The sequence below is a fragment of the Cryptomeria japonica genome, chromosome 3, assembly GCF_030272615.1.
Source record: "Cryptomeria japonica chromosome 3, Sugi_1.0, whole genome shotgun sequence".
NCBI classification, from domain to species: Eukaryota; Viridiplantae; Streptophyta; class Pinopsida; order Cupressales; family Cupressaceae; genus Cryptomeria; species Cryptomeria japonica.
Window position 1 is genome coordinate 731,235,431 of NC_081407.1, and position 124,592 is coordinate 731,360,022.

Below are 124,592 nucleotides of genomic sequence, written 5' to 3' on the forward strand. Positions count from 1 at the left end.
TTCATGGTACATTGAAAACTCCACATGGTACTTGCAACAATAGGTATTGCGAATCTTAAGAGGAACACAATAAAATGGTTTCAAAGATTCAAAGGCCCTTTGTGATATTTGCAAAGTTGGATGTAATTCACAAAAAAATTTGTACAACATTGTTTGGCTTGATTCCAAGAAATGTTTGGGATGCGGTGTGCGGTCTCGGTTGCCGATTCTTAATTTCAAAATGTCCTTTACATTGGGTGACACTCTATAATTAGAGTGCCAAAATTGTTGAATCTCTTCCTTCACATTGTCGGTCAACTTTCTATCAACACGTGGAAGCCTCCCACCAAATGCCCATGTATCTTGTTGAAGTGGATCGTCAAGTCTTTGTCTTCGTGCAAGTGCTCTATCCAAAGTTTTACGGTTTATGTTAAAATCAACACAAGTTTGTCTCATTTGACGAGCCTTCCTCAATTGATGGCTTACTAAGGAGGTTGTAATCACTCTTCGAGCAGCTCTCTTATCTCTTTCTTTGGTATTCTTTCCAATAGAATTGAGAGCGTCTAATAGATTTTTTGCAATAATAGAATTTCTCTCCATCTTCTTGTTCATACGAATCTTCAATTTGTTTAGCAATGGTCTCATCTTTATCATCTTTAGCAATTGAACAAAGAGTTGGCATTGCTCGGTCAATGTCTTATTGCTAAAATTTTGGTTGAAAAGTTGTGTAGCCCACAAGCCGAACGGTTCTTGTTGACCTCTTGCCTTCAAGATTTGCAATAATGTTCTCATCGATTTCAAATAACCATTTTGGGGTTCTTGAAGGTCTTGGATTTGGAATTTGTCTTTCATCCATGAGAGGGTCTTCATTTCTAAAGTAATTAGGTGTTACATATTGTTCACTTGGTTGAGAAATTCCACCTTCAACATTAAAGTTTTCCACATTTTCACCTCCTATGTCAAAATTTTCCACATGTTGAGCATTTTCATTATCACTTTCAACATTTTCAATATTTTCACTTTCAAAATCTACATTTTCATTTTCAATAACTTGTGGCACATTTTCAAATTCAATTTCCTCTTCAGTTGAAGTAACATTAGCAATATTTAACATACCTTGTCTTCTCCTCCTATGACATTCTCTATCTCTTTCTCTATACACTTCAATTTGGTCATTTGAAAGTTTTCTTTTGCGTTTAGACTTCCGACGACTACTACTCCCCATTTCCCTCCACACATGCTCCTTCGTGATTGACAATGTAAGTTTTCACTTTAAGAATCTCCCAAAACCACAAATTTGTCTCTAGTTGTCTGAAAACCTGTGATCCTCGACAGAAAACAGAATATATGCAGACTGTAGTTGGAATCTAAAGAATGGCCCACAAACCCTTTTTTTCTCAATTTTTTGTACAAAAATCGAATATCGGATGTCTGATTTTAATACAAAAATTTGTGGTCCCCCAAAAAATTCTCGTTGCCACCATTTATTTAGTAATCTGCCACATTGTAGAAATCCGATATCCAATTTAATCGGATATCAGATTTTATTAGTCATATTTTAGAGAGAGAGAGAGAGAGAGAGAGAGAGAGAGAGAGAGAGAGAGAGAGAGAGAGAGAGAGAGAGAGAGAGAGAGAGAGAGAAGGAGAGGGAGAGAGGGAGAAAGAGAGAGAGGAGGCAAGGGAGAGAGGGAGAAAGAGAGAGAGGAGGCAATGGAGAGAGAGAGAGAGAGAGAGAGAGAGAGAGAGAGAGAGACCCCTATGGACACCATACGACCCCTAACGACACCATAGGACCCCTTAAGACACCAAATCATGTCGTTAGGGGTCATATTGTGTCCTACGACCCCGTAAGACACTATATGACCCCTAACGACATGATTTGGTGTCTTAAGGGGTCCTATGGTGTCGTTAGGGATCATACGGTGTCCATAGGGGTCATATGGTGTCTTGGGACACCATAGGACCCCTTAGGACACAATATGACCCCTTTTCCCTACAATATGACCCAAAGTGACCCAATATGGTGTCATTGGGGGTCATATGGTGTCCTAAGAGGTCATAAGGGTTCATGGGACACCATATGACCCCTATGGACACCATACGACCCCTAACGATACCATAGGACCCTTAAGACACCAAATCATGTCGTTAGGGGTCATATTGTGTCCTACGACCCCGTAGGACACAATATGACCCCTAACAACATGATGTCGTAGGACACAATATGACCCCTAACGACATGATTTGGTGTCTTAAGGGGTCCTATGGTGTCGTTAGGGGTCGTATGGTGTCCATAGGGGTCATATGGTGTCTTGGGACACCATAGGACCCCTTAGCACACAATATGACCTCTTTTCCCTACAATATGACCCAAAGCGACCCAATATGGTGTCAATAGGGGTCATATGGTGTCCTAAGAGGTCATAAGGGATCATGGGACATCGTATGACCCCTATGGACACCGTACGACCCCTAACAACACCATAGGACCCCTTAAGACACCAAATCATGTCGTTAGGGGTCATATTGTGTCCTACGACCCCGTAGGACACAATATGACCCCTAATGACATGATTTGGTGTCTTAAGGGGTCCTATGGTGTCGTTAGGGGTCATACGGTGTCCATAGGGGTCATATGGTGTCCCATGAACCCTTATGACCTCTTAGGAAACCATATGACCCCTAACAACACCATAGGACCCCTTAAGACACCAAATCATGTCGTTAGGGGTCGTATTGTGTCTTACGGGGATACAATATGACCCCTAACGACATGATTTGGTGTCTTAAGGGGTCCTATGGTGTCGTTAGGGGTCTTATGGTGTCCCATGAACCCTTATGACCTCTCAGGACACCATATGACCCCTAATGATACCATATTGGGTCGCTTTGGCTCATATTGTAGGGAAAAGGGGTCATATTGTGTCCTAAGGGGTCATATGGTGTCCCAAGACACCATATGACCTCTATGGACACCGTATGACCCCTAACGACACCATAGGACCCCTTAAGACACTAAATCATGTCGTTAGGGGTCATATTGTGTCCTACGACTTGGTGTCTTAATGGGTCCTATGGTGTCGTTAGGGGTCGTATGGTGTCCATAAGCATCATATGGTGTCCCATGAACCCTTATGACCTCTTAGGACACCATATGACCCCTTAAGACACTAAATCATGTCGTTAGGGGTCATATTGTGTGCTATGACTTGATGTCTTAAGGGGTCCTATGGTGTCGTTAGGGGTCGTACGGTGTCCATAGGGGTCATACGGTGTCTTGGGACACCATAGGATCCCTTAGCACATAATATGACCCCTTTTCCCTACAATATGACCCAAAGCGACCCAATATGGTGTCATTAGGGGTCATATGGTGTCCTAAGAGGTCATAAGGGTTCATGGGACACCATAGGACCCCTTAGCACACAATGTGACCCCTTTTACCTATAATATGAACCAAAGCAACCCAATATGGTGTCATTAGGGGTCATATGGTGTCCTAAGTGGTCATACGGGTTCATGGGACACCATATGATCCCTATGGACACCATACGACCCCTAACGACACCATAGGACCCCTTAAGACACTAAATCATATTTTTATGTCCCCAATGGACACCATACGACCCCTAACGACACCATAGGACCCCTTAAGACACCAAATCATGTCGTTAGGGGTCATATTGTATCCCTGTAAGACACAATACGACCCCTAACGACATGATTTGGTGTCTTAAGGGGTCCTATGGTGTTGTTAGGGGTCATACGGTGTCCATAGGGGTCATATGGTGTCTTGGGACACCATAGGACCCCTTAGCACACAATATGACCCCTTTTCCCTACAATATGACCCTAAGCGACCCAATATGGTGTCATTAGGGGTCATATGGTTTCCTAAGAGGTCATAAGGGTTCATGGGACACCATATGACCCCTATGGACACCGTATGACCCCTAACGACACCATAGGACCCCTTAAGACACCAAATCATGTCGTTAGGGGTCATATTGTGTCCTACGGGGTCGTAGGACACAATATGACCCCTAACGACATGATTTGGTGTCTTAAGGGGTCCTATGGTGTCGTTAGGGGTCATACGGTGTCCATAGGGGTCATATGGTGTCTTGAGACACCATAGGACCCCTTATGACACAATATGACCCCTTTTCCCTACAATATGACCCAAAGTGACCCAATATGGCGTCATTAGGGGTCATATGGTGTCCTAAGAGGTCATAAGGGTTCATGGGACACCATATGACCCCTATGGACACCATACGACCCCTAATGACACCATAGGACCCCTTAAGACACCAAATCATGTCGTTAGGGGTCATATTGTGTCCTACGACATGATTTGGTGTCTTAAGGGGTCCTATGGTGTTGTTAGGGGTCCTATGGTGTCCATAGGGGTCATATGGTGTCCCATGAACCCTTATGACCTCTTAGGACACCATATGACCCCTAATGACACCATATTGGGTCGCTTTGGGTCATATTGTAGGGAAAAGGGGTCATATTGTGTCATAAGGGGTCCTATGGTGTCCCAAGACACCATATGACCCCTATGGACACTGTATGACCCCTAACGACACCATAGGACCCCTTAAGACACCAAATCATGTCGTTAGGGGTCATATTGTGTCTTATGGGGTCGTAGGACACAATATGACCCCTAACGACATGATTTGGTGTCTTAAGGGGTCCTATGGTGTCCTTAGGGATCGTATGGTGTCCATAGGGGTCATATGGTGTCTTGGGACACCATAGGACCCCTTAGGACACAGTATGACCCTTTAGGACATAATATGACCCAAAGCGACCCAATATGGTGTCATTAGGGGTCATATGGTGTCCTAAGAGGTCATAAGGGTTCATGGGACACCATATGACCCCTTAAGACACCATATGACCCTTAATGACACCATAGGACCCCTTAAGACACCAAATTGTGTGATATCGGATTTCTGCCAATGTGGCAGTTTACCAAATAAATGGTGGCAACGGGAAATTGTTTAGGGACCACAAATTTTTGTACTAAAATCGGATATTGGATAAAATTCGATATCCGATTTTATTCGATATCCGATTTTTGTAGTCAAATTTTCAAATTTTAAATTTCGGCTCGAGATTGCTTTGGTATTTGGCTTGGAAGTGACAAGCCTGGAAAGTCAACTAAAAAAACGTGTTTTTCAGTATTCCTTGATTTTCCAGACTTTACACTGGTGGCTGACGACTTTTTTTGTAACCAAAATTGATAAAATGAAAAGGGTTTTTTAAGGAGGTTCCCAGCTTTCCAACAATATAAGGCTTGTCTTATTTCGACTTTAATAAATAATTACTATTTATTTTCTAATTGAATTCTGACAATAGTCCTAATTGATATACTGATTGAAAAACACTCATAACTTTCAAACGGTATTAACATTTTTTGAAACCGAAACATGTGTCACATCCTATGCTTCGTCTACTATAGGGAAAAATTAAATTTCATAAGGTTTTGACCAAGTTAAGGTGGTCAGACGTAGGAGTTTCTGAATTTCTGAAAAGTTGTAGTAAAAAATTCATAAATAATTATTTAATTTATTAAAAAAATAAAATAAAATGTGTCACATTCGGACATGAGTCTAATACTTATATTATAGATATTATAAAAAAATATTATAATTTGATTGTGATTAGGGTGGTCAGACATACGTCTACTTCTTATTTTTTTCTTGAAATTTTAGTACCACTACATTGAAATTTGAAATTTTCATCGAATAGGATTTTTTTTCTTTCCAAAAAACAACTAGTAGGCTAGAAACTAAATTCAATTTTCTATATATTATCTTCTTACATATTTTAAAAATAATGTTCACAACTTATTCAAATTTTCATGTCAAGTTGCATAACTCTGATTTTCTGAAATTTCATTGCCACTTAAGGGCATGTTTTGGCACACCATGATCCTGCACATACCCTTGAGTTAGTCCATTAGTGAGATTGGGAAATAGTTTGGTATTGAGTTTGGTGTTGGTGGAAGGTTTAAGGAGGTACACAATTACATTGAATGACTCTTCTTGTCCCTCATGTGAATGTGCTCCTCTTGAAGCACTACGACATGGATGACCCTTCCTTCCATTTCCTACACCCTATTTTCTAACCCACACCTCATAACCTTTACCTCACTTCCTATCATTATTACCTTCCATCTACCTTTCATATCCCCTCGCTTAACCTCCTTCACTTTCCTACATCCTATCCTAAACCTTAACCTCATACACATTTACTTTTACTTCACCTACCTAACCCCATTCCATCCTTCACATCCTTTTATCTCCCCCCATTCACTTTCCTACCTTCCAAATCCCTAACATATCCTAACTTACTCTTTCACAATTACATCCTTCATCACTTACCTCCCTATCTTATCCTAACCCACACCTCCCAGCTTCCATTTTATACCACCTTCCTATCACGGTACACTTATCCTCCCTTCCAAAACACTGACAAAAAATGGCACTCAATCACTACACAGTGGTCTCATGGTCTTGCAACAGGGAATTTTTGTCACAACCATATATACTAGCATCCATACCCAAGGTAAGCTCCTCAGCTAGAGCCCACGGTTAGGCCACTTCCAGCGGATGTCGGATATAAGAGTGGCATAATCTGTGGTTCTTCCCTATTTGATCACATAGGTAAAGGTCATCCTGCTCCTTAATTAGGGTCTGCCCTAAGAGGTTATGCCTATAAAGAGGATAATTTGTCATTTCATTTGATCAACCATCCAATTCAATCTTATTTATCTCTTTTTCTACCAAACAATGAATATGAGCTAGGGAAAAAAAAATTATGAGCAGTAAAATTCATTATAAGAAGGATAAAACTTGATCATCAACCAATACAAATGCAACCTCCTATGTAAAATTCAAACAATTTCATCACTACATAAAGCAAATTCGACACATTGTCACAAACATAATGGTTTTTTCTTCAAGAAAACATCCTATGAATGAATTGGTTGATTACCCTACCTTTTTTCTTCAACCGGATCTTGGCGGCACCGCAATCCAAAACTATTTCCCTCCTTGCAATGCCCATTTTTTTGGTGAATATGGCAGCGGTTGATGGGACGAAGAGGCGGGATTAAAGTTTATCAAATGACTTGGTCTTTTTTTTTTTAATGCCCGTGGTTGTCAGAATTTCGACGAATGCAGACACTTTTTCAAAAAAAAAACAAATTTGATTACCAATTCCTTTTCCGTCGAAACCAAATGTTGAATTATCGTCGGAATTCAAACGAATGCAGGCATTTAAAAAAAAATAAATCAAATTTGGTCACAATATACCTTCTCCGTCAGAATTTTAGGCCAAATGTATTAGTGGCTATTGTTATATATTTTATTCATTATTTTGATGAAGACCTTTTTGTTTGCCATTACATTAAAATGGCAAAATAGTATGAGCTCTTGCACATGATCTTCCTCAGCTCAAGGAGATGATGCAAGATAAATATTAGAAATCGAAGCCTTTTGATGAATTAGTTAAAAGCATACTGACTCAAATGTATGTTGCTATTAGTTGAAGCACATTGATTCCAAGGACATACATTGTAATGTCCCCACTTTGGAATATAATTTAATGATAAATAATAATATTAAAATTAAAATTCAAAAGAATAAAAATAAAATAAAAGATTAAAATATAAAAGAACATGATTAAAATTTAATTAAATTTATGAATAGTCAAAAAAGATGGGATGAAAAGTTGTGACTCCCTCAAACATGAGATATAAAAGGGAGAGGAGAACATTGTTTGAGGGGGATAATTTGAGAATCAGAAGTACAGATCTGATTTAAATAAGAAGTGCAGATTTGATCATGAAAGGTGGTGTCCCTTTCAAAGGACAGATACAATGAAGAGTTACACTCTTTCAAAGGATGCTAATGGTGGAAAGGGCACGTCTCTTCCCAAAAGGCTACATGATGAAGAGGTTTGACCTCTCCCTTGCATTGAGAAATATAAAGGAAAGGAATCAAAAGCATCCAGTGACATCACCATAGATCAAATCAGATCAGAACTGTTATTAAGTTACAGGCAACAACATCCTTGTACTTGGTCGTATGCATGGGGAAGATTTAAGACTATTAGATATTATTCCTATGGGAAGTTTGGGAAAGTAAGGAATGCTTCTAGGAAGCCCGACCATGAAGAGTATTATCTAATCTGCATTTGCCGTCAGTTGATAACCCTGTCTAATAATGATAAATCCAATCGAAACAATGATTAATTAATCATTTTCAAATGACCATGAATTAGCTTATGGAAAGGATGCGATTAAGAACAAACATGATATGCCTATAATTTACAAATAATCATGAGGAGATGTGATTCAAGGGGGAGACGTGACTGTTCCAAACCAAGGGGTACAACCGATCAGCCATTACAAGATATTTAAGGAGAATCAATCATTAAGTCAAGGGAGAAGCATTGATCGAATTCAGCCATTAGAGAATTCTGGAAAAAAAGAAGAGTAGGGACGAAACTCCAATCTGAAAATAGTTTGAACCATAAAAGATTTCAGTTCAGATCATAGTGGAAAGCAGAAAGCAATCTACAACAGAACAAAGGCATCACTTATACCGGCAACCAAGCATCAACATGAATCGTATTAGTCAAGTCTGCAGAAGCAAGGACTAAGGTATGAACTAACCTCATGTGACAAGGTGTTTGATACCAATCTACAAATAAACATACGAATCGATATGTTTGTAAATACAGTAGCAATATTTCCATGTGAGATATATGCACTATTTGTTTCATCATGGAAGAGGGTAGAGGTGTAATCTATTGGTGACAAGGGGCTTACAACTGGTCATAAGAACCCTTGGAGTCAAGGAACCAATTACACTCTCTATGCCAGACTCACAAGATGATGTGTGTATGGGTAATGGGCTTGAAAGGGCAAACAATATGGGTCGCCAAGTCTAGCAAGGAGGTTAGAAGCAACCATTCCTTGGGCTTGGTAGACAATATACCTGTGCAATCCCTTCTCATGTCTCATATACCAACTTCAATTTGTTTCTGCATTAGAGTGGATTAGGTCTAATTATAATTGAACATGTATGTAGGTGATGCCTTTCCTTTTGAGTGCAGGTTGTCCTTTCAAGACTACTCTCATCCAATAAAAGATTAATTATTATTAAACAAGCCTATATCTAGTAGAGACATTACATATATGCTTAGATGAAATTTCAGGTTACAAGATCAGTTCAAGCCCTCATTTTATGTACTTCGCAATTAAATTTACAAAGAAAAAAAGTTATACCAAAGATGGATGCTCTTGCTTATCAAATTGATTGCCCACAACTTGAAAGTTTCTCAAAGCAAATTTTTTTGATAAGCTGACCTAGAACCTTCTATAATTCTATTTTTACACAAGCTAGGGTTGTTATCACTAGAAAATTTGTAGATAGGGAATCTTGTGGGTTTAAAATTTGCTTTTGTAAAATTGAACATTTTGTGATTACTTGTTGGTTATAATTTTTTTTGAAATTGAAACCCTAGTGTTATTTTGGATTGATTTATCAATAGCAAATTAAAAAAATTCCAAGCTTAACCCAATAAAGTTAGCAATTCTAAGAACTCCAAAGTGGCTTGCAAGAGAAGTGCCAACCAAGCTATTTCAAAGGTCATCCCTTGGGCAAAAATCTAGCAGGTGGAAAATCGTTCAATATTTTCAACCTCAAAGGAATTTCACACTATTTGGCATGTAATACTTGATACTTTGGTCTACCCAAGGTTGTATTGCCTAATTGCTTCCCTACATTGAATATTGTTAAGTGGGTGTTTGAGCTCTATAATGAGAATACTCGTGCTATGAAGAATGCATGAAGAAAGTTACTTTTCAATATCAACAAGGAACCATCCAATATATTTTGCAATTAAATCTTAAGTTAGAAAATAATTGAAATTGAGAAGACTAACACACAATTACAAGAGGAATAAGAATATTTACAAAGGAGTAAAGCTGCCATATAATAGAATCAAGAGTAAGCCAAAAAGCCAAGGAAATTATTCTTGACGAAGAAAACAAATCAATGGATTTTAGTAAGTTTGTGTTTTATTTTTAGGTGACCCACTAGGGCTATTGACAAGTCATGAAGCAAGATGTTGGAAACCAGGTGTACCTTGCATTAATGGCCTTTGTTGTGGATAATCAAATCAACATTAATATACATTCTAGAGTTCTTGGACTCGCTAGGACTCGGTGAGTCCCGAGCCAAGTGACCTTGGGTGAGTCCTAGGGGCTCAGTCTTGAACTCGTTCGAGTCTTGGCAAGTCTAGGGACTCGTAGACTCAACTCAGACTCAGCGAGTTTTTATGACTGGACTCGGCCAAACTAAAAAAACTGATTTTTTTTAAATCTCAAAAAATGACAAAAACGAACATTTTTTGATGTTGTTCTCTAATATTTTTTTTTTTGGGGGGGGCATAGCCCCCGAACCCCTACTCTCAGTCTATGGGGAAAGTGTGTTTCCCGCACCCCTTCTATTGTTGGGTTTTTCTCACATCTAACACGTTGTGTGGATCATTGAGGCTATGGATCCTGTCTCTAATGACGAGGAGATTGATTGGGTCAACCAAGCAAATAGAGAGCCTGAGGTTGTAGCCATAGTAGAGGAGGAGGTTAGAGCATGAGTAGACATAGTCACAACTGATGTTGGTTAGGGTGGCATGGAGTCATGGACAAAGACTATGGCTGTTGAATCATCCAGGACCTACTTGCCTTCATAGGAGGGATGCAGGCTACGTTGAGCCATGGACTTACAATTATTGTTTTGATATTTGTGTGGAACATTTGAGTCATGAATCTCATATTCCATGGGTTTTGTATGCATTTGACAATATTTATATATCTAGATTTGCTATTTCTTTCAACTACAATTTGCATTTATACTTATGTGATTGATGTATACATGTGTATATGATCAAGTTAGCTTCTATTTGATGATGTTATTGTGTATTTAAGGTTTATTTAATAAAGGGTGCATGAAACAAGTTTTAAATCCTTAAAAATCTCTAAATTTCTTGGGTTTTTCACTTTGCCAAGTCTTGGTCGACTTTTTTTGCCGAGTCCAGAGTCTCGAGTCAAGTCACCCTTGTCAAGTTCGAGTCTCGTTTCTATGATTTAATTATGTAGAATTCCTAGCCTATCAAAATCACATTGAGATAGTGAAGTTGAACAAAAATCATCTACAAAGAGGTTTAAGAGATACTTAGTTTTATGCCACATCTTTTGTACACCACGGAAAGGGACTAGCCCAATAAATTGGAAATCAATTACACTTATGGGGATCTCCTTAGAGTTCAAGTGATGCATTTTATAGTTCTGGTCTTATCATATGGATATCAACAACAAGTATACCTCAGGGTGGCTGCAAGAAGCTGAGTCCCACTTTTGGGCAAAAAGTGGAAGTGTTTTCCCTATTTTTCAAATTTTTTGTCGATTGATGTCAAAATTTGAGGCACTTAGAGATTGAATATGAAAAACCTTCAGTGATAAAAAATGTAGTGCTTGGAGTCTAATTTTCAAATATGTAATTTATTTCAATATCCACATAGTAGAAATTTATTTTTAGTAGGCATGTTTAAAAACCACTTTTCAAAATGCTTGTTTCTGGACCATACCACACATGTGTACGATCACCATATTTTAACGTAAATAAATGAATTTTTGCAAATCCTTCTGGGAAAAGATACCTAAGACACCAAATATTGATGAAAATATTTTTTCCTATTTTTTAATTTAATTTTTTATTGACTATAAAGTACATTTTCAAAACATCTGGTGTACGACCACCATAATTTGATGAAAATTTCATATTTTTAAATCTTCAAAAGAATTGTATTTAGATTGATGTAATATTATTTATTTTCCAAAAAACCTAAAAAACCAAAAAATTATTAAAGCTTTACTGAACCTCACTATTTTACATTTAGGTACCACTTTTGATTAATAAATAATGCAAAAATAGTAAAAATAATCAGATTGCTATGAAATTTACATTTTTTAAATCAGGACAGTGAGAAATCTAATGGGTTTTTGTTTCATCAAAAAATACAATCAGGAAGACCTTCAAAAAATTACGGCAAGGTAGAAATCTGGTATTCCAGTGCCTTAGTCATTTTTTTGGAGGTCCAAGCATAGGCTTGGTCCCACCAAGCCTAACCCGAAGCCAAAATCGAGGCATATGTGTGTTTCCCGCTCCATCTATTATGAAACGGGCGCCCGTTATTTAAAATTCAAAAAAAGGCACCCGTTTTGAAATTTGTAGCATTTTAAGAAACGTGTGCCCATTTTTAGAAACGGGTACACGTTTTTAGAAACGTGTACCCGTTTTTAGAAACGGGTGCCTGTTTCTAAAAATTGTGCACCTGTTTCTCTATGGTGGTCTGATCCTAAAGAGGTAGTCATTTTATTTTTATGGGTCGGGGCCCTGAAGCTAAACGGGTGTTCGTTTCTTAAAAAACGAGCACTCGTTTCTAGCGGCAATTTTTTTTGCTCGCAAACTTTTGCGGAATTGGGACCCAACTTCTTGCACCCACCCCTCATATGTCCTATTTGAAAACTGATGTGTCAACCCATCACTAACAAGATTGGGGGCTACAAGCCCAAGATTAATTGATAACATAAAGGATTTAATCAGACCATATTACAAGAAGCTTGAAGGAGAGTTGAAACATATTGTAAATTGACTTTTATACCTATTTGTGGAAATAGGTTGGCCTAGGAAAAACAAATAGGTTGGCCCACAATCGCAAATACTTTTATTACTATTGAAAATCTAAACCATTTTGGGCCACAAATGCAAATTTTTTTATTTTTATTATTAACAATAATTAATATTATTATAATATTATCGTGTAATTAGTTTAGTTTTTAGTGTTTATAAGCACTTTTTATTTAATCAAAAATATTAACTTATACCTCATAGGTAGAGGGGACATGACAACCTACCTTACAATCATTACATAGTGTTAGGGATTAATATGCCATCTAATTGGATGTTCATCACCCTGACAATCAACCACAATCCTAATCCTTTAACAAGTTAATATTGGTGTGATTTTTTACAAATAGGAATGCTTAAAAAATTTGACTAAATTTGCCATTTTCCTTGAAAAAAGTAGTTGCAGTTTTTATAAAAAATGGCTACATGTTTTAGAACAAATACTAGGTGCAAATTTTTAATAGAAATGTGGTGCAATTTCTAGCATCAGAAATGACTTGTTTGATCCAATCAATTTCGCCCATGTCTTTGAGTGCGCTATTGATGGTATGCACACAAGGTGTCCACCATATATGTTTGTAGGTTGCCTCGAGCAATTTCCCTATGGCTTTGCACACATAAGCTTCATCTATCACTACTTGCACCACACTCTTTGACCCAACCTCAACCAAATCTTTGAGGATTTGGAATTGAAAATTGACATCCTTGTAGTGCCCTAAACAATCAACAATGCTTACAAAGTAAGGGCCCTTTGTACATGTGGCCATGATGTTGACGAGTGGGTTATGCCTAATGACCATCCACCCATCCATGACTATTCTACATTTACTAGTGATCAGAGTAGCCTTCACTTCGTCCATTATAATTCTAATATTGAAGTAGTTCTTATTCAATATTATTGTTCTCAATTTTGTCTCCTTTGGTGGTACAAATGAAGGTCTCACTCTCATTATCTTTGCCACAACCCCCTTCCAACAATATCCTTAATAATCAAAGCAAGCCATATGGAACAAAATGCCATCTTTTCTAGTGGCATCATTTGCATCATCCTTATTTTGCACATTGAATACTTTTCCATTGAGTTTGGAGCATTAGAAGTCACCTCAGTTTTCCCCTTAGGCTATATCACACTTGAATTATATGGAAAAGCATGAAGTTTTGACTCTTGGAAATTACTAGTATTAGTAAGAATGGATGGTACCCCTTGGTATAAATATTTTTTTCTTCATCACAACCCCACAATTTATTTATTTCATCCCTTTGTTTGTGTGACAAGGCGCCATATCCCTCTACACCTTTGCCCCAGATTGAACAGGATGTGCGTTACCTCTAGTGATGCACTCCAACATGCATAGTTGTTTTACCCCCTCTACATCAAATGACCAAACTCTCAAATTTAGCCTCTATAAGCTTTGGTTGACCCTGTTTGTTACTGATGCTAGCACTATGAGAAATAAGTGTTCAAGACAAATAATTTTTGTTTTGTTTTTGTTACTTAGTATACAAAAATGAGAATCTTTAATCTTCAATCTCTGTCAAACAAGTATTTACTATTTACTATTTACTTTAGGTTGCACGAAGTAGAAGTTGAGGATATATGACAGATGAAATCCTAATTGAACAGTATCAATTAGCTAGTCATGCAAATTTGTAAATGAATATTTAAAAATAATTTAATAAATAAATTTAAGTGTCTAAAATATAATTAAAATAAATAAAATAAATAAATTTAAACCCTTTAATAACTGCAAAAGCAGCAGTTCATTGAGCCTAAAAACAACAGTTTAAACTCTACAAATTTGAAATTTGCATATATGATTCTATTTATAATATAGGTTGCAAACTTAGAATTGGCAGACCTAAAGATTTCAAGATTGGCAAAACTCAGCATCTTAAAAGACACTTAAATTTTTGAAAAAAATACTATTATAAAAAATGCAGCTATAAAATACATCATAGGAAGGCTTTCAAAACCATATAGACCTTCACGATTCACCATTTTAATCATTTTTGAAAAGGTAGAAAACAGTACACAACCAAAATGTGAAATTCTAGAAAATGGTGCAAACACAAAATTCCAAAAAGTTGTTCTTCCAAACCCCTAAAAAATCCCTCCAATTCACTCTAGAATGCCCCAATGTTGTTGTGTATCTTCAATAGGGCTGGATAGGGCTGATAAAAGAAAAGATCTATATTTTAAAGTGTTTTTCTGCTATTTTCCCTTTATTTTTAAATTTTTTTTTATTTTATTTTTAATGTATTTCAGGGGCAGCATGAGTTAACAAACTCACCGAGTACTTGCCAAAAGACTCACTAGTTACAGTTAAAAACTTGACACAAAAAAATGGCGACTTAAACTTGCACAAACTCGGGGCTTGGGCTGCAAAATTTAGACGACCACTCAGTGACATGCTAAGCACTTGCCACAAAAAAATGGCGACTTAAACTTGCACAAACTCGGGGCTTGGGCTGCAAAATTTAGACGACCACTCAGTGACATGCTAAGCACTTGCCAAGTCTACAAACTATGATGTACATTATATATATATATATATATCCTGTTCCAATTTATCTATGCACTAAATCTTAAAATTTAAACTGAAAGGGTTGTCTATTATATATGTATATATATGTATGTATGTATGTATGTATTTCTAGGCATTGGCTACCACATCCATGTGGTGTAGCGAGTGACATTTACTGCAGTTTTAGATGTTAAAAACAAAATATTTTAGATGAAATTTTTTTAGGTGAAAATAAAAATAAATTACGTTTAATTTTTTAATGTTAAAAGCAAAATAATTTGTGTAAAGTAAATGCTTTTCAATGCATAAAATAAATCTTTTTGTTGCAAACGATTGGCTAATATCCAATATCGTTTTGCTTCTTATAGGCCGGTTTATGGGAACAACGCATCTCAGGTTTTTTCGGAATCACCACGCATTTTACCTTCTTTAATTTGAGTTTCTGAAAAATGACACAATTTTGTGAATCTAAAATAAGTGCTTAAATTTTAACTTCATTATTTGTTCTAATAGGTAGTTCTTTTAAGTTAACCTATGAACAAGATAAAAAAAAATAAAAATTTAAAAATATGTATTATACTTAAAATGTTCTTTAATTTATAATCAAAATAAACTAAATTTCAATAATATTTTTTTGGCAAAAAAGATAAATATCCATATTAATTTAATCATCAAACCAAAAAACATTAAATCTTATAAAAACAAGGATAATGAAACTAAATCATTGTGAAAAAATCCTAAGCAACATAAAAAAAATTGATCTAAAATATTCATTATGAGTTTATTCACATGTAATATATGTTATAAAAAATTTAATGACATTTTTTGATTTATTAATTTATTAAAAAAAATAAAAATTAAATCAGTTTATTTTAAATTTTGTTTCCAAACAAATCAATTATTCATAAAAAAAATTGATCTAAAATATTCATTATGAGTTTATTCACATGTAATATAAGTTATAAAAAATTTAATGACATTTTTTGATTTATTAATTTATTAAAAAAATAAAAAATTAAATCAGTTTATTTTAAATTTTGTTTCCAAACAAATCAATTATTCAAAGGTTTATTTTTACAACTTAAAAAATAAAATAAAAAATAATATATTATTTTAATAATATAAATTATTAATAATAATCAAAATCTTATTATTCACAAAAGGAAAAAGTCATACCTTTTTTAATATGTTATTGAAATTCCTTTGTCATGTTTAAATGGTTATTAAATTATTTTCTTTTGTTTTATATTTTTCAACTTTTTTCTATAATATAGATGCATGTTTTTTAACTTTATAATTTACAAAAAATATTTTACTTGTAAATGATTGGCTAATATTAGTTACAATAAAAAAATATTTCTAATAATTATAAGAAATATTATTATTAAACTAAAAATTATTAAGACAAGTACTCGCCACTATGTTGCACTTGTTTACAATGACATTAATTAGAAGTCATTTGTACATGTAAAGAGCAAAAAATATTTTGTAGATTGAAATTTACACAACTACCTATTTTCTAAGAAATTCCATTTTCTAATTGTTTTAAAACTGGAAGATTTAGGGGAAGAGCACCAATAGATAACATAGTTCCAATAACCGTCACCTTATTGTCATGTTGACCCCCCAATAACCGCCACCTTATTGTTATGTTGACCCATTTGTGTACCACTATTGGAACGTTTGTCCCATTTGTGTACCACTATTGGGACATTTGTGCACCACTATTGGGACATTTGTCAACAAGTACTAGTGATTTTGAGTTGACGGTTACTGTAACATCTTTAGTTAGGTATAGGGAACACTTTGTGTGCATAACTGATTCCACAACGTGCATCGTTACTACCAGAAGCCAGATCAATAGCTATAAGTAGTTAAGTCGCATACAAAGACAACTAAAAAAAAAAATCAAAATCCGATGTACCATTTAATATTTGTGGGCGCACGAAATTAACTATAACGGCTACTAATGCTCTTCCCCTATGTGTATAAATTTTTTTTTGCATACCCTTCCAATGTTGACAGAACACCGTACATTAGATGGGTATGCAGACATAAACATGGATGGGATGCTCCATGCCATTTTGCTGCCTCGGTAGCCAGTGCCGTACATTAGAGGGGTATGCAGGCATGGCAAATTGATGGGATGCTCCAAGCCGTTTTGCTGCCTGGGTAGCCAGTGCCGTATTTCTATATGTATATATATGTATATACATAGATACATACATCCAGTTCCAATTTATCTATGCACTAAATCCTAAAATCCAAACTGAAAGGGTTGCCTGTAATTGAGACTACATATAATAGTTTGCTTTAAAATTCTTTAACACAGTTTCCCCTACCCACAAAAGGTATTAGGTGCCCAACTGTACAAGACCTACACACAAAAACTCAGTTGGGTTTTTGCATGAAATTTTTTGCTAAGTTGCTTTTAACAGGTCACGGTTTGAAGTACTCTTTGTTTTCAGTTTTGTGAAGACTTTAAGGATCTCATTACCCTATTTTACGTGCGTGCTGTAATTGTTCGTATTCTTATATTTTTAAATTTTGAATGGAATATTGTTAATTGTTGAAGGACTATTTGTATTTTGAATGTAATTGCACTCTGAATGTAGAGAGTGCTGCAATTGGTAAAACCTTTCAAAACTCTGTTTTAATTTTAGATGAATTTGTTTTCTAAATCAGCCTAGGAGTAGATGGTTTTGTGGTTGGTCGATGGCTCATCCGACAGAATCGATATCGGTAAAGACTACTCTCTTCTTTATGCATTGCATGTAATTGATTTTAAAATAGTGGCTTCTCTTTGTCGAAGATGAATGGCAATAATAATGCTCACCGCATATGAAATGGGGGTGAATGGTGTTGGTGGTGATGCAGATAGAAGAGGAAGAAGAATACGTGTTAATGGATCTTGGCCCAGATTTTTCGCTAGTCAATTTTCCTCCTAATACACCGTACACTCTCTCAGTAAGTCAATACTTGTAACTGATGGCTGCAATTAGATGATCTTATTACCTCATTACTTTAAAGTGTATTGTTAATCACCTGTCATATTTATTATCTTTCACATAACCAATTGAATAAGATCTAGCCTTGCACTATCTCCTTCCCTTTATGGTTGCATCTGCATTACCGACAATAATAGTTTATTATGCTTACTGTTTGATCAAATGGCCGTCCTACCTTTTTCATTAGAGAAATAATTCTTTTCACTTGAGGTTTCCATTTTCCAAATCCTACCTTAGTGCTAAAAGGAGGATCACGTGCCATGCTTTGTAATCTTTTGCAAACTGTATAAATAATATAAATTCTGTATCAAACAGAACTGTTCTTTTTTTGCTGCTTGTTTTTCTATTGCTTTCAAATCCTGTGCATGGTAAAATATAAATTCCTTCTGCAATAAATACAAGATCACTAGAGTAAAGAAGTGGCTGTATTTCAGTTGATTTTCTTGTGTTTCATTCCTTGTCGTGTCATAAGCATTTTGTTTTGATTTTAGCTGACCTCCTGATGGAGATCTTTCCAAGGATGGTTTTTGATCTTTGTCTTTATTCTGTGAGTGCAGGGCTTAGACACTTTGAATCCGATATTAACTGTTGGTGATGGCTTGAAGCTGGTTAGTTCCCAAACTATGATTTTTCTTTGCTAGGTTACAGAAATTTCTTTACTTCTTGGCTGATGCCAACGAAATGAGCTTAAAGAGCTAAACAAGACATTGCCGTTGAAATCAAATTTAATAAACCTGTTTGGCATTTACATTGTAAAACCAACATAGTGTTGTACACAGAAATTTGTTTGTATCAAGCCAAATACTAAGTGTAAAACTTGTTGTTTATCTTTTGTATGTCAATATCCAAGTCCTTGTTTTTATGTTTGTCAATTTGATGGTTGTTGTTCTAGCTATCATCTTTGTTGGGTTTAAAGTAGAAGCTTTTTCAAGAATGATAGGTGAGGTGGCCTTGTCAGCTGAGATATAGGGAAAGGTAGCGAAGTGTAGAGGTAGGCAAATGAACAATAGATCTTTTGAAGCATGTTGTGATAAAGAGAAGGTACTTGAAGGCAATTTCAAGTTAGGATAAAGCATTCATGTGGTCCAGGATTTTTTACAGGCAGAGAAAGTCATATTAGAGGGTCAAAATCACTATAAAATGTTCCCAAGAAGCTTGGGCTTGTTTAGGGGGTGTGGTGTTGTGTTGCAAGGAAAAATCATTTAAGACAAAGTGCACATCGTTTTCAATGTCAACAGAGAAATATATCATTCAAATAACACTTTTTTCACTTAACTGATAAATGTCAGTGAAACGTTAGAATAAAAGTGCACTTTTTAACTTGCATGATTAAACTCTATCAAATCAATGAAAAACAATGTTTTGATGCTGAAGTGGCTAGGGGTGTCCATGAAGAATGTTAAATTGTCAAAGTGAAATCAGAACCAAAAAGTGCTCCAAGGACATTGGATGTGCCCATTGACCTTTTCAAGTTACTTTGTCAAGTTGGAATCATAAAAGAAGTGCTCTAAGTTGCCTAAGTGTGCCCATGGTGCCCTTATGCTAAGTTTCCAATTGATGAATAGAAGAGAAGGTGCATCTTATGCCTTGGGTGCACCCACCCTATCTCAATGTCAAAATCTCAATTCAAAATTAGACATAAAGTGCATACTCTATGTTGCACATTTACACCTCCTAATGTCAAATTGTCTAATAAAAAATATGTCAAAATGCTTTAAGTGATAAAGTGCCTCCAAATGCTCTTGGTGGTCTTGAGAGGGGTAGTAGTTTGAGAACATGAGGGAAATTCAAAAAGCATGCCTCCAATATGCTAGAGCCAAGGTTTCATCTTCAGATTACCAAAGATGATGTTAAAACAAGTTTTGACAACATTTTGTTTGTCTTTAATGGCATGTTCTTCAAGTTCCATCACAGTTGCTCAAGCATTGGTGCTTATTTTCATCATAGACATGATCTAGGTATAGAACACTGAATTGCACAAGTTCGAAGGGAAGAAATCATACTGAAGTCACCTAGATTGTTCATAAGGTTTTAGGGCTTCTCAAGAGGATTTGTGATGGTTAGAACGAAAAAGCTTTGTTAGATTCATTGTCAGGAGCAAGTGTTAGAGTGACTATTTTTAGCTTGAGCTATTTTTGAAAAGATTATCAGATTCTAAAGAATCTGTTTTTAGAATGGCTATTCATAAATTTGCTATTATTGTTTGGCCTTGTAGAAGGTTTATTTTTAGCTGATAGGTATGCTTATCAAATATCTATTTGAAGGCTTCTTGATTTAGGTGTTGGATATGTTGACCATATTGTATATTAAACTTGCTTTGTGCACAAGAATTCTATTCATAGTGTAGAAGTTTCAGTTAGTTTTTTAATTATTTCTCTTGCAAAACTTTATAAATGCTTATAAATATATGCCATTAGCACACGTTTTTTCATGGACCAGTGATTGTGATAATTATTTTTGTATTGAAATCATTGTTCAAAGGTGTCTTGAATAATCTTGTGATTGTGATTTTGTAAGTTGAAAATTGGTCGATAGTAACTTGCAGGCTTTGTATTGCAATAAATATCAATTTGAACTTTGTATCTTTGGATACAAATATCTATTTTCAGTTTATCTATCTTGTTTGTTGTTAATCCAATTCTTGTGTTATACTCTTTATTATTCGTCTCTACTTTTAGGTGGAGGGTTTGAGTGTTTGCTAGATACTGTAGGTGTATTCCATTAAGCATGAATAGAAAAAAATTTCTGCTTGATTAGAAATGCTGATAAGCTTTGTGCCGCTGCCTTAGAACTAAAATGATAGGTTGTTTCTTAGTTCCTTTCACAATATATGTTCAAACCCTGAAGAGTTAAATTGTACATATTCTAAAAAGTTAGAGGCAGTTTTCTTAGGTTCTAATGTTTAATTTTGTTATCTTTTAACAAGGATTTTCCTTTTCTAATCTAAACAAAGGTTTATTGTTAGACAGTGTTCTGTTTTGTGTTGTACCTGAAAGATGCACATTAAATGGTAACACAGATAGGACTGATAAACTTTGAATTTTTTCTATAATTCTGAGTTTCTCGATAATTATTTTATGTTGAGGATATATTATGAAGAAACAGAGCAAAATGTGCTTGAAATCTTGTAGAGAGTTAAACAAGCCAAATATATTACATTTTCTGTGACTTAAGGAAATGCAACTGCATTTCTCGGATTCTTCTTCCTGAATATTCAGAGTCAGTATGGTCAATACATGAAGCTAATAATGATTTTTTGTTGTTACAATTTTTATATGGTGAATTGTATGACCCTCTGCATGTCCACTCATCTATGTATGCTTTGTGCTTTCCTTACATCTATTCAACTTTCAAAGTTTCTCAAAGCAAAACAGAACACGAATTTGGTAATTGCATAAAAATAACTGTTGCTTCATGATTGAATTGATCACTAGTATTCTGTGGCATTGCAGCCCCTTTTCTTTTTAAGTTTGATCTCATTCGTTGTGTCCTTTTTCCTAACAATAGAAGTGTTCTGTCAAACTTCTTTAAATTAGTTTTGGATTGCATAATATGAATTTTGCACGTGTCCCTGCTTGTTAAAATATATCAGAAATAACAGAAGCCAAAAATGAAAGTCTATGACTTATGGGAGAATAAAATGTAGTAATATGATAACCAATTGTCATGGGTAGCATATTTCCTATCTTGCTTTCTTATATAGCCACTCACCATGACCAACATATGTCCCTGAAGCTAATAGATTGCAGGGTAAGCTAGACCGTTATGAATTTAGTGCCAACAAATATAGATGCGACTTCCAGAGGCATGGGGAGTCCTATTTGTGAATTCTATTGTAGTCTCTCTTATGATATATGGGATGTCTGCAACAGCCTGCTAACAAGCATATGCATTTGGATACCTCTATACAACTATATTCGCATTCGTCCAATCTTTACATCTCCATAGATAGGGCTAACCAATGACAAAATAGGAAGGGCAGCTCATTGCAAATTTGATTTGATATTTTATCGAAGGGAGCCAGTCCTTCCTAACAATAACCACCAGTTTATGTGTGAAGTCCAACAACCACACAAAAATTAGAAAGAGCTCTTTACCACTAGACTCTATTAACATGCCACTTCATTGAGTTTTTAGAATCAGGACTTGTCCTTTTTTAAATTCTTAAGAGAGACCTATGGGTTTCTTGGCTATCTAACATGAATCTTTCATTCTTTTGTCCTCTTTCAGTGATATGAGATAAATATGACGTCTGAATTGAGGGTTTTAAAGGGGTTAAGGCATGGAAACAGATCCCAGGTAGCCACAGCATTGTGAAGGTCCTTTAGCGAATAAAACAACAAATGTATGGCGTAAGAACTGCAAGGTCAGCTGCCTGAGGGTTTATAGGAGTCACCTAGCAAAAGGAGGACACATCTGATATATTTGAGGGGACTTGTAGGTTGTTTAGGAGGTGCTAAGGATAATACTGCTCCATTTATTAACCATGCCTGCAATATTATTGAAGCAAAGACTGTGTAAGAGCAATATCTTCACAGTAATAGAAGTTTAGAATTTGATGTTACCTCTAATTTGGTATTATGACATTTTGCTCTTTAATATCAGAATTTGCAGAATAACTGTAGTTTAATCGGAAAAAAAATTGGACTGTTATATATTGATCGTCATATGCAAGCTATATTGTCAATTGTTCTTTGCATTAATCCCCTGAGGAGAAATTAAATAGACAGGCAAATAAACCTGTTGAGAACACAGAGAAATCAGCAGGTTGTTACAACTGTTGTATCCGTACACCTTTTTGGCTAGACCCCAGAGTAAGCATCGAAATATGAAGCTTAGGGTTCAATAGTTCCCTTGAGTTATAATCTACAATGTGATCCATCTCCCTGTTGGTGCCCAACCTGCTATCACCAAGGATGGCTCCCACTTTTTTCTTCACCTCCAGCAAAGTCTTCTTGAAGTCTCCACTCAAATGCTTGCCAGCTGCCAGTCTGAGCAGCTGCAAAATCTTCGCAAGAAATAGAGCTGGATCTTGGCTAAGGTAGCATAATAATGAATGCAAGCTCTTATCATATTTGATTTTGAAGCTGCATACTGCTTCCATCACAAATAATGATTGTAGTGATATAAAATGTAACGTCCCCACTTTGAAATAGAATTTGATAATAAATAATAATAAAATTAAAATACAAAAGAATAAAAAATAAAAATTAAATTAAAATATAAAAGAATATAATTAAAATTTAATTTAAGTTAATGAATGGTCAAAAGACATGAAAAGTTTTGACTCCCTCAAACATGAGATATACAAGGGAAAAGAGAACCTCATTTGAGGGGGGAATATGGAAGGGAATCAAAAGTGCAGATCTGATAAGACAACAATGAGGAGGCATGACCCTTTAAATGGATGTCTCTTTTCCAAGAGATATATCTCCTCAATAAAATAGGATAGTATAAAAGGATATGGAATGAAGGGATGGAAGAAGAAAAGTAATCAGCATCTAAGAAGAGCTTTAATAGCAATCGAACAGTAGAAAAGAAGATTACAAAATACTGAACATTGTAATAATCAGATCAGAATATAACTTGTGAATATTCCAATCCACTGTGGTAATATAGAAATTGCTTTATATTAATTATGAAAGGAATTACATTGTCTGCAAAATATCAGGAAAATACCCACTAATACCAAAAAAACATATCACCCAGTTCTACTATATCATTCACAGTAATCGATCCATCCTACATCAACCCAAAAATCTTGCAAAAAACAGAGTGCATGACTCTGGATACACATTTCTTCTTAACAGACTAAAACATACTAACTTGCCTCCCTAACGGATTTCCCTTTGACATCAAACAGATCTGCCCGAACATCTAGCGAATCGATCCTCTCTGCAACAACATTGTGACATGAAGACTCACCCATCACCAAGGCACGGATCGGCTTTGTCTTGGTCGACCCCTTCAGTCTTCCGTGTTTACACTTTGGAGAGACTTCAGCCATTGATGGTGGTTGTTCGACATATGACCCCCATTTTGCTAGCTCGACCTTGATGGCCTGTGCATTTCTTGTTATCAGGAAGTCCTTTACTCCATTCAATCCAATTTGATCCAACGCCCTATGCACCTCCTTGTTGCAATTGGCACCTCAAAGGAGGAAAGGCCTCAATGGGGGAGTGAACTCACTCACATGAAGCCAGCTTCCGCTAGGGCAAACAACCCTTCGCCATTCCTTGCCATCCCCGCAAGTTTCTCAAAACCCCTGCACCATTCCTCCTTAACACAGTTGCTTATCAACCAGTTCACTGATTCCTTATCCTCCAATTGAAGACACCACGGCAGAAACATTGTGGCAATGTCTACATTGGCGAGGTACCGAAATTTTGCATTCAGGTATTCATCACCCAATACAATTTTAATTCTGTTCAAGAAATCCTGGTCGCCAATCTTGAACACATGCAATAGTGATCGTCTGAAATGCGCCCCCAAAAAGCTACCATCGGTTTTGAGGCCTAAAAGGAGAAATTTGGTTCCATTATCTCTTGGCCTTGGCTTTCCTCACAAAGAAACATACAAACTTCACCTGGACGATAGGAGATGAAAACAACTACAAATAACCTCACCTCAATGAAGGCGCAATGCTTTATGACACACACCTCATAATGCTGTCCGACTCAATAAATGAGTTGCATAGAGAGCTTTAAAAATTGAAATATTCCCATTAACTCATGTACGAAATCTTCACATTTAAAAAGTTTCCTTAAATGCACTTGACACTTGGGAACGAGGGACATTAAATTATCCCTTTCCTCGTTACTCACCAAATCCAATATTGTACAATACATATTTACCCTGCCGTCATCACAATCAAATTGTTGCACCTTCTCTCTTGTGCTGTACAAAGAGATCGCCATACTTGGATACGTATGCTCCAGCATCAAAAGCGCATCAAAAGCACAAGCTTGTCGTAAATATCTACTCTGACACCAGGCTGCTAACATTCTCTGACCAGCTTAGTCTGCATTAAAGATATGCCACCTTGGCAATGCCTATCGTGCCACCTCATTCCTTGGGATAAAGAGACTAATCCACCTGGTCATTCAAACATCTCCACTGTTTGGTCCACCACCCCCAACTTGCTTGCCATTTGAATAGCCAAAAGAGCTGCATTAATCTCAGCTTCATTATTAGTTCCCGTTCCTAATCGAAGTCTACATTTAGCCAATATCTGACCTTGATAATTTCTCGCTATGCACCCTGCACTTGATGGACCCGGATTACCTCTAGCAGCACCATTGAAGTTTACTTTGATCCATCCCTGCTTCGGTGGCAACCAAGATGCTGGACTAACATCATGTTTCAAAGGATGAACCCTTTCCAGCCCATTAACAGGCTTGGTAATATAGAAATTGTTGTTCAGTTGATATATGAATTTATTTCGTATATATGTTATATATTAATAAGCATTAAAATATACATTTAACACTGCAATAGTCTATCAAAAGGAAGGAAGGAAATCTGCAATTGAGGGAGAACAGCTATTAGGGCACCCTATTGCACTGTGTTGTGAAAGGGAGAGAATGGCTAAGGGCACCTTACTGCAATTTCCTTTCCAACCCCTACGTTGAGGGAGTGTTGATAAACTCAAAGATCTCTAGCCATGGAAGAATGGAGAGGGATTGCATGGAGGGAGAAATGGCCGTCTTAAAGCACTCTACCATGTCTCCTTATTCCATAGCTTATATGACTGAGGTATCACATACAAATGAGACTCTAATTTAGAATCAAGATTCAAATTCAAGATCTTATAATTTAAAGAGAGATTTTACTTGGTAAGATGTAACCCTAACCCTAATTTGTTGCAGTTGGGATTCTAGGGCAAATTAGGAAGGGGACATTACATAAAACCATTTCATATCTTTCCCTATTGTTGTAAAATCATGGTGTTGACCTTATATTTAAAGCCACACACTCCAGCTATTAGGTGACTAAGCTCAAGATCATCACTCCCATTTAAATTATTTGACTTTTTCTGATTTCTTTGGCTTCCCATAATTTTCTTTCCATAGAACAGTTTTTTTTTCACCAACACCTTATCTCAAATGCACATATTATGTGCTGTTTTTGAAGAATCTTATACAAGGCAAAGCTTTTATATAAAATATCTTAATAGTGCTCTTTAATCTTTTTTCAATTTTTTTTCTCTGAACTATAAAATTATGAAAGCAAAGGGGATTAATGTCAAAACTTTTGCCAACTTGCTAGATATTCTTTTACTATAGAGGGGGAAAGCCTTTGCTTTGATTTTTGCATTTTTGGTCTTAAAGGCCCTCATAATTTGTTTTATTAGAATAGCCATTCTCCATAAAATCATTTGTTAAATATTGGACTTTGTCGTCAATTTGGTCTTCTGTCATGTCCCCGCCTTAGTTACATCTTCTAGAACGTCCTTAGGGTGAGTTCAGATATAGTTAATTCAGAAAATCGTCTTATTTATAAGACTTCATGATTTTCTCTCAAGAGAAGATGCCGGCAGCAAGTTACATCCACCATAGAGCAAGTAATCCACGTCTAGAATAGCAGGGTGCTGATTGGATTCCTTAGCAAAGGATATGATCACTTATGCTAACCCAAACTTTAACAAGATGAGAGTAATCTGCTTGATAATGCTGCGACTTCATAAGTAATTATGCTGAGGGAATAATGCTGTGACTTCATAAGTAATCATGCTGAGGGAATAATGCTGGCTGACCAGGCATCAAATAAGAAGAAACAGACCCGTGTTAGTATAACATTCCTTGATGAGCCAACTGCATTCATAAGTATTAGTAAATTAAAGCAAATATATTAATAAAGACCGCATGTAATAAGATTTGATAGTGAATAATAATTGCCTGAAGAGATCGATCCTCTTCTCTTAGTGACAGCGATCTCCTCTAAGACAATATTAAGGATTAGTTAAAATAAATAATAATAATCTGAAGGAGCGGTTTAGTCATGAAAGGGCATGCGATTGGCAAAGGGACACCTCTCATTCCAATGGTCACCATCTTGAGAAAGCCATAACCTTCCATCCCCGACGAAGGAGTTCACAAGAACAACACCAAGCATTTAAGGGAGCATGGAAGAAGACGAGGTTGATATCAAATATCAACTGGAGACTTAGTTCGATCACAACAACGATCATCCATTACAGCAGATTGGATTATTTACAATCATTATTTGTAACAGCAGATTGGTATACTGTATCTTACCTTTTGAATTATATGCTCATTTTCAATAATGTCCTATTTGAATTCTATTGGGAATAATAGGCAAACACATGGTCTATAATATAAGTTATTTCACTTATTCTCACACGTATTAGGGAATTAACATTTATATGATTGCTATGCTTAATTTCATATATATTCATATACATTCATAATACATAAGAAATTAGTATATTAATGACACAATCCTTAATCATTCTCTATTGCCCCTCATGTGGATTGGTTAGATTTGTTAGGGAAAGGCGGTATTAATATCTCACAAGGTACGTGAGCCCCAAGAAGGTGGTATGGACGGGTGTTCCTGAAACCCTCAGGGAGCCTAAGAGGTGGTATAGACAGGTGTTCCTGAAACTCTTGGGACCTACTTGTGGAGAATAGTTTTCTAGTGCCTTAACATAGTTATTCCCCATCCTCCATTAGGGTTGATGATTAGGAAAGAAGTAAGGACTGGGCTTAAATATAGTAATTATCAATTGTATTATGAATACTAATGGTTCTCTAGTTTTAATAATTTGATTTAAGGCATAATAAGTAGGATGGAGTATGTTTAAATATGGAAAACAGGCATACTCCTAGTAGGGGACATTACATCTTCATGTGCTATCCTGTAGGTGCTAGTTGGCAATGCATCTATGATGCTTGTTTTTTAAGAATCTGAGAATGATGGTTATTGGATGATACTGGGACATATAGATTGGCATGTGTCACATTTGTGTATACCTATCTAGCAAGGGAACCATCACCTTTCCTTGTGAGTAGTACGTCCAGAAATGCAAGTCATATATTTCCATCTCCTTTGTGAACTCTATGGTTTCAAGCAAGCTGGCCATGTCAGTATGTATTTACTTTAGACTATCCCTAGCTTGTGATCATACCTTAGCGGCATTGTCAACTAATATTTTTCACAATTTTAGCTGTAGAATAAATGTGTTAAAGTGTTTGCTCATCAAATCTCTTCATAAACAAGTTAGATACAACCAAATTTTAAACTATACTATTTTTTTATATAGATTTCAATCATGTGATTTTGCAAGTTTCATATTTGAATCTGGTGAATGTTCTTATTTTACTAAAGATTTAACTTAAAGAATGTTAAGATTTTGTTTTGGCTCATTTTGGTGGTTTAATAGTGGTGATTCTACCAGCCTGTGTTTTATAACATCATTTTAAGAATGGACTTAGAAAAGGAATGCGATAGAAGCAAGTGAAAGGAATTTTGTAGCCTTTGGTTTGGATTATCGATATGAGAAATAGGAACATGAGAGTAATGACTATTGGAAAGATGGCCAGTGGTTAGTCTTCATGTCATCATTCTTCAGGTAGGGATAAAACATTGTACAGTGAGTGGATTAGGTCTCTATCTAGAAAAAAAATACAAGAAGGGAGGCCACTGGTGATGACTTTAGATTATGGATTACACAACCAATGATGATGACTTTAGTTGGCCAATGGTGATGACCAGATTATGGAGAGCATACACAAGCAAAGGTGACAATGTTAGGCTGATTTACATTTTCTACTATATTGTGAGATGAGATGAGAAGAGTTGATACTTGATGGAAATGTAAAAAGAAGAAAAAATTAACCATCTTAGAGTCACAACTTCAGTATGAATGTCAAACATTGACATTTCCCAGAATCAATGGATCAGGTAAAATCAAGCAAACTTAATGACTTTTTTAATATACATCTACTTAGAAACTCATAAAGAATTCAGTTTGCATCACTACACTTGCATATGATTTGTGAAATCAGCATGTATTAGATGTTCAAGATGGTCATACAAAATAAGATCTATAACGGGGATGATTTCTTTTCATCCTTTTGTTGATACATATCATAAAAAGCTAGTGATGACTGATATATAGAATTGAGGAGTGTACATCAAATATTCAAATCTTCAAGACTTGTGCTAGTGTGTTCTTTTGGTGAAGTTGTTTGTCTTCCTAAGAAGGTAATTAGAAAGCCATTGATATTTCTGTTTTGATTTTCAAAAGAGATGGTTCTATGATTATCCTAAGAAATGGCCCAAGAATTGGGATATTAATATACTTTAAGTTAACAGCCCTCAATTCAAGGATAAAAAATGCCATTTTTGTGTCAGCTTTGTTGTAAAAAAAATTTAAACAACAATAATTCGCATTATTGTGTGTGTAGTGAAATGTGCTTTTAAAGGATTTGAAATAACAAGGAAATCAAATCAAGAGCACAAAAAAAAACAACAATCAAGATAACACGTAAAAAAGAAATCAAACCATCACACAATCCATCAAAATGAAGTATGTTGACCTCCTTGTTGTGTATATTTGCCCAATGCTATTAGATTTGATGTGCTCACTAGAATTTTTGCAGCATAATGGTGCTCTTGGATTCAAAATGCATGAGATTTGTGAAAATGGCTTAGTATTGGTACTATGAATGAGGGGAGAGTGCACTGGAGGATTGAGATTGCAAGATGAAGATAAAGGGTGGAGGATCATTTGACTCTATCAAGGCATGAGAGATTTTCAAGTGGCAACATGGGAGAGGATGTGAGAGAGGTGGTAGATGGAAGAATACACTTGGAGTATGGGCAAGATCTTGCCATAAAGGCATTTCTTGTCCACACACTCCAAGTGTAAGGAGGGACAAGGAATAAAGAAATTTCAAATTCCTTGATCAAACATGTTAGGGGGGGACCCATATGGGCTTCCTACCCAAAGGAGAAAGCCTTTAAGGCTGATTGGGCAAGTGGGGAGGCCTTTTATGGCAAAGGTTGACCCCTTCCTAATGCGCAAACTTTTAAGGGGGGGTTTAGGTGAGGTTAAGATTAGGATTGGGATGCAAGTGGAAATGTGGGAGGATGAGACATTTGGAGAGAGAATGAGTGTGGAACTAAAAATTAATTTTAATTCCATTTAGAGGAAAAAGATTAAAACGAATTAAATACCTAGGTATAATCATGGGCTAAGGGTATAATCAACTAGGTAAATTAATTACCTGAGGAGATGACATGGGCTAAGGGTATAATCAACTAGGTAAATTAATTACCTGGGGAGATTGTTTAGAAAACATAATAATATCGATAATTATATAATAATGAATAATTTATTTAATAGGATAGTGAGAATAAATGAATAACAAGGAGAAATCGACCAAATGCAAATGGTCGATTTTAGGTGTCTACATTGTGCATGATTGGTGATGTTGGCTATAATTAGTCAATGGAATTTATTTGATCTAAAGGGGCTGGATGGATTTGTTAGGGACATATGGACGAAAGTAAGTTGAGGAAAAAAGTGAAGGAACATGGTATCAATGGCTCTCTAAGTGTAGGCACTATTACCTATTTTTCGCTTCTAGCTGAAAAATAGGTTAAGTTATGCTTGTTTTTTACAAAATGGAACAAGTACAAATTGCTTCTGCTACATTACATTCCAACTGCACTAGAAAAGATGAACTAAAGATTACATTTTTTAATACTTCTAGTTTGTAGCAGCAAGAGAGAGAGACGCCTCATTTCAAAAAGAGAAGTATTTTTATTGATATTCAAGCATGCGTCCCACACAAAGAGTCGTGAGACTAGCTACATACATCAGGTGCAGGAAGGAAATACACAAACATGTATACATGAGTACAAAAAATAAAGAGAGCATGTTGAGAATGGAACCAGTCATTGCATGAATGACTGGAAAGGCTGGTGTAGACTCGATGTTGCCTTTGTCTTGTTGCTTCGTCCTAGTCTGTATTTGCTTTCCTTCTGGTATCTGCAAGAGAGTTAAAATATGCAATGCGTTAGAACATTTCGTTCTAAGCAATGGTTGACTACATTCCTAACATGTGTACTAATGCATGCATATATATATAGTCCCCACATGAATCAGATGCATATAATTAGCATCACAGAGGGGTCTCAGAAAAGCAAATATCAAATCGAAGGAAAATCACCATACATATGCATATTATTGCTAACATGTTTGCTTCATGTGCAGGATTAGGAAAAGAACATCTTGCTGGTCATAAACGTCACAAATGAGTGGGGGTAAATGAGGCTCCCACAAGGGTTGAGCCCAGCTCATATGAAAGCAACAACAATGTCCCATACAATCAAGTTATATCAGAAATCTGTGGCAGCATATAGAGCAGTCGCCAAAGGGTAAATAAAATGATTTTCAAAGCTACAACTCATTAACATATGATCATATATTCTGAGATGAAAGTGAAAGATGTATCTATGCGAATATGAGCAACATCTAAAGGACATAAAGAGCTCTTCATAGGCAGAGAGACATAAAATTATCATTAGCCTATGTAATCAGCAAACAATCATGCTGTTTTCAAAAACATACAGTCTCACAGATGCACAAAGGGACCCAAGTGTATTGCTGTCACAGAAGGTAGCAATCAATTTTGCAGTCAAGCAGCAGCAAGATAGAGAGGTTACAATGCAATGAAAGAAGTGTAGCATCGAACAACTCAATGACTTGAAAATTTCAGAAATTCATTTCCAATCAGATGAAATATGGACCATTCCATGCTTCCAGAACACCAATGCTGGAAGGTTCAAAGCTAAATGGTTTTACAAATCACTTGGAGCAATGGTATGTATTGGTGAGGTCCCACAAATGCTAGCTCTAGGAGGACTTCAGATCTCAATCCAAAAGGTAATATACAACGATGAATGGCAGTGAGCTAGACCTGAGGGGGATGTGCATACAGATAATACTGAGAAATGAACAAAGGAGGACAGCTCAAGTATAAGTTTTAACAGTCCTATAGCGTACATTGAAGGCATGACTTATATTGTAGTCTTAGACCCTCAATGAGGAATAACTATATGGGCCACAAAGAGCAGTGAAGGAAAGTTACAGTACTAGTTCAAGGGTAGCTTTAATCAAAGGGCTCCATTTATGATTGTTCATTACCACTGTGCAACTCAGTGGCGAATAGCAAACTCAGTCATTGAGGTACGAATCAGCTGATATATAACAGTGAATAGTCACAGTCAAGTGCTTGTAAGCATATAGATTAAAGAGAGAGCTGGAAATGCAAGGGTATACAGCAGCAAATACAAGTATGCAATCACACAATCAGCCGATAAGCATAATGATAGCCTTCCTCACTCAAAAGATGTATGCGAGGATGTATTTATGCTAAAGTAATCTCCATTATACAGTAAATGAGCAAGTTGCTATTATTTTCAAAACAAAGGTAGCAGCAGCAGTCATGTATGAGGAGTGTGGTTCAACACAAACCTTACAATGAAAAATGCAGTCACATGGCAGTGATAAAGTTGTCATGATCTACCAAACATCAACAAGAGAATGTTGTTACTTACTGCTGCACACAACAGAGCATGTCCACAAGAGATGCAAAGGTTATAAGAGCTGTCCATAAAGACCTTAATGCAACATTCAACATTTCAGACTCAAAGGACGGCAATGGTAATATGCACTTCAGATAGTTTCCATGCAAAACAATCAGGGACATTTTCAAAAGTCACAAACTCCTGTTTTGCATCATACACAGGAAATTCAATGTATTTGTCAAGCATTATCAGGCTAAAGCATCATCAGAGGGTCTTTTAACAGCATGAAGAGGACATGATGGGTGGCTGTTCTAGTTTAGTCTAGGTTTTGAGAAAAAGCATGCGGATTTGCCATTTATACAAGATTCATTAAACAGCTGCAGCCACAACATTAAAACACAAAGACAAGCCAGTGCATTATATAGGTTGTCAAAAACAACGTATTCTAGCAGCTCGGAAGGTATGAGTGTAATGCAGAGATCTTTCAATAATGCAACATGTTGCAAGAGTTTACACTAGGAAAGAGAGATCCATGCTCTAGAATGCAGATATTTTAATCCTTTTCAGATTTATCAGTTGTTACCAGAGAGTAATTTCTTCTCAGTGCATAGAAGGAAGAGGTTTTACGGTTTCCAAAAGAAGATGCAATGCAGTCCCAACATGACAAAAGAATCACACCATTTCCAACAGCTCGAGCTTGCTGCAAAAAACCCTTGATGGCGTCCAATGGCAAGAGAACTCAGTAAATTGCGCCCAATTTTCACTAAGTGCAAAGAATGTGCAGAAAATCATCCATGGCGGCCAGACATTTGGCAGAAAATCGCGCCCAACAGCCAAAGACCTAACGAAATCATGCCCAGTTTTCACTAATAGTGAAAGGACCTGCAGATAATTGCAGAAGATGGCGTCCACGACAGCCCCAGTGTGCCCAGAATCATAAAAAAAGTACAGTTCAGCCTTCGAACCCTAGCTTCACGCCACAACAAAAGAGGATAGAAAATATCGATGAATAAAGTGAGGTTTTTAGGGTTGAGAAATTCCCTAAGTATTCATCGATGCCAAAGGCATTGTTTGCCTTTGCTTTTTTTTTGCTTTCTCCTATCTTATCCCCCGTAAGTGCCTAAGGGGTAGACATTTTATTAAGTGATTTATTAACATCACTTAATAGGTGTTTTGTAATGAGACATTTATCAAGTGATATTAATAAATCACTTAATAAAAATGTCTTTTATGAGGACCTTTGAATAAGTAATATTAAATTCAATACATTTTAATTAAAGCAATTTTCTAAAATTTTATTATATTAATTAAATATTTTACTTTACTTTATGTTTATAATTAAAATCAAAATAATAACAGATAAAATAATAATAAAATGTTATTAAAGTGAAATTGGTCACTTTATTAATAATTTTATCATTATTTCATTTATTAGCATTTTGCCTTTAAAACATAAGCATAAAATAAAACAAAATATTTAATTAAATAATAAATTTCAAAAAGTGACTTTATGAGATATATTTTCTTTTTTAAGAGGTCAAAGAGATATTTGTTGCATTAATGAAGGCTTGCAGGTTTGTCAGGGATATTTCAGAGTCATTTATGATGCATTTGGGGGCTTTTATGGTTGTAGTATGAGTTGGTTTGACTTTTGGCCCAAGTTTCTCCCTTTCAGACCTGTTTTAGGTCTTCAAAGTGGGCTTTTTTGGTTCTGCTCGCCCAAGAGGAGGTGGATGATTGTATTCATTACCTGCTTTTTGGAAAGCATATATACTACCTCCCTTTTTTTTTTTCAGGGGTTCTTACCTTTTGCTTCTGGCAGACTGTAATTTTTTGAGTTCTCTTTGCAGAAAGGAAGGAGTTTGTAACCAGTTTTCAGAACAGTTTTGATAAGCTTTGTAACACCTTTTGACAATAATACATATTTTGCCTTCTCAGATTTCTTGTTTTTGTGTGCTTAGTCTTAATGCAGTTTCAGGTGATATCTTTTATCCTTGTGATTGTGTTGCTGTTAGCACCTTTATGCAGGAGTGTTTTCTAATCAGTTGCAGGTCATAGGTTGTGCCAGTCGTAAGAATAACCTCAGGTTGTGAGAAAACATCTTTTCTCCTGCTGAGATTATTACTTTTATAGCCTTCTTATGAAGTGTTGATGCAGAGGTTATGAGTTTTCTGAGTTGTGCAAGGTTTCTTTTATTATTGGTTATTTCTTGTGTTAATCAGTTTGTCCAAGTTTTTCTGGTATCCATTTTGGTGTATCACCTGTTAGTTAGTAGTTTCATTTTATGTCTTCCTCCTCACTCTTTTCCCTGAAGAAATTGTTAGTTTAGGTGAAGAAATTGAAAAGAACCAGCTTACTCTGGAGGTCCACTTCAGTCTTCAGGTTACCCACAACCTCAAAGTGTTCCCATGTTTCAATAGGCAGCTGAAGTTCACAGCTTTAGCAGAGGGTGCAGGCTTTATTGATAACAGGCACTAAGGAACCTAAAGCACGTGGAGGGTATTTCAATCATGATAATGCTATATGGTAGCATAGTGCTTCCCAATCTCATGTAATATATCAATGATTGGACATGCAAAGCACCAATATGTCCCTTGACAAAAAATGTTAGTAAAACATTTATAGTGTGTACATGTGCCCTTGTAAGGCCTATCACTTTCCATGTAGTGTAGAAAGAAATTGTGCCCCATGACAATTTATGGTAAGATGAAAATGAAATAATGTAATAGTTTAGGGTTAGGGGTAGTAACGTAATAATATAAACCATAGTAGCATAAACCATGAATTATTCATAGATTGAGTAGGGCAATGAATTGAGTCCGCTCAAACTACTTTTAAAAAAAACTGTTGGCATGAATTTTTAAGAAACTAAATTGCAAAAAAAGTGTGATTTATTTTGCAATTGGTAATTGTAAGATTAAATTACAAATTTTGTCTCTAAAATCTGCATTTCTTGTTCATGTTTATACCAACTAACCACTTTAAAAAAAGTTCCATGGTGATTTTATAAATTTAACAAATAAGAACCAAAAGCAAAAGACAAACTTATTTTGCCATTTTCCAAATCGTAAAGAAGACAAGGAAAGAGATAGTCGTGAGAAGAGAAGAGGACAATAGCGAGAATAAGGCAAGAGAGCATCAAATTTATGTCATTTGAGGTAATTGTACTATTCATTGTTTATTTGCACGAATTCTTTTGCATTCTTTTTTGAAGTTTTAAATACTCAGGATTTTTTGTATTTTTTTTCTTTTGTGTTTGCTTTTTAGCTTTGTTTTGAATTTTCAACAAAGAAAGCAATGATCAAAAATAAGGGTGAAGAGGTTTAAATTCAAGAAAGAGGCCATAGAGGTGCTATTGGGAGTTCTTTTATTAGTGGGAGTGTGGCTGGGAATATGAGTTTAAAGAACCCATTTGAATGCGCTTTTGAACTCCTTAAAACTTATGCAAAGAGTCCATTTAATCCCCAAATTGTTTTTTTCACAAAGTGCAATAGATGTAGACAGCCAAGAAATTACTTTTTGGGGAAGGAGAGTATGTCTATGTTTGCACACCAAGGACTATAAGGGCAACTACATGAGTTTACTTCGATCTCTTGTGCAAATTGGACAAGGGGTAAAAGGTTGTGAAAAATAACCTTGTCGAGAAGGCTGAGATGACTAGGTTATACATGGAGGTTGAGGCAACAAATAAGGGAATGCCACTAAAGAGTATGAAGCCTAGTATGTTGTTGTCTACTCAAACCATAGATGTTGAGAGTCAAATAGGAGAGGATTCTACCAAGGGAAAGGAAAGGGCTACTAGTGTTTCAAGGATGTTTAATGTACAATCATGAGCAGTGATTGAGTCTTTTATTGTAAAATTTTTCTTTGCCCATGCAATACCATTTAATGAGGTACGTTCTCCCTATTTCAAATAAATTTCCAATGATGCAATTGCCATTAGTTGCTAATTTTCTTCTCTTAGGGAACACAAGCCATGCACCACTTTAATTGATAGTGTCATAAGGTGAGTGTATTGATGGAGGAAATGAGACAAATTTGGGTAAGTGATGGCTGTTTGATTATCATGGATGGGTGGAGCAATATTAGATGTCATCCATTCATCAATATCATCACTTCAACTTAGTCTTATGTTTTTACAGCTATTGACATTTGAAGGAAAATAAAATATCCAAATTTTTAATTTTATTTTTTGAAGGATGTCATAGAAGAGGTTGGACCCTCTAATATTGTATAGGTGATCATTGATTCAACTTGTCTATATAAGTTAGTTGGCTTGACAGTGAAGGGTACTTACAAGCACATTTTATGGACCCTATGTTGTGTCCAATGAATTGAAAGACTTTAGGAAGATAGATTGGGTGAAGGCAATGGTGGTAGAAGCTAGAGACATACAAATGTTCATTTGTAACCATTATATTTCACTTTCTTTGTTCAAGTCTTCTTCGAGGAAGGAATTTCTCAAGCCTGTGAATACTTTTATTTTGTTAGAGAAGATGCTTGAGGTGTAAGAGTTTCTAAAGTTAATGATTGTTAATCCATATTGGGGTAGATAGCTAGATCTTTGATGATGATTAGTTGTCCAAGTAAGGTAAACAATTGCTTATTTTATTATTAATTATTAAATTGTTTATTAATGTTCGAACTTGTAATTTGTTTGCATTCTTTGTAATAGAATTTACTCTTTGTTATTTAAGTTTTAACTTATTTGAAATTTTAATTTTATTGCAAATATGTTTGCTCCTTCATTTCATTTGTTGTGTGGGTCATAAGATATTTCAGCACACTCTCTTAACCTTGGAGAGATTTATGAGGCAATGACATATTTGGGTAGATGAATAAATCCATTCATAATAGGGATCCTAATTTGAGATTTTATGAGTAGCAAATTAGGTCCATTTTGATGTAGCAAGGGAACATTATGAAAACTTTGCTTTATATTGAAACGTATTCCCTAAATCCTAAATGGTATGTAGCAAGGATCGTGAGAGCGTCTCCATCTCATGATGAAGAGGTGAAAGAAGGGCTCATGAAGGTTCTTAACAATATTTATGCTAATGAGGTGTCTACTTTACTTCATGCATAGTGGATAGCCTTTGTCATTCTTCATGGTTTAACATTCAACAAACCAAAGGTGAGGATAGATTAAGCTACATTAGCTCAAACCAACCCTATTGGATGGTGGATGTGGCATGACAAGGTTGGACTAGAGTTGAGGATATTTGCTAGTCGCCTTTTTTCCAAAGTCACTAGTTCCTCTTGTATCGAGAGAAATTATTTCAACAAAACTTCATCTAGTCATCCAAGAGGAATAAACTTACCTCTCAAAGAGCAGAGGAAGTGGCTATGCAGAGTGTGCCTTGTGCCTCAAGTATTGATAGATTGTTGAGCATCCTAAGACTCCAAGTACATGTTGAGATGTTGATCTTGAAGATGACACATAGGTTGACAAGGAGGCATAGGAGGGATTGGTTGGGGCTCTGTAATGTTCCCTTGTCAATGTATGGTGAGGTTGTGAATGTACGGGGTGTGACCGTATGGTGAGAGTGAGGGTGTACGGTGGAGGTGAGGTTGCAGGTGAAGGTGTTACGTACGGTGAAGGTGTGGAACCGTATGGTGTAGGTGATGGTGTACGGTGGGGGTGAGATGTACGGTGAGGGTGAGATGTACGGTGGTATAATCGTACGGTGGACTTCAACGTGTGTGCAGTGAAGGGGTTGATCTTCCGTAAGTAATGAACTCTGAATATTAGGAATCCCTTATGCATGTATACCAAATTAACAGATATGCAACTAGAAGAAGTAAGCAATGATGAGATTCAAGATTTGCCAAATCCGGAACAAGTACACAGAACATAATAGGGTGAGGGATGAATCTCACCGAAACTGCAAATACCAAATAGGGAGGGTCTTTCACCTCCGAAATGGCGCATGACAAAACTCCAACAGGAATTCGCACAATAGAGAAAAATACCAAATTCCCCTACCAACACAAATGATAGACTCGGCCATAAATATGGGCTTTGGGCAATTTCTCGAAGGGTTACAAACAGGCCGACACGACCAAACTAAGGCTTGACTAATCTAATTAAATAAAGGGCCCGAAAGATTTGTTATTAAATTTGGGGCCTTACAATAAAGTATTTAAATTTATTATTTAATTATATCAGGGACATCACAGACCCCACTGGATGAAGCAACTCCTAGTAGTGGTAGTGACTCAAATTTTGACTCCAATTCTAATTTAGTGTTAATAAATGCTGATTAGGGTTAGTGGCAATTTTTTTATGTTTTTATCATTTTGTAGTTGAAACTTGTAGCCTTTAGGTATTTTGTTATAATTTCTATAAAATATATATGCACATTGACAATGAAAGCAATTCAATTTTGTAATTTGTTTGTCAACTCTCACATGAAATCTCAATTCAACTTTAATTTTATGTATTAAGGTTCTATAATGTATATGATAAATGGCTTATCAATGTTATTATATGAATTTATTTTAAATTTCCTATATTTTAAAATTTCCCTATTTTAATAGCCGTCCGTTAAGAAATAGCCTCCCATAAAATCCATCCTAGAAATGTGTTTCCTTGTCACCACCTTGGAAACTTGGTGTAACATAGGTGTATATATTGGATTATTATATATTTTTTGTATGGATGAAGCTGAAACGAACCTGTTGATGTGTTTTTTATGCACATGCGATCACATAATAAAATACCAAAGTATCTTATCCTCTCTTGAACAAAATCTCTCGGATGCTGAAGATTAGCTTAAGGATCATTCGAGAAGACTCCAAGGTTCATGAATGTAGGGTCTCTACATGTGGATAAGCTCATTGGTTTGATGTGATTATGTTGGAATCACAAGGGGACTTACATTCGAATGCCTGAATGCTTGATTTGTTGGAACTTAGGACCTATCTACTCAATTGGAAGATAAAAAAGAGCAAAAGAGGTAGGGTTTGAGAGAGTCTATTCTAATCCTAAGAATGTAGGAACATGGATGAATGACTATATGGAATCCTACTGGGCGAGGTCTCACCATCAAACTGAACAATTTGACACAAGCTCAGTGCAATCTTCTAAGGATGTTTCAAAGATATTCGAACCAATACAGCCAAACGTTGATCACCATTCAAGTTAATGCATAAACAATGAGTGTAGGACGATTCGAGGTTAAGCTCATGTTATTCCAATTGACCACGCAAAGCACACCTATAGTCAGCAAGAGGCTAGTGGTATGGACTAACGGATTCCATGCAAATGCATTCAACAAATTCCTCCACTCAATCTAATCAACATAAAAGCAAATTGAGAAACAAAGACCATGCGAGTTGTTGAAATAACAAATCAAAATTCACCATAGCTTCAATGAAAATAAATTGTTCTTTACAACAAGTCTTGGCAACAATATTTGCCTTCTCCTAATCTAACCTATTAACTATTAGCTAATTATTCACTATTTGCTGACTATTAACTATTCGCTATTAACTATTAACTATTAACCTTTACAAATGAAGAGACTGAGCCTTTTATAGTGTTCTCAATACAATTCAACAACTCAGATCAATTTGAGATCAATGGCCAAGATTTTATAATGAAAACCCTAATTAGGTTTTGTTACAACAAACTCTCCTTAGCCAATGAGAAAATCACATTTCATGAGTGTGGACCAATAGATATCAGGGGTAGGTACATTGGAGTTTGTGCCATCGTGTATGAGATTGATTCATTGAACTTAGACGTGTTAATGTGGACTTCATTGACTGGAGGAATGGTGACTGGGACGCCATCTGGGATGACACTTCAATCTTGCACTTGTAGAGTTGACTTGTCACCATGAAGGGATGTTGAGAGATATCTCTTGATAGTCAACATTATCTAGCTCGCTCAAAGTAGTGGTGATGGGAAGTATTGATGTAGCTAAGTCTTTCTTCCATCCTTACTTGTGTTTCTTGGAGTGATTGCACGATCTCTCCTTCGCCATCTTACGATCTCTCAATGTCGATGTGATAGAATGAAAACCTTGAAGATAACCCGCTATTGCTTGCAATTGTTGAACACTTGAATTTTTTCAACTTAGTAGTACTTTGAGTCTTCTTCATGCATTTGAGGTGTTCTTGATGCTGATGAAGCTCCTTGAAGTAGTCCCCTTGTATCTTGTCCTTGGTCTTGCATAGTGATGATAGGAAATGTTTGACATGATTGAGTCATCCCTCCATCCTTGCTTGTGTCTCTTGCCTTTTGGTGGTTGCATGATCTTTCCTTTTATATCTGCAAAACAAAGCAAGTATAATATCAAACTCATATGATATATACTATATAGCTTATATAATCTCTTAATTTTGACACAATCTCTGATTTTGAATGATTGCAATCAATAAGTTCAGTGGGTAATTTGAATATCCTAGAACAAATTTGGGCTGTCTAAGACGAATTTGCTGGTTGATAGGCCTCCTAGCTGAGCAAATTCGCTTTCCTCAATACTTAAATGATAAATTCGCCTTCTCAAGACATCAGACCTGCATCCTCAATAATGAATTTCGCCTATATGTTGGATGAAATTCTCAAATATGCTGATGAAATTCTGTCCTGCTGGGGTAATTCGCTGACCTGCCACTGATGGAGAGAAAAAAATGTTTGAATTGATGCTTGAAATGATTAATTTGACCTTCCCTTTATATGCGATTTAGGGTAAGAGACATGTTTCTTAGAATGCAAGGCCGACCTGATTTAGTGTGAAAAAAATGTAAATTATCTTTCATAATGCTGGCCGACTTGGTAAAGTTTACTTTCCTTTTTAACAATTCGAATTTTGAATTTCTTTGGGCGGCAAAATACTTGCTGCTTGGGAACTCATGCAAGTTACATACATTTTGGTCTAAACAGTGATTTCGCTTCATGTCCTTGCTAAGAACAAGCCCTAAATGGTCAAGTTCGCTCTCTGTCCTTCCCAAGGACAAGACCTATGTGGAAAAATTGCTCTCTGTCCTTCCTAAGGACAAGACCTAAATGAAAATTTTCACTCCTCGACCTTACTAAGGACAGGACCTATAACAAATTATCGCTGGCTGGTCTTTGCAAGGTACACTCTCATCAATTTTCTTCATGTCATTTGGATGGTCAAGACCAAGACAAGCAGTTCGCTCCTTGTCCTTTCTAAGGACAGGCCCTATTTTTTCAAGCTCACTCCATGTCCTTCCCAAGGACAAGACTGATATGACAGTTTGCTATGTGTCCCTGGCCCCTACATGACCTATATTAAGTGAATTCGCTCCATGACTGCCTCAAGGACAAGACATATCATTTACTTCGCTCTGTGTCCTTCCAAAAGACAAGACCTATATTAAGTTACTTCATTTGATTTAAGCGATCAAGGTCTAAAACAAGTGATTCGCTCTAAGACCAGCCTAAGGACAAGCCCTAAAAGGAATTTCACTTTGTGTCCTTTCCAAGGACAGGACCTAAAGTATGGGTTTCGCTCTTAGACCTTCCTAAGGACAAGGCACAATAAAGTTCACTCTAAGACATTCACTCAAGGTCATTCTATGACTGTTCTAAAGACATGATTAGGTTCGCTCAATGACCTTTCTAAGGACAATCATGAAAACAAAATTCGCTCAATAACCATCAGTAGATGGCTCTAGACCCTCAGCAAGGACAAGGTCAAAATAGGTAAAACTCGCTCAATGACCATGGTGAGGATAGACCTTATAACTAAAAACTTGCTCCATGATCTAAAGGAAGATTTTGCTCTATGTCCAAGGTAAGGACTGTTTGCCTCACCGGGTAAACAGAAGGAATACAAAAGTAATGCAGAAATAAACAATGCAATAACAACATGAATACGAGAATAAGCTTTCCATTAATAACTCAAAGTGTATACAATGTTCATAGTATTATCTGTCGTAAACATCCCCTCTTCAATACCCACAGGTAGTACAATATATAACAGCCGAAGGGGTGCGACACAACCATCGCGACTCCAACTACCTACCCGTCGGCTAACTAACTACTAACAAATAACATTACTACCAAAACATAAGATATACATATTTCCCGACAACATCATCCCCCCTAAAAAAGAAGTTGTCTCCGACGACTAACAACAAAAATGGAGACAATGCAACCCATACAAAATATATATCCAAGACAAAACTAAGGAGGGGGTTGGGGAAGCGTCCCTGACGTAGAAGGCTGAGATGTCGGTGTCTAGGCCGCCAAGCGGGCGCGGAGCTCATAAACCTGCTGAGTACGTGCAGTCACATCACGCTCCGCCACCAACACTTTCTCCAAAGCCGTCTTCACCATATGCGTGGCTTCCAGCAACTCCTTCTCTTTCGTATCCGCTATCTCCGTCATACAGACCAATCGATCCTGCAACAGGTTCCTCTCGACAGTGACTGCATCCAACTCCTGCTGCACGAGGCTCCTCACACTCTACTCCGCCGAAGGGCGAGTCTCCACCTCAGCCTTCTCTGCTCGGCCCATCTCAAGCTGCGCCAACAACTGTGCCCTCTTTGCTGCCCACGAGGCCTGCTGACCGGCCACATCCCTCTCCAACTCAACTCAAGCAGCCTCACGTACCTCAGACTCGTGTTGCGTATGCCTTAATACATAGTAGGCGTCTCGGTAGACCTGCTCAATCTCTCAGACGACTGCCATCACCTGACTCTCCACAATGGGCTCACGCACAATCCAAGCGTGTAGCATCTCATCCGTTTGAGTAGTTGGCCATCCCGGAGACTCAAAACATGCAGCAAAGGCTGCGGGGCAGACCACCCGCATAAACTGTAGGACCCTCTCTAACTCCACCACAACCTGCTGCAATGCTCGCGTCTGGGCCGTGGCCACCACTCGCCTACCCCTCGTCACCATGTCAACTAAATAGGCCTCAATGTCCTCCCCCTCCTGCTCCGAAGGCTGTGACCATGATGGAAGTCTCTGTCGGAACCGATACAGCTGCATCCTGCTGGTATGAAGGTACCTCCTCCGCTAGTAGAGGTGTATGATCCCCCTGCTCCTGGATGGCAGAGACGACCTCTCCTGCCTCGTTCCCAACTGCTGGTACATGTGTCTCGCCAGAGGAATCGTCCAAGTCTACTACCTCAGCTCGAGTCTCTCGACAAGGCGAGAATACAGCAGCTCCCACGGGTGGTACCACTGTCATCTGAAATCGCTGAGTCAGCCAGCTCTCCATACTCACTACCGACGGGTTTGTACTGGGGATCCCCGGGACTCTCTGCATCTCTACGACCGGAGTGTGTGTCGCCATAGCCATGGGCTCCTCCAACAAGGAGGCAGAAACGGTCACCACTGCCTCAAGTCCAACAACATCCAACTGCACCTGAGGCTCCGTATCAACCACCTCCCTCAGTCCCTGCTCCTCATCTACCACTACTCGATGCGGCGACCCCTCCGCACGCGACTCTGTCATGTCTTCGGTAAGTGCCTCCATGGCCGGGGCTGGTCTTGAAGGTGGTGCTCGATCCTGTGGAGGTGATGCTACTTGCTGCTGGATGGGGCCAAGTGCAACTGGTGTGCGACTCTGCCCAAATGCCGAAATAAAGGTGCCTCCCACTCCAGATGACATCATAGGTGTGCCCATCGGTAGCAAGGGTGGGGCAAAAAGGACCCTCTCCTCCGTCGCCCTATTGCTATCATCCTCCTCATCCTCCGCTTCTGAATCCTCTATACTACTAGAAGTCTCCCTCCCACGATCAGGTTCCCCTGAGGCCGTATCTACCATCCGTTTCCGCTTCGCGGAAGAGTGCCCAATGTCAAGGTGTCTCCAATACATGATAGGAGGCTCACCTGCTGCCAACGGTCCCTGCGGCCGTACCTCCAACTCTGCCTCCGGCACTGCTTCCCGCGTGGCCTCCAAGAACAATCCTATGGCATAGTGGGGCATATAGAACGTGCGATGCTGCATCGTCAAGAACTCGTACATTTGCTCTGCTAGCAACGCAGCCCAATCGTACACAATGTCGTTCATAAGCTCGTTCATGAGCATAATCTGAGGGAGGGCGATGTCCGACGCCCTACCAGATCCCGTCAACCTGCTCTTAATGACATCCATTATGCACCGCCAGTGGCCCTCTGCAACAAAGGTCTTACGTATTCCTCGTCCCTTCGTAGCATCAGCCACGCTGTCCAGCTCCGCTGTTGTCAAGTTTCTGGATACTAGTTTAATCCAATATTCTTTCTCCTCACGCTTCATCTTCTTAGCCTTCAACTCGATTTTTCTGCCCTGTTTGCTTGGGATGCCGAATACTCTGGTAAAGTCCACGGCTTTGAAGGATATGGTGACATCCCTCCCGAGATACTCAAAAGTACTCGTCCGTGTGTGTCTGTCAAAGGTGTCCACCATGAACCGTAGGGCACCCTCATACTCTCGGATAGGAAACACGGGCATTCGAATAGCCCACTCCACTTCTGCCTTACGAAGGTTCTGCTTCACAAAATCATCGTCGGGAGTGTCGTGCCACCATTTCCGGCATTCCGACCCGTTCAGGCCCTCGAAGGTGATATTCTGAGGCGTCAATGTATTTTTTCCACTTGTCGCAGGTTGTGGTGCTTTCTGCTTTTTCTTCTGACTTGCACTGGCATCCATTGTGCTGCCCGCAACACGCACGCCTGACGACAGGACCCTGGTATTTCTATTCATCTGGCTGCTACTAGAGGAAGCCTGCAACTGCTTCTTCCAACTCCGTTTCCCAGCCGACTCCATTTAAATTCTCTGATTTCTGGTTATAGCCGTACGGTTGCGTAACCACCTTAACTACCTCCTGGATGGCTGTGTATGGCTTCGTATGCCTTCCCTGTGCTTGCGCGATGCGTTGTTGGGTGGAGTGCATGTTTTATGTTTGCGTTTGGGCGGGGGCTGCTGCATGTGCGCGTATTTTATGTTTGTGTGGGCGGTGGTATCCACCGCACGGTGGTTCCACCGTCGGTGGCCCCACCACACGGTGGTTCCACCGCCGGTGGTCCCACCACACGGTGCTGCCACCGCACAGTGGTTCCACTGCCGGTGTTGCCACTACACGGTGGTTCCATCGTCGGTGTTGCCACCGCACGGTGGTCCCACCGTCGGTGTCGCCACCGCACGGTGGTCCACCGTCGTTCCCTTTTTTTTTTTTTTACGAAATACTGTCAAACACCCTGATTGGAGGGTCCAGGTTCCCTCCATTCGTGGTAAACCTTCAATTTGGACCCGTTCACGGCGTCGGTCACTTCGCGGTCATCCAATGCCCACAGTCGAACCGATCCATTTGCTGCGACTTCGCGAACTTTGTAAGGTCCTAGCCACCTCACTTTAAATTTTCCAGGTTTAATTTCATTTCGCCCATTATATTTCAACATGAGTTGTCCTGGGGTGAACTTCATTCGCTTGAGATGCTTATCATGCCACAACTTCCTCCTCTGCTGCGTTGTCTCGGTTGCCCACTGAGCCATCATCCGCTTCTCATCAAGTTTATTCAGAGCATAAAGTCGCTCCCTCAGGCTCTCCATATCGTCGAGTCTATTTTCTATTGCAATACGAAGACTCGGTACCATGAATTCGGCGGGCACCACTACTTCCTGCCCATACATGAGTTGGAAGGGTGTTTGTCCCGTAGTCACTTTGTACATCGTGCGGTAAGCCCATAACACGGAGGGTAACTTCTCTTCCCAATCTTCCCCTTCGACCCCGCACGACTTATAAATGACTCCTACAAGGATCTTGTTCGTGGCCTCTGCCTGCCCATTGGCTCGAGGGTAGTAAGGACTCGACAAAGAATGGAAGATCTTAAATTTTGTCGTGAGCAACTTAATAACATGGTTGACAAAATGGCCCCCTCGGTCACTCGTCAGCTGCATGGGGATACCATAACGAGTAATGATTTGCTCATAAATAAATCTGGCTGTACTCTCCAGGCACTCTCTGAGGGCTACCAAATGCGTATCTTGCCCGCTATAGATGGACCAGTCATCGAGGAAGGCTTTAAAATTTCCTACCGACATCTTGTCGAATATGTGTAGTATAATTCGCTAGAATGTTGCAGGTGCATTGCATAGGCCGAATGGCATCCGGTGGTATGCATAGACACCATCTTCGACCACGAAGGTGGTCTTTAGTTTATCTTCCTCGGCGATTGAGATCTGGTTATATCCGAAGAATCCATCCATAAACGAGTACATCTCATGGCCGGCCCCCTCCTCCAGTATGCTGTCCGTAAACGAGATTGGGAAGGGTTCTTTAATCGTAACTGCATTGAGACACCGGAAGTCCACACAAATCCTTATTTGGTTAGCCTCCTTTAATGAAATGACTATGGGCGACACCCATTCACTTGTCTGTACTTTGAAGATGATGCCGGCCTCCAGCATTTTTTCTATCTCTTCGTTCACCCGAGTTGCATAGTTGCAGTTCATCCGGTACGGTCTCTTTCGTATAGGCCAGGCTCCGGGTACCAACGAGATGCGGTGCACGCACAGTTCGGGAGGTATCCCCTTCAGGTCTTTATACATCCATGCGAAGACGTCTTTAAACTCCATAAATATTTTGAAGGCCGTTGCCTTCAGCACGGGATCCCAGTCATCCCCGACTAATATATTCCGTGGGTCCTCCTCCTTTCCCAGGTTTGTTGCCTTCAGCTTCGACTCTTCAAATTGAATTGGCTTGTCCTTCTCGAACTGATGTGCAGGTGCCTCGTCCACTCGGGCTTCCCCCTCCTTATATTCTCTGTATTCTGGAGGGAAGACCTCCGAATCGGCGGGCTCCTCTATCTGCAACATGTTGCATTGAAAAAGTTCGTAGTCCTCCATTTGCCAATGGAAGAGCCCGTTGAGTGAGCACACCTCATCTTCAGAACATCCCTCCAATTCGAGTACCCCTTCACTGTTCGGCTCCATCGCGTTCTTGCCTTTGCTTTCGTTGGAACCCCCTTCCCATTTATTAGAGTCCTCTGAGTCCGAGTCGGAAGAGGTGAGCTCTTCGCCAACATCTTGGGTCCGTAGGTCAATGATATATTTCTGCCCTCCCTTCTCCATGGAGAGTGTATTTTTCTTCCAGTTATGGTTCACCCTCGTGGTGATCAACCACACTCTCCCCAGGATGGCGTCATAGCCTTTCTTCTTCAAGGGAATAACTACAAAATCTAACAGGAAGGGTTGCGTACCAATTGTCACTTGCTGGGCCATCAATATGCCGAGTGGCTTGATGCCGTGTTGGTTGGCTCCCACCAGATTAAATGTGGATGGCCACAGGGTGCGTTTCCCCAGCCTCTTCCATGTCTCTTCTGGTAGTACATTCACCCCAGCACCTTCGTTCACAATGGTGTCCTTTAGAATGGCCCCAAGGATGCCCATTTCTACCACCGTTGGGTGTCTACCATTGTTCAAGGCTAGTAACATTGGGTCAGTCGAAGGGCTGACGGGTTCCTCCACCTGCCGTGCATTCGAAGGTGCGTGTGCGGTGCTTTGCACATTGCTGAGGATGGCAGTCCTCAAAAGTGGCATGGAGTCTAGAAGGTCTTTTACCTTTATCGGTACCTCCATTTGCAAGACTTGCCCAATGATATTCTTTTCCGCTTTCACGCGGGTTGAGGGACTCATTATCTCTGTGTTCTTCCGTCGTCCTTCTGCCGCCATCTCCCATTCAATGTCGACCTTCGCCTCCCGCAATCTCTCCTTCTCTGTGTGGGGGTCGGGATACGTTGCCTTCTTCACCTGCGTACGAGTGATCGCCAATACTTCTTTGTCTTCGCCCATCTGCTCAATATTGAACAGATTCACCCCTGGCTTAGGACATTTTGTGTCATCGTGGTCACCGGGGCCGCACCATCTACACAGGCTCTAGGGGGTTTCAGTATTCTGGCACTCCCAAGCGAAGTGCCCCCATTGGTTGCAGGCCCGACATTGAATTATTGGCTGCCCCTTAACGTCATACTGCATTCTGCTCCGATTGTTGTTGTTGCCTCTCCCTCCTCTTCGGTTACCTCTATAACCACCGGATGATGCAGTGGCGTCGGCTTGCGGCTGGGCAGAGCCCGCTGCTGCGGACAGCGAGGGTTGCTCTTGCGTGAAGAATACTTGGTTCCCTTTTGTTTTCATGTTGTAGGGACACTCTTTGACGGCGTGTCCCAACATTTGGCAAATTTCGCAGAATGCCTTCTTCGGGCAGGTGCCTTTTGTGTGACCTTCTTCCTTACAATCAGTGCACCACACGTCTTCGTTTTTACTTGTGATTCCTTTCATGTTCTTAAATTCCTTCAACATACGGTGCATATCCTTTTGAAGAGCTTGCACCTTCTTACATGATGATTCATCACTGCTGCTTTCTCCCGAGGACTCCTCTTCTGTAGAGGACTTGTCCTTTTTCTTCTGTGATGTTTTGCCTTCACTTTCCAAATCCATCGCGCGGTTGTATGCGTCATCGTATGAGGTGGGTGGTACAATTTTCATCTTTCTCTGCAGGGATGACCGCAACCCTTCCACGAACCATCTCTTCTTTAGTCCGTTAGCCGGCTGGTTCTCCATCTTCCCCAGTAACTCCTTTAACCTTCGGCTATATGTTCGCATTGTCTCGTGCTTTCCCTGCTTTGTGCTTAATATCTCTGCCACGATCTTATTATCATCTCGAAGGAGTCAAAACTCCGTCTCGAAAGCTTTCTGTAGTTCATCCCATGTTCCCACCTTTACTTTATCCACATCAGAGTACCAATCAATGGCTACCCCTCTCAGGGTGGCAGGGAACTGCACCACCCAATCAGCTTTGTCAACCACCCCATTGGCTGACCATATTGTCTCACACGTACGACAGTGCCGTACGGGGTCATCTTTGCCATCTCCGTTGAATTTGGGCAACTTCTGTTTGCCCGCCATCGATGGGGGTCGTCTCCCCGGAGGTGGCTGTGGTTGTGTCTGTGCCCTTGCGCCACTCCCTCCGACGCCGGTGGTGTGTCCTGCGTGGGTGACTGGCGGTACAGTGTTTTGCCTACCATGTGTAGCACTTACAGCAATATGGTTGTCCTCCCCTTCGTTCTCACCCGTGCCCACTACTGGCTCACTTTGGTGATCCTCACTTTGTGGCGTAAGGGATAAGTTTCGGAACTGATCCCAGGTCTCTTCGACTAGATTCCTCCGTAACCTTGTTTCTTCCAGAAACTCTTCGTGGCTTCTCACCCTACGGTGTTCTGGCGATGCGTAGAAATTTCTCTCGACTTCTGCACCCTCCGTGATACCTCCTTGGTTCCCTTCGGGCAACCCCTCGGCAGGTCGTCCTTCGGCAAGTTGCCTCAGCCTCCGTCTATGTTCTTGTAATGTCCCCATTTGGGATTTGCCTTAATTTATTCCTGAGACAACCATTCAGACTTTAAATGAGAACTAGATAAAATTTTACCCAAACTGACGACATCTCATGATTAATTTAAATTCTAAGAATAGTTCAAAAGATCGACTTATCTTGATGACTTTTTTTGATCTGTATACTTGAGATGTATATCTCAATTGTTATAGTGCTGCTTAACTGATATGTCTGTAGGAGCCCGCCACAGTGTGGTGCTCTCTCTGAATTAGATCTTGTTCAATATGCAACCAATTATTGATATTGGGTCAATTCCCCAACCATGTCGATCCAAAAAGATAAGAATGTTAGATGTTCTTCTTGACAATATGTAATATCCCTTATCTGGTTATTTCATGTTTTGCCTTCAGTCGGATAGATTGCATAGAGATATTTACAACTTATATAAAGAAACGACCCAACTCGGATTGATAGTCACATATAAGTTTATTAAAAGAAAATATAATGTAATTGTCTGTCACGATAGGTAAATACACATCAGATGTAAAATTCTGATTTAGTGTAGCCTGATATAATTATTGACAAATATGCTTAGTCGCTGTTCCTGAATAAAGGCTTTAATATTGTGCGCTTGCACGTAAGAGGCTATGCCTTGGTCTGTTCGTTGTATCTGATCTTAGTCTTTATGTCTCTGTGATAATAGTGGACGCTGTTTCTGCTTGTCAGAATCCTTCTTTACATGCGTCTATGCCCTTGCAAAGTGGTGGATATACCACCTTCACTGGGCTGTCTTAACACTCTGCTATGAATCAATAAGAATAACAAATCCCACGTAATATACCTACATAAATTCCTACCCATCCCCCAATGGAATGATATCGAGTGCCTCTATATACCTTACCATACGATGCGTTGTCTCCAAGAGACGTGTCCACTGCCTACTTTTATCCCGCTACTGACTTGTAATCGCATCCCTTCATTATTAATGCTATCGTGGTCTCCATCCTTGGTTAATCACTCCTTGTCCATATATAATCAATCTTCTTACTAACCAGTGATTAATATATCTGGTCCACTATATTTTCCATTTCTCTTTGTCTTCAGCAAATCGCTGGTCTTAATCAGTGGTTATTAATGATACTCAGTGGTCTCAATTGAACCGTAGATGATAAGTATTACTCCGATCAGTCGCTATTATCAACTGATGTTAGCATAAACGATTGCTGGTTCTCATAACTGCAGTGGCAATCCTCAATTGTGATTCCTCCGATCATATTAGTTGTATTAAAGTTTACTTATTATCAAGTATGCCACCTTTCAAAGATTCAAAATGCCACCTTATCATACACGTTGCGCCATCTTTGTCTTATGGGTTTCGTAATGCATCCCTCCACGTAGTGTTTGGTTGCCATTTCCCTAACATATACGAATAGCATAGATCACCCCCCTTTTTGGATAGTCTACAATGGTTATAGTCCTTTTGAAACTTATTATCCATTTCTTAATCGTCTCCTCATATAATTGGTTCGCTGCCTATTACTAATTACTATGCCAGGAGTATTTTAAGAACAATAGTAGAATTATGAAATGTAAACAATAATAATATAATATTATAACATTGTTTTAATAATAATATTTTTATTAATATGTAATGCTTATAATGATAATATTGTTTGGCTCTATTTGAATATTTTCAGAATATTATTATTAATGAATACTAATTAAATAATGATATCTAATAAATAAACAACTATTTAATAATTTTAATTAATCTTTCATTAATTAATAATAATTATTTAATTCAGGTTTTATATTCGCTCTTCTTAAGTGTGGTTTAAGGAGAGCATAAATAATTTATATTGTATATCGGTTCTATTAATGGCATTGTATTAATACGATATTATTCCAAATAATACTTATAATGTATTTTGACAATTCATGTTTATATTTTATATTTTATTAAATAACACGTTATATGGTAAGTGTAATATATTCAATATATCTATTTTATGTTTTAATAGTATTTTATGGTAAAACTTCTTTAATAGTTAATATAATATTAATAATTGAAATATGAACGTTACATTAAAATAAAACAATAATAATAAATAATAATCATAACAAATAATAAACATTAACAATCATATATTAGAGGAAAATCGTGAAGTCTCATAAATGAGACGATTTTCCAATATCATTAAATGTTAATTAATAAATGTTTTAATTATCGTATTTATTTAATCCAATGTCCAAAGAGGGGTTATGACAGTTCTACTCGTTGTTCCAGAATCAAGGCCCTCTGTGCGGCCTCCCACTCCTCTGTTTCTTCTTTCTTATTTCTATCTTTGTTTAATAGGTTGGGCATTAATTCCCGTACATTTCCATAAATAACAACACATAAAACCAGAACACTCCTTTATTAATTTATTTTATCAGATACAACTTGTGTCAATATTGTAACACCTTTATTTGAATATAGAATGTTCTTTTATCCTTCTGGATTCAAGGTTCAATTCCGTCTTGGCCTCGTGCCATCCCGCTCCCCTTTCCGACAGCTGCTTTCTTCGTACTGTTGGAGGATTTGTTGGCGTTGCTCTTCCCGGGCAATCTCCTCCAGGCGAGTTCGTTGTGCCAGTGATGCCTGCGCAAGCAACCAGGGGAGGTGGTTCATCAACTGCTTTACTGTCGGGCTAACTTCCAGTGCTGTCCACACGACACTTGGTGGGATTTCAGCCTCCGTGGCCTCTCTTCGGACGTAGGTCTCGATGGCTACCGGGAGCAAGATTGAAAATTCCCTCGTCGCAGTGTCTTCTCCGTTGTAGAGCTTTGTTTGTGTGTCGTCGGCCTCTGGGTTTATCTCACCAACGGGTAGGCCCATCGTGTCCGTGCGCCATCCGCTCCCTCCTTTCCCGATTATGTCTAGGCAACGACGCCAAATGTTTGCCTCCCTAGTTAAACAGAAGTAATGCAGAAATAAACAATGCAATAACAACATGAATACGAGAATAAGCTTTCCATTCATAACTCAGAGTGTATACAATGTTCATAGTATTATCTGTCGTAAACATCCCACCTTCAATACCCATAGGTAGTACAATATATAACAGCCGAAGTGGTGCGACACAACCGTCGCGACTCCAACTACCTACCCGTCGGCTAACTAACTACTAACAAATAACATTACTACCAAAACATAAGATATACATATTTCCCGACAACAAGGACAAGACCTATAACAAACTTCACTCACCAACCTTCCTAAGGACAAGACTTCAAAGTGCAGCTCGCTTTTGGACCAAGGTAAGGACAAGGTCAAGATGGAAAATTTCGCTCTGTAACCAGCCCAAGGACAAGCTTATAGTTGAATTTGACCCAAGCTGATGCAAAATTCTGTGAAGAAGCTCGCTCACCATCCTTAAAGAGAATTTAGCTTTATGTCCTTCACGAGGACAAGATTAAGAGAAAAACTTCTCTCATCGACCTTCCCAAAGACAAGCTCAAATCGCTGTATGACTGGCCCAAGGACAAGCTTCAAAACATAGTTCGCTCAATGTCCTTCTCAAGGACAGGGTCAAGATAGGCAAAATTAGCTCTGTGACCTCTCTAGGGACAAGACCTAAATAACAAGATTTGGCAACTTGCCTTATGACCTTCACAAAGACATGACTTGAAACTTACTACTTCATCGATTTGAAAGCAACATCAATTCAGCCCTCTAAGAACACCTCTTTAAGAAATTTGCTCTGGGATCTTTGGAAGGACGGGACCTAAAGTGCAGCTCGCTCTAAGGCCTGAGCAAGGACAAGACTTAGATGGGAAATTCGCTCAATGACCTTTGGAAGGTACAGGGGTCTCATGTCCTTAAGAAAGACTCTTGACTTAGTCCTTTCACTTGACTTGATGAACCTTCTGGCTACTTAAGAAACTTTAGCCCTTCAATGCAAAGACTAATAGCAAGCCTCTAAGACAACCTAGGAAGCAAAAAGGACTAACCCTAGAAAGCGAAAAAGTGGGGGTGCCCATTTGCAATGGGGTGATGTGTGAATACCCCAAAACATAACCCAACCCTAGTTTATTTCGGCCAAATCTGTGTAACTAAACTCAAACTAGAACCAATAACTTAGATTAGAAGCAATTTGGGAATCTAAAATTAGCAACAGCAGAGATGTTCTAATTTGTTGATGATCCTGATCACTCAGCCACCTGTGAAAAGTTGAGAAAGTGATTTATAAATGAAAAACCCAGGTTTAATAATAAAATAGGGCAGAGTTTTTCAAAATATTTGTTGTCATTTCCTTCCAAAACCCAGTTAACTCTGTTAAGTTCTTTCAAAATTCTGTGATCAAAATAGAAGAGATGGAGATATGATTTGTAAGTTGTATTTTATCTGCTATAGCGTGTTTTAAAGATGCACCACTCTTATCAATTTCGGTGTGTTCATCCTCCTCAATGTAAGCATGCTATATAAGTGGATGAGGGGTTACGTAGTGAAGAGATATGTCTTTCCACGTGGGAAGACACATCTCTTCCCTACGTACCTCTCACCATAGTATATAAACTAATCACCGTTTACTTACCCGATCGGAAGGAGTGCAACTTGTTTGAGAATCGCTTTACCACCCGATACCATGAACGGTGTAACCGTTGGTCAAATGCGATAAGTTAACTCTGGTTTTGTTTATCATTAGTTAACATTAACATATTAGTATATGTATATATATATGAAATAGTACGACCGACGTTACAAAATTAACACTCCCTCTTAACTAGGGAGGACACATTTCATGTTAGAGAAAAAATCATAATTCATCCATTGATTGTGAAGAGAGGAGATATCACACCATGGTGATATTCAGAGATATGGTTCAACAATGAATATCAAGTCTCATGATACTCACAATAACTCATAGTTATCAAGTAAGGTATGTGCACTGGCATCAAGTCACATGATGCCTACCATACTGATAATGATTTCATGGCATGTCCACGAATATTATGTTCATAATATTCACCATGAAGATCTCTATCATAATTATGGTTTATTTAATGATATCAACCAACAGATATCTACCATAATGTCTAAGAGATATATATACTATCATGACATGTCCACAGATATCAAGTCACATGATATCCATCAAGATAGTTAAATTGATAATTGTAAAATCGTCACCTTACAATATCAATCTGAAACAAGTGTTCATTATTGAAAAGTCGTCACCCTTCAATAATGTTCACAGAAGGCCCATGCAGTCATGGAGTCACACACATGACAAATAAAAGAGTTTACACACTAAACATCTTTAAATATATTAGTATATCAGAATAAATGAGACTCTATCTCAAAATTAAATAACATTTTCAACCATACCAAGTTTATCTCTAAAGTGTTCAATCTTGATCCTAGAGAGAGGCTTGGTAAGAATGTCTACAATCTGATCACCTGTACTAATATAATTCAGTCGGATCACATTCCTTTCCACCATATGTCGAACATAGTGATAAGGAATCTCAATGTGTTTAGGCCTGTCATGAAATACTGGATTCATTGAAAGCTTGATGCAACTCTGATTGTCACAGTAGATGACAATAGGATTTAAGGGTTGACCAAACAGTCCTACAAGCAATTTCCGGAGCCATACAGCTTCTCTTGCTCCGATGGAGGCTGCAATGTATTCAACTTTTGTAGAACTCTGAGCAACTGAAGACTGTTTTCTACATATCCATGAGATCATTCTTGATCCTCAACTGAAGCAATATCCTGATGTGCTTTTCCAGTCAACTATGCTTCCAACCCAATCAGAATCACTGAATCCATGTAGGTCAAGTTCTACATGTTTATATTTCAAACCAAAACCAATAGTTCCTCGAAAATATCTCAGAATATGCTTTGCAGCAACAAGATGTATTTCCCTGGGTTCACACATGAACTGACTTAGTGCATTTACAGCAAAACATTTATCAGGTCTTGTGTTTACCAAATACATCAGAGATCCAATAATCTGTCTCTAGAGTGTACGATCTGCAAACTCTGATTCTGCAGCTGTTTCCTTTAGCTTGTGCAGATTTGTCTCCATAGGTGTGGTCATGGATCTACAATCCATCATTCTAAATCTCTTGAGTATATCAATGGTGTATTTTCCTTGATTAAGGATTATACCATCTACCTGCTGCCAAACTTCCAATCCAAGGAAGTAGTGAAGAATTCTCAGAGGCTAATTCTTTGTTACATTGAGAAATACAATTATCCTCTCCTGTGATTAGTAGATCATCAACATAAACAATAAGAATTAATAATTCACCATTGATTACCTTGTAGTAGAGATTTGGATCTGCTTCATTCTTGAAAAACCCTAATTCCAAGAGAGAGTGATCAATTCTTTCATACCATGCTCTAGGGGCTTGTTTCAGTCCATAAAGAGATTTCTTTAATCTGCAGACATGTGATTCAGCCTTATGAATCACAAAACCTTCAGGCTGCTCCAAATAAACTTCTTCTTCAATCTTACCATTCAAAAAAGCAGTCTTGACATCCATTTGATGGACTTTCCATCTTTTAGATGCTGCAATAGCCAAAACTGCTCGGATAGAAGTGTTTCTGGCAACAGGAGCAAATGTCTCTTAATAGTCAATACCTTCTTTCTGTGAGAAACCTCTGGCAACAAACCTTGCTTTGTGCTTCTCAATGCTGCCATCTGCTGCATGTTTGATTTTGAAGAGCCATTTAGAAGATACCACAGATTTGCCTTTATGCCTAGGCACAATATCCCAGACATCATTTTTTCAGAATTGACTGATACTCTTCTGACATAGCATCTTTCCAAACTTGATGCTTGAGCGCATCTCCAACACAGGAAGGTTCTGCATCAATGAGCTCACTCATCAAGGCAGTATAACTGGAAAGTAGGTTAGGTCTCTTACTTTCTCTAAAGGTCTCGTTTGGAGCAGCATAATTTTCAGCTTCTTGAAGCATCTTTTTAGCCCAAAGTGGTCTCTTCCTAGTTTCGGGATAATTTTCTTCTAAAGGTAAGCTTTGAACTTCATGCTCAGCATCTTCAAGGGTCTCCCTTTGAATCTCAGGGGTGGAATCCTCATCCAAGCTTGTAGGAGGATCTTGGTGTCTTCTGACATAGCATCTTTCCAAACTTGATGCTTGAGCGCATCTCCAACACAGGAAGGTTCTGCATCAATGAGCTCACTCATCAAGGCAGTATAACTGGAAAATAGGTTAGGTCTCTTACTTTCTCTGAAGGTCCCGTTTGGAGCAGCATAATTTTCAGCTTCTTGAAGCATCTTTTTAGCCCAAAGTGGCCTGTTCCTAGTTTCGGGATAATTTTCTTCTAAAGGTAAGCTTTGAACTTCATGCTCAGCATCTTCAGGGGTCTCCCTTTGAATCTCAGGGGTGGAATCCTCATCCAAGCTTGTAGGAGGATCTTGGTGTTCTAATTCATTAGAGCTTTTGGACCTCCTGAATGCTATGTCTTCCTCAAAGATGACATCTCTGCTTAGTTCAATTTGTCTTTGACCAGGTATGTATATTTTGTAGGCTTTAGAGGTTTCACTGTACCCAACAAATACTCCTTTTTTTCCAGAAGGTTCTAACTTTGACCTCTTTTCTTTGGGGACATGAATATAGACTGGACACCCAAAGATCTAGAAATGACTTATGTCAGGTTTGTTGCCAGTAAAGGCTTCTTCAGGGGTTTTATTGTCAAGAAGAGAATGAGGACATCTATTTTGAATGTACACAGCTGTCCTAGATGCTTCAGCCCAAAATGAGGTTTCTATATTTTGGTCAAACAACATAGCCCTAGTAGCTTCTACTATAGTCCTGTTATTTCTTTTAGCTACCCCATTTTGTTGTAGGTTATAAGGTAGAGTTAACTCCCTCTTAATCCCAGCATTTATACAATAATCTTTAAACATATCAGAAGTGTATTCCCCCCCATTGTCTATTCTTAAGGTTATGATTTTCTTACCTGACATAATTTCTACAAGAGCTTTGAATTCCTTAAATTTAGAAAGGATTTCTTCAGACTCTTTGTACCTCAGAAAATATATCCAGGTCTTCCTAGAATAATCTGTAGCGTCGTAAATTGTACGCACTTGCTAGGGTGGTACAATTTCACACCTAGTTTAGCACCCGCCTTGGCGCATTTTGCATCTTGCATTGCATTTCCCCTTTAGCACTTAATTAATCAAATTAATTAGGTCTAAGGTTCTATTTTATCATTTCCTACATCATAAAGTTGGGCCCTTTCATTAAAGTGTGCCCTTTTCATTTTATTCCTCCAATGCATCATTTAATCAAAAACCCTAATTAGGCCCTATTTCGAACTTGGGGGCTTGGTTTCGGGGGTCAAAACATCTCGAAATCACCTGTAACTTCGGGATTCTCTCTAAAATCATCATATCCGACGGCCCTGAAAATTTGGTGAAAAGTTGCCGGGACCGTGGCGCCCGGTGCACATGGTCCCGGACATTTTTCTCGAAATTTTGGGAGCACGATCCAATCATAAAATAAAGCTTAACCCCAAGAAATTGGCGGGATATTCAATCTCTAGGTCGGCCAAAATACGAATTTACGACCTAGGGTTTCATACATAAAAGCTCTCTTTCTTCATTTGAAAGCATCCGATTTTTGGCTTTCAAGGACCTTCTATGCAGCGAAAGAGCAGATCTTTGAAGACTTCAACAACATTCAACATCCTTCTATCAAGCATCTATCAATTTCATTCATCCACTTAGGGCTTGGAAGACATTGAAGAACAATAGGAGATTACCGACTGAAGATTGGCTTGTACTCCTCCCTTGAGGGTTGGGTATGATTTCATGTTGTTTTCATGTCTTTGCATAAGCTTCAATATATCATTTATTCATGCTTTAGATCACTTTGCATCTTGATTTAGAGCATTCACATTATCATTTACAAGCAATTAGGGTTTACTTTCTAGGTTGCTCTAGTTTGCTTTCTTGCATTTAAGGACCTTGCACACACACTAGGTCTGCACACACAATACATTTACAATACAACTTGGCTATTCGTGGAGGTGGAAATCACCGAAGCGAGGGTTTGACTAAGGCAAAACCCTATATAGCCGCCCAAACACCTTTTCAAATATAAGTGCAGGTTTCGGGACTCGGACGACGCCGCAGGTTGCAGATCCGGGAGAAGCAGACTGAGACCAACCTTCCCACCAAATTTCAAAGCAAAAGACCAGGACAGGGGCGTGGAGCGCCCTGGTCCTGCCAGGACAGGGGCGCTGGGTGCCCTGGTCCTCCTGACAGACAGCATTTTCAGCATTTTTGACAGCTTTTCCAAAGTGCAAAACAGCAGTTTCCGGAGCAGTTTCAGGGGCAGAATCAGGACAGTGGCGCCCACGCCCCCGTCCCGAACATTTTCAGTCAGATTTTAACTCCGGGTACGCATTTGCATTCTTGTCTTGTCCTTGTGTTTACAGCTTTCCATTGTTTAAGTTCAATTCTGCAATCTTGTCATTAGTTTATACTTGCATTTTGGGGTTAGGAATTGAACTTGCATCATTTTATCTTTCAATTACAACAAAGGAATAGAAATCCTAATAGGTAGCCCGTGGCTCTCTCTTCCACAAGAAGAAGTAGCCAATTGTGTGATACCTCTAGGCTCTTTCGTATTCCACAAGTGTGTGGTTGAAAGTGAGATTAGGGCATGCTTGCTTAGTGTCACTTTTTCTCCTACACATTTTGGTGAACCCGACGTGAACTCCAATCTTCTCTAATTCTGATTTATGTTTTCAAATTTGAGTGTTTATGCTATTTCAAATTCAAATTGGTATTTACAAGTCTTAATTTCTTGCAAGATTCAAAAAATTTAGAGGAAATTTTTGCTAAAACCCTAATTTTTCAATTCAAAGTTGAATTTGTGGATAGCTTAATTGGGATCAATAATTTCAAATCTGATTTAGGAACTCATTTGAATCATAAATTTCTAAATCTACATTCTAAGTGCTTGCATTGGTTAAAATTAAACATTTCCTTTTATTTTGTGTTATCATTTGAAAGAGGAAGATTGTTATCATGATGCATTCATCTCATAGATGTGATAATGGGTTAGCTTCCCTTGTTTCAATTTTTCCTTCTCCTAAAGAACTTCCCCCCATCTATAACAACATTTTAGTGCCTAAAAGAGTTGCTACCAATCCCTTTGAGACTCTCCCATGCTCTAAGGATGAAGTCTTTAAGAGTGATCTTGATAATTCTCCTAAAATGTGCCCTTCCTATTTAGCTATCCTAGAGGAAGAGAATGATATCATAAACACCTTTCTTAATGTTACTTCACCTTCCCTACATGATGCCTCTTTAAGTGAAAAGGTATTGATGGACATTGACTTATTTTCTCCTAAAGTTAGTCCTTCCAATGGGGGCAGGTTAGTGCAACAAGAGGTTATGAACACTTCTTTCAAAGATCTCCTTCCTAAGCATGAATCTTTGGAGAAATATGTTCATGTTCCTCCTAAAAAACATTCCCTTCATGAGGATCCTTTTGTGCAAGAAGATGACATTATCCCTACCTTTCCTAGTGATGGCATTTCCTTTTCCAACAAAATTCCCACTAGAGATGATGAATTAATGATAAATGCTTACCCTTCTCCTAAAGTTTGTCTTACCCATAAGCATCCCTTAGAGAAAGAAGATGAAATAATCAGCAATTTCCTTAATTCTCTCTCCCCTAAAGATCATATTGAACATATTTTGAGGAAAGAGGATGAGTTTAACACATCTATTGATGCTCTTCCTCCTAAGGATGAGGAATTAATAAACAATGTTATCTCTTCTCCCGAAATTGACAATACTTCAAACATTCCTTTCAACAACTTCACCATTTGGGATGAACCATTAGAAGAAGGTGTAGATTATTCTCTCTCCCTTGATAATTTCTCACCTTCCTTGAATCTCAATAATTCTCCCTCTAAAAATAAAGCATCTCCCTCTCCTCAACTTGGTTCCACTCATAAGGATACCCTAGTTCAAAGCAAGATGATTAACATCTCTTTCAAAGATCTCCCTCTCAAAAGTGAGACTTTAGAGAGTAATGTTGATCCTTCTCCTAGAGAGTTTATTCCCCATGTAGATCATTTGATGATAGAGGATGATATGACCTTTCCTCTTCCTACTAGAACATCAATTCCTATCCCTTGTCTCTCTCCTAAAATTGATTTAATCTGTGATAAGATTTTAGTGCAAGAGAAGACTATCAATAATTCTTCCAACACCTTTGTTCATTCCTCTAAACCATCCTTAATCAATTTGATACATGTGAATGAAACACCTAACAAACCTCTCTTCACTGTCCAAGGTGCTTGTCCTTCTCAAAATTCTCAACCTTTAAATAAGCCTATCTTAGTGGTTCAAGGTGGTTATGCTAATGATTCTTTTTGCACTCCTAAGAAACCTGTTATTACTGTGCAAGGAGGTTATTCTTCTAAGAGCCCTTATGAGTATGCTAAGCAACTGACTAGAGAGAGTTATCATGCGGTTGCTCATACCTATAACACAAGAAACAATAGGCAACCTAATCCTCCTCCAGTTATCCCAACTTCACTTCCTCCTTCTCAACCAATTCTTCCACAAGCTCCTCGTATTTCACAAGTTCTTGGTAAGGAATATGATCTCATAGAACAACTTAAAGCTACCCCTGCTAAGATATCCCTTTGGGATTTGATCCAAACTTCTTCCGCTCATCATGGAATGTTACAAGATGCCTTGAAAGATTTGAATGTTCCTCCACCTAATACATCTAGTAATATAGCATCTTTGGTTAACTCTGTGATGAATCCTAAAACTCAAATTGTGTTTACTCAAGATGAGTTGCCTACTAGTGAAATTCAACAGCAATATGATCCCTTGATGATTGTGGTTATCATAAATGACACTGCTATAAGACGAACACTGGTAGATAATGGCTCTGGCCTTAATGTGTGTAGCATTAATCTATTGCATAAGATGAATGTGGATACATCCCTTATTGAGCCTGACTCTCGTCCTATTCGAGGCTTTGATAATGTGGCTAAGTCTTCATTGGGTATTATCACCTTACCCATCACAGTGGGACCTGTTACTTTGCCTACTCCTATCCATGTTATGTCGGGAAATCTAACATACAACTTGTTATTAGGGAGACCTTGGATTCACAGTATGCAAGCTGTCCCCTCTACATTGCATAGACAAGTTAAATTCATTTATAACAATAAGACATATACCTTGATAGGTGATACTAAACTTCAGGCTTGTTTGCAAACATCTACTTCCAAAGGGAGTTCTTCTAAGCCTTCCTCTTCTAGTGATGACTCGTTAAACAAGATACCTATGGATGGATCATCACCCTCTAATAATCAAAATTCTTTGGATGAGTCTGAAGTTCCTGAAGAAGATTCTTCTCAACTTGAATCTACACATGAAAAGGCTTTTGATGCTGAGAAGGTTCTCGCAGAAGACGATTGGGGATCTCTTGATTTTAATCCCACCTTTGTAGGTGAGTATAGGGTTCCTCCTAGAGAGCTTAAAGGTAAAGAGAAGGAAGACACTAAAAATCAATCAGTCTTACCTGAGCTTATGAACAATAATTTTGTGGCCGCTTCTCAAACTTCTTCTCCTCACACCTCTAATTATGAAGAGTTTGATTCTTTGTCTTATGAAAAACCACCTTCTCTTCCTGAAATGGCTGATCGTTATGGTCGTGGTTTTCGCATTTTTGCTAAGCATGGGTATCATGGAAATGGTTGTGGCGCTCATGAACAAGGGATAAAAGTTCCTCTAGAGACTAATTTTCACAATTATGCCTTTGGACTCGGCTATAATACCTGCAAACGTACCAAAGCATCTAAAAGACCATCTCTCAATGTGAATGCTATATTTAGTAGTGATGATGATCTCACTTCAACTAAATCATCTTCTACTTCTATCAACTCTCATTCCCCTCATAAGGAAATCTTGGCGATGAACAAATCTCTTCATGACTCCCCTCAAATTTCTAAATCCACTTATGAATCTTCTAAGATTTCTTGTGACTTTTCTTCTTCAATTTTTATCATTTTATACATGTTTTTGATCTCACTTATAGTTGAGCATTTAGCATGTCATATTCAAATACCTCATTCAATCTATCATGTCTTTAAATAACATTAATGGCTATTATGTTGCTCATCATTATGTGACATTGGTAGCTCATTTACTGGGGGCTCATTGTCATTCATGATGGTACAATTTCAAGTGCAATCATATATTTTTTGAAGCAACATAATAGCCTAATTTTCTTGTTCCTATGGGGACAAGAGTGATTTCATACACTCTTCTTTTTGCTTATGTCCAAATCTCTCCCTAGAAGATTGTGTAAGTCCTTCTCATTGAGGCAATGATCTTTCCTTATTTTTATCTAAGGATCCACTTTTTCCTATTTTGTGGATGGTGTGAACTTTATTACTTGATGTTATTCCTTGTATGCATTTGTTGTTGTTTAAGGATTCTCTCTCACAAGAGGTGTAAGTCCTTGACTACAACCTCTTTTGCACTTGGTAAAATACATCTATAATGAATTCACTCTCCCAATTGGGTTAAAAAGAGCGTCATCCTTCATTAAGAATCACTTTCACCTCGCAAAAGAAGGAAGTATTGCATTCTTATTCTCTTCTTTGTATTATTCTAGAAGATGTTATATTTGTCTAAGACAATTCCTCTCGGGGATAGGTGTCTTTTGTACAAAGATCTCTTCTCCTCTAAGGATCTCCTTTACACATACTACAAGATATCCCTTTTCAACTATCTTATCCTTGCTTAAAGAGTGCAAAACTCTCTTGCTTGGATCTATGACATTGTTGCATTTTTGGGGTATCTTCTTTTGTGATGAAGGTAGGTATCCTTGTTCTACTCTGCTTATGACATAAACATTACACTTTTTGAGCAATGGGTCATTCTCGGAACCAGAGCACAGACTCTTAGAGCGAAATGTCTCCATTTTTCTTTTATGCAAGGTGATTATTCTCGGAACCAGAGCATAGACTCTTAGAGCGAGATGTCACGCTTTTGTACTATACAGGTTGTAGCATACTTGGGCATAGACTCCTATGAGGTGCTTCTAACCTCACTTACACACACATGCACGAGGTTGAGTGGAACTAGCGGCATAAGGCTAGACTTTCTCACTCTCCTCCCTTACATGGATCACCTAGACAAACTCTAGGGGCTAGTTTTCCATGTCCTTTTTCCCATGGATCACCTAGACAAGATCTAGGGGCGAGAATTCCATGTTTTCTCTCTCACTATTCTTCTCATGGATCACCAATGTGTGTATTCATGCTTTTTTCCTTTCTTTTCTTCTCTTTGCATTTTGTTTCCATTTACATCCTTCATCTTGTGTTAGAGAACTCCCAAATCCTCACACTCTTTGTTGTGTTGGAATTGAGATTTGGTCCTCTTTCTTACCAAATGATTCTCCATTAGTTTTTGATCTTATATCAAATCTTCTTGTGAGCTTTTGTCATCAATATTTCTTTAACAATTCGAAGTGGTAAACATGATACCCTGTTTCAACTCACTAAAATTAGCAAGCCGAAACAGGGGGGGGCATATAGCTACCCTCGAATTTTCATCACCTTCCTTAGTAAGCATTAGGTGATTTTGTGATCTAACATGTGTTTTGTAGGGTGCGGTTCCTAACTGTGTACTGCAGATACCGCTGGGGGCTTCGTTCGACAGACTTATGGATATATCCTTTTTCAAATAATGTTTACTTTTCTGTACTTTAGCTTGCATATGCACGTAGTGTTCATATGACCGCTAAAGTGGGGGCTAAATGTAGCGTCGTAAATTGTACGCACTTGCTAGGGTGGTACAATTTCACACCTAGTTTAGCACCCGCCTTGGCGCATTTTGCATCTTGCATTGCATTTCCCCTTTAGCACTTAATTAATCAAATTAATTAGGTCTAAGGTTCTATTTTATCATTTCCTACATCATAAAGTTGGGCCCTTTCATTAAAGTGTGCCCTTTTCATTTTATTCCTCCAATGCATCATTTAATCAAAAACCCTAATTAGGCCCTATTTCGAACTTGGGGGCTTGGTTTCGGGGGTCAAAACATCTCGAAATCACCTGTAACTTCGGGATTCTCTCTAAAATCATCATATCCGACGGCCCTGAAAATTTGGTGAAAAGTTGCCGAGACCGTGGCGCCCGGTGCACATGGTCCCGGACATTTTTCCCGAAATTTTGGGAGCACGATCCAATCATAAAATAAAGCTTAACCCCAAGAAATTGGCGGGATATTCAATCTCTAGGTCGGCCAAAATACGAATTTACGACCTAGGGTTTCATACATAAAAGCTCTCTTTCTTCATTTGAAAGGATCCGATTTTTAGCTTTCAAGGACCTTCTATGCAGCGAAAGAGCAGATCTTTGAAGACTTCAACCACATTCAACATCCTTCTATCAAGCATCTATCAATTTCATTCATCCACTTAGGGCTTGGAAGACATTGAAGAACAATAGGAGATTACCGACTGAAGATTGGCTTGTACTCCTCCCTTGAGGGTTGGGTATGATTTCATGTTGTTTTCATGTCTTTGCATAAGCTTCAATATATCATTTATTCATGCTTTAGATCACTTTGCATCTTGATTTAGAGCATTCACATTATCATTTACAAGCAATTAGGGTTTACTTTCTAGGTTGCTCTAGTTTGCTTTCTTGCATTTAAGGACCTTGCACACACACTAGGTCTGCACACACAATACATTTACAATACAACTTGGCTATTCGTGGAGGTGGAAATCACCGAAGTGGGGGTTTGACTAAGGCAAAACCCTATATAGCCGCCCAAACACCTTTTCAGATATAAGTGCAGGTTTCGGGACTCGGATGACGCCGCAGGTTGCAGATCCGGGAGAAGCAGACTGAGACCGACCTTCCCACCAAATTTCAAAGCAAAAGACCAGGACAGGGGCGCTGGGCGCCCTGGTCCTCCTGACAGACAGCATTTTCAGCATTTTTGACAGCTTTTCCAAAGTGCAAAACAGCAGTTTCCGGAGCAGTTTCAGGGGCAGAATCAGGACAGTGGCGCCCACGCCCCCGTCCCGAACATTTTCAGTCAGATTTTAACTCCGGGTACGCATTTGCATTCTTGTCTTGTCCTTGTGTTTACAGCTTTCCATCATTTAAGTTCAATTCTGTAATCTTGTTATTAGTTCATACTTGCACTTTGGGGTTAGGAATTGAACTTGCATCATTTCATCTTTCAATTACAACAAAGGAATAGAAATCGTAATAGGTAGCCCGTGGCTCTCTCTTCCACAAGAAGAAGTAGCCAATTGTGTGATACCTCTAGGCTCTTTCGTATTCCACAAGTGTGTGGTTGAAAGTGAGATTAGGGCATGCTTGCTTAGTGTCACTTTTTCTCCTACACATAATCATCTACAAATATTACATAATATAAAAATCCCCCTAATGAGGGTATAGACATGGGTCCACATAAATCAGAATGAACTAATTCTAATACATTTTTAAATTTACTGTTGCTAGAATTAAAAGACCCTTTAGTATTCTTTCCCAAGGCACACCCTTTGCAGGCTCCTTCAGATTTTTGACTTAGCTTGGGTAAGCCGATCACCAACTTCTGTATCTTAGGTAGGGCATGGAAATGAAGGTGCCTTAATCTTTTGTGCCAAAGTTCATTTGAATCTGGAGTCTCATGAATCAAGGCTAGAGGTGGAGTGGTGCAAAGTCTGTAGAGGCTCCCTTTTCTTACTCCAATGGTGTGAGCTTTCTTGATGGTGGAGTTCTTTGGCCAAGCAAGTACCTTTCCTTCCATAAAGATTAATCTGTAACTCTTATCTTCAAGTGCAGAAACTGAGACAAGGTTTCTCTTTATACTAAGTACAAATAGAACTCCAGTCAGTTGTAGGGATATGCCCGACTTTAGGTTGATATTGCAGGTTCCTATTCCTATAACTGGATAATTTGAGTCATCACCAATTGTCACTTCTTCATTTGAACTTTCCACAAGTGTATCTAGGTGCTCACGAAATCTAGTGATGTGTCGAGATGCTCCGTTGTCAATCACCCATGTGTTTAAACTGGAGGTGACTTGACTAGAGAGGGCAGAGTAGAAGACTAGCTTCTCGGAATTACTCCCTTTCTTAATTTCTACCATTGAAGCTTGTTGTTTGATCCTGTCTGGACACTTCATTGCATAGTGCCCATATTGGTCACATCTGAAACATTGTACTTCAGAAATGTCTCTCTTCTTTGAAGACCTCTTCCCATTTGAGCTGTTGTCCCTCTTTCTCTTAAAGTTCTTCTTCTTTCCTTTCTTGTGGGAATTAGAGTTTAGAACTTGAATGTCTTCATTACCATTGTTTTGTTTTATTCCTCTTGTGACAAGCCGAGATTCTTCTTGAATGCAATCGGTTTTCAATCTATCAAACTTAGGAAATTTAGAACGAGCACTGATTCCTTGAATGAACGATTCCCATGAGGTAGGAAGTCCATTTAGGGCCATCATAGCAAGTTCTTTGTTGTCTACTAGATGTTCAATAGTGGATTGTTGATCCCTAAGCTCAGTGATCCTCAAGAAATAGGATGTAACTGTTTCTCCTTTATTCATCTTTATATGGTGTAGTTGATTCTTTAGGGTGAGAGCCCTACTAGTGTTGTTGATTTCATAAATGTCAGCTAGTGCTTTTAACATCTGAAAGGCCGTCTCATATTTAGAAATAACTGGTACAATGTGGTCTCTTACTGAATCCACAATTATCTTAAGGGCCTTCTCACTGTCCTTGCTCCACTGAATTTTCTTTGTAGAGGGTTTTGGAATTTCACTTTTGACATGGGAGTCAATTTTATTTTCTTTCAAAACAAGCATGATCCTGAATTTCCAGGATATAAAATTTGATGCTCCATCTAATCTATCTTCAAACCTAACTCCGGTTGCCATTAGGATTATGGGAATGTGATCTTAGTAAGAGCCTCGTGAAAGTTTATGAGATCGTTACAGAATTTTAATATGATCTTCCTTAACTTCGCTCTGATACCATGTTAAGTTCTTTCAAAATTCTGTGATCAAAATAGAAGAGATGGAGATATTATTTGAAAGTTGTATTTTATCTGCTATAGCGTGTTTTAAAGATGCACCACACTTATCAATTTCGGTGTGTACATCCTCCTCAATGTAAGCATGCTATACAAGTGGATGAGGGGTTACGTAGTGAAGAGATATGTCTTCCCACGTGGGAAGACACATCTCTTCCCTACGTACCTCTCACCACTGTATATAAACTCGTCACCGTTTACTTACCCGATCGGAAGGAGTGCGACTTGTTTGAGAATTGCTTTACCACCCGATACCATGAATGGTGTAACCGTTGGTCGAACGCAATAAGTTAACTTTGGTTTTATTTATCATTAGTTAACGTTAACATATTAGTATATGTAATCAAATTAATATATATATATATATATATCGGAAGCATGAAATAGTACGACCGACGTTACAAAATTAACATACTCAAAAAATCAGCTGGCTATTTCAAAACAGCATGACCCCAACCTTGGGTTGTAATTGTCACTCTTGCTTATTGCTACTATGATCAAAAGACAGACAATTATTTGTGATACATCCTAGGGATAAGTTAAATATAAATTATTTTTTATTTGATTTCGAATTTTGCTTATTGCCTTGTGTTACCCGCAAAAGGTTGATTGAGTCATATTAGTATATGTTCATTTTTATGTCATAACCTATAACTCTTTCTTCAAGTTCATTCACCTATATTAAATGGACCACTGAGACTCAAACTCCATGTCCTCCTCATGGGTAATAATATCATGTTTTGGCAAGAAGGGCATGGCTCTTTTTGAGTTAGCTAGTTTGCCACTAATCTGGTTCAAAAGTAAGTAATCCTCCAACAATCACTTTAAGCATTCAATGCAAGTGATTTTGGAACTTTAAATTGTAAAATAGTAATAATGATTAGACATTAGCAGTCAATGATAAAAGTTGGTTGTCAGAACTATTGTATACTAGCTTAGACAGTTTGTTGTGGAATCTAATGTGGAGCAACCCCACTGGCAGGCAGACTAGGCTGCGGCTAGATTGGTTCCAAAAAGTCACGATTTCCACATAACACGAAGGTTAGTCGAAAATTACAGATCTTGGTCGTGCTTGGCAAAACTAGCTGCGTCTTTCATTTTTCGGAAAAGTGTATAACGCGAAGGTTAGTGAGCCGTTTTGGAGCCAGATTAGCCACGTCCAGCAGACTACTACTTCCTCTACAACTACATATTTCAGACTAGGGAAAGCAAAGTTGATTTTAGTAAAATTTTCTTGACTGGATCTTGCTGATCTGATCAATAACTTGCAACAATTCATTCAGAGTTTGGGACCTAGGGCACAAGCTTTGTTGGAAGTGGCTGATAAAATTTCTATAAGAAGCCTTGCAAATCAAGATCTTCGTTGTTGCAGTTAGGTTTTGTGTGTGCATTGTATAAACCATGGATGTCTAGAAAAAAGTATGAATGAGATGCAAAATAACTGGCTACCGGTTAGTGTTTTTCCTTCTCTTTGAGGTTTGGGTGTCAAATTTTGGCAGCCTTGTACTCCATTGAGCATCATTTGAGATATCAATATTTTATGTGCCAAGTAGAAGTGTGTGACGAAAGGCCTTAAAAGAAGTTGAACAAGTGGCTTTGACTACAGCAACTCTTTGGTAAGAAATGATCACCCGAAGCAACTCATAGACAAGATTTACAAACATAGGTCTTCTGTACAAGTACACACTACTGGACCTGGTGCAAATGTACCTTTTGGAACATCTTCTCTGGATCTTTTGTGATATGTCTATTTTGTTTTTAGGTTGTTGGCTAGTAATCTTTCTTTTCTTTTGGTGGGATATGTAGTTAATGTAATTAGAATTTGTTATAATTTGTTAGTACTTGTTTAATAACTTGGTTCGTTAGTTTCTTGTCAGATTTTGGTGGTTTGTTATAAATTGTTATGGCAGATACCAATGATCATGGTCTAATCGACAGCTGTTGGGCTCTTTACATAGAATTGCCATAGTTAGGGAAGGAGTCTGATCCATTGATTGCCCTCCTTGGTCTACTTTTACTGTATAGACAAGTAAAATCATAATAAAACATTTTCTATCTTATTCTTGTACATGGATATGGTATGGACCATAGTTCACATACTTGGATTTGGCAGACCCAAAATATCTGACTTGGAAAGTTCAACAACTTAAAAAATATATTTAAATTGCTTAAAAAACATAAATTTTGTGCAAAAGGGGTGGGGTGTTGTTGACGTGTATTTCATACACAATCATACACAGAATAAAATACCGACAGGCATCTTATCCTCTCTTGAGAAAATAGTCTCTAACTGCTGAAGATCTGCGAAAAGGATCAGTTAGATAGACTCCAAGGTTCTTTTAGTGGGGTCTCCACGTGTGGACAAGCTTTTTAGTGGTATGATGTGATTTGCTGTTTCCTTCAAGGCGTCTTACGGATTCAATGGTTCGAAGATTTTACTAATCTAAAAGGAACTTTCAAAAAAATGGAAAAAGGACAGGGTTTAAGTAAATCTAATCTAGTCTAATCCTATGAACGACTTAGTATGGACGAGATTTGGCAAGACTCAACCAATTTCAATTTTGCCATAAGATAACAACTCAACTGAAATTAGTGCGATCTTCTAAGGTAATAGTGGTGTTCAATGCATCAAAGACCAAGGATACTACTATGAAGGTACATATCCTAGATGCGAAAATGCTTGAAGGTAAAGGACTCAAAGTGTTTTCCAGTCGACCACGCAAGGCGTTCCTACAATCAGCAAGAAGCTAGTGGTTTGGATTGCAAATCCTACCAAATATCAAATCTCACACTTAGTCTTTCAAATTAACAAACTACCTTGATTGAGCGTGATTCAAGTACATCCAACAACCATGAAGATAACTCAAGAAACTTGCAACAAAACACCATAACTTCAATATTTTATTGATTTCCAAGTCATCATATACAACAATTGCTTGAACTTCTCTCTTCAAGACTCAATCTTGCTACAAAATAAAATTGCTTACAACTCTAATCTCTCTATTTCACTCTTAACTATTTTTCTATTTTTTCTATTCTATGAAATGAAATGAAAAATGGGGGTATAAATAGCATCCCCAGTTACAATGAAAGGTCCAGATTGAAAGCAAATCAATGGACAAGATCATGACACCTAAACCCTAATTAGGGTTTGTTACAAATGACCTCCTTTTTACTGAACAACATTAAATACATAGCCAAATATTAAATTTGGCACAAAAATCTAGGAGGTATCAACCAATGAGAAATAAGATGTCATGTCATCTGTAACAACCTTTCATCTAGAATCTTATTCCCTTTCCAATTCTCTTTCTTAGCATATGCAATGAATTTAGTCACGATTCCTTCGATTTCTGTGCTTGGAATCTCGGGAAGATTCTTGATACTCTCTTCTAAGTGGATGACCTGATCAAATGCATCTAGAAGAGCTGCGTCCCAAGTGGATTCAAGTTCCTTTGTTCTATCAATCAAGAGCATGGTGGCATACATCTGATCATACTGCTCATCTGTAACATCTGCGTCCTTGCGAAAGATGATCGTGATTCTATCCTCAAACTCTTGTAAATCCACATCTGTCTCGACCTCGATCCTTCTGCCAAGAATGGTACGAAGTACCTCAAATACTCTGTCCTGGATCGGATTGATCACCTCCTCAACTTGACCACATCTAACACTGATGTCCTCAAAGAGAACACTCTTTATATGGAGTAAGGTTGACCACTGAAACAAACTGTGAGAATCACCTTCTAAGATCCTCTCTTGTGCTAAAATTCTCCTGGATGTGTGTCTTATAACTTTCAAGACAGGGATGACAACGTCCTTGGTATGGGCAAATGCAGCTACTGTTGCCATCAATCTGTGGATTATCTCAAGAACTTGGATAGCCTGATGGGTGATCTTCGACATCCTTGTAATAAACTCAATGGCCACCGTGTGAGATCTATCCATCCAACCACATGTACGCTGGACCAGGTTCCTGAATCTTTCTGCTTCATTGATTGATTGAAGGGGCAATGCCTGCAATGGTGATCTAACTGGATCCTGACGTCCCAAAGGTTCATTGATGTGACTGAAATATGTCCTCCATGCACCGACCTCTCTCTCAAGCTTTCTATTCTTTTCTACTTCTTCTCTAAGCTTGTCCTTCAATGCCTCAAATGTGTCGGTGGCATCATCCAAAGTCTGCTCTGCTGTGGATGGTCCTAACTCAATAGTCTGTATATGATAGTCTTCTGCTAGGATCTCACCCTCATATTTGTCTGCTGCCGGTGTAGCTATCTGCAGTTTTCTAGATCCAGTCTCATCTCGAATCATCTTGGACATCTTTGTAGCCTTCTTCTTCTCTGTTGTCATATGTGAGCGTCCAACAAGGCTCTCTAAATCAATTGCACTGTCCTCGTCCTCAATTACGATCACCCTAGTCAATCTTTCCTTCAACCAATCTGGGATATTTGATCTTGTCTCTTGAACTTGAATTTCTTTGTGTACTATTTCTTCTTGTCTGGGAGGAGATGTTACTTCGTTATCATTATCTAAATCATAGTCTTGGAGAGATCCATCGGATGAAACATGCTGTGCCTGTTCTTCCTCCTATCTATCATTCTGTACCATCGATTCCATGGACTCTTCCACTCGAACTGTTTTATCTTTTGGTCTGGAAGAAGTACCTGGTGTTTGATCTTTGCCGGCACTTTGCTTTCTCTTGGAAGGCTCTTTCTTTTCGGATCTTTCCTTTCTCTTCGAACCTCTCGAATGGAGATTGCCCTCACTGGCACATCGAAGGTTACCTTCTCCTGAATTCCTAGGATTAGGATTGCCTTCACTAACACTAGCTCCACCTTCGGCTGGCTTTTCTTCCAAAGTAAAAGACATAGCTATGCCCTGTTCTCTCAACTTCTGATGTTGAACGTCTACCCATCTGCGAGTACAAGACAAGACTGGTGCCATCAAATCATCTAAATCCACGGCCTCGGGCTCATTCCAATTCAAACTAATTGTTTTACTTTCTCTATCATATGAAGATTGGATGTGCCTGCCGTTGTCCTGAGCTTGGTCGACCACTCTATAAATCTTACATTTCCTGATGAAATCCAAAGGCAACCTAGAATGTATCTTTCGTTTCACTTCGAGCTCATCTAGGAGGTTCATCATAAAATCCTCAATTTGGTACTCATGTCTAAATCTTCTGCCGACCGTCTCCTCTAAATGTCCATGTGGATCAAAACTATTCCTCCAAGCAAAAGATGAAAAAGGATACAAGGCTAACTCCCTCTCTGCGTCATCCATGGCTGAGACATTGGGACATACCTCAACTGAATTACCCAAAATAATAGGTACCTGAACTCCATTCTGATGTCTGTGTCTGAATGCCTTCACATATGCTGCCAACTGCCTTGTTACTTCAAGTAACACAATTCTATCTGTCGGGTACCTCGGCAACATGTATGGAGGTAAAGGACATCCATACACTCTAATGTAAGTGAACTTGGGAAACTGAATGAACCAAGCACCGTACCTCTTGATTAACTCCTGGGCATCCTGAGATAATCTGTTGTGAATCCCTCCTTGCAACGTCCTTGTGATGTTCATCGTGAAAGTATCATTGATTAACTTGTAGTTCTTCCCTGGTGGATGATGCAAGTAGGTATAGGATTCACAAACTCTGACCTCGCCGGGTCCTCTTCCAATCACTCCTCTGTGAGGTAGTCCTGCGTACTCAACGCTCCTGATTAAGGCATAGATGACGTATGAACTCATGTGGAAGGACTTAGTAGCCCTGAGTCTTCTCAACTGTACGTCTAGGCAATGGCTAATTATCCTAGCCCAATGTATTGTACCCTTTCCTTGAACAATCACCTGGATGAAATAAAACATCCATTTCTCAAAATAGAAGGCATGAGGAGCTCCTGTAACTCTGTTGAGCATGGTAATCAAATCTCTGTACTCCTCTTGGAAATCAATCCGGTGTGGTGTGTTCGGTACTTTGCTCAAACGGGGACGACTCTTAAGTAGCCAGTTCTTGTTGATTATGCTTAGGCAAGCATCTGGATCATCATCGTACACTGATCTGGCTCCTTCAATGCTCTTGTATATCATGTCCCTGTGCTCTGGAAGATGGAAGGCTTCACTTATGGCCTCCTCTGAAAGGTACGCCAAAGTGTTTCCCTCATTGGACACAATTGTCCTGGACTGTGGATTGTAATGACGGGCACACTCGATCATCAACTCGTGGCACTGAATGGCTGGAGGAAAACCGGCCGCCTTGATGATGCCACTCTCTATTATTCTCCGGGCGACAGGTGATGGCTTGCCGATGTAAGGGACCTCTCGGAACTTCTTCGTGCTAAAGTTGCCCAAGTTTGTATCTCCAACGTTGCTCCACTTAGACACGATCTTGGTCTCCACTTCTTCGGTCTTCTGATCTTCTTTCATGAGAGCCGAGCGACTGGTGGATGCTCCCGCCTTTGGGGTCGCCATACCTACACAACATTTCATTATAAGAAATAGATTTTGCAATAAATAACGTAAATAAGAGAGATAAATTTTAGGAAACCTCATGATAAGTCTCTAGAGTTATCATTTCCTAAAATAAACGATTGAGCTAAGAGAAATTCAAGAATCAAAATTTCAAAATTTGAAATATGACGATGAATGAATAAAGCAATAACAATTAAATCGCCATACCTCGACAGAGAGCTAACTCTAGAATGCAAAAACAAAATTTGCCTAGGCAAAATTGAGGTATAAAGATAATCTTCAATATGATCTCCTCAAATTTGACTTCGCCACCTCTGGAGAGAATGTGATCTTCAATTATCGCCTTGGACGTGGTCTCAAATGGATCTTCAAGTTCGCACAAATAAATCTCCAAGTCTTTAGCAAATTCGCCTTAGGCGTGGTCTTGGATGGATCTTCAAATTCGCTTTTGGTGTATCCTCAAGCTCGCACCACCTTTGGTTTGGATAAAGCGCCACCCTTTGGATTGAATTCGCACCTTTTCAAACACACTTCGTACTCCACATAAGATGATACTAGCGCCACCTTTGGTCTTCAATGCAATTCGCACCACCTTTGGAGTGTCTTCGCCACCTTGGATGAATGAAACTCGCACCACCCTTGAACACACTTCGCACTATATTCGCCTCCCTTAATTCGCATGTAGAGAAAGTAAAATAATGATGTAGAAATGATAATTTTTACCCCCCTTATATAGCGCTTGCATCCTTCACCCCTTAGGCCGACTTAATAAAAATAAAACCATTTTTTTAAATGATTTGCAATGACATAACAAGGCCGACCCCCTTAAATGAGCGCTCAAATCGATTTTTTATTAATTAATTAATTAATTATTTAATGCCTTGCGTTTTTTTAATTGAGAATTTCGATTTTAAATAAGGCAAAAATAATTAATAAATGTTAACGCCATATTAAATGCCAAATAAAAAATGGATTTTCAATTTTTTAAATTGATTTAGCATTTAAAGAAAATTTGAATTGTTTAATTTGGCGCCAAAAATATGAAAATAAAGGGACGTACCTCATCGCTCTGGTCCCTTGAAGAGGGACAGGAGCGATCCATGATTTTGGTCTAGATTCTTGTGTTTTCAACGTTCAACTCCTTCATTTCCATGTCCCAAATCGATCATCTGGTGGTCCTTCGAATTTGATTGCCTTTCTTGTGCGAGCAAATGCATCTTATGACCATTATCGCTCTGGTCCCTTGGAGAGGGACAGGAGCGATCCCAAGTTTTTTGCTTGAAATTCTCCATTTTGGTGCGATCCTTTCCTTGTATCATCTTCCAAACGTCATTTAGAACCTTGTGCGTCCTTGTCTTAACGTGATTGTCAAAGAATATCATGTGCTTTGTCTAACATCGCCCTTGTCCCTTGGAGAGGGACAGGAGCGATCTCCATGTCTTCATGTTCATCTTGTATCTTTGACCTTCGAAATATCAATGCTTGTGTTCTTTTGCGCTTATTCCCATTTGCTTTTATTATGCGTTTGGATGCATTAAAGGGACCATCGCCCTTGTCCCTTGGAGAGGGACAGGAGCGATCCATTATTTCTCCTTGATCTTGGCGACTTTTAAACTTCGATCCCCTTTGCAATGTCCTTCAAACGTCGTCCTTCGCACTTCCTAACCTCGCTTCGCCTTGACCTTTGAAGGAACGTGAGTGTTTTGATAGTATCGCCTTGGTCCTTGTCCAAAGGACAGGAGCGATGTGGGGCCTTTACACCATTTGGCGATGTTTGGACGTTCAAAACTCTTGTTTATCACCTTGTTGTCATACCATGGACCCTCCAGAACATTGCAATATATTGTCTTTACGTGAATTTTGCATGAATTGATCAATACATCTAACATCGCTCTAGTCCCTCCCTGAGGGACAGGAGCGATCTGGGTCTTAGAGCGCAAATCCTTCCATGTGATGACCTTTACAACCTTGCGCTTGATGGAAATGCCTTGAAATGTCTTCGCCACCCTTCGTCTTGACTTGGATCGGCCTTGAACCTTGGAGGGACGACCTTGAACTTGTGTAGAGAGTATTATCATCATCATCGCCCTGGTCCCTTGGAGAGGGACAGGAGCGATCCTTCCCTTGTGGCTTTCATCTCACTTTGCCATGCTCTAAGTTTATATTCAACGGATTCGTCCTTCTTCACTCTATCCGCCCATGCCTTGACATTGTTTATAATTTTGCAAAAAAGGCAATTATATCAAAAATCGCTCTGGTCCCTTCCTGAGGGACAGGAGTGAACTAGGCATTTAACACTGGTATGGACGTCCCAAAAATCTTCAATTTATATTCAATGCGTTCATCTCATGTTTTCCCTTGTTTTTGAACGTAAACTTGCCTTGACCCTTGTCTGGATTTTGCAAAATGAAGGAAATCGCTCTGGTCCCTGGGAGAGGGACGAGAGCTACAAGGTACCTCGCCCTGGTCCCTTGAAGAGGGACAGGAGCGATTTAGTCAATATAGGTCATTCTCCTTCGTTTTTGCATCTCAAATTATATTCATTTGGCAAAGCATCTTCCTTCGGACGTCCTCAAATTGCTAAGTCATCAAAATCTTGCAAGGACAAGGTGAAATTTGAATTGTAGCTCCGGTCCTTCACTGAGGGACAGGAGCGATTTTCCTCCTGGAGGCATGTCTGTGCTCACGAAAATCTTCAATTTATATTCAATGGAAAGATCTTGTCGTTCTCTATCACTTCAAACGTAAAATTTGTCTGGACTCTGCAAGGACAATGAGATATTTGAAAATGAGCTCCCGTCCTTCACTGAGGGACAGGAGCGATTTTGCTCCTACAGGCCAGAATAACAAGATTTTTCACATTTTAACACTTCACGAGGCGAAAACAAATCAATTCCAATGCCTAGGATCAAAATTCAAAAAAGTCAAAATTTGGTCAAAATATTCAATCAGACAAAAATTCACATTGACGGTCAACACTTAGACAAATTTAAGCTCTGCATGAACATTCCAATTGAAAAATTAGACCATTTTGGCGAATTTATTGCATTCAAAATTTGCATTCTAGAAAAGAAGCTCAAAAGCTCTCTCAAACGACTGGATTTTGGCTTGAAAAGGCAAAATTTAAAACCCTAAGGCTTAGCCCTAAATCCAGACAACTAACTGACTAACAAAACCCTAAAAACGAAAGCGAAAACAAGCGAAAAACAAGCAAAAAAGAGGGGGTCCCCATTTGCGATGGGGCGATGTGTGAAATGGTCACAACAGGTGTCAAGCAAGGGAATTCTACAAGAGCCTGTAAAACCAAAACATATCAAAGAAAGTCTGCAAAAATGGTTGCAATTTACATTAAACAATCATAATTTACATTGATTAGTTGTGATTTACAGTTGTGAGGACATCCTAGGAACATTAGGAAGTCTGAAAAAACAATAAACAAAACACAAAAGGCATAAAAAAACACAAAAGGCCTTTGTAGTTGTTTGTGTGTATATTTGAATCATAGTTCCAGGACTCACTAGGACTGTCCTGGCGAGTCCCGAGCCGAGTGACCCTAGCCGAGTCTCAGGGACTCGTGACTCTCCAGGACTCGCTCTAGGCAAAAATCACTAGAAATTGGTTTTTTTGCCGAGTTCTGCTGAGTTTTTGCCGAGTCCTATCGATTTTTTGCCGAGTCCCGAGTCAGGTCAGCCTTACCGAGTCTGCGCCGAGTCCGAGTCTCGTTTCTTTGAAATTTTGAATGCAAGGGCATGCAATGGCGAAGTATTTTTAGTGCATTAGGCATGTTTTTCAATATTTTTAGCAAGTTGAGTTAACCATGCAAAAAATTTGCCAACAAAAAAATTGGTGAATACTCAGCAAGTTTCCTTACTATGGTATGTACTATTCCTTAGTTGTATATTATGGTGATTGGTAGTGTAGTGAATAAGCAGTAAATAAATCCAAATCAGGGAATGCTATATATTAGCACAAGCTCCTAACATGGAGTATCCTCGATTCCATTTCAATTCAATCAATAAGGCTTATCTATGGGGAGCCATCTCCATCATAACCTTTTTATTTTTATTTTTCTCTTTGTAGTAGTTTGAGTTTGATAATTGCTAACAAAATCTAAAAATCATGTCAAAAACTTTCACAAACAAATTTGCTAAAAAAAAATAGCAAAAATATATCAATATGCCCCTTGGTATTTGTTTTTCTACTTCTTTTAAATATGCCATGCTCATAAAATTTGAATGATTAGGTACATTATATTTAAGAAACCACTATTCAAAGTAGTATATATTTTTTGGCTGTCCTCTTGAATTTTATTGATTGTGGGTGAAAGTGTAGTGAATTATCTCATAATGTTTTATATGGATTTTTGTTCAAAAACTTAGAATTGCCTAAAACTCAGCAGGCCTATAATTTGATTCAAACTTGGCACTTGGGAAAGACTTGGCAAAATTTTCTGAATTAAAAAGCACTTAAAATCATAATATAATGCATTAAAAAATGGATAAAACTGAATTTATGGAATTCATAAGTAGTTTTTCCTTCATTTATAGATTACAAAACAAGTTCATTGCACATCACAGTGTTGTGTGTATTATGATTATAAATTACTTGTGTTGCATGGGTACCCGTACCCACCCCCCTAGAACGCGTACTGGAGACTGGTACGCGTCTCCCGTACCAGAGACCCATCAGGAGACGTCTCTACACATAGGAGACTCCACGTCAACGAACCCTCCGGTCTCCACCCTAAATATAACACGTAAAAGTCAAAAAGTTTGACGCGATGCATGGGCAAAAGCAAAAACCACTGACGTGAGCCCCATTTTCAGACATTTGTGTGACATTTTGATTCGACTCATTTCACATTTGTGTACTTAAACTTCAAAGTGAATGTTAATTCTTGTTTTGAAAGTTCAATGCCATTATATTTTCAGATTTTCTATAAATCATTAAATTATATTTAAAAAAAAATTGGCGTCTCCAAGTACCCCCGTCTCCTATTTTGAAAAAATATCCATACCGGTATCGGTACCAGTCTCCAACGTCTCCGAGTACCCCCGTACCCATGCAACCTTGTAAATTACAAATCCATACTAATATTCTACAAATACCATCCATGGAAAACATGGCTCCAAAACAATTTTTAATTTTTCCTTTCTAAAAGCAGAGCAAGCCTCTTTTTGGGATGGTAGCCACAAATGGGAATGAGGGGTGGTTTTGCCTTGCTAGTATGTTGAGTTTTTGTACTATGACTTGGATATCTGCCTGATGCAGGAAGACTCTCCCTCACAAATCAAGTCACAAATTCGACAAAGAAACTAATAGGAAAATGCAAGACAAAATGCATCTTTTCTTTTGATTTCCTGAAAATGAGATTACAATGCCAATCCGAAAATAAAAAATTTCAGCCTTCTTGGCTTCACATAAAAATCTGAAATTTGATTTAAAAATTAGTAACACCTACAAGCAAGAACTACAGCAGAAACACCACACTCAAATCTGATTTCTGCTCTTCAACTTGCTCCTCAAAGTCCAACTTGCAAAAATCTTCAATTGCTAACTCTGGCTCCCAATTTATAGAGATGTAATGGAGGGAAAACTACTATTGTTTCTCAAAACCATGAGTTGGAAACAACCTCCAAAATCCCATGCCAAGATAAGGAGACTGCCCATAAATTTAGAAAATTCCATTAATTTCTCCTCTTGAACTGCACATGGCCGCCTCCATCGCAACCAGTCAAATTAGAAACTTCCATAACTTTCTCGGGACTCGAAATAGGCAAGCGTACTTGGGTGCACAAATTTGAAATGCATAAAACGACAAGTTTCAACATGAAGGACTATGGAAGGAAAGTTTCTTTCTACTCTCATATTGGACGCCAAAATGGAATATTCTGAGCATGTGCCTTTCTACTCCCAATAAAGCTGAAACCTTAGGACTCCAATATTTTATTAAATATTTAGGTCTTATTACATAATTTATTCACCTAAAACATTACCAACTAAACATTTACATAAAATAAAATTAAAATATTCTTGGTGATGCAAGATTGCTCTTACGCCCCTGGATGCTTCTGCATCACTGCCTTTTCTAGAATCTATCTCTATGCATTGAACTCTTCAAGAGGTGGGAGATAATTTTAACTATGGTTGTGAAACATAGAGGTGAGCGCTCAATTCATCTTTTCAGGTAAACTCCAACTATAATAAATGGTTTGGAACTTATTATGGATGCCCACTGTGCTGGGGGTATACATCCTACAAGAGTGCCTCTAAAATGCTCTCTTTGAAAGCAACAATGGAAGCATTCTCTCTGATCTTCTATTGCTGGATGTAACTACCCCCTCTGATGTTCTATTACTGGATGTAACCTGAACTGGGCCCCCAATAATTGCACTTTTGTTATGTAATAATTAACCATCTTTATTGGTTTGGTCTATAAGGAGAAGCCGTTATTCTGTTGCTTCTTCAGTAACATTTAAGATCATGATCTAGCTGTGACAAGCTTGTCTTAGATCCGCTTGGACTGGTGGAGACTGCAAGAGCTTTATAATGTCACAGTGGCTCTTCTGATGACAAGGAAATATGACATCATCTGCAAACAAAAGGATTGAAATAAACTTGCTTATTTTCAATTGTTCCTGATTTTTATGCATATAATGAATGCTTATTTTCAATTGTTCTAATGTTGGTGAATTAATGAGAGTAGGAGATCATGGATAAAAAATTTGCCATGCTTTTCTATAAATAAGTTTGAATGATATAAAACCTGCGATGGGTAGGGGAGTTGTCTTGGGCAGTGGGTTTTCTCCCCAATGGTCTCGAATTCGACTTCTGAACCCGGTGTTTATATGGTGTGTGTAATGTATGGGCCCTTACCCACACCCCAGGGATAAGTCTCGCCTCAGCTCGCCCCGTTAATCGGTGATGGGCTGGGCCATGGGGATACCTCGACAACAACAAAAAAAAAGTTTGAATGATATAATATATTGTTCAATATGAAACAGTATTTCTATTTTTGGATTTGGAGCATGTTACATTTGTTATTACATAATCGTATGTCTTGTGTTTCAGTTGTGTCAAATTTATGTGTAATTCTTTTATATCATAAAAAATAGTTTAGCAAAAAATTCAGTTTAACAATTGTATTGTTGCATTGTGGGTCCCATAAAAGGTTGGATGCCATTGATGAATTTTCTGACTGATAGTGTTGTTGTATGTCTATCCTTGTATCCTCATGGTATCAAATTTTATTTTGTCCAGAGAGGCGAGTATGAAGAAAGCTTGGGTTCATGTCTAGTATTTTCTGAAAGTGGTAAGTCTCTTTCTTCTTAGATTTGGTTATCTAATTTTCCATGGGACCTCCTTTTGATGGACAGAAACGTTGCTTCAGCTAGTTCTTTGGAACTGATTATTTGAAGGTTCTATTTTGCACTGACTCTTGAAAAAGTGACATTATAAATTATGACAACAATAAACAACTGAAACAACTAGAGCACTACAGACCTTAACAGAAAACTATATAAATAAAATATATTTTAACCATCCAACCCACAGATTGATTGATGCGAAACAAAAGAACCAGAAGTCCCAAGTCATTGCTGAGTGACTCCCAAACCTACAGCTCCTCTTGTGGCGACTTTTGCACTATTAAAAAAACTTTTGTCAGTTCCACTGCCAGAATCTCACCACTAGTTTGAGAGGGTTCGGCTCTCTTTATAATTGTCCAGCTGTTGAAATTTTACATCATGGATGATTTCCGTTCACTTAGCAGCCCTACTGACCACCTTGTGTTCCAACAAAGGGAATGTGAGAGCACTGGTAAACTTTATCTTGCTGTAAGTATCAGTGACAAGTAAATTTTTGAACACCATTCTCAAATCAATACAAAAATGCAAAACCTCTTTTAGTTGATGATAAAAAACCAACAATTCCTTGATTAGCACATTCAAATCCCCCTTGATAACCCATTGTTTTGGACCTTCTTTAACTATTAGAACAACATTGTAGCATTTTAATTTGTTATTTTTAAGATAAGTTAGATAACACAAAATAAAATAGTGTGGGGTAGAAACTCTCCTCAAATTAGGAGGGACAGCCCTTTGAGATTTGTCTAAACCTACAACTATAAGCTAAATCGACCCTAAACTAAAAACTGTAAACAAGATATGCAAATATCACACTATACAAGATTCACAAAGAGATTTGCATAAATGAAAATAATTAAGTGCCTATATTTTTGCTTTGATACATCCACTAGATTGTTAACTACCATGTTTTGCAGGCAAGGTTTTCCTATATTGAATGAAAGAAACTACTACCTAAACACAAAAACAACACTTTTTATCTGGCTAAAATAGAGATCAACTATTCAATGCAAACAATGATTGGAGGAATACAATACATGATTTCAATTTATAAAAAGCTCAGTCAAATCCAAAGCCACAAATACAAAGCTTGATTTAGTACAATCTATTTAAATTTTTTTTTATGAAATTATCAACATAATAAATGTGGACAAATAATAAGCAAATTGAACATTATTTTATATAGCACAGGTGTAGCATCGACTACCATTAAGAATACTTGTGCCTAAGGCACATATTTGTAGGTTACAATTACTATGTTTTTTAGGGATTTAAGAATAATACATAAATATTCCAAAAGAAATGTTTTAAAGCAAATCCTCCAAAACTTGCAGAAAAAGTGGAAAGGAAGGAACTTTAGAGAAAATCTATTCTAAAACAACTAGTAAAATAAAAGTAACTAAAGCTGCCTAAATGTAGGTCTTTTATTTGCTACCTGAAACTTGACACTACTGAAATCACTTGTTGCAAAAGTTAGCAATTTGCTAGAGTAGCCATCATGATTCTGAAAGAACTTTTGATTTGAAATCCACTAGATATTCTGAAGAGTTACAAAACCCTAACCATGATGGATCCATCTTAAAGCTGAGAAATAAAACCAAGGGTTTTGTTAACATTGAAACTAATTGTTTTTTTCTGATCAGCAAACTAAAACACCATTGCCTAGTGTAAGTACTGAAAATGTTGAAACCCGAGCATGAGACTTGGTAAAATTTAGCAATGGAAGTAGGGAAGCCACCATAAAAGACTGCAATGAAGAAGGCTGCAACACATACTATATTCTTCTTAGAAATGGCTGAAACTTGCTTGGAAATTTCTTTGTTCTAGCTATTCATGACTAGTGATATATGCTTGGAAATAGAGACATGGTGAAGCATGTGAAATAGTTATCACGTACCACTGTAAGGTCTTTAGTTGTAAGTTACAGAAACCCTATTTTGCTGCCTACTGTGAGAGAAAACCCATGGTTACATGGATGAACCGGTTTTACAAGATTTCCTAGGACTTGCCAAGACTCCGCAAGACTTGAGGCGAGTAGGTTGAAATAGTGGTACAAGTGCAAATGCTGCCCTTCGACCCCTCTAGGAGCATTGCCCCTAGTCTCCCACAAAGGGCATTGCCCCTTGATCCCACTGGGGGCACTACTCGCAATTCGTATTGAAAAACAAAAAAGTGAATCTTTTTGGGCCATGTTGGCCGGAAGAGCAACATTTTAATTTTTCCTTTTTTTATTTTTTTTTTCCAATTAAGTTTATAGCAATTAAATTACATTTATACTTCTAGTTTGCCAAGTCAAATGCCATACTAAGTAATGCTAGGCTGAGGGATATAAGCTCCTTTCCACCATAGTTCATACTTCACATCGTCATTTCTGTTTTTGATGGATATCATAATCCACGAGTTTTGTACACCTTTAACACTTCACATCTTTTATATGTTTAAAATGTTGTTTCCTTAAGCTGAAATCAGCATTTATGCTCATATGGTCAATGTATACTTGTGTATGTGATCAAAGTAGTTTCTATTTAATTAGTTTATTGTGTCTTTAAAGTTTTTTTTCTGGAGGGTGCATGATACAAGTTTTGAATCCTTAAAAATCTCTACATTTCATGGTTTTTTCAATTTGTTGTGTCTATGCTAGTTCTAGGTGCCAAGTTTGAGTCAAAGTCCAATTTTGGGTAAAAAATCACCTTGCTGAGTTTACACTGAGTTCAACTCTTTTAACTCTGGGATGAACACTAACATCAAGCAGAGGTATGGTTTATATGTGATTGAAAAGCTGCCCTTCGCTGTAGCAGGGGCTGTAAACTTACCAGATAAACTATGCTAAAAGAGTTGTCTTCCAAGTTTCTTTAGATTGTCTAGGTCCTCTTTGATCTGTGTGTAACCTTTCATTGATATGTAATTGTCTTTATATGTAACTTCGTTTTCATTAATCTAGCATCCAATTACCATTTCATGGTATTAGAGTGGGTTTTTATAAAATTCGTCAAAAATCTTCCTAAAGATTTTTCAGTTTGTTTTTTGAATTTTTTTTGAAATAAAAATCATGTTTTGAAATCTTTTTTTGTGGGTGCACAAATCAAAACTTTGGTTTTTTGTATTTTTGAAAGTGGTTGCTTTGCTACAAATCGTGGATTATTTTCGCACTATTTTTGAAGGGTTTCTGAAGTTGTCAATCGTTCTGTTTTCATGTGCTTTTTTCCATGGCGCGTTTTTGCAAATCGTGCCATTTTTTACAGTGAATCTAAGGGTTTCTTCGTTGTGTGGGGGTCTGTGTTTAAACAAAAAAAAATACGGCCATTTTTTTTCTTTGTTTATTACTGCGACGGGACTAAGAATTGTGACACGATTTTTAGTGTTTGCTCCTCTGATGAGTTTGGTGGCTTTCTCAATTTGTGTTTTTGCCGCACCGATGACCTTTGTGTTTCTCCTCGCATTTTTTGTGCGCTGGGTTTTGTTGCAACAAAATTTGTGGCCGGCTCTGCATGAACTTTCATCTATGACTAGGGCTTTTGTGGAAAAAGCTTTCCATGAGTTTTGTAGATGGGTATTTTTGAGAATTTCATGGGTTTCTACTTGCATTTTTTAACACACGACCTAGGGTTTTGTTGTATCCTTAGCCCTAAAAGCTGGAATTTTTCAGATTCCTTTGCTGAACGTTTTTGTCTATATATATATATATATATATAACTTGGGTCTGATTTGTTCGACCTATGGTTTTTGCATCTCGAAATTTGTGCATTGGGATTTGTGCCAATAGAGTGCTGATTTTTTTAGGGAAATTAGAATATTAGCCTTTCATCGCTTTTTACCTCAAGTCTCGTGCTAATTTTTTTTCACTGTTTTTGACTTGTTCAACAATGTTTTGTAGCGCCTTGGAATCTGTGCACACAAACTTTGTTAGTTTCTGACTTGTTTTTAAAGTTTGTAGCCACATGTGTTTCGCGCTTTGGGAAGCGTGCAGGATGGCGTCTTTGACAAACATTATGTTGGAAAGCAGTAAAAAATTTAACGGTTGTAATTACAATTTACAGCATGTGGAAATAGCTTATGCTAACAATATTTGAGTATCGGTGCCTTGACTAGATTGTTCTGGGTAAGATTGCTTGTCCCTCGGCAGTAGGAAAAGATCAGGACAAGTTTGATGAGTGCAATCAAGAAGTGGTAATGCTCATCAAATTATCAATCATCGAATGATCAATTGCCTCAAGTGTTGTTTGGCAAGATAGCTGTAGAGATCTGGACTCGTTTGAAGGATCTCCATGAAAAATCAGATAAAAGTCGAGCGTTGTTTTTGAAGAACATGCTATTTTCCATTATGATGGACGATAAAATGTCTTTGCACGAGCATCTTACGAAGATCAAGGATATACACGATCAGATGGAAGCTATTGGTCGCAAAATGGAGGAAGAAGACATGGTGGTGATCACACTTAAGTGTCTACCTCGGTCCTACGAGCATTTTATTGAGACGCTCAATATTACCTCCACTAGTGTTGATCTCAAGTTTCCTAACCTTTGCAACAAGCTTGTGCAACAAGATAGATGGAAACAACAGTTTGACAACAACACTAGCACATCCTCCATTGAACAGGCATTCATTGCCAAAGCCTTAGAAAAGGGCAAAGGTAAGTCCTTCCAGCAGAAAGGACAAGTAAAATCTCAGAAGAACCCCAAGAAGAATATTATGTGCAATTATTGTCACAAGTATGGTCATATGAAGAAAGATTGCAAGAAACGATTGGCATTTGAGCAATCAAAGCAAGGAGGGTCTCAACAGAAGGCCCATGTTGCAGAGCATACTGAGCAGAAGGAGTCCACTTTTTATGATTTTATGGCCAAAAGACCAGCAGACCATGTTAAATCATCTGTCTGGTACATCGATTCTGGAGCTTCTCGACATTTCACTCATCAACGGGATTGGTTCACAAAATACATGCCATTCAGAGATTCTATGATCTTTAGAGGGGGAGAAGAGTATACTGTTGTTGGCAAGGGCAACATTCAAATTCACTCTGGTGGGAGAAATTTGATATTTCTCAATGTATACTATGTTCTAGGCATGGAACTAAACCTTCTCTCTATCAGTCCAATTATGCGCCATTCTTCGAAGTTGGATGTCGTCTTCAATGCACACAAGTGCAGCATTGTTTACGTGGAAACTCACACTATAGTTGCTATTGGCCTTGAGGATCATAGTCTTTACAGACTTGTCGACATTGGTGATTCTCACGAGCATGCTATGGCAGCAAAGAGTTCATCCATCAACACACTTTGACATTAGCTGTATGGGCACCTAAATGTTCACTATCTCTCTCAGTTGGCTCGGGAGGGTTTGGTTGTTGGGTTACTCGAGATTTAGTCATAGAGTCATGATGTTTGTGGAGCTTGTCAGGCTGGTAAGTAGCATCAGACTCCTTTCTCAAATGGCGATGTTTGGAGAGCCTCCAAGGTCTTGCAGCTAGTCCATGTAGATGTCTGTGGACCGATGAACACTGGCACCATGTATTTTTTGTTATTTGTTGATGACTTCAGTAGAAAAATGTGGTTGTTTTTTCTTAAAAGCAAGTTAGATGTGTTTCCTGAATTTTAGAAGTTTAAGGCCTTAGTTGAAAGAGTCAGGATGTCCCATCAAAACTCTTAGGTCAAGTAATGGGGGAGGGGAATTTTGTTCTATTGATTTCTCCAACTTTTGTGCACACCATGGCATTAAGCGTCAACTTACTACACCCTACACCCCTCAGCAAAACGGTGTTGTTGAGCAGAGGAACTGCACAATCACTGAAATGGTCTGTTCTATGTTGGAGCGTAGAAATGTTCCAAAGAAATTTTGGGTTGAAGCAGTCTACATTGTTGTTTACCTTCTGAACTGGTCTCCCACACAAATCGTTAAGAAGATGACCCTAGAAGAAGCTTGGTCTAGGAGGAAGCCCAAAATCAGCTATTTGAAAGTTTTTGGCTCTACTGCTTATGTTTGAATTCCAGATGCAAAGAGATTGAAATTGGATGCCAAGAGCCAGAAATTGATGTTCACAGGCTTCAGTGACAACCATAAGGCTTATCGGCTGATTGATATAGACACTGATCGTCTCATATTCAACTGAGATGTTGTGTTTGATGAAGGAGGGCCTTTTATGCCCACTTCTCTTGTTTTGATTCCTATAGATCAGCCTTTGAAGGCTAGGGATTTGGGTGTTTGACTTTTTAGCTCCACCTGAAGGGAGGGATTCTATTGATTCTAAACTAGAGAATGTTGAATCTTCTAGATAGGATCTTGTTCCACCAAATTTTCCTCAAGAAAATCTGGATCACCATCTCGATGAGTTTCTTCCAGACACTCCTACTCATCTTGATCCTTTTGCGTTAGATATAGGTGCTTCTCCTCGTTGACCTAAATGGTGGGAAAAGACCATTGGTTTTGTTTGTAATGATGAACTTGTTGAGGGGAGATCTTCTAAAGGCAAGAGTAAAATGACCATAGTGAATTTTGCTCTCATGGCAAATCTTCAGAATATTTATGAGTCTCAGATGTATTCTGAAGCAAAAGGAATACCTGAATAGGAAAAGGTTATGGAAGCTGAGTATCATAGTCTTCAAAAGAAGAATGCTTGGGTTCTGTCAGATCTTCCACCTCGGAAGAAATCCATTGGAAACAAAGTGAAGTACAAAGCTGATGGGAGTCTTGATAAGTATCTGTTGGTAGCTAAGGGCTTCTCATAGAGACAAGGCATTGAGTATGAGGAAACCTTTGCTCCTACAACAAGTATGAGTACCATCTGTTTGGTTCTGGACATTGCAACATAGTGTGGTTGGACAGTCCATCAAATGGACGTCAAGAGTGTTGTCCTCAAAATTGGAGGAAGAAGTCTATATGACACAACCTCAAGGTTTCAAGGTTGCTGGTAAAGAACACCAGGTATGTAGATTGGTGAAAGCACTCTATGGCCTCAAACAGGCTCCTCAGGCATTGTACATAAAAATTGATTAGTATTCGGTTGGACAAGGCTTTCAAAGGAGTTCTTCGGATCCCAACTTGTATGTCAAGAACACTGGTAGTGAGATCATTCTTCTTGTCATCTATGTTGATGACTTGATCATTACTGGTAGTGTGACACTTTTGATTGAGCAAATCAAATAGAATTTGTGCCAGTCTTTTGATATGACAGATTTGGGACTTTTGCATTATTGTCTCGGTGTAGAGGTTTGGCAAACTAGTGGCAGTATGTTTATTTCTCAGTCAAAGTATGTCAGGAGTTTGCTCGATAAGTTCAGGATGGATGATTGCAAACCTTCATCCACACCAATGGAGAAAGGGCTGAAACCATCAGCCAAATCAAACTCGCCGTGGTGAATGAATCAGCATTCAGGCAACTAGTTGGCAGTCTTCCTAACAGCCACTAGACCTGATCTCAGTTATGCTGTGAACTACTTATCTCGCTTCATGACAACCCCTAAGGCAGAACATTGGGTTGCAGCGAAGCGTGTACTGAGATATGTGAAGGATACACTTGACTTTAGCATTTTGTACAACAGAAGCAAAGATCCTTGGTTGATTGGTTTTACAGACTTAGATTGGGTAGGTTTTGTTGATGATAGGAAGTCTATTTCTGGGTATGTCTTCAGTCTTGGCATGGGTGTAGTCACATGGACCAGTAAGAAATAGTAGGCGGTAGCTCTTTCCTTGAGCAAAGCTAAATATTGGGGAACTGCCAAAGCAACATGTGAGGCAGTTTGGCTTCGAAAGATGCTTTCTGACATGTAAATGTCTCAAGCAAGTCCTTCACACTTGTACTGTGACAATCAAGGGGTGCCGAAACTTGCCAAGAATCCAGTCTTCCACGAGCGCACCAAACATGTTGAGCTTCATTGTCACTTCATTCGCCAATTTGTAGAAGATGGATCTATTTAGTTGCAGCATGTTCCAACTGAGGATTATATTGTAGACATCCTCACCAAGTCTTTGAGCTCAAACAAGTTTCTAAAATTTAGGGGGCAACTTGGTGTAATTGATAGGATGACCATTAACATTTGGGAATATTTAGTTTTCTTTAGTTGTAATAGATAGTTTCTATTTCTATCAATTGTTTCATTTAGAAACATCGATATGTAATTGTCTTTACATGTAACTTCATTTTCATTAATCTAGCATCCAATTACCATTTCATATGTCAATGGCTAAACCACTAAAGTTGTGTGCCCCTTTTGCCCAGATCCACTCATTGCACTTTGGCAGAGATGTCATGTGGCAAAGACACTCATAAAGTGCACCTTAGCTTGTCAAAAAAATTCAAACAGAGATTTTGATCAATGTTGCCATGTTCATAAACCCAGGCAGAATTATTATATGGTTTTGCCAACATAAAAGTGCGCCTAGCTTGTGAGGTAGAATATTGTTCTTTTAATACCACTTTTTCATAGTGTGGGGCAGAATAGTTTGATTGTTGGACCATTGGAAAAGTAATCCCAAGCTTACAAGCTGGAGCTTTAGTTTGAATTTGCCATTTTTTCCGCTTTTAACATTGAGGCAAAGTTTCTTATGATTCATGCCAAGTTTTGTAACTTTGAGCAGAATTTTTGGTTGTCGTTGCCATGTTTCTAGTGCAGGGCAGAATTTCCATTGACCATTGCTGCCTTACACATGCTAGGCAGACTTATTTGATGGTAAAACCATCATAGATGTGTGCATGACTTACTTTTCCACCCTTTTTTAACTTGGGTGAAGTTTTGGAGGACTTAAACCATCTTCACATTGCTGGTGCAATTTCTTTGTACTTGTGCCACTTTTTCAACAAGGGTAGGGAGAATTTTGAAATGCCTTAGCCAATAAAAAAGTGCGCCCAAGTTCACTTGTCAACTTCATAAACCAACACACCTTTTCCATATGCCTTGGGTGGAAATATTGCTCATCCATGTCAAGGCAGAATTTTAAGTGGCTCAACCACTCTAATCCTGTGCCAAAAACTTTGAGGCAGAAAACATAAGTCATGGCACTAACTTTCAAGACCCTAGGTGGAGATTTTAGTTCTTTATACCACTTTTATTAGCTGATCTACTCTTGTTTTTGCGCCATGATTGCCCTTACCTGTTGCTGATGTTGCTACTAGAGCTTCAATTTTTCATCTTATTTCATTTCAGAAGAGTTGCATCTTTAACAATTTGTGATAGTTGTTAGTTTGAAATTTTGAATGATTAAAACCCTGACATGAATGACTTTGTAAGCTGATTGAGAAAACACAAGTTGGATTTGGTTCAAACACTGTGACCATGTTCTTAATGACAGATGAAAAAGAAAGTATGAACATTGAGTTTGGTAAGAGTGCAACACATTTGCTTCCATAAACCCTAATTGAGAAGAAGCCTTTATATCAAATAACACCACCTACTTCCAAATCTCTCGGTTTGGCATCATTTCCAATTTTTTTCTAAATATCTTCTAGAATAGATGATCTAGACCTTGCAGCCCTTGCATCACCAATTCCACGCGGACCGAGAATACATTTTACCAAGTTTAGCAAGACTGTATCAAGACAATTGAAAACTAGTTTTGAATGACGATCTTATACCAAACCCTTGTTGACGGGATCTTTGGGCTTCTTAGAAGCCCCACATCTAGGCATGTGAGCCAACACCCAAAGGAACACACAAACAAACACCACACTAACTCCCAACAGACATACTAAAAAGTAAAGAGAAAAACATCCAGAAGGAAACATCTGCCAAGAAAGGCATACTGAAGACTCTTAAAGATTTGGCACCATTGGATGCACGCACAAAATGAGGTAGAATGTCTTCTTAGTGCCACACAAAGCGAGCCTCCTCTATGCACAATAGTGAGCAAATGTGGCTGTGGAGGACATATGGATGGCCAAAAATAGTCAACCAAAATTTGGATTTTTTTTTTCCACTTTTTAAAAAAAGTTTCAAATAATCCAAACTTCACCATTGAGAAAGAACACAACCACCAAACTGCAACAAAAACCAAAAACACAAACAAGGGATCCCAATGACAAACTCAAGTAGGAGAATTAGAAACTAAGAGAGCTTCAAGGCCATTGCACACCTCCAACCACTCGCTAACCAAAGCCAACAATGGGGATTGATCAACTTCCTGATTGGCTCAAATATACAAAGCCTTATTATGCTTTCAGGAACAATGAATAAAAACTATATCATTAAAGGATTTACAAAATGACAAATCCTCGTCCAACAAACTCATACATTTGGAATTTGGACAATCCACCTTACTCAGCCTAGGAGAGCAATAGAGGAGTCACCTTCCACAATGAATCATATACAGCCCAAGGTACAGGCCAAAGGGAGGCCTTCAATATCTGTTGCCCACTCTGCTTCATTGTTGTTTTTAGAACCCAAAAAGGAATAACCACCTTTTAAGAAGGATCCAGATGAATCTCGGATAACCTCAGGCCTAGCTAAACTCTATCACCTCTAGAGGCACCATCAAAGTTTAGCCTAGAAAAGGCTTGTGGGGGCTTCAACCAATGTGATCATTTATGAGTTATTTGCGTATTGACTATGTACAGGGGTATCTAAACTGATTATTATTGCCAAGTTTACAGTAGAAACTAATGAACCAAACAACTGAACTACTATACTACTTTGGGTTTTCAAATGACAGTTCAATGCAGATGATTTAAAGTGCAGTTATCTACAGAAAATGAAAGATTGAAAATGGAAGAAAGGATGTAACACAAGTCTTATCCTAAGAAAACCTTGGAATAGGCAAAAATTCACTTTGGTAGTGGCAATTGCTCTTCAGCTAGTTTGTTTTGCTTGATTAGACAAGTATAGATGTAATTTCTAATCACAACTTCTCCAAGTCTATTCCTCTACTTTCAGCTTGCTTTGCACCTTCTTGCTACGATACCACCAATCATCCTCATCCCCTTGTATTGGGTTGCTAATGTCTTCAAATAGAAGTCTGGGAGACTCCACACACAGGGTTGTTTGATATGTTGGAATTCTCATTTTCTGCATTCGGACAAAATCACTGTTTTCAGTAGTCAATGGTTGCAAGTTTGAGGAACCTTAAGATAATATTGATTTGGTTATAGAGTCTTTACTACCAAAATTTTCTACATATCATGTATCGCTCGTCAAGACTCCATACATAGAGGAGCAATTGTAGAAAATTGATGATGGTAAAATAGACTCATTCGAGCACTTCTCCTTGTGGTTTGCTCATTTCAACTTTGCTCAAGAGAGAAAATAAATATAGGTTGTACGTTGACTATTGAGCATTGAACAAGATTACTGTTAAAGCCGATACCCACTACTCAATCTGGAAGGATCTCATTTGGGTAAAATCAGATAGACATGGGTAGGGAAAACAACTTGAAAAAACAAAGTATGGTCTGAGATAGTGTTTCAGCCACGTCCCAGAGGCTCATCAATGATATAGTTCGCCCATATTTGGGGAAACTCATAATAGACTTTTTGATAACATATTGGTCTAAAATACTAAATAGTAGCTAGATCAGTTGTTTCAAACATGTTCACTTAAATTTCAGTGTAATATCTGCCCCACAAACACTACAATTAACATTCACAAGTACCAACTTAATCGGCCAAGATTCTTGTTCTAGCATGGAAGTGTCGACTTCATAATCTCTTCAATCACCATAGTGGTGACAACTCCATCCCACCACTTATGCTTACTATCAAAGGTGGTGTTGATGTGTGTTTTAGGCACAATCGAACATAGAATAAAATACCAAAGTATTTAACCCTCTCTTGAACAAAATCACCTGAGATGCTAAATATCTGATCAACTAAGATGATTCCAAGGTTTCTATGGTTAGTTCTTGACATGTGGGTAACTCAATGGCAGATGTGATTTGTTGTTTTAACTTGGGGACTTACGTAATTGTTTGGGTTTGTTAAGCTTATGATGAATGAGGATAGGTTGCCAATGGCTTCGAATGATTTTGCAATTATAGCTCCCGATTCTAATCTAACAAAGGGTTTTCAAATAAAATGCAAAAAGGAATAAGGGTTGAGGAATTCTAATCTAAAACCTAGAATGCAAGACGTAGTGAATGATTCAATGAAATTCAACTAGGCAAGCTTTCACCATCAAAGAACAATTCAACACATGCTTAGTGCAATCATCTAAGGTAAATTTGTAGATGTTCAAATTATCACCATCAACATCAATACCATCAAGGCAATGCATACCAATGGACGTGCAATAATTGAAGTTAGTTCAATTCAATTTCCAGTTGACCACACAAGGCGAAATTACAATTAGCAAGAAGCTAGTGGTATGGATTATACGAATTTCATTCAAATGCATTCAACACTTCTTTCATTCAATCTAAAATACTTGGAACAAATCCTAATCTAAATTCTAATCTAAACTTTGGAGGCAATGAGAACCACAAATGAATACAAAATCTAAACAAAACCACCACACTTCAATGATTTATATTCAAATTTGCAGCATGTAGACAACAATTCTCAAAAATCTTTCTTACAAATGAGAGGCAAATGGGTTTATAGTCTCAAATGAAATGAATGGCCAGGATTCATTTAGAATCAAGGGCCAAGATCTTGCCAAGGCTGCCCTAAATTAACCCTAATTATGGTTTGCATAACAAAAAAGAGAGATCCAATAGGATGGTGCCTAGTCATCAAGCAAGGAATCTTCTAGAAGATTCCATCCTGCGTTCCTCACTCTAGCTGCATACTCCAAGAATCTAGCTAAGATTGAGTTGAGCTCCTCCATGGTGATGCTAGGTAAAGCTTCTTGTTGCGCATCAATCACATCCAAGGCATCTAAGCAAGCATCAAAGACATTTTCCCAATCCGGCATAAGCTTCTGTAAATTATGGATGTGAACCACGAGAGAAACCAAATCATCAATTTGACTCTTCTTCAAAGATTCTAACTGATTGAAGTAAACAAACTTCATCCTTTCTTTCAATTCTTCTAAGTGTAAATTTGTCATGTCCCCATTCAACTTAAAGACAATAAGAATCAATACAAGATCAATAGGAAACAATATGGAAAGACAATCAACGAATGAGGAATCAGTAATAAATATTCCCAAGTGCTGATAGGAATGGAAGTTCGTATGAAGAATGAAAGCCAAGCAATAATCAATCGATGATCATGAATATCGATCATACACATGATTATTAATGATTAATAGGTAACGGTATGATATGCAGATCAGTAAAGCAACTAAGACGTTGGTAAGCATTGGCAAATATTAGTTGGAGACAATGATCAAGAAGACGGCAACCATGAACTCATTGCATTCTGATTCTTATAAAGGCAATACTCTCGATATATGATCAGAAGATCGATCACCATAAGAATCCTTGAGGGATAACATCCGGTAAGAAGAAAGGGACTATGGACAACAAGCATACACATTATCAATTAGCAACATTGGGTAGACAAAGAAAGCTCAATCATGGAAAATGGAGAATTATACAAGACCAATTAGAATAATGAAATGTATCGATTTAAGTAGCAATTTGGTTAGCGTCAAGGAACGACCTAAAGACGTGACACCCCTAATTATATTCTCACCAATAATCAAGGATGTTGAATTAACTAATCATATGATGATAACAACAGTTGTTAAGAGATCATTAATAATCAATTGTGGATGGCAGTGTAATGTCCCCATCCTTACATTGCAATCAAAGAATAGGGCCTCGCATCATCATTGGGCAAGTTGACAGCTGTTTGAGTATGATCAGTTTATGCACATGGCTATTACAGTCCTATACACATATTATGGACAAGTTGAAGAAAGACATTGTTCAACATTAATAATCTGTTAGATGTATCAAAGACTTTATTCATTTATGAAGCCGGCTCCTAATCAGAATAAGCTTACATATGACTGAAATTAATAAAGAAGCAAAATCAATTCATAAATAAGCAATTATAGGGGTGAAAGGATGGGATTCACATCCTTAAACGAATACTTCACAAAAGCTTTGATCAATATGAGAAAAGTTGTAGATATATGAAGAGACGAACACCACGTATTGTAAGATAATGTGATTGGTATATAAGCGAATGTAACCCAAGGAAAGGTCGTGTCTCTTCAAACCCAAGGGGGAGTACAAAAGGGGTTCAACCTAGCATTCAAGGGGGATTATTCTGGAACGGATCATCACGTATAGAATGGGTGGTTCTGGACGTGTATAGTCCAGCAGTACATATCAGGATAACGCTTTGGAAATTGTTATAATACATAGAATAATTACAGCAAGCAATCATTCCGGTAGACATATATCCGATTGAATAGTTGGAGCAGAGCATTGACCTAAAGACAAGAATCGGTAACACAAGGATTACATTTAATATCAAGAGAAGGCAGTCCCATTAATGCAAGCATTCAAGGCTGATCAGAAACCGCATCAACCATATTGCCTACACCTTCACAACTAGCGCTTAGATAGTAAGGCCGAAGGCCCAATATCATAGCAAGTAACAATCATTTATCAGATAAGCCTCATTTCCATCAGTATATACCAGACACTTCTATTCATCGAATACCGGTCTTGTACATATTCCTATATCTCTGTCAGAATTGGCAATTGATATCTTTTGTGATGTCTTTACTTGACTCTAATTGCAATTATCGGATAGAATAAGAAGATAAAATTGGGTAATTGTCCCAATTCTCCGAAACAACTGGAAAGGGGACATTACAGGCAGCGACTAGAACAATTATATAATCAACTAATGCGATTTGCATAAATGGAAACGATGTGCATTTGAAGAGACATGGGACATATCTCTTGAGCGCATCCTATCATCTCATTCGAGGAGGCATCGAAGGAGGGAATGGGAATCCTTTTATCTCTTTATCCATATTTGAATTTGTTTAGACAGAGCACTTGTCTCATTGGCAAATCTGGTTGCTGGCATCTAAATATACATTAGAGACAACACCATTATTGTTGCCAGAATACATTTTCAGATTAGACACAGCAACTTCATCATTCTAAGTATCACCAAGTTTGTTGAATACCCAAATTGTTATATCGAATATAACAGCACCTTGTGATTGTTCAAGCATCTCAACATAACAGACACAACATAAAATTACCATGCATTTTCAGACCATCAGGATAGCAAATATATTACGATCTTATCTTTGATCTGATAAATATGTCAGAATTAATGTGAGAGGATCTTAATATTGGAATAGTGCTAAGTAACTAATATCGATTGGTGGAAATAAGTTTTGGCTATCTATTTGATCCATAGCAGATTGATAAGAAGACCATTAAATGAGGCGATTCCTCCCCTGTACACCATAGACGCACGGAAGTAAAAGATTAATGATCAGAGACAACGTCTACCATTCCCGCAGGGACCAAAGGATTGTAATCAGACTTTATATTTGAAACTCAAGAAACTTATAATCAATCTCAGTCATCCAACAATTTATTATTCATTTGATCATTCAATTATTAAATATGTTTCAATTTAGATGATATATTTTAGTGTTCCTAAGCAGGGAAATTAAAAAATTGTTGGATGCATGAACATCCATTCCTAATAACTCATCAATAGATGTAAGGATCTTTGATTGAATCTCTTGTATTGATCCTTCCATCTTTGTGCATTCTTGTCTTGCATGATCATAAGCGGACTTCCGCATAGCCAAAGAACAATACCAACCCTGAAAATCATAAACATCACCTGCATGCACAACTCCCTCATGGATCAATGTAGGCATCAAGATTCGCTTCAACACTTCGAGGTGAGGAAATGTCTTCTCCTGCACAGGTTGGAAATCATCCCAAACTCCCTCCATATATTGTATCCTGAATATGAGCATTGATGCCTTGTCAAATGCTTGGACAAACTAAGCTAGGAAATCATCTGCCTGTTTCAATACATCTTCGATCCATTTTCCAACTTCTAAATGTGTATTCCCTGCTGCCTCATAGTTGAAAGGGAACCCACGATCAATGGCGATAGGTGAGACAAAAGTAGGATCCTCACGCCTTTGGGAGTTCATCCCTTCAATGTATTCCTTGAGCCTTCTGTTCTCATTGTCAAGCATATCTTTCTTCTCAATAGTCCTATCCAATCGCGCCTTGATTGCCTTGACCGTATCATCAAGTTCCTGGAACTCTTGTTTCTTTGTAGTTGGTCCAAGGTCAATCGCGGTGATCTGATAATCCATAGGAGTGATCTCATCTTTGGTCTTTTCACCCATCGAGACAGCCACTTGTGCAATGCGCACACTTGTATCATTTCTAGCAATCCTAGAGAGCACCTTAGCCTTCTTTTGTTCTTTTCCCTTTGTTTGTCCTGGCTAAGAAATCATCAATGTCTTCTATAGGTTGTACCTCTATCATTTTCTTCTTCTCTATGCTCTGCAACAACCAATCGGGAATAGTAGAAATCTCCATCCCATCTTCGAGGCTCATGTCCTGATCAAGTCCTTTCAAGGCTGAAATGACATTATCATCTATATCCTTATCCTTAGTTAAATCCACCACATTGTTGCCCAAGTTGACCTCCAATTAGATTGTAGGAGATCTCGGTTGTTGTTCATCATCATCATGTGGTGTCGATTGTGCTGTAGCATGTAACTCTCGATTATTCTCTGGTAGGGTTTCCGTATCAGAACCCCGTCTGGGCTCATCGTCCTTCTCTGTCATATCATTCTCTCTCACTGACGAGGAACTCATGGTGGATTGAGGAGTGCTAGACTTATGTTTCTTCTTTCTTGACTCTGACTAACAACCTCCTTGCCTCTTGCTTGTGATTCTCCAGGCATACCTTTCCTTCTCTTGGGAGCTTGCTTCTCCTCATCTTCATGTGTCCTTACATTACTAACTGTTCTCTCATCATCGTTGAGAGACAACTCTTCATCTTTCATCTTCTCATAGGTAAAGGTGACATTCAACTTCCTCAATTCTTTGATGTACTTGTCAACCCATTCCTTGGAGTAATCATTCACTTCTCTCATCAAAAATTCAAATCCACCATCTTAGGCTACGTCCAACTGGGCGACAAGATAGGCTTGTCCTTTTCATCCTGAACCTGATTTGGAGTGGAGAAAAGATTGCACTTCCTCATGAAGTCTAGTGACATACGAGACCACATCCTCTTCCTAACAGCATGCTCATCCATAAGATTAGCCCAATAGTCCTCGATGTCAATTATGTGGGTGGGCATGGTCACCATCATCCTGAACCTGATTTGGAGTGGAGAAAAGATTGCACTTCCTCATGAAGTCTAGTGACATACGAGACCACATCCTCTTCCTAACAGCATGCTCATCCATAAGATTAGCCCAATAGTCCTCGATGTCAATTATGTGTGTGAATCTTCCTCCCTTGATCTTTACAATATTCTGAAATGGATCAAATCGATCCTTGCTCTTATAGGTTCTGTTATCACAAAAGCTTGCACCCTTGCTGAGCTATCAACTCAGCAACCTTGTGAAACATGGAAACAGCCCCGAAGTGTGGGACCTTGCGCAAGGGGGTTGAATCTCCGGAGAAGGCCGGCTTCCTTCTCAATCCAGGTGCAGGTGTTGAATCAACTCAACACTTCAAAACTATCTCCTAGGCCTATCATAACAAATTGCAGAGGTAAAGGGAAGAGAGAAATGCTTGAAATAAAAGGGAGGTGATGCACCAAGAAGAGATTGTTCCTCTCCCTACCCAAAATGACACAAAGAATCAACTGGAAAACCCAGGAGATGCACAAATTTCACAAGGTTGTTGAGTTGATACCTCAACAAGGGTGCAAGCTGTGATAACAGTTTTTGGCACACCAGGTGGGACTTCATTCGATTTACATGCTAAGGATTCAGTGTTGTTCTTGGCATCTCAACCTTTAGAGGCAGTCATCTTCAAGCACTTGGCGACTCTGCTCACAAGACCAGTCCCTTGTAAATGACTTGTTGCTAACTCCGGAACCATGAGGTCTCCAGGTTCCGAAGTTAGTGAAGCCATCTCAACCCTCGGAACCCCCAGGTTCCGAAGTTCCCAGGTCCGCTACTTCGGAAACCCCAGGTTCCGAAGTTCCGAAGTCTCTGCTCACTAGTTTAGTCTCTCGCTCAAGTAGGTTGCTGATTTCATGCCCAGAATTCATACAAGGGCGTCTTCTAGAGGTAGTTTCCAATTCGAAGAACTCTCATCTTCGGGCTCTAGAAGGCGGAGAGGTAGACCTTCATAATCACCAGTTAGGGAGGTCAGGGTTGTAAACACTCCATCTCCCAGTCTCATTCTACCCATCCAATCACAAGATCGTTCCGGTCTAAGGCTTCCACCACTCATATCAATAGACCATTGTTTCACATGGCTAGAAATCAAGTTTTTGTTACCTTCAATGGGGGGAGTCCTCTCATTTTGACCCAATGGAATGACATACCAGTGGCTGCGTTGAAGAGTATACCATACTTCACTAATGAAACAACTACTACGCCCATTGAGCACATTCAAGACATTGCAAACATCTGCTCCGTCCATAATATCACTCAGGATGATGTTGCTGTCAGACTCTTAGCCACATCTTTGAAAGGCAAAGCTTTGCAGTGGTATAGAGGGTTGCTGTCTAGCTCCATTCACAATTGGGACGAATTGGGGGAGAGGTTGTGCAACCATTTGATACAAGCCAGAGTACCATGCAAGGGAGCAAGAGGCAGGAAGAGGCCCAAGTCGTCCAAAGAGCAAAAGTAGACCTTGTAGCCTCAAAGGGTCCTCTAAAATTAGTTGGTGTCCCTTTCAACATAGTTGATCAAATGAAGAAGGCCAACCTCAACGTCACTATGTGAGAGGCCCTTTCAATCCCATCTCAAAGGGATTTGCTTAAGGAGGCATTGAAGGACGTCGATCAGTCAAGTGGTGAGGCAATAGTTAGCGGAAAGGCAGTCTCCACCAGTTTGGTGCAACCCAAGGAGGAGGAAGATTCAAGCAAGATCAGCAAGCCTCCCCCTTTCTATCTCTCCTTAATCATAGGAGATAATTTGGTTCACAATTGCATGATAGATTTAGGAGCTAGTAGCTCAGTCATGCCTAAGAAGGTAGCTGATCTTCTTGGCATAGAATACAAACCTGTGACCAAAGGGGTGGTCCAATTAGATGGCACTTCTATTAAGACAGTAGGGGTGGTAAAAAATTTGAAGTTAACCTTGCATGCATGCCCTGGTTGCACTATCTTGCAAGATGCATCAATTATCGACATCCCTGCCTTCTTTGCTATCTGCCTGTCTAGAGACTTCACCGCCAAGATAGGTGGGTACCTGTCTTCTGATTGGTCCCACATGCTATTTCGAACAAGGTATGGTACCAAGGTCACCATAAGGGTAGAGCCCATTGCCCAAAACCACATTGAACCCTACACCCCCAACCCTATAAACATGAATTGCACTTTGCATGAAGAGGGGGAGGAGTGTATTGTCCGTGAACCTGCCACTCTTTTGCAAGAGGTCCCTAATTGCTTGCTGGATGAATGGGCCAATGCTTTTTAGTTTGATACATTAGCTGGGACTGAAGAGATTGGGCTTCGCACCTATTGTATCCATGAAGAGGATACTCCTATCCCTAACCTCATCAAGACACAAGGAGACTCAAAGCGGTTATGGAACATGTTTTTTGATGGTTCAAGAAACAAGAATGGTGCAGGTGCCGGTGTGATGTTTGTTTCTCCTGAGCAGGAGAAATATTTCTTTTCTTTTAGGCTTCAATTTGGTTGCACCAACAATGTCGCTGAGTATGAAGCCTTGATCCAAGGTCTCCAACTTGCACAAAGCAGAAAGATTAGATCTTTGCAAGTATTTGGAGATAGTGAGTTGGTTGTTAACCACATCCGAGCCCAAAGTGTAGCAAGAAACAACCTACTCAAGTCATACAAACACAGGGTTTTGGATTTGATTGAAGGATTCGAGGCTTTCAATATCCAGAGCATTCCTAGAAGTCAGAACAAGCATGTTGATAGGCTTGCAACGGTTGGTGCTCAACTCGACATACCAGCGCATGTTGCAAGTGAGAAGGAGCAACACATCAAGCTTGTTGTGAGGCTTGTTTCCTAGACAATCAGGTAAATTGGCAAGTGTTCGAAAGCGATCAGCATATCGTCACCTTCTTGCAAAATAAAGCAGAATTTTCCGCTAAAAATCAGTCTAAGCTGCAAGACCAATATGGAGATCAAATCATGCAGCTCAACTCCAACAAGTTGCCTAAAGGTCTAGTTACCTTGGAAGGCATTTTCAACTCGGATGATCAGTTGAAGAAGAGGATGAACTTGGCTGCAAAGAGGGGTGATTACAAGCCAGTTGTTGTCGCCGAAGTCAGGTCCTTAAACTTGGGCAAGGTGTGTTCCTCCACCAAGCAAGAGGCCTTTGTTGAGCTTTACCAAAAATATGATGACATAGTTGCTTGGACCTATGAAGACTTGAAAGGTTTTGACCCTAGCTTAGCGCAGCATACTATAGAGCTAAACTCGGATGCAAAGCAAGTTAGACAAAAGCAAAGGCCAATAAACCTCAAGATTGAGCCACTAATGAGGAAGGAGTTGACCAAGTTAATAGAAGCCAGTATCATCTTCCCTATCAAGCACTCCTCCTGGGTGGCCAACCTTGTCCTTGTAAGAAAGAAGAATGGGGAAATCAGACTATGTGTAGACTTTAGGGACCTCAATAGAGCCTCCCTCAAGGATCACTATCCCCTTCCCTCTATGGAGCAGATTCTCCAAAAGGTCAGTGGCTTGGAAAGATTTTCATTCTTGGATGGGTATTTAGGCTACAATCAGATCTTGGTCCAAGAATCAGACCAACACAAGACTGCATTTACTACTAAATGGGGTATTGTTGACGTGTATTTTGTACACTATCAAACACAGAATAAAATACCCAAGGGTACCTTATCCTCTCTTGAGTAAAGCCTCTGAATGCTGAAGATATTGCGAAAAGGATCAATCAGGGTGACTTCAAGGTTCTTTGCTGTAGGATCTCTACGTGTGGATAAGCTCTCTGTGGTATGATGTGATTTTGCTGGAATCACAAGGGGACTTACACTTAATGACTGAACGTCTGATTTGCTTTGAATATTGCCGGAACACAAGATTTTACCGGCTTTGATTTGAAAAAAGGAAAATAGACGAGGGCGAGGAAAGGATCTAATCCTAACACTAAGAATGTAAGAGCAATGAATGATCTTTGATGAAATTCTAACTAGGTCTTGTTTTGACATCTCAGGACCATCTCCACAAGGTTAGTGCGATCTTCAAAAGAAAGCTTTATGATGTTCAAATCATCACTACAGGCATAGACACCATCAGGTTGATGCATATCAATGAAGAAGCAACAATTGAAGTTAAGCTTAAGCTGAATGATTCCAGTTGACTACACAAGGCAAGTCTGCAATCAACAAACTGCTAGTAGTATGGATATACGAGTTTCACCATCAAACACATTTCTTCCACTCATCTAATAACATGAAATCAAATATGAGAAGTATAGAGACCATCCAAATTGTCGAATCGACCCATAAATTTCACCATTTCTTCAATGAAGTTTCACAAGTCTTTTACAACAACATCTTGGCAACAATCTTTGCCTTCTCCCTCTACTCTACTCTAATTGCTACTCTATCAACTGACTATTCACCTTCTAACTACTCTCTATTCACTAACTCCTTTCTAACTCTTTACAAAATGAAGAGTCGGGGCTTATATAGTGCCCAAAATACAATTCGATGGCTAAGATCAATTTGAGATCAATGGCCAGGATTCAACAATGAAAACCCTAATTAGGGTTTGTTACAACCATTACATAACATTTAATGCTTGACCAATGATAAAATTGTATTAATTGGACACATGTCCTCTCTGGAAAATTCGACCAATGGATAGCTGGGGTAGGTACATCGAAGTTTGTGCCACCTTCCATGAGTTAGGTACATTGAATCTGGACATGCTGAGGTGGACCACACTGACTGGAGAAGTGATGACTAGGATGCCAACTCGTCTGACACTTGGTTGATGCCAATTTGATGTTGCTGAGAAGCTAGCTTTAATTAACTCTCCTGGAACTATCTGCTCCTTCAACGAACCCTTGCTCTAACTTCTTTTGTCTTTGATGTGCAGGATGATTGATGTACCTTGCCTTGGAATGCTGGATTGGAAGAAGTCATTCCTGATGATACTTGACCAAAGAAGGTCGTCCTTGTCGATGCTAGACTGGAGGAGGTCGCTCTTATCCTTGCTTGATCGTCCTTGATGAGAACCTGCCGACTTGTAGATCCTCCGGACTTTGGAGTTGCCATCTTAATACCTACACAACATTTCAGAATTAGTAATATATTTTGAAGTTTAGAAATTAAACTTAAAAGGAAGATTTAAGATTTTAATTAGGAAACTTCATGATAAATCTTGAGTTATCATTTCCTAATTAACCCTGCAATACTTAGATTTTCCAAAACAAATGTCCAAAAAATTAAACCTTAAACAAGGGTGTCAAGATGATTTTGCCATACCTCCTCTTGAGTATTAAACTCTAAGAAATGATGCAAAAAATGGATTTTGCTAGGCAAAATTTAAATCAAAATTCTCCCTTGGATGAATTGCGCCTCCTCTAGCTTCAAAAGAATAGACTCCACCCTCTTTGATCTTCAACACTTAGTAGAAATTCGCTCCACTCTAGCTAGATTTCGCTCCTCCAATTCGCACTTCAACCTCTGGATTTCACTCCTCAAATAGCTCTCCAATTTCACACATAGGAAAGGATGAATGAATGATTAAACTTGAACAAAGCATCACCCATATATAGAGTGCTCACCTTGATTCCCTCCAAGGCCGACTTGCCAAAAGGGAAATGAAAATGAAATAAAATCCCCCTCAAAAGAAGGCCGACTTGCTTGTAAAAGCAAATAAATGTATTTGAGCGCTCACCTTCATTTAAAATTTGAAAATTAATTTTAATGCCTTCAAGGTGGATTTTTTATTATTTCAAGGCCTAAAAATTAATTTATTAAATTAAAATGCCTTTAATTTAATGCGAATTTGATTTAGCCTTTCCAAAGGCCTCAAAGTTAGCAACTTGGTGAATTTTAAGGAATATCAACGCTCAATAAAAAATGAAGGATATCACCAATTTCGCCTTGGACCTTCAGTGAAGGTCAGGAGCAATTTTTCAATCTTGCTCTTAATCCTTCATCTTTTGGATTCCAAATTGCTTCCAAGACATAAAATATCATCTCTTCTTCCTATCCACACAAGATCTAGTCTCAATTCCTCAAACAAAGGAGAGGATCCTGAAAAATCGCTATTGACCCTCTCTGAGGGTCAGGAGCGATTTTTTGATTTTAGGCTTGATTCTTCATCATTTTTCATTGAAACTTCATTCGTCATTAAGCAACATCCTTCCTTTATCCATCTCATCCAAACTTGCTTTGTTGTTGCAAGGTAAAATGAGGATTTTCAACAATATCGCTATGGGCCCTCTCTGAGAGTCAGGAGCGATTTTTCATTTTCTGACCAAAATCATCAAGTTTCAAAGGCAAAGTAATATTCATCATGTTCTCGGAGGTCTCTTCTCCTTGTCCTAACCTTGCCTTAGCACCATTTTGAAGAAAACATGCCTTTTTTGAAAATCTCGCTGTGGGCCTTCAGTGAGGGTCAGGAGCGACTTTCAGGTTTTAGGCAAATTCCTTTATCTTTTAATCTTCAAATCACCTCCAAGGCATAACACATCATGTTCTCCTCCTGTCCAAGCAAGATTTTGTCTCAATTCTTCAAACAAAGGAGAGAAAACTGGAAAATTGCTATGGGCCCTCTCTGAGGGTCCAGAGCGATTTTTGTAATTGCCTTCAAAATATTGATTCTCAACAATTTCTTTTCACTTCAAGGCTTTTCAAACATTGTTTCGAACCCATGCCTAACCTTAGCTTTCCTCAAACTTGGATGAAAAGTTCCCATATTAGGTTTCTTGCTGTGGGCCTTCAATGAGGGTCAGGAGCGATTTTTTCATTTTGGGTTGATTTCTTCTTGTGTTGATCCTCCAAATTATATTCAACGGATAGAACATGCTTTCCTTCATCCCTTCCAATCATAAAATCACTTTGATCTTGCAAGAATAATGCATATTTGAAAATCTCGCTGTGGACCCTCTCTGAGGGTCAGGAGCGATTTTTGCTACCTGGACCAAAATGTTTCACTTTTCATCTAAAAATTACTTTGCCAAGGGAGATATCGTCTTGTTCTTTGCTATGAATAAAAATTCATGTCCAAGAAAGGTCCAAAAATGTGCACACAAAGAAAATCGCTGTGGGCCCTCTCTGAGGGTCAGGAGCGATTTTACCTTTCCTGGGCAAAACTCCTTCAATTCATCATCTTTGATCAAGTCTGGATACTTCATTGTGCTCATCCTATCCTTCACCATGCTTTTGACCTCTCAAATCGACCAAATAAGGCTAGCAATGACCCCTATAAGATTTCTCGCTGTGGGCCCTCTCTGAGGGTCAGGAGCGATTTTTCGCCTTGGACCCTCAGCAAGGGTCAGGAGCGAAATTCTCTTTGGACCCTCTGGAAGGTTCAGGAGCGAAATTTGACTTTTTGAACTCTCTGTCAGGATAATTTTATGGAATATAACATTTAAGTATAAGAAAAGTTATATTCCATATATACTTTCAGGATGTTTGAGAGTGGTTTCAGACCTCCAAGAGTCATATTGCAAAATCTAGTTTTTGGAGGTTTTTCAGTTTTCCAGACTTAGTCAAATTTCAGGATCAGGACATTCCAGACTTAGCCAAATTTCAGGATCAGGACTTTCAAACTTAGCCAAATTTCAGGACATTCCAGACTTCATCACTCATCAACTTGACCTAACTCAAGCAGAACCTGCTATCCAGGTGATCCCCTTGGCGACACTCAAAATGCAAAGGCTAACAGACAAAACCCTAAAAGAACAAACCCTAGAAAGCAAAAAAAAGGGGTCCCCATTTGCAATGGGGCGATGTGTGAAAACGTCACAACAGGTACCTATGCTTATTGTAAAATGCCCTTTGGGCTAACCAATGCAGGTGCCATGTTTCAAAGAGCAATGGACATGGCTTTCAAGGGTGTATTAGCAAGGTTTGTGCTTGTATACCTTGATGACATAATTGTTTATTTGAAGCATGTAGCTGACCATCTTGGTCATCTTGAGCAGGTTTTCATGAAATGCAAGGAGTATGGCGTGTCCTTGAACCCTAGCAAGTGTGTATTTGCTACTGATCAAGGAAGATTGCTAGGACACATCGTATCTAAGGAGGGTTTGACCATTGATCCAGAGCGAGTGGAGGCTATTCTTTCTCTTCAACTCCTCAGTCACAAGAAAGGATTGCAAAGTTTCCTTGGTAGGATCAACTTTTTGAGGAGGTTCATTCCCAACCTTGCCACCATGGTAAAACCCCTCACTTCCATGTTGAAGAAAAACTTGGCTTTCAGTTGGACCAAGGAGGGAAGGGCCAGTTTCGAAGAGATCAAACAAGCAATTGCTCTGGCCCCTACCCTTGTCAATCCTAATTACGAAAGGGATTTTATCCTCTATACCTTCAGAGGAGAATTCAGCATCTCAGTTGTCCTAACACAGTTGAACGATGACAATTTGGAGCAATCTATTGCTTTCTTTAGTGAGGAGCTAAAGGACTATGAGCTTAAATATAGCTATGTAGAGAAGTAGGTCCTCATTGTTGTAAGGGCATTAAAAAAGTTCAAACACATGTTGTCCAACAACAGGATCCAACTCTTAGTTCCGCATGCAAGTGTCAAAGATTTCCTTCTAAACAAGGATATCAGTGAGAAGAGGGCTGGGTGGATAACCAAGGTCATGGAGTATAATATCAACATCAAGATCAACAAGCTTGTAGAGGTAGGGGCCTATGTGAACAGCTTGTCTCATCTTCTGAGGCTACTTCAGAGGTCGCCCTTTTGTTACAAGAGGATCAACCAACTAACAACAACACTCAATTCAGCTGGGTAAGTGACATGACCACCTTCTTAATCGAAGGTAGATACCCCCAAGGTCTGGACAGGACCAAAAGAAGGCATTTCAGGTTGCAGTCCATTCCCTATGTCTTAGTGAATGGCACTCTTTCTCGAAAAGACTCTAATGGAGTCTTACTAAGATGTATCGAGCAAAACCAAGGCAGTAGACTGTTAGAGGAATTTCATGATGGCTCTTCAGGGGGCCACTTCTCTGCAAGGACTACGACTATCAAAATAATGAGGGCTGGTTATTACTGGCCATCCTTATTCAATGACTCACATAGATGGGTGAAGAATTACAAGAAATGTGCTCTCTTCTCTGGGAAGCAAAGACTGGCTACCCTACCTCTTCATCCCATCCAAGCAGATCAACCGTTTGCCCAATGGGGTTTAGACTTCATTGGCATGATAAACCCACCTTCTAATGTTAGCCATAAGTGGATCTTGGCCACAACAGATTACTTCACTAGGTGGACAGAGGCAGTTGCATTGAGGGATGCCACTGAGGCCTCAGTGTTGGAATTCTTTAATGGAATTGTGACAAGATTTAGTGTCCCCTCCACCATCATATCAGACAATGCCAGGGCATTTGTTGGAACCCAAATCAGTTCTTGGGCAATTAAGCATGGTGTATACTTGAAGACATCATCCAACTATTACCCTCAAGGTAACGACTTAGCTGAATCTTCCAACAAGAACCTCATCAGGATAATTAAAAGGACAATTGAAGACAATCAGAGGGCATGGCATACTAAGTTGAGGACAGCCTTATGGGCTGACAGGATCACATCCAAGAGGGCAATTGGTAACTCCCCTTTCATGCTAGTATATGGGAAGGAAGCAAGACTCCCAACTTCCCTAGAGTTACCCTCTCTTGAACTAGCACATCAGCTGGAATTGACAGAGAATGATGCCATGAAAGTAAGGCTAGTTGAGCGGATGGAGCCGGAGGAGGTTAGAAGTCAGGCTATGCATACACTTGAGACTCATTAAGAGCAGGTCAAGAAATTTTTTGACGAAAAGGTGACTAATAGGGTCTTCAAAGAGGGAGATCTAGTTCTCAAGTGGGATGCAGGCAGAGCCAAAGTTGGGCGACACTCCAAGCTTGATGCTATCTGGAGTGGTCCATATGTCATCATTAGTTGCAAGGAGGCCAATGCATTTCATATCTCCAAGCTTGATGGCGAAGTTCTTCCAATCCCAATGAATGGTATTCATCTCAAGCCCTGCTTCTAAAGAGGGTGTTGATAACTTTGTAAATATTAGACTAGAAGTTGTTTTGCTCTCATAAGTGCTTGTGCACCTACCGCATTCTCCTTAAGAGGGTGTGTGCTCTAGGTTCTAGTTTTCCTCCAAGTGATGGCACACACATGTTTTGGGTCTTTCAATGACTAAGTGCCCAATGGATGCTCAAGGCTTCTGGACTTCATGCTGAGCAGGCAAGCATCTCGTAGAAATTGCCAAAAATGTTGTCATTTATGACACCCTTGGTCCATCAGTAAGAACCGATAAGAGATACGATCCATGGACCAGCGCTGCCCTAGTTGATCAAGGAGAAAGCAGAAGAATCATGAAGTGTGAAGTGTCGCCTTATCCGAAGGAAGTTCCTCCCTTGGCCTTTTCTTCCTTATTCTCCTTCCTCAGAACTCCAAATCCCCGAGGTTCCAAAGTTCCTTCTCTTTGCCTTCTCTCGCTTTTCCTTCTCCGAAACCCTGAGGTTCCGAAGTTCCCTCTTCGTTTTCTTCTTTCTCCAAAACTCCGGAACCCCGAGGTTTCGAAGTTCCTTCCCTTTGCTGCCTCTCCTTTCTTTTCCCGGAACTCCGGAAACCCGAGTTTCTTAAGTTCCTCTCTTTCTTTCTCTCTCTCTTCCGTTCCCTTCCCCAGATCTCCGAAGTTCCGAAGTTCCTTTCTTTTCTTCTTCCCTTCCCCGGAACTCCGGAACCCCGAGGTTCCGAAGTTCCTTTGCGCAGTTCCACCTTTTGTTTGCCTCCTTAGTTTCACGAACTCTGGAACCCTGAGGTTCCGAAGTTCCTTTCCCTTGCCTTCTCCAGAACTTCGGAACCCCAAGGTTCCAAAGTTCCTTCCTTAGCCTTTTTCTAGTTCTCCGAAACTCTGGAACCCCGAGGTTTCGAAGTTCCCTGCTGTGTCTCTTTCCTCTTCCCCGGAACCCCGAGGTTTCGAAGTTCTTTCTTTGTCTTCTCCACTGCGGGAACCCGAGTTTCTGAAGTCCTCGGACTTCTTTCCGACTGACAACACTTCTGGATGGCGTGATCGACACTCAAGGCTTTAAATGCTCCGACTGTTTTGGTGACTTATGCACCTTTTTTTGTGGAGCCATAGGGGTGCATTTAATGTTTTTGGCAGGATTTCCATCAAGGGAGGTACGTGGCCATGCTTGTTGTGGTGACTTATGTCATGTTTGCATACTCTGACTTTGGAAGGTCAGTCAATCCACCTTCTCAGGGTTGCCTTTTGTGGGCATGGCTAGTTTGCTTGCATGTACAGAAGCCAAGTACATGCACTTCCCTGCACTCCCAGACTGACATGCAGGGGTTATGATCATTGTTGTAACCATTTTTCTATATAAGGCTGTTAAGCCTCATTGTAAAGGGTTCTCTCCCTGCTACCTTGAGCTTTCCTATGCTGTTTCTCTTCTCTTGAAGACTTGCAATTATTTTTGCATTTTTGCAACTGTAAGTTTGGCCTTTGGCCTTTGAATTAATTGAATTACCATTCTTGCCTTCTTTCGACTTATGTATGCTGTGTATGTTTTCTTACCTTCATCATAGGTGTATGTTTTGTGGCTCTTCTCTCATTTATGTTGTGTTAACTTATTTCTGAGTGTGACTTGTGGGAATCCTTCTCCCCTCTTGGCATTCAACGAATTCTAACCTCCATACATGCATTGGGGTCACTCATACAACTGAAATTTGTGCATCTCTTGGGTTTTTCAGTTGATTCTTTGTGTCATTTTGGGTAGGGAGAGGAACAATCTCTTCTTGGTGCATCACCTCCCTTTTATTTCAAGCATTTCTCTCTTCCCTTTACCTCTGCAATTTGTTAGGAAAGGCCTAGGAGTTAGTTTTGAAGTGTTGAGTTGATTCAACACTTGCACCTGGATTGAGAAGGAAGCCGGCCTTCTTCGAAGATTCAACCCCCTTGCGCAAGGTCCCACACTTTGGGGTTGTTTCCATGTTTCACAAGGTTGTTGAGTTGATAGCTCAACAAGGGTGCGAGCTTTTGTGATAAGAGGTTCCAAGGCAATAGAACTCTAGTTCTTCAATAACTAAATTTGTTGCGGCTGCGGTGTGGCATACCTCCAATGTCTTGCCAAATGCAATTGGGAGAGTTATCCTCGTTCTATGCTTTTCCTTTTGGAGGAAATCATACTCCAAAAGTTGTCTCACTAGCTCAAGTAAAATCATCTTATCTGTTGGATACCTAGGAAGCCTGTATAGTTTGTGTTGTGCCTATTGCACACCCCGTCCTGCTTCAGGGGACCCTGTTGTTTTGTTTTTGAAGGTCTGCCTGGTAGAAGCAGTAGTTTGGCGAGTTAAGATCGCACATTTGATGGAAAAATCCCAAGCATAGAAATCCAGTTCGTGCAAAGGTCCAAAATTGCCTCTTACGCCAAAATCCAAAGCGTTAAGTTCACAATTTCGCCTCCTGAGCCGAAAATGATAAAAGGCTTTGAAATCGGCTAAGTAGGTCGAAATGCAAATTCAGATCTCGCAAAATCGGCTTGCAAGACGAAAATTACAAAAGGGTGCAAATCTCACAAGATCAGCTAGTAAGCCGAAATTGGAAGGAGGGCTAAGTCGCACGATCTACCTTAGAGGCCCGAATTCCCTTAGTCGGCAGTTTCATTGACTTTGCAAGAAAGGAGGGAAGGATCAAAATCGTGTGAAACTCCTCATAGGCCTGAAATTCGTTCTTTGTCAAAAGGCCACGCAAACACCAGAACTCGCAAATGCTCCCAATAGGTCGACAATGGTGAATTGAAGGCATATTTGCAGAAAAAGGGGGTCATTTAGCTGAAACTGGAGAAAGGAAAAATTGTGCAAAAGGATCCAAATCGCGCAAAGTAAGCCAATGAGCCGAAATTGGCTAAAGACGCCAAATCACACATTCAAGATAAAGTAGCCAGGTTTCTAAGATCACAAATTTCATGAAAATGCCTAATTTCATCTAAGGCGAGCGAAGAGGGCCCAGAATCTCACATTTCGGCCTAATTACCCAAAATTTGCAAAGGGCATTGAACTAGAAAGTTCAAAACTAAGTTCGCTCAAGAGGTCATTTAGTCGAAAAGCAAGGGTCTAAATCGTGAAAAGGGAGCTTTCAGGGCCAAAAATGACCAATATATACAAATCGCGCGATATAATCATGAGCCGAAATCATTCAAACTGAAAACCAATTTCAAATCGCAGGGAGGTCTATGAAGCCCGAAAATCATTTAAGGAATCGAATCATGCAAGCACTATCTAGGCCGATATTCGTAGACCACTTGCAAAATCCTTCATAAGGCCGAAATGACAAAGAGTTGTAAGTCGCGCAACTAGGCGAAAATGACTTAAAAGTCCAAAAATGAGAAAACATCTCAGTTCGCCAAATCCTTCATTTGGCCGAAGTTCGCAAAATCGGCTAAATAGGACGAATAGAATAAAAGTTTAAATCTTCCAAAAAGTCTAAAATGCTGAAAGTGGAATTGACTATGGAGGGGTCGTGGGGTTTTTCATCAATTCTTGGCACCTTTATTTTCTTCCATTTTCTGACCAATACACCATGGACACCATGCTGCTTTAATTGTACAGGCTGCTCTCTTCATCGGGCACCCCTCTATGCATAAATGAAGGTTGTCCCCCGTAGATCAATTCACGTCCTTTTTCCTCCTTTCACGTTTTAAACTATTCTTTCAATATGCCTTCTTTTATTTATTTTGTTTGTTTAAGAATCCATCAGATTGGGCTGATGTGGAGATGTGGCATTCAGGACAAATGAAAGAAATACTTTTTTGAGAAATTTTTTATTCAGTATCTGGATTTTCCTATTAAAGAACATAGCATTCACGCAGATCCCAAAACAGTCAAAGGTTTTCAACAATTGGCTTACTTCAAATACAGAAGTCCTAAAAAGCCTCTTTAGTGTTATGGATTTCTAGAAAATAATTGTTTGGCATTTCTCTCTTAGTGTGAGGCAACTTCATCAACACTCCATTCTGAACTATTTATCATTGAGTGCAGCAGCTACAGAAAACATTTCAGCAGCTCAAGGGTGCCCTTTGGATAGCTTGAGTGCTTGTTCTTCCTGATTTCCATTAGCCTTTTGAGGTAGAATCGAATGCTTTGGGTTTTGTGATAGATGCTGTTCTTAAAATTGGAGGTCGCTGAATTCTATATCATTTCAAACCTCATTTTGAAATCAAACAAATAAAACGCATGCTAAAGAGTTCTATGCATTGGCTCAAGCACTTAATCAATGGAGACATCACATCCCTGGTAAGTAAACAGTTTTGTACTGGTCATTAGCCTTACGTTTGAATCCACAATCTAATATTCAAGAAAAAAGGTACCTAAAATGGATTCTTAGATCTGGCAGTTTCATCTCATAATTGAGTATAAAAAGCAAATTGCTAAAAGAGTTGCCGATACATAAGATTATAACTCCATATACATTGTATATGAAGACTAGGAATCTCTTCATTCTTTAGATTCACATTTACGGCCATTTTCAACTTATAAACACCAAGAATGGCAAATCAGAATCCTTCCCTTGATTTAAAAAATTAAGAGATGTTTTTACATAAATTAAATCAGCTTTGTATTCTAGCTGGTTAAAAACACCACATACTTATTAAAGAGGTTCACTTTGTTTTACGGTGGTCATTTTAGGACGTTGAAGAGTTTGGCACATATAAAGGGATATTCTTCTCAGCCTTCTAGGAAGCATGTGAAATATTTGGCACATATAAGTTTCTTCTTCAATGATGTGTTTTCTAATTTTCTGTAGCATCAGACCTGGTCGATTTCATAATGGTGGGTACATGAATTTTCTTACATTGATCCATGTTCAGCTTCACAATCAAAATATGATTCAAAAATGGCACAATGAGTTAATATATGAATTTCAAATTATGATTTGTGTGTTCGCAGCAGTTGCTCTAATACAAAAATATGGGCCAATAAATGCTTTGAGAACAACTTAGATGCTGTTCAAGAATTTTTGCTCATCACTCCATAGTTTCATAAATCTTGCATGGATACTATAGGTAAAATTTGTGCTATATTAGTTTAAAATTTGAGTCCACTAACAGATTTATGGATTACCTCTGCAAAAGATTTAGAGTGTGTGATATGGACTTTCTGAAGTTATTTGATATTTCATCTAAACTTACACTTTGGCCTAGTTTTTAGGTACGTTACTGGTGGTGGCTATAACTGTTTAGACAGTTTTTGTACATTTTTTCACTTTCATAACAGAGAATTATATTATATAAGTGTGGGAGTGAAACCCTCAATATTAATTCACTGAATAAATATTGAGGGTTTCACTCCCACTCTCATATAATATAATGTTATCTGACTATTAGCATAGTGGTGTATTTTGAACTTAACTACTGCTGCATATATGTATATATTTTTAATGTTTATATGTTTTTGTACTAACGAAACCCAAAACCCCCCAAAAATATTTGCCGAACCCACGAACCTGAATCCCGAATCTGAGCTCGAATCGGAACCGGAACCGGCAACTTAGTCTATTAGCATAATAGCACTGAACCAGTTATCTCCGTGTATTGCAGCATAGTTACAATAGAGTTATGCATTTCTCTATGAGAATTTTCCAATTTGAAGTTTGCTATGAGGTTCTACCTCTTTGCCGTCCATGACATTGTGGTAGTTATCTCATTAACAAAGGGAGTAAGATTAAGTGTCTTATTTTGTTCAACGTTTATCAAGTCTGAGCACAAGGAAAAATGCTATTAAAAACTCAATCCAAATTGAAAAAAGCCTCACACTAAATAGTGTTTCTTAACATTGTCATGATTGTGGCAAAGTTTAGCTCTACTTAAAACAAACAACAATTCAAATCTCAGTAATTATATGATCAAATTTATTCAGTATGTGACATTGGGGAATACTTTTCAATTAAATATTTCTTTCTTTCTTATATTGCGACATTGGGGAATTGCTTTTCTATTAAATGTTCCTTCTCATATTGGTATATATGATGTGTAAATGCAAGTCAACTCAAAGTTTGGATCCTCCACATATGTAGAAAGAAGTTGTTACCTGTTATCCTGAGGACATCATTCCATAATTCGTCTCTTGTTGCGAAAACACTATCATAGATGTAATAGGCAAAAGTTTATATTTATTGATCAGGAGTCATTCTCAACTGAAGCTAAGTGATATCTTAGTTGCTGTTATTATATTTTATTAATGTTATCATAAATTCTTAAATATTATATGTCGTTGCATGGGTGAAGTTTATATTGTTAAATGTTCTGTGTATTTCTTTTTTCTCATAAATTCTTAAATATTATATGTCGTTGCATGGGTGAAGTTTATATTGTTAAATGTTCTGTGTATTTCTTTTTTCTCGTAAGCTTCTTTTCTTTAAATTTTTCTACAGAAGCTTCTTTATATAATATATATCCTTTTTAATTCTTTTAGAGAGGACATAATAGTTGAGTCACCGTGAGTGGGGTTTAATATTTGTGAGAGTACTTAAAATTAGAGAATCACTTAAAATTTTAAAATAGATGTTATTTATAAAAATAGTATTTCTTAAAAGAAATCACATAGAAAGAAAATAATAAACTATACGATGACATATAAATATATCAAAATATACGACTTAACATATAAGCTGTAGACTTTTTTAAAATTGAAAATCTTTTGTACTAAATACCAAAAAAAGGCTTTTCATATTATATAAATGCTTGAAATGAAAAATATAGCTTTGACACATCATATTAGTTAGTCCTTGAAAAAAAAACTGATTAATTGAAAGTCAAAATGAACATAGCAAACCCACTAATATATGGTATCCACCTACTAAGTCCTTAATGATATTACTACTTGTACACATGGAGTGATCTTGTATACCTCTTTTTGTTCTTGCAATTTATATTCATTAGATATTCAGAACTTTTTGTAATGCTAATATTATGTATTGTTCAAGCTGCATATTTGCATCGAGTGCTCTGTACCTGTATTCTCTGCAGTTCCTTATGCAGCCCTGTTTGTTATTCACTCATGGAACCACCTGTATTGGTGTTCCCATGCATAAATCTTTTTGACTTTATATTCCTTTTATATGGCTGCCTTATTTAGAGAGTTTATGTTGTGGATTTGATTCTTAAACTTTTTAGATAAAATCTTGGTCACTTAGACGTTCAAAGGTGGCTGATTCATTGAACATGATGATGCAGCTGAAGAATATTCCTTAGTACACGAGGAAAGTGGGCCCTCTGAAGCAAACTTGTTTGCAGGAAAGTACATAGTTGATTCTAAGCAGACACCAAGGAAGCATATCAAGAATGTTTGTCAGCTTCACAAGGTTCTTAAGTTTAAGATTGTTTGTGATGAAACTGCAGCTAATATCAAAGTCAATGATAACACCAATCAAAGACAATGATAGTATGACAACAAAGATTTGCTTTTTGTATCCCAGTGCTATTGAATGTTTTGGAACAGCACTGTTCATTGGCATTGTTGTGGCAGTAAATTCTAGTTCATTTAGTGTATATAACAGGGAGGTAAACATAATTAAAAACAAAATATTTTATGTAGGTAGAAGTAGACAATTTCATTTTGAGGTTTTATGGAGTTGACTGGATCATGCACTTTTGTTCGGGTAACATATACATATTTTCTTGTATAAAGCCTATGTTGCATTGAATACTGTCTATTAAGATACTTGCCAAAGCTAATATTATGTATTGTTCAAGCTGCATACTGCCAAAAATACCATTGTCTTGTAAACTACTTAGCTGTGAAATGTGACGATTTAAATATAGACTTCATGTCAGGACAAGCATCAAACACAAGGATCTTGATCATGATGATGAGGGTGATAGGAACGATTGTAATGAGCACCCAGACAACAAATATTGAAACTATAATTTAAACATTTTTCTAAACTTGTTCATGAATATTTGTTAATAATTAAATATTTATGTAATTGGTATCATGAGGTGGTTCTTTATTCACTTTTTATTTTTAATTTATTTATTTTTGTAATGGTGAAAAATGTGCTATTTTTCATCTTCATTTTGGATTTATTTTGACAGGTTGTTTATAATGTAATGATAAGTGTACAAAATGATATTTATGTGAAGAGTTACAAAAGAAAATAAATTCACCATCATCACACATTTCAAGGGTTTGAATTTGATTTGCAGTTCCATTCATTCATTAACTTCAGTCAATTTGTGGTGTGGATTTGATCTTCAAATATTTAAAAAGGCCCAAGCCTACCTTTTTCCAACTAGCTATTATGAGTTAAGTGCAAAGATACTCAAATTGCACACTAAGGTGTTGTATAAGATGACAAATCTTGTGTCATTATTACTATCTAGAATTTGGGATATAACATGCTAGCTTTGTTATGTATTGCATTACTATGAGAACTTTCAAAATGACATCAATATTTGTATCAACTAAGCATATTGCAATACTTTGAAAGTCAAATGTATTGTTGTCATGATTAGAAAGAGAGGTATGTTGAGACTCAATTGTGCAGCCATTTATTGCAATGTTATTATGATTTTAGAGCAGACCTGCTTGTGAATGAAGGGCATAAGAAAGGTTTATTGCAGCAAATATCCATCATATACTTGAGCAGATTCATGAACAATTATTGAAGATCTTGATGGCAGATCTGAGTGAGGGTTTTAGAGCAGAATTTCAAGGCAGATTTGTGTTAAGGGATCTAGGGCAGATACATTATAATCACTTTGCTTTCGAAGGTTGGTGCCTTATATTTTGCAAGTTCAGGAGATTGGAGTCTCTTACTCAAAAAGATTGGTGTCTTTTGTTGAGTTGGTGCTCATTGGAGGGGATTGGTCTCTTGTGGGTTGGTGCCAACAAAATTGTAAGAAGTTTTCTATAAAAGCAATATTTGTGTGGTTTTCTGCCACAAAGGTTCCCATGTAAATCGTTTATGCATCTTGTGTTCTAATTTGCTAGGTCTTATTTGTGTGGATGTTTTGATTATTGTTTATGATTGTTAAAATTACAAATTGAAAAAGTTTTTCTTATACTGATTCACTTCAGCCCCCCACTCGCCTCTCCTTTGCACCCCTTAATATATTGCTAGGAGTTAACATTTTTCGGGCCACTTATGTGTTGTAACATTGGGAAATATATTTAATGTAGGGTTTCACATTGGGAAAATGTATTTAATTTAATATTTGGGGAAATATTACTAAAGTGAAAATTTAGTACCCAATATTAAATGAGGGGTCAATGGTATTGTATTCACAGGGTTTTACTTTATCACTTGGTTGTATTTGTGTGAGCTTATGTCTATATAAGCAATCACATGCTCAATGGTTAAGGTTGGCTAAGCGAATGGGCTATCATATTATTAAGTCTTTCTGAGTGCATATGTGAAGCATGGTATGGGATGTATGGATTCTTGATTAGACATATGAAGGATGCATTGGAGAGGCTTGATGTTTGTTATTTTATAAGTAGGGAGAGGGGCCCGATCCTAGAGAAAAAAACAACAATTCAAAGAACTATCCCAGAGAAACATCAACCAGGCCAAAAACAACCAAAACCCAAAGAGAAGCCTCCCTTATACAATCAAAATAATTAATAACAAAAATAACTTTTGGCATCAAAATAGATAACTTGGTACTTGTATTAGCAATATACCTATTAACCATGAACAAAATGAGGCACTTAGGCTTGAAGAAAGTCTTAGAAGTAAAACAATCCATATCCAAATTGATAGCATAAAGTAAACTATTACTACTAAAATGGCTCAAAAGCCACCAACATTTAAAGAGCGAAAAAGGAAATATAGCCATAAAAGTCTTAATCCTTAGGGCCAAAGATGATTCCCCAATTCTTTGCCAATTCTTGCAAACTATCCTTCAAGTCATCTTGTGAAGAATTGTGGCCTTTAGTGTCATCCAGTTTGTCCTCACTAGTCCTTGCATAGTTCTTGAGCTCTTTCTTTATTTTGGTATTACCAGAAACCATGCACATCATCGCCTTGCACATAATACCATCAGAGATAATGGTAAGATTTTTTTTATAGCATTTTCAAAGTTTTTTTACCAGCTTTGGAATCTTCCGCATTCATTTCCACATCCTTCATTCTGACTTGCAAATCCACCACTTGGACTTTTAGATTGGCAACCAAGTCAACATCCATATCACATTATCATTAGCTATCTTCTAGAGATCCTTAGATGTTTTTCTAATACCATCTTCCCTTTCTCCTAAGATCTCAATATCTTGTTCCGCCTGATCTTCTTCAGCTTCATCCACATCTTCTAGAACAACATTGTTTCCACCGATATCCTCTATCTTCTCTTCTTGCTCATTGTAATCTTCAAATTTTAAATCCTCACTATTATTCTCTATCTTGGGAAGAAATTCCTCATTATAAGGAAATTCATTATCTTTTTCTTCTTTTGAATGTCTTTTTCCTTTCTTATTTGTTTCTTCTTAAGCCTAGCAGATCGATGACCATCATGATTAGTCTCTTGTATAACCATCCCTTGTTTGATGTTCTCCTCTTCTCCCTTGTCTTGGTCGGGGTCTTCCAAGTTTATAGTTATATTTTTGCGTTCGGTGGTCTTAAGAGTCCAATTTCCTAGCTTTTGATTGACCACGTTTAGCAACATAGGACTTTTTTTTTTTGGAGTAATTTTAAGGAGTTCAGTTTCTTCAATGGACATAATAGGGTTTTTGTTAGCTTTACACTTTCTTCCTAGAGGCATTAGGTTTCTCAAGATAATCGAGCTTGATTTCAATGAGTTCAATTTTGGTAAGGGTATCATTTCGAGTAAGCAATCTATTTCCATAGGGAGTCAAATCAAACACATGCTTATACAAAGCCAAGATAAGACTTTGATGCAAAGAAGGTGCTACCCCTTTTTCTATATTAATGCACAAAAATGAAAAAAGATAAAAAGGAAAGTCGATATGCTCCTTGTGTCTAATATGGTCTAATATGGGAAAGTGGTCGTTGTGCATAGTAGTATACCTTCTTTCTAGGGTAAAATGTCACATAACATGATAGCTAACTAAAGCATAAGGAGGAGGGAGATTAGACCTATCACACCCATTTTACAATCTAATCGAATTCTCACCCTTTTCACGAAATTTCTTGATAAATTGTTTGTAATCTCTTGAGCTCTTCTTAACTACCTTTAATCCTTCACATTGAAGACTCGTTGCCTCGACAATCAACTGTGGAGTGACCTTGAACTTTATGCTTCTAATGGTAACTTTACCCTTCATCTAGAAATTGCATAAGGTAGTCAAGGTGTGATTATACCCTTGCATGGCATTGAAGAAGGGAGCAAGGCCAACATTATCAAACAAATTCCAAAGATCATTTTTCTTTAGGGTGTCACAATCGTCAGGCTTTGATTGCTTCATAGCACCACCCATGTCTATCTTGGCTTTGTCTTTGACACTGTAAACCCAAAATTTATTGCAACACTTAGGAAAAGCAAGATTATGTTTAGCCGTGCAAAGAATAAAGGTCTTCCATTGACATGAATTAATCCACCCCTTTTTTGAGAAATGATATTCTCAGTACTAAACACCCAGTTCTCACATGTGACTATTAAAGTAATTATGTTATGTTTCTGTAATTATCATCAATTACTTTAGGATCTTTCCTTTTCATAGTTCTTTTTTAGAATATTTCTCTTCAATCTTCCATTTTTGTTTTATGAACTCTGTTTGTAATCTTTATTTAAGGAGCTATCATCTCCTTTGTAAATATTCGATTCAATCAATTATCATTTCATGGTATCAAAGAAAAGGTAATTGTTTGGCAAATTTTTAATAAAATTTGTGGTTTCATTACTTGGAATTTATTTTCATCTTTTTTTTCAAACAATTTTTTTTTGAAAATTCATGGTTTTTTCTTGAATTCTCTTTTTAAGTTTTTTGTTTGATTTTTTTTTTAATAAAAATCGAAAGTTTTTGTTTAGAAATTGCAGAAGGGTTTGTCTACTAGAAAATTGCGAAGGGTTTCTCGGAAAAATTGTAGGCTCTCTAAGGACTTTTGCGTGGGTTTGTTGGAACAAAATTGTGCCAGAATTCATTGGGTTATTTTCGGCAAGCCCTGGTGTCATTTTGCAGATACTACGACGACTTTGCTTCCGCAACGACATTGTTTATTTTCCTAGGATGGGTCATCCAATGATTATTGCTCGTGATCAAAGTTTTTGTCTAAAGTTCTTTTTGATTTTTTTAGCTGCAAGTTCTAATCTTTTCATGGGTATTTTCATGCGACTTGTGTCTGTTCTTTCCACGTAACTAGGGCAAAATCTACGTTGGCTTCTTTGCATTTCACGAAGAGGGTTTTCTTCTACAAGATTTTTCTATTATTTTCCAACCTGCAACTAGGGCTTGCTCTTTTTTCGGCTATGTTGCACGCGATCTAGGTGTGTTTCCTATGCAATCAAGGGTTTACTATTCAGGAGTTCTCTGCAAAGTGAGCGCCTAGGGTTCCCACAATTTCTTTTTTTGTGATTTTTTGGACAAAATCATGGGCATTTGTGCTTAAACCTAGGGTTCTGACAAAATTGGTGGACATTTATGTATTTCTGCAAGGGTTTTGTTTTTCAACTAAAAATCAAGGATTTTGATGTTTGGGTTGATCGCCTCAAAATTTGTGTGAGTTACTTACTGAAGGTTTTTGATAGTAGACTTTTTTTAAGTTGACCTCATTTTTCATGTCATTGGAAAATAGGAGGGATGGTGTCGTTGACCAACATCATGTTGGAAGGCAATTAGCACTTCAATGACAAGAACTACAATACCTGGAAGCAGAGAATGATCTCTATTTTTTAGTACTAGAATCTAGACCAAATTGTTTTGGGTAATACGACTCGTCCCATAATAGCAAGTAAAGACCAAGATAAGTTTGATGAGTGTAATCTAAAAGGATGCTAAAGTGCAAAATATGCTTCCTAACATTAATTTAGTGGGGGAGATGGTGCAAAGCTTCTTTACAATCTTTAACTACAATAGAAATAGAAATGCATTCACAAGGAGAGAATGAACATGCATAAAGACTATACCATACAACACAAGATATATCGTGGGGAAAACCATTTCAGGAGCAAAACCCCACACTTCAAAAGCACAATACTTTGTATTACTAAAACAAGAGTTACAATACAATAATAGTACATTGCTTCTTCAATAGGATTCAACAACAAATCTAACAACACTCTGAATTGATTTCGACAACATAACGCTTACCTATTGTTGGTTAACAAATTTGTCTCCTTGAAATTTTAACTATTATCTTCTTAAAGCAAAATATGACTTCGTTTTACCCCTTAGAAAGAAACAAATATACCAACAGTTGGAAGAATTAATGAAAATTCAACCTCTGCATTAGAGGGTAGCTCCTCGTATGATTTACAATGAATTTATTATACAATTGATATGCTAACACTTTTAACCAGAAAGCATTGAAAGGCTCCAGCATTTATCCATCAACACAAATAAACGCCTTCAAAACTGCAACATAGGAAAATGTCTCAAAGAATATTCAAAGGAGAGTTCACAGACTCTGATTTATAACATACTTGCTGTATAAATTCAAAAACAAAATAGGGACTTAGCAAAAACTAATGGCTCGATTGATACTTTCTCATGCCTCACAGGGCAAGGGGGATCAAGCAAATCAATACAATGTGAGTCGTCCAACAATCAATAATAAATCTAAACTGAGAAGAAATACATAGATAACTGGTCACCAAGTTATATTGTGCCCATAACAACTTAAGAAAGATTACAAATCTTAGAACGCACAGATTCAAAGATAACACAACATTTCATTGATAACCAGTCATTGTATCATCCAAACAATTCATATCAGAAACCAAAATTTTATCTGTTGCTCCCAAAATCATAGTTTTCGGAACCTATACAAAGACAAACTCTTTAGCTTAAATAGCCACCAGGCCATAGTTTTTACATAATCAAATAACATTTACTTTCACCCAGGTGAAAGAAACCGTTTAAGCAACATAAAAGAAAACTAAATTAGCAGCCACTAAAAGGCTGACATTTCATTTTCGGATTAGCTAGGCTTCCACCGTGGCAGAGGAGGTTATGGGCTTGTCCTGCTTTGCCGCGGAATCACGCCATTCAAGGTGCCCTGCTGAGAAGTTTAAGATGACTTGGAAATAGGGCAGACCGATGTGCAGGATCCTCTACTTCCACACTTCTTTGTCCATATTTACCTGTGTAACTTTCGCCTTGTGAACCTCTAAATGGTCCGAACAAACAATGAGCATTGATTCAATCCTTGCCGCTTTTGAAAAGTCATTAGTGGTCAAGGATTTTATTGTCTGAATGAACTGGATCCTTTCTTGAAAAACCTTAGTCATGTTTGCAGCTTCTTCGATTACCTTGGTGCCCTCCTTCATGAGTTGAATATCAATACACTTGAGGTCCTTCTGCATCTTGTCAATCAAGTCAGTCAATCCTTTGAGTAGCTTGGTGGATTCTTCATGGCCCTGCTTGATGATCGAATTGTGCCATTCCACGTTTTTCCTTGACATGTACAACACATTGTCATCCAAGTTCTCCACCAGTTTCTCAGCCAGGAATTTCATCACTCCATACTTTTGAACATCGTTCATCTATGCGAGGACTGCTACCGACTTAATCCTTTCTTTTTCCTAGGCAACTCTGTTTCCAGTTCAAGCTCTTTACTCATAGTTTCAGCATCCTTATAAACTTTAACCAGATTACTAATATAATCTGACCCTTGTTGTATTATCAGGTCCAACCATTTATTAAACATCTCCATCACTACCTTGTTCCTTTGAACCTGATCTAGTATTTTCTGGTTTGCTGGTGATTTAGGGTCAAATGACACTGGTATCTACAACAATGGTTGGGGGGTTTGGGTGTGGATAGCATTGATGTACTCAGCCATTTGTGCGACAACTTGTTTTAGTTCTCTTTTATCCTTTTCATCTTTCCAAGTCCTTGAAATTGTCCTCTTCGTGGAGGATTCCAGATTCTTAACATCTATAGCCCTTGAAGCAACCCCCAAATCTATCTTCTCCATAGTGAAATCCTTCTTCGTAGCCTTGTCTGTGTCTCTTCCAGGAATGGGTTTGGCAACTTCGGCTGTCCAGTGACCTGTTGTGTCATCCACGTCAAGCATTGCTTGTGTTTTGAGCTTTTTTGGCTTTGATGTCTTTCCCAAGCATCTGCTAACCATGTCCTCCATTGGAATTGTGACCGGCACCACACTCCTTTTTTTCCCAATGGAGG

The 124,592-nt window shown here is 38.3% G+C and overlaps 1 protein-coding gene across 1 annotated transcript; it reads left to right on the top strand.

Moving 5' to 3' along the window:
* Nucleotides 1–17,429: 17,429 nt before the first annotated feature.
* LOC131046551 (uncharacterized) lies at nucleotides 17,430–117,240 on the top strand. Its single transcript, XM_057980312.2, has 6 exons — nucleotides 17,430–17,479; nucleotides 17,969–18,025; nucleotides 18,161–18,250; nucleotides 18,849–18,899; nucleotides 82,001–82,052; nucleotides 116,522–117,240. The coding sequence occupies exons 2-6, from the start codon at nucleotides 17,999–18,001 to the stop codon at nucleotides 116,725–116,727; spliced, it is 426 nt and encodes a 141-aa protein (XP_057836295.1). The 5' UTR covers nucleotides 17,430–17,479; nucleotides 17,969–17,998; the 3' UTR covers nucleotides 116,728–117,240.
* Nucleotides 117,241–124,592: the final 7,352 nt, after the last annotated feature.

Bases quoted from the DNA above. Each gene is read 5' to 3' on its own strand.
- LOC131046551 (XM_057980312.2), top strand. From the start codon at position 17,999: ATGGCTCATCCGACAGAATCGATATCG. The intron at 18,026-18,160 runs GTAAAGACTACT...GTGGTGATGCAG, and splicing joins ATCCGACAGAATCGATATCG to ATAGAAGAGGAAGAAGAATA. The intron at 18,251-18,848 runs GTAAGTCAATAC...CTGTGAGTGCAG, and splicing joins ATACACCGTACACTCTCTCA to GGCTTAGACACTTTGAATCC.